We start from the raw sequence: 144179 nt of genomic DNA, 5'->3' as shown, positions 1-144179 counted from the left end.
TGTTTGCTGATCAATTGCCCGTGCTTCCGCCAGAATCCTTTCTGAAAGCTCTTGTAAGTTTTCTGGTCGATTTACATACACTTTACTCTTAAGATATCCCCATAAAAAATAATCCAAAGGGGACAAATCGGGAGATCTTGCAGGCCATTCTATGGAACCCCTTCTACCTATCCACTGATCTGGAAAAGTTTGGTCCAAATAGTCCCTTACATTTACAGCGAAGTGGGGTGGAGCGCCATCTTGCTGAAACCAAATACTTTCATCCACGGCATGCTCTTCATCCTCAGGAGGAAACTCTCTTGAAATAGCGGGTACAATAGACTCGCGCAACAGGTCCAGATAACGATCACCATTTAAATTACCTTCAATTATAAAAGGTCCAATTACCCTAAATCCAACTATTCCTGCCCATACGTTAATCTTCTGAGGGTTTTGTGTATGGCATTCTTGAGCCCAATGTGGATTTTCATCAGACCAGTACCTCGAGTTTTGTCTATTGACGTGTCCATTGAGGCTGAATGAGGCTTCATCAGAAAATACTATTTTTGTTTTAAATAACGGATCTTGGATACACCGCTGCATCATTTCTTCACAAAATTGAATTCGACGATCAAAATCATCCTCGTTCAATTCATGAATTAGCTGTACCTTATAAGGATGAAATTTTTCGGCTTTCAGAGCTTTATGAACCGAAGTGTGACTTAAACCTAGATTACTACCGAGCTGACGAGTAGATGTAATGGGATTTTCTTGAATACTCAAAAGCACATTCAGTGTCATGTCTTCTGTTACAACTGATTTACGTCGGCCAGTTTTAGCTTTATTTGCTACATCCCCTGTTTCCAAGAACTTAGTACAGATCTTACTTACCGTAGATCGGTTTATTTGATGATCTGGGTACAGTTCATTAAATAACTCACAAGTTTCTTGATATGTACGTGACCTATCCCCATACCCAACAATGCGGAGAATGTCAATTTTTTGCTGTGTACTTAAAAGAACCATTGTTAAACAAAACTACAGAAGCACTTGAATACACCTCTCTCTACAAAATTAACTAAACCAGAATGAGTAGATGAAACATTATCGAAAGAATATCCTTTAGAAACCCAAACAGCTACTGATAAGAAAGGGTAAATGGGAAATCCCAAGTTAGAAACCGTTTTTTAACTACGTTGTGCATCTGCATTTCGAAGGAGCTGAGATAACCAAAGCTACTTAAATTATTTCTAAAATTTCAATTTACTATTTCATAATTTCCTCTCTTACTTAATTACTATAATAATTTTTATAAAATGTCTTTTTATAATTTTATTACATAATTATAAACATAATTAATTGACATTTGGTTCTTGACCACCATTTATTTTAGGATAAACGGATTTTTTATCATTCTGCACGGGGCTGGGGCAAAATTTTGAATACGATAAAAACATCCACTTTTCAATCTAATAATGGTATCTGGAGTTCGGCTTACCCAATGTAACCCATTTAAAAGGTAAATTATGGGTATCCACACTGGATTTCGTTTGCCCATCTCGAAATTTAAAATGGCCGCCATTCTGGTTAGGGGTAAGATATCGACCTCAGGTTTACGGCATTGTATTTCTTTTGACAAACCCTTCAAAATGAGAGGTCACTCAATAGGGGTTGCTATTTAAAAAAATTAAGTTACCCCCTACCCCTACCCCCCCTGAGGGGGTGAAAAATTTTTTCTGATGCAAAAAATTTCGGAACCTTGGTTAACAGTCAATGCCACAAATCAAATATTTCTATCTATTTTGGTTTAAAAAATACAGATTTGTTTCCATACTTAATTTACACACTGTATATCTTAGCTTCCTTTTCTGCTTCCCTGGATGGGGTTCTGGTTCCACACTTTTGCCTCATTTGGAATATTTTATGATAAAGTGGAATCACTCCACTATATCCAAACACTATTTGTGCAAATATATGGCCTGTCTCGTGATTGTCAGTTAGTTTCCGCGCACCAAAAAGCCCAAATTCGCACAGTCTTTTTACTCATTAATGACTTAATAGTTTCCCACCAATCATGAAACATAAAAAGATTTCGTACAAAAATGTTAACAGAATAACTAATCAATGTTGATGATTAATTAATACTTCAGAATGAACCATATTTATTACGATGCACTGGTATAGTAAACTTATTTACTATTGGTTAATGATCACAGTTAGTTTAAACTCATTTAATAGGTAAAGTAAATCGTCCAACAATGAATTGAATATGTGTTAAATTAACAAAGGTTGAATTTAGTTGAAATGGTTTTTTTATTTGCATATTCTTGATGTTAAAGATACATAGTTTTTTATTTGTAATTAAGTTTGATTGGATTGAAAATAAAATATGTCTTGGTTAAAAAATTTCTTGAAGTAGGATAAGCATAATAGTCACAAAATGGAGAGTTCTCACCAGGTTGGTTCTTCAGTTAGTAACAATGTCAAATTAGTTCAAATCTTGATGTGGCAGTACAAATTTAACATAGAAAAATAAAATAAAATATATATAAAGGCTAACTTTTCTGTTAGTGTTAAATAATTTTTTATCACTTTGACTTTATTTTGTAATTTTTTTATATAACACACAAATTTTTATTCATATATTAATTAACAAATTTATGTATGAAAAGGCTTTTCTGCAGTTCTCTCCCTCCCTGTTCTTCTCAAGTACATTCTGGAGTTCTCTCCCTCCCCGTTCTTCTCAGGTACATTCTGCAAGCATTGCACCTTCCCCTGGTATACCTTGAGGAGTCCACAGAGAGCCGCAAATGCGGCACGCTTGCTGCGGCCGTTCTGCTTGCGGGGCCGCATGTATATTGCGATAAAATAAGAAAGTGGACACGACCAATAATATGCCTGCTGCAATTAGTAATATTGCAATGCCATACATCGTGGGGAGCATTGTGTTGGAGCCACTATTGGTATACAAAGTTAAGCTGACTTCGTTTAGAAGACCTGGGTTCGGGTTGGGATCTATACAAATCCAATTCATTTAGGATCCTTTAAATCCAAGATCCAGATGCAAGGTGGGCGAGTAATAGTATATTTCGTACTTAGGGCCGAAAATGATGTTTTGCCGGCTCGAGATAGTTCAAGTTCGAGACGAAGTCGAGACCAACACGGAAATTTAATGATACAGTACTAGTTTCTACCACTATGTGTTGTCTACGGACACCTGATGGTAGTGAATGTGTTACATATTTCCTTTCAACCCCTCTATTTAATTTTAAATAGCATTAAGTAAAATTAAATTAGAACATTAGAACTTGGGATTTCACTACCTACAGGAAAGATAATAAAACGTGTTAGTGAAATGTTAATAGCTGTGGATTAAATAAATAATTTGCCTAATTTGATAAGCATACTGAATATCATCTTTAGAAATGTAAACTACAACAGATTACTTAAACTTTAATGATTAACTGGTTTACTGATTTGTTAGATACATCAACATTTTTTTAATGAGGGGCTTATACAAAAAAATTTTCTATACTTTTTTGGTTCATATAGATAATGTCTGATACTTATGTACCGCAAAAGTCAGTGACATTATTTTATATTTAATATTTTAATTATCTAATACACAAGATAACATTATAACTCACCAGTAAAAATGCTGTCAGGCAAGGATAGCTTTGTTTCATAATAGCCCATCATTACAGGATGGTGAATGATTGGGCCCTAGCCGAGCTTTAAAAATTGTCTTGCAAACCTAGCCATTGGGCCTAAACATAAAAAACACAAAATAATAAAAAGATTTAGTATGAAAATCATAATTATCAGTTGAGTAAATTGATTAAACTAGGTGAAATCCGTCAAAATCGACGGTTATTTTCAATGCTTAAGCTAATTCATCTAACTGCGATAAATTGAGTAAAATTATACATATTTTGAGCATTTAGCACTGTTTAAAGATTAATAAGTGTAAAAACAATAATTATATTAATTGCGTTAGTTACCTAATATGGTTGATCATTCAATGAATAAAATATTTCCCATACCGTACGTCATCAGAGATAGTATGTTATCTGGTATCACTTCCTTTGTAAGAACCTTTAAATACAGTAGTAATATTAAAATCATATTGGTGGATCTTTTGAAGTTAAACACTTTCAGAATTTCATTAGTGTAAAGTAGTTATGGAAGGAGATGGTTTTATGGAGAATTGAAATGAAATTGAAAATTTTTATGTATGTGTGAATGTAGGGGTACATGTGATTGAAAGTTGAGGGGTGGGGTTTGTTATTGTAATAGAATGAAAGAATGAAAGAGAAATAGAGAATGAAAGAGAAAATGTATGATGAAGAGTGTAATGAAAGATAAAGGGATAGAGAATGTTTGGGGTTGTGAGTGAGTGAGACAATTTGACAATTTGACAATTTCTTTATTTACCCTGGTCTGGTTTGGACCAAAGGTCCACTCTTACACCAGACCAGACTTAGACAATCTGTACATACATCAATTACATGTCAGTTGTGGCTTGGCAACTTAACTACCTTATCACTAAAAGATAAAGAAAAGAAAATTGCTTTTACAAATTGTAAACCTAAAAATAAAAAATATTTACAAAACACAAAACATGTTTGCTTCTAATCTATAGATACATTTAAATTTTTATTTATTTTTAAATTATTTTTCAATGAGAGATAACAAAATTAGCTTCGTTTTATACATGTTTGGTAAAAATAAAGTAGTGTTTTAATATAGAGAGATAGAGAAAAAAGGCTTAATATCTTAATAAAAGGGTTTTCTTTAACATTCTATTGAATGATGCGCTAGTTGTAGCAGTTTTTAGGCTGTCACTCAGCTTGTTGACTAATCTTATTGTTTGTACATGAAATGACCTATTATAAATTGTTGTTCTATGTATAGGTATTTGTAGCAAATTGTCACTAAATCTAGTATGTCTCAAATGAACTTGTCTCATCAAAACATATTTTTCATATAAATAGTCTGGTCTTTTATCTTCTAAAATTTTATACATCAAGGACAAAACATTGTACTCTACCCTTTCCTTAATCTTAAGCCATCCTAATTCTTTATAATATCTTGTTACATGTTCATCAAGAGATAGATTAAAAATATACCTTAAACATGAATTTTGTGCTCTTTGTAACTTCATTGTCAATGTTTCGTTTACATCACAATATGCCGCTAAAGCATAATCAAACAACGGAAAAATTAGAGTGGATACAAGAAGTTTCTTTATTCGAAAATCAGGTCTAAAACATAATCTTTTTAATCTATATAATATCTGATAGACCTTTTTATGTACATAATCTACTTGTTCGGTCCATGACAATGTTTCAGTGAGTCGTAAACCTAAGTTAACTAACGACTCCTCATATTTTAAATCGACACCATTTAGATTCACAGATATAGTGTTATTAATATCTATGTTATTTAATAATCTTCGAGTACCTATTAGCATTGGTTTACATTTTTCAATATTTAAACTAAGTCCATGATCAATACACCATTTATGTAATGTTAACAAATCTGCATTTACCATCTGTATATTATTATTTAAATCGTTTACATCACAATGAACATACAATTGTAAGTCATCTGCATATAGCATCGATCTGCAAAACATGAATGAATCGCTTATCTTATTGATATATAAGGAAAACAACATGGCAGATAACGTTGAACCCTGAGGCACTCCTATCGGGTTTAATCTCCATTCTGATAAAGTTCCATTCACTGTTTTAACTCTTTGAAGTCTATTGCTAAGGTATGATTTAAACCAACCTACCACACTTGAGCTAATGTTGTAAGACCTTAAGATAGACAATAGAAGTTTATGACTAACACAGTCAAATGCACGACTAAAATCTAATAATATCAGGACTGTAATCTTTCTATCGTCCATAGCTTTTCTAATGTCATCAGTTATTTTAATTAAAGCAGTTTGAGTACTGTATGACGACCTATAACCGGATTGGTACTTATAAAACACATTATTGTCGTTTAAATATTTTCTTATTTGTAAATATACTAATTTATCTAATATTTTAGCTAATATACACAATATGTTAATGGATCTATAATTTTTACACTCTTTAGGGGACTTGATTTTTGGTAAAGGTAAAATTAAAGCTCGTTTCCATTGATTTGGGTACACACCATGTATAAGAGAATAGTTAAAAATATAACACAAAACATGTTTTATATCATCGAATATTAACTTAAGGAACTTAAGACTTATACCATCACAACCTATTGCAGTACTAGAAATGTCTGAGACTACCTTTTCAATTGTTTCAACATCAACTTGGCTAAATATAAAATTATCTCGCCCACCTTGGTTCTCGTAATAAGCTAATAAATCATCATTTATACTGTTATCTATGCCGCAAAAATAGTTATTGAGGCTATTAACATCAACTACTGGGTCAACCATACTCTTCGACTCTTTTCCTGCTCCTTGGCTTTTTAAAGTTTTCCACACCTGCTTAATAGGTTTATTTTCTTGAAGAAATTGAGCTATGTAATTATTTCTAGCATCTCTTAACATTCTCTTAACTCTATTCCGTAACACTCTATACTGCTCCCAGTTAAATTCATTTTTATTTTTTACATATCTTCTATACAATAAGTCACGTTCTTTCATTACTGATTTTAAGTCAGTGTTTATCCATGAGAGAGAGAGTGAAAGAGAAAATGGGGGAGGAAGAGGGGTATTGAAAAGAGAGAGAGAGAATGTGAGATGGGAGTGAGAGAGAGAGTGAGAGTGAAAGAGAAAATGGGGGAGGAAGAGGGGTATTGAGAGAGTGAGAGAGAGGGGAGATAGAGGAGTGATAGTGAGAGAGAGAGAGAGAGTGAGAGTGAGAGGGTGATGATGGAGAGTGTTCATGATGACGTCATTGTGTTATGTGTGTGTGTGTGTGTGTGTATTGGTGTGTGTATTGGTGTGTGTATTTGGGTGTGTGTGTGTGTGTTTTTTTAATTTTTATTACTGCTTTATTCTGTATTATTTGGTATAGTTTATTATCAATTACTCTGTTATAGGTGTTGTACATTTTAATGGACAGTAGTATGTTTTTATAGTTTGTAAAATTAAAAGATTTGGGTAAATTCTTTAGTTGTGGTATGGTATCTTTCAATGTCCTGTACCCGTATGTTTTACTTCTTACTGTAACAAATTCTAGAATGGGATTATTAGGAGATGTATCTTTGAATTTACCTAAGAGAGTATTTGAAATGAAATGTTGATCTTTTGTAAATGAAGTGGAATCACTAGTGAATACTTGTATTGCAAATGAATCGTTGTCTGTGTATATTAAATTGAACGGTGGGAAGTACTTTTTCAAGTTATTGTAATACATGTGGTACATGTATCTCTTACTTAGATTTAGTATTGAAAATCCTACAGGTATGGGTTTCTTGCACTGGACCCTTTTCTTTTTCATGAATATTATATAATTGTTTTCATTTAGAATTAGTCTGTCTATGAACGTGGGTTGTTTTATTAAGTACATGAGTTTCTTAGTGTTGTTGTACAGGAAGTATTTGTTTAGGTTTTCAGTTACTTTTTCTATTGACTTGCCATAGATTAAGTTCGATTGCAGTTTAAAGAAATTTGAGAGGGTTTTGTCGTGTGAGTAGGTTGTTCGTAATTGGGTGTTTATGTCTATGTAGGGTTTTAACCAACATGATTGGTTAAATGAAATGACTCTATGGACTTTCTCTAGTATCATGCCCATTGACAGAGCTTGTTCAAGGTCTTGTAATGGATCACGTAATGCTTTCTATCTTTGAAAGAAGATATTAATGTCCTACCTCCTGTACTTTCATCGTGGTAAGGGCATAGTGGATAGTCTATGTGATCGGTATTGTAAGGGTATTTTAAATCTACTTCTAGAATGTAACCTGTACCATTATTATTATTGATATTGTATATGTTAAATGTTGATGGTGAAATCCATTTGAAATTGTCAAGTGGAAGTGGTTCTGTTGACATTATAGTGGCAGATTAATCTATGATTTTATAAAAAAAAATTGTTTGTTGGGAAGTATAATGCAGATTAATCTATGATTTTATAAAAAAAAATTTGTTTGTTGGGAAGTAACGTTCTAACTTCAAAAGCATGTATATACGTTACAGTGTAAGTTTGATTTTTCCTTCGTCACGTCGCGTCAGTTCATATCGTACTTCAGTGCCAATGATTTAACCCTCTAGCACAGTTTTGAGAAATTGGTTGTGGGGTTACTGTTAAAGCTGGAATTCCTAGACATGGGTGATGTCAGTTAGTTGTCTCAGCCTTTCAATTACACAAAGTTGTCAATATAATCTCTCTACGGAATGTTAGGTGTAGTTGAATACACTTGAAGTGAAGTTGGCTTTTATTCTTGAACTGTTAGGGGCCTCCGCATTTGTGTGGTAGTGCCGCTTCATTGGCAACAAATAATGCAGATGACATAGCAATGAGGCATTTCCAAAAATCAAAAATAATGTAAATTTGCTGTCATGTAAATATTGACGTTTACATGCATTGTTAATCATCGTATCTTATAAAGGATGATGTGATTTAGTTTAAAAGGAATATGACCTTTCTGTCATGGCAGTAGCTGCTTATATAGTATTTACCCATTGGGTAATTTTTTACAGCCAATATGTCGTATTATTTTCAATATGTTACCAACCCAGTGGGCCACAGTCCGTAAAGGCCACTGTAAATAATTTGTCAAAAAGGTAACATTTTAGGCAAGGTTTCTGTGTTTGGATGTTATTATTAGACACGGTAAGAGCACAATAAAATTATATTCTGCAGATTAATTTTTGTTGGAGAAATATAAGACGAATTTTAAATTTCACAATGCGAGTTTGAGCATTTTGTAACTATATAGGAAAGTTTTTAGACTGCTGCTCAGTGCACTTTAAGAATATACAGAGTGGCTGAAAAGTAACTTGCACCCCCCCTTAACTTTTCAACCATTTGAGATATTTGAAATCGGTTTGCGGCAACCTTCTTGGATATGAGGGGCTACAATATTTATGGTCAATTTTGAAAATTTTTTATAGTCAAGTTTGTTATCATTTTACAGGTCTTGACGAAACATAACAAATAACATAAAGAAAATAGAAATCGGACCATTAATAACAAAATGGCAGCTAAAAATGATCAAGACAATGGTTATTTAAAGTAATTTTGAACTGCCATTTTGTTATTAATGGTCCGATTTCTATTTCCTTTATGTTAATTATTATGTTTCGTCAAGATCTACAAAATGTTACCAAACTCGACTATACTTGCTATTTGAAAATCTTGAGCTACCCCCTACTTCCGCTACCCCTAAGGGCAACATTTTCAAAATTGACCATAATTATTGTAGCCCTTTATATCCAAGAAGGTTGCCGCAAACCGATTTCAAATATCTCAAATAGTTTAAAAGTTAAAGAGGGTGCTAGCTAATTTTTTTGCCACCCTCATGGTTATTTGGATTTGAAACGTTTTAGGGCGCCATTTTGTTATTAGTGAACCGATTTTGGTTTTCTTTATGTCAATGTTTATGTTTCCTCAAGACCTTTAAAATGATACCAAACTCGACTATACTTATCATTTGAAAATTTTGAGAAACCCCCTACCTCTGCTACCCCTAAGGGCAAAATTTTCAAAATTGACCATAATTATCGTAGCCCCTCATATTTAAGAAGGTTTCCGCAAACCGATTCCAAATATCTCAAATGGCTGAAAAGTTAATTGGGGGTGCAAGTTACTTTTTAGCAACCCTGTATATTTTAGAGATAAATTAAATGGTTTATGTTGCTGAGTAGCGCTAGTAAACATGCACTACCTTTTTCGTTAGTATAATAACATTCAAAGGCTCTCTAAGAGTTCAAGTTTTTATTTGTATACATATCTATATTATGTTTTCACTAAGCTGAATAAATACATACATTGAAGTAACTTCTCTGAAAAGTGTGCAGTATATTACAGTATTCCAGCTTAATGAATTTCTAAATCCTACACATATTGCTACATAAATATTTTAAAATGTTTCATCCAGTTGCTGTAAACTACTATTAATTTAACAAAATATGGACACGGCTCAAATGGGCACCGTGCAATCCTGCACTTGTATTATTTTGTATTGTATTACACAATCGAAGATATTTCCATTGATTGAAAACATGTATGACAATAATCTCATGAACCTATGATGATCTATCTAGAATAATATGATAAAATATAGAGAAAAGTGTGAAAAAGGCAGACACCAATCCGTAAAAAAGATATAAGATAGTTCAATAAGAAATCATTGTAAGAGTTACTGTGATAAAAGAATTTCCCACTGATATTGTAATGGAACGTTACAATGCAAAATATGATATGATACAGAAGAAAATCAATTTTAAAATCAGAAATTAACATTGCAAATACTTCTTTTGCCCAATTCAGTAACTCACAATAAATGTGTGTTGTTTCAATTACAATTAAAAATTAACAGCTGTTTCATTAAAAAGTATTATCCACACAGCCAAAATGTGAACAAATCTGTGGAGGGATCTTTGAAGGCTTCTGGGGCAGAGCCCTAAGGGAATTTACTTAGTTTTTCCCTTGATAACTCATTTACAGACCAAGACCTTTCTTTAGTCGCCTCAACCAAGTTTTTAAGCCCAGCCGTTCTCTCTAATTGGTGGACACAAAGTTTCCAATTGAATATTTAGATTCCCCCATGTTAATCTTATGGGAGAAAACCCAACTTTGATAAAACAATAAATTCCTTACGGAATTAGAATAATAGATATCCTGCCCAAACTAATAAAGATTTTAAAAAAACTAATAACACTTTGCAAAACTGCAGATCAGGGCCATTTTTTTACACTTTAATCATAAAAATCTGTCCAAAAATGAGGGAGGAGTTCTGTTTACAAAAATCGGCTTAGCGTATTATATACAGGGTGTCCCGGAACTCTCTACCAATATTTTAGTGCATTGTTCCTGGGTAAGAAACATATCTAAATATCATATTTAAATTGTCCGCAAGTCCTTAGTTACTCAGATAGCCGCCATTTTGTTTTTTTCACTTATTAATTTTTTTTTCTGAAAATTGGTTAAACATACGAAGTTGAAACTTTGCACAAACATGTATGACAACTAGACAAAGCTACAAAAAAATTATAACGATTTTTCAAATTCATAAAACAAAATGGCGGCTGTTTAAAGTTTTGTTTCTTAAATTACTCGAAAACCGTTGATTTTACAAACATTTTACAAGGATAACTTTTTTACGGCAATTTTATTACAAATAGATCGACACCTTAATCTTTAAGATCGAACGAGTATTAAACTGAGATATGGCAGTTTTAGTGATACGTGACCGCTTTCAGCATGCGCTGCAACTAACCTCCAGCTGTCAATGATGCATGACTATCCCAAAAGACAACGTTTTTGTGAACAAATAAGAAGTAAATGTGCTAGGAATCCCGATTTCTTGGCTTCTGTACTTTTTACTGGAAAAGCAGGATTTAATAGAAATGGCATTATGAATTTCCACAATACCCACTATTGGGCACACGAGAACCCTCATGTGATAAAACAATCCAGGTTCCAAAATACATTTTCACCACACTATCATGTTTTTGGCTGTATTACATACGTTAATTGGTGGCCGAAAGTTACGTTTTGCTGGCGATGCCAGCTGTCCATAATTTGGGGACCGAGCAGGTTTTTACAGGCCGGGGCCGCAAAATCAGCTGTCCGCTTACTTACTTAAAACATGAATGCATTTTAAATACATAATCAAAATCCATAGCATTTCAATAGAATTGTGTTATTGTCACCGTTGCCTAGCAACTATATATTTTTATTTTTGCTGATTCCTCAAATTATTTCTTCACATAACCTTAAAGTTGTAGTTGTGTTGACTATCAGTGTGCATTATTATTGTGGTGAATAGTGGTAATAGGGTATAGTGTGGTGAAAAATAGCGTTCGTACCACGGACCGAAATGGTTTTGCGGCTCTCGATCGATTTAAGTTCTCGACTTCGTCTCGAACTTAAAAACTATCTCGAGCCGGCAAAACCTCATTTTCGGCCCTAGGTACGAAATATACTATTTCATTTAATTGTTGTGTAGATATTATGTGTAACAGTTTGATTGGCCCAGTGTTTCTACCGCCAAGGCTTAATGGACTGAGCTTTTTGGTTTTTGCTTCAAAATGACCTATGGGAAGTCATAGAAGATGTGCCTCTAAGAGTTAGGGATCGCATGTGGTTCATGCACGATGATGCACCACCCCACTTCAGCATTGATGTGATACCATATCTGAATAAAAGGTTCAGGAACAAGTGTATGGGTCGCTGTGGCTAGCGAGATCGCCCGGTTTGAATCCGATTGACTTTTTTGTTTGGGGTCAGTTGAAATCGATGGTGTATTCTATCCCTGTAGAGAACGTTGAGCAGCTCAGAGGGCGGATTGGAATATAGCAACTTAAAAGATGGGTGCCTAAGGATTAGAAAGATGCCTGGAATTTAGAACGAGTGAGGCAGCCTATGCGCCGGTGACTGGAGCACTGTGTGAGGGTCAACGGAGGACACATTGAGCATCTCCTTTAATGGTGAAGTTCATTCACTAGACGTTTTTAGTAGGAGGAAAACACAATGTAATGGTAATGATGTTATTGTAATGGTAATGATTCTTCAAAGAACTATAACTAGAAAATATATTTTGTTTTCTTAAATTTGTGCAAATAATGATGATGATGTAAATAATAATGATAGACCGTAAATATTTAAATCGTTAATTTAAAGTTGAAAACAAATTCTAAACAATTAAGGGTTATTTTCATTTGTAAAAAACACAAAAATAAAACAATTTCGAGGTTTTAGTCGAGTTCTAACGGAATTTTGTTTTTGAGCTACGCTCTATGGAATTTAAATTTGTGATTTTTAAATGACCACCATTTTGATAACTACTATTAATAATAAAAGCTGCATAACTATTTTATTTATTATCAGATTTTTGAAAATAAAGTGTCATTCGATTTGTAATAAAAAGGACTTTTAAATAATTTGTTGCAAAGCTTTGTAATAAATTATAATTGTAAAAATATGTAAATGCTGAACATTGCTGATTCGATCCTGAGAAAATTATAAAATTGTTTTAATTGTTAGAAACTTGACCCAGCTTTGAATCAGCTTTAATCAGCTTTTGGTAAATAAGCCAGCGGATATTATTCAGTAACGCAACTGCCATCTTAATTGATTCGACACACATATCGTTCAACCATCTTCGCCTTAAGACACGCTGCCTGGTATGTCGTAATGGTAAACAGCCAATCTAATAAAATGTTATGAAACAACAAAAATGTAATTACATACTTGGCAAGACCATACTAAATTTCGCATAGGAGTGAGAACCGGTAAGAGTAACAATAATGAATACTGCGACGGTTAGAGTTGAACTAGCCTAATCCAGAGCTCTTTGAGAAAATCTTAATTTACCAAAAAAGTCTCGTAGAATCTGTAAAACCTTTCTAGTAGCCGTTGCTTCTTTCCGAAATTACTGCAAGGTGCCATACAAGGTTGAATGTATGTTCGTACAAAGCTAAAACATCCCTAAAGCGACGCATCAATAAATTAACTAGAGGCAAGTTGTGTGGGACAACTGACCTGAGGTTAAAGTAAACCCTGCGAGGGTTCCTTTGTAGAGTTGCATGACCCAGTGAGAGGCTAGTTAGCTATTGATAGCCGTGGGAAAAACTATTTATAGTAAAGTCCAGTGATTATATTGTGTCACAGTGATATGGTAGAATTAATGTTATGTACTTACAAATAATATGATTCTTGGATGTTTAGTTTTTTTTTTTTTTTACTTTTTAAATTGTTAGTGAGTTATTGAACCAAATTGCTCAAGTGATGTTTAGCAGTGTAATATGTTTTTTGTGGTTTGTTAAGTTTTTTTTTATATATATAAAATCACTATAAGTTTATTTTGTGGTTATAAAGTAATAAGTGTTTTTATAGGGCAGGAAGTTTGAATCATTGTGAGACCTATAATGCTAAACAAGGATCAGTTAAGTATTTTTAGACGGTAAACCATACACTTTGTAATATATGGCATTTATCTGTTTTCTTAAAGTTGGAACATTGTATAGAAATCCAATGTAATTCAACATGGATTGTTGGCAGGATACATTATTCGTTGTGTATATATTTTTCTAGCAACATTAGAAAAGGACTTCAGTACTATAGTCCTCGCCACCCTAAGTTGAGGCCGCACTAGATATACGCCGTGCGGCCTTGAGCAGCCTCAACTAAGGGTGGCGAGGACTATATACAGTTTGTACAGTACTTAAATCGCATCTATATGATTGTGCCAAGATAAATAAAGTCATTAAAAGTTTAAAAATAGTATTCAACTGCATTATGCAAAATCCAATGTTAACATCAATTTTCTAACGTAGCCTCCATGTTAAATATTCATTTAAAATATAGACTTCAGGTAATTAATTTGTATAAAAATTTTATTTTTATAACTGAATTATTATTGGCCCGATGAATATTATAACCTGTTTACTATACAGTGTAATATACAGTTTTGCAAAAGTAAATTAAAATGTTATTACTTTTTCCCATGGAAGCTGAATATAAATTCTTAGAATAATATAATTTAAAGTTGGAATCAATATTAAAGTAATTTTAATCAAATTTTCTATAACTATTCAAACTTCACACTACCAAACTCCAATAACATTTTCTGTGATGACGCGAGACAAGTTTCGCTGAGATTGATAAGAGGCTAGTCTTATCAAGCCTCGAGTTCTCAGTGATATTGCTGCTTCCGCCGCTGATATAACCACGAGGAAGGCAAACCAAGAACATGACAGCAGAACACGGATCTTTTACGATCTACTCTAGTCACTTTTAATTACTAATAATGACATTCTTTCAAATTTAGGCATTAATAAAAAATTGTGGTTAGCTGGACACAAAAGCCTCGTTATTACCTGATTGTATGTAACCTTAAAAAATATAGTCATTTTATAATTGTTAATGATTATACGAAAATACCTTATGAAAAATCTTTACACACTAGGCGCCTTAAAATAAGAAAATAAATAGCAAAACCTAGAAATAATTAGAACACAGATGAAACCATTGTTGTTCTATAGTAAAAAGTATTGCGAATAACATATCAAAAGTCTCCAAAAATATCTTTGGTGGAACACCACCATTTTTCCAAAATGGCGGCCAAATCCAGTAGTTTTTTTGCTTTTTATTAAAAATTCTGACTTTCCAGTCAATATTGGTGAAAAGTCGTCAACACATTTAATGTTCCTCCTGAAATTACCTTTAAAATGATACCAAATACATGTAATAAACTATCTGAATCAAGTGAAATTATTTTACCCATATTAAAGGTTTTCAGGTAATGTGCCTAGGAAAATTAACAAACAACACAGTAAATAATACTAAAGTAAAACCAATACCACATAAAATTCATGTAAACTAGTTTTTGCTCTCCTCCAAAAAAGCATACGTTACATACATGTCTGTCCAATTAAACTTTTAATCAAAAAAACTATTATGTATTTTAGATAAACGATAGACGATTGCATATGAAGTAGAAATTGGAGGAACAAATTAAAAAACAAGTCATTTTGATGCACTAAAGCACATTTAAAGTTACAATGTGATGATTTGGTATATGATATACATAAGGAAAAAAACTACACAACAATTAAGTACTAGTAATTTTTAAACAAAACTGATAAGTAAAAACTGAACATTTATAAACTTGGCTATAACTGTTATTTGGGGGTTTCTTTTGAACTCTGGGTAAGAGAAATATGTCTATTCTAACCAATGTACATCTATTACTCTTGACAAGGTCCACAAACATTGGAAACATTTCTAATGTTGACGGAGCCTTGTCACTTGTCATAGAATATTGTCAACATCGTGTATAACATTGTAGGCTACAAACATATCAGTTGGTGAGTGATATACAGGGTGGCTGAAAAGTAACTTGCACCCCCCCTTAACTTTTCAACCATTTGAGATATTTGAAATCGGTTTGCGGAAACCTTCTTAGATACGAGGGGCTACATTTATTACTATTGACAAGGTCCAAAAACACTGAGAACATTTCGAATGTTGACGGAGCCTTGACACTTGTCAATGGAACATTTAGCACAGTCAATAAAGGGATTATGTTGGAAGTAATTAGTGAAAGGCTGAAACTTTGCGTGATGGTACATTAGTATAAGAGAAGTGTGTATGCTTAAGTCCCCGACCCTACCCTTCTTGCTTTTCCCCAACCCCTCTTTTAAGATAATTTCGTAAGCCTTTATTATTTCATCAATATCTCAAATATAAACATCAATAGGGTTATATTTTGTTTCGTTAATGCAATCCTCAAAAGATTCTCTACAAAACATCTCATTAGTGTGTTATCGATAAAATCAGAATTTTTGTGCAATTGAAGCTCATATTTACTTTTAAAATTCATCAATTGATCGTTTTGTAATTTTGCAATGATATGAGAAAAATTAGGGGTAAATGTTTTAACTAAACTATGAAGCGTATTTATCAATCTTTAAAATGATATGTGTTATAGGTGCAGGTAGATTAACATAATCAGTCCCACAACGGGAGGTGCCGCTCGGCGCGGTGCCGGGCCCAGCATTGTTGCTGCCCAGCGGGTATAGCACCTCAGCGGTCAAGTTACAGCAAATAAATGTTGTCGAAATGTTTATTACATTAGCGAGTACCATGAATATTAGAACACAATTTAGTTACCTTTTATGTTTTTATTTATATTTTGTGCCATATTCATTCATTGAAATGATAAACATACTATATAATTTTTTTGTGTTATAAACTAAATCATAAAATTTTTACTGTTCTTAAAGAGAGCCAGTTTTGGTTCGGGGGAATATTCCTAACCCTTATTTAATAGGGCGATTACATTACCCACCACCTATGGACCCGCCGTGTCCCGGACTGGCTAAAACCGGTAGGTGTCAACAGTACAACATGTTTATTTTACTGTCAAACACCATCCCGGACCACCCACCCACCACGCAAATTACAGTTTCTTCATTTTATTTACACTATATGTACTATATACAATACAGACAACCAGAATTATTGTTTTTACTTTGTATATGAAGAGTAGAAACATTCTTAATAGGTAATGTTTTTATTATAATCTAAACTCGTCATGATCATAAGTTATTCTGTCAATATTAGGGCTGTTATTACAAGAAAGTCCATTGCAGTGGTCACACATTGCGTAACAATCAAGTCCTAATTTCCGACACCCACATATTTAAGACAAGATGTATTACAGTTACATGACACAATGTGCAGAAGGTCATCAGGGGCAAAAGATTTTGTACTTTGTATCGGTGTTTAAGTTTTCCTGCATCCACTATTTTCTTTTTCCATTTTTATCTTCCAGCCCCAATCTGCAGGGTTTAAACTGTTTCCAAGCCATGTTTGTACTTGTAGATAAACCCTGAACAAATGCTGATGAGCAGCTTCATATCTTGGAGGAAGCTTGGCGAGATCGAAAGTTGACCTTATTTAAGATTTTCTTGCAAGTTTTGTGAACATGAAGTAACGAGCTTCGTTGAGTTTCTTGTGTTTTCTCTCTCCATAAAGGTGCAAAATAAAACTTTCTCTATTTTTGTTCTTCTTTGGAAGCATCTTTCTGTATCACAAATGTGTACACTCATGCTTGTGTATGAGCCTCTTCTGAGTTTTTAACTATTTCGAACGATCTTTGCTTTCCTACACCAAATAGAGAAGAAGTAGTATCACAACCCGTCACAGCATACGCAAACAGCAGGAGCTACTTTATATCTTTGACTTTATCTATTATTTTTGAAACGCTGTAAAAAAACCTTTCCATGCAGTTTTCCTGTTACCCGTTTGCAAAAGTAAATGGATTGGTGTTCAGGTGCAAGAACAATCAATAATATCAACAAATCGGACTGCACGTTGTAACTTATTTGTATACAGTCCTCAGTACGTAGCTCGTGTAATACTGTTTCTGTTTGATAATAGTGGGCCATGTCTACTCAGTTTACGTCTAACCCTTGCATTGTGCAGTTCGTTGGGATCTTGTGTTTCGTCATAAAGTTTTGTGTACATAAATACAATTGTGTTGTGCCAGGTGTAGTCAAGGCCCCTCTAGAAGAACAGGCCATGCTGCAGGATCCATGACTAGTGTGACATATTTCATTGATATACTCATTGCCATCACCATTCCCATATGTTTTAGGTAAATAAACAAGCTGGCTGTTTGCAAGATTCTAATGGTAAGAGGTCTAGTGGCCATGTCTGCAGTACAACTATCCACCACTGTGACGTAATGTTGCGCTGTGCGTGCTGCAGCATGGCCTGTGTAGTGCCATGCTAATTGTTAAGTATTTATTAGTTTTCTTTGTTTCATTCATATTATAGATTATTCTAAATATGTCAATCAAAATTCATTAATCAATGTTTAAGTTTACAATTTATCGATATATTAATTTGAAACAGTTTTTCTTTGTCATAGCTATTTTGAGAGAACGGCTGGGCGTAGAAACTCGGTAGAGGTGTCTAAAGAAAGGTCTTGGTCTGTAATAAAACAAAATTCTACTATACAAAATACAGTCAACTTATTTAAAATTGTAAAACAATTTTTCCAATCTATTTGATCCATTATCATTCTTTAAACAATTATCAACATTTAATGACATTATAAATTGTACCATTTGCAATTAGTTTTACCAAAACAGTACCTAGAAGTACATCATTATCATTGTCTTGTGCTAAACCCACGAGAGCTGATGTTGATTCATTTGAAGATTTCTCAACTGTAGTCCTTCCAATATTTGTTGGCTCTTTGGATTGATGTTGAAACTGGTTTATGTTTATGAATGAAGATTTTCTTTTATCCACATGATAGGGATAAGTTTTAAGATTTGAGTTGGGATTGTCTTGCTTTGAAGATTCTAGATGTAATAAAGTGTGATGACGACGCTTACAAATTCTACAAGATCCAGATGAAGCGCAGTTTCTGCCTGTATGATTGCTACTCAAACAAATGTTACATAGTGATTTGTTTTTAACAGCTGTCAATCGTTTGTCAGGAGTAAGTTTAACAAATTCATGACACTAATATTTGTGCTTTTATGTATTTTTGACCGGGATAAGTAGATGGATGGGAACTCTTAAAACTGGTAAAAACTGCTTAAGTCTTAATTAAACAAATTTACATTTATTCAGTTATGTAGGCCTACTCTTCAGTTACTCATAATGACTGATTTAAACAAAATATGTGTTATATGTAATCAGAAGGTCAAAGATGACGGTGTAACTGTCACTAAGGGTATAAATACGTTAATCAAGTCCAGTATTAAGAGAAAGGACAAAATCCATTAATTACTTGCTAATGTCGATTTAATATAAGTACATTCTACATGTAGGGAAAATTATACCAGACCAAGCAACTTTAAAGTTATTCCTTTTATAGACATTGATCCAAATAGCCCATCATCAGTGTATACAGCATTGTGTTTTGCAGCTGAACAGTGTAGTAAGAACAAGGAAACATGCATTGTGACCTTTGACCAGCCATTATACTTAAAATCAATGGAAATCGTTGCTGGCTCTGAAAATCAATCGGATTTGTCAAGGAATGTTGTAAGGTTCGGAGGTTTCCATTTGCTCATGTCGTACTTGGGATACGTTGGGCGTATAATGGATGGTAGTGGAATAGAGTCATTGTGGGAGACTGTCTACGGTAAGGCAACGGTAAAACATATGCTTACGGGACATGCCTTTGCTAGAGCTGTGAGAGCATACATATTAACCTATGCTGTTATTGTTGAAATAGTGACAGAAGATGAAGATATACGTGTAAGAGTGTTTTGTAATGAGATTCAAACAGTTTATGACCAACTTTATCACGATGATATTACTCAAGCAACAGCGTGTGATGACAAATCCGTTCAATCACACTTGACAAAGCTGGCAGACATCATCAATGGAAAAAGTCCAAGAGTAGAACATCAAAGCTTTTGCTAAATATAATTCAGCAAATCGACCTAATATTAAATTTTATTCTAGCGGAGAGGACAGGCGACTGGAAATTGCACCTAGACACTATCACTGACATGCTTTCTTACTTTCATGCTGCAGGACACATACCTTATGTGAACAGCAAAAATGTCACTTAAGTCAAATTAAAACTTCCACCTACGTCAGATGCTGCTCAACAGCATTTATTGAGGCTTTATCACCAGATTCAAGCTTGGTTAGGTTTTAAACTTCCAGCAGAAGAGTGGGGTTGGCAGTATACATAAAACAATAGGCTGATACCTAAGCCCATGACGAATCCCCCTGCTCCAAGTGAACTTCTCCTATTAATATCTTCCAACTGTAAGACATTTTGTGTTACAATCTGTGGCTGCCGAAGAGCCGGGTTTGATTGCACATATATTTGTGGACTCTGCAGTGGAATACATTGTAACAATATTTCGGACCAAACAGATGACATGCTGGCAAACGATCCTTTGTAAACGACTTAAAATATTGTATTATCTTGCATTAAGATTTTTAAAGTAAATAACGGAACTTAGACAGTGAAATTTTATAATTTAGTGATACAAGTGAACTAAATATTTATTTTCTTATGGAAACTTAGAAGTTAAAATTTTTATATACCTGCTCTCTAAATAAAACAAGACTTATGAATATCAATATCACGGTTAAACTAAGCTATTTACATAAAAAATGTCTACAACATATCTTTTGCCATATTGTTAGGTGAAATATAAAGAAAGAATAACGTCTGTAACTATATTAGTTTTCGAGCTACGAGTATTAAGCCAAAGTACTGCTCATACGGTGTTTGGGAGGTGGTGGGGGGCAAAGCAAGAGGGGTGGGGGTCGTGACTTTGACATTTTCTACTGTCTACTTTGTATACTAACACCCTTAAAAAATTCAGCATTCTCCTAATTAGTTGCGACACGAAACCTTCATTGACTAGGCTATTGCTCTAAATTACCCACCTTCTTCTTTCATAGCACAACTGAATGGCTAACAATCACTGACTGATAAGTATACGTTGCAAAACAAAACATGAACATTTCCTCAACTTTAATATTTTCGGAGCAGTTGCTTCAATCCACTTGGGTATATAGCTGATGAACACCGAGTCTTTGGAAATAATTTCATATTTGATGAAAGCATTCCACACAGAGTTAGAGTGGAAGGCTATAGAATGGGAAGGATGCTGGGCAAATTTGACTGTAGCCTCCAGGAACATGTAGAAGTTCAATGGACTAGAGGCCCACTCTTCCTTGCCCCTCAGAGAAGTAAGTTGAACCGCTATAGCCGACAACACCTGTAAACCATATGCAGTGTTAGTGAGTAACAGTAAGGGATGGATGGTACATAGAGAAGTTAAATAAACTTGATTCATGTTAGAAATGTTAGAGTGCGCTGATGTCGACTAAATATTTTTTATTATTCCTATTCACATTATTCACAAATAATTCCTATTAGTTTTGAATGACTAATGAGGACAAAATTAGAAACACAATTTCGTATACACGGCTCCAATGAAAGAGTATTGGTTAGTATTTTTCTATACCATTCGTGTTTCCACACGTTTTAGAGATTATGGGGCAAGGAGGAATAGGCCTCAAGTTTTTTGAACTTCTACATGTTCCTGGAGGCTATAGTCAAATTTTCCCAGCATCCTTCCCACTCTATAGCCTTCCACTCAAACTCTGTGTGGAATGCTTTCATCAAACATGAAATTATTTCCAAAGACTCGGTGGTCGTCAGCTATATAGCCAAGTGGATTGAAGCAACTGCTCCAAAATATTAAAGGTGAGGAAATGTTCATGTATTGTTTTGCAACGTATACTTATCAGTCAGTGATTGTTAGCCAATCAGTTGTGCTATGGAAGAAGAAGGTGGGTAATTTAGAGCAATAGCCTAGTCAATGAAGGTTTCGTGTCGCAACTAATTAGGGGAAAGCTGAATTTTTGAAGGGTGTTAGTATACAAAGTAGATAGTAGAAAACGTCAAAGTCCCGACCCCCACCCCTCTTGCTTTGCCCCCCACCACCTCCCAAACACCGTATGAGCAGTACTTTGGTTTAATCTCCATAGCTCGAAAACTAATATAGTTAAAGACGTTATTCTTTCTTTATATTACACCTAACAATATGGCGAACAAATTATGTTGTATACATTTGTTATGTAGATAGCTTAGTTTAATCGTCATATTGATATCCTTAAGACTTGTTTTATTTATAGAACAGTAATATGATAATTTTCACTTCTAAGTTTCCATAAGAAAATAAATATTTAGTACACTTGTATCACTAAATAATAAAATTTCACTGTCTAGGTTCCGTTATTTACTTTAAAAATCTTAATGCAAGATAATACAATATTTTAAGTCGTTTACAAAGGATCGTTTGTCAGCATGTCATCTGTTTGGTCCTAAATATTGTTACAATGTATTCCACTGCAGTGTCCACAAATATATGTGCAATCAAACCCGGCTCTTCGGCAGCAACAGATTGTAACACAAAATGTCTTACAGTTGCAAGATATTAATAGGAGAAGTTCATTGGGAGCAGGGGGATTGGCTTAGGTATCAGCCTATTGTTCGATGTATACTGCCAACCCGACTCTTCTGCTGGAAGTTTAAAACCTAACCAAGCTTGAATTTGGTGGTAAACCCTCAATATATGCTGATGAGCAGCATCTGACGTAGGTGGAAGTTTTGCCAAATCAAAATTAGACTTAAGTGACATTTTTGCTGTTAGTTGCTTATACTTGAAATATCTGGCTTCACTAAGACTTTTGAACTTCGATAAGGTGTACATAGTTAGAATGGACTGTTCTCCAATTTCCATAAGGATTTGTTTATCCACGTATTGCTCTGTAAAAATATCAGCTTGAGCTTTAGATTCAGTTGATTTACATATCAAGTCAGCTGCTTTTAATTTTCCTAGCCCATAGAAAGAAGATGTCGTGTCGCAACCAGTTATGGAATGCGCAAAAAGCTGAAGTTCGCTGCTCAACACGTTGGCGAATAAGAAAATCTACAGAGTAAACTTTGGACACTGAAGATGGCTTTAAGTGGAACAGTTTGTCGTCTTGTTGGGGAGCTAATGCCACAAGTAAAACCCACAGATCTGTATCAGTCCCCACTACAACAGTGGTATTAACGGTTAGTGCATATTTAATTGCCTGGCCAACAATGACAGTGTCGGCATCATCTTCGAAAACAACAACATGTATACCTTCAACAGCACACCTTGCTGTAACTGCTTCTATTAACCTCTTTTTGTTCCAATGGTTTGCTAAGAAATCTGCTTGTTGTGTAATGCAAACTGTATTTTTATCAAACTAAATTTGTATATTTTATTTATAATGATTATTATTTTGTAAAATTGCATTTTTGTTTAATCTGTTCTTGTGTGTGAAATATATAGATTTATATTAGGTTAAGAAATCGTATTGTATTTTTATTTATTTATATTTAGGTTTGTCATGTTAAGTGTAAGAGAGGGCCATGTGGCCCTAACTTTGCCTGGTAAAGTAAAGAATTATTCATTGCATTTTATATTACCAATGACTAAAGGATTAACGATCGCTAGTTATAACCTCTAAGAGAGGTCATGTTTTTGTTTATAAACTAACTACGGTCACTCATTGCCAAATACAGTATGTAATCAGCTGATTGGTGTCCGGTAAAACTCATTACAGTACAGTAGTACGTAATGAAACCCCATTGGATTAAGTTGACGGCAAACAACTGTTTTCTGGACTAAAACTTTGCGTGGGAAGTTCGTCAAAACAGTGCAGTGTGGCGTAAAAAAATAGTTATTTGTGCAACTAGTGAGAAAAGTGAGCAATTGACTCACTCGAGAGAAATCCTTACTCACAAGCCGTAGGCGAGTGAGGAATGGTTTCTCGAGTGAGGCAATTGTACTTTGAACTCGAGTTGCACATTATACTTTTCCTACAGTTACCATAAAAAAAATAAATTTGTTAAGAAACATAACCTATTTTTACACAGAAGTGAACTTTTAATGTAACATTTAATGTGAAGTGACAAATACAACAGTACAACAGCTGACCAGCTGATTTACAGCCAACGTATTTCGCGCGCATACGACGTTGCCTGCATGTTACGCGTTCACTATTTCATGCCTTCACGTTGCAAATCTGGAGTGAGACAAAGTAATTAGAGTGAGACAATGTTAACATTGTCTCACTGATGAGCGAATTGGCCACTTTGCTTTCTCAAATCAGTGAGAGAACATGTACATTGTTAGGTAACTGTAGGAAAAATATATTTCCAATGTTGACGGAGCCTTGTCACTTGCAATTGAAACATTGTCAACATCGTGTATAACATTGTATAAACATATCAGTTGGTGAGTGATATATAGCACATTGTACATCTATTACTGTTGACAGGGTTTACAAATACTATTTCCAATGTTGTCTGAGCCTTGTCACTTGTACAAGCAATACATGTTGAAATACGAATTAGCACAATATGGTTTATAATTGTTCTAAAATGTTTTAAAGGAGCACAACCTTCTGATTACAAAATAGGGGAAATTTGTATCAGTTTGATATTCTGATAACAAGAGACCTAAATAAGAGGTAAAGTATTTTTTAACCTTTAAAAAAAGAAATCTCAAAACGTAGTTAAATAATAGCTGTATATTGTAGTCAAGATGACATAGGGAATTTTCGACATTCTAAAATCATAACCGTTCGATTTAATTAAATTCCCTGCAATTGGCAAGTCTTGTATAATCTTATAATCAGTTCACACTTTAATAAATACAATAAAAAAATAAATAAATAAATCGGTTCCTTGTTTCATTACGTTAATTAAGTAAGCATTAGTTGGTGCTTACTATTCTATACTATAATACAAGTAACGCTTGTTAAAAAACTTCTCCAACAATTTCTCTAGAATGTTTGAAATATCTTAGTTTTAGACTAAAAATAATATACATGCTTGGCTATGTACTGGGAAAATTTGATTTTCGTTTATAACTTTAAAAAAAGTTGTAATATTTTTATCATTTGTCTCATGGATTGCCAAGTAGCTGGACCAAAAATGTTAATAAATGAATTGTAACATATGCTTAACAAATCGTCTACAGTACAGAAGTAAATTACTAAAGAAAGGGGCATTTTTATGATTGTGGAATTCCAATTGAGCGTTGCTCACAATAAACACTCGTAAAGAAAAAGTCTGTTAAAAGTAATAAATCCCATAGTTTATATTTTTTCACATTCCAAATAAATTATTCAGTGACGAGCAACGCCTGAAACCCGTATACTATGTTATTAAATTCAAGCAATTATCTTTGGAAAAACACAACGAAAACTATTTAAGGTTTACAAATACATTAGAAAAACACTCTGGTCACCTATTATTCATTGAAGAAACAGTCACTAATTTATTTGATGCCAAACAACAATCAAACATCGATTCTCGATTAAGGGAATGAATGCTATCATTGCAATCGTATTATATTAGAATGATTAATCCATTTATTGACCTTGTGATTCCTTAATATGACCTTAAATTGATATAAAGTGATAAGGTCGACGCAAATAGTATTGCCGGTAAATAATTTTTGACTCGACAGCTTTTTAAGTAATGGATACTATAAACAATATTAATTAGAGAGTAAAACCTTACAAATCATTAAACATTGAATTTTCTCTACTTTTAGTAGACTCGTCACATAAAAAGAAACTTAAGTAATAAGTTCTAAATTTCGTGTTGAAATTGGTCAATAATTTGTTAATTCCATTGTTATAAATTAAATTATGGGTTTTATATAAACCAGCAAAAAATATCCTTCAGGTGGATTCACTATGGTTTGAACCCAGCTGTGTTACGCTATCAATCGAAAATAGACTCTTCATGTTATGTACCGGTAAACGTTGTTCAGATTTTAATAGTAACACATATAACAAAAATTATTACACCAATACAATTTTTAGTTATATTCAACGGCATAAAAATAGTTATACTAGCATGCATTGCTAAATCTTTTACCCTTTATCCATGATTTGAAATTTGATAGTGTTTATGGGGAGGGTTAAAAGTGAAAATCATTCAATTAAGTTTTGTATGCTAATGTGCTTGTGTATTCAGGAAGGTGTTAAATCACATCACAAGATAATTCCATTATAAATGTTAAGTGTATAAGACGCGTGAGTAATAACATTACCTCTGTAGAGACAATCTCTAACCTAATGTGTTAGTCATGTACCTGGTCTACAATGTGTGTCTGTTGATTATACAGACACAGACTCTTGCACACTCATCCTCAACAAACTAACTGGAATTACATTTAATGTTCCAACTAGTTAATACTGTAAAATGTTTTAGGCTTGATGAAATTTTATTTTCTCGAACACTTACAAAATTTTTACAAAGATTGTGACCAAAAAGTAATAAATCGAGGGAAGAGTTGTGCTTGTACAAGTCAATTTATATTTTTGTTTTTAATACATTTATAAGTGAATCTCTATTCGTCGTCAGTTCTCCTAATAAAAGTAGAAAGAAATTACGATGAACTAACTCGACGCCTATGGATAAAAACGCCACTTTCTTAAAATGCAGAATAAGTAATTTTCTCGTGGTTAAAAAAGTAAATTCTAAAACTTCATTTTCATTATATTTAATGTTATTAACTCAACGAAAAACACTTTATAGGTTTAACAAATGTTATGTATACTTCATATTGTTAGTAAATTAAATGAATGATTAAATCATCACTGGATCATAACAACCACTAAGACGATGGAATATGGTAACAGAGTTTAATGAGTAAAACTGCCAGGTCTGAAAATACTTATCATTAGACACAAAACAAGTGATTACTCCACAAAATCTTTATGGATTGATGATGATTAACACTTTAAAGTGTTATGATTGATTTCCGAGATTATTGAAACCAAAGCTGTAAAGCTAATTACTTCTACTTTCTCTCTCTCTCTCTCTCTCTCTCTCTCTCTCTCTCTCTCTCTCTCTCGTGTTTTTCCTTTTTTCCACCTGATTGGCTTTTATGATCAAAATATTGATGCTTGTGACTTCGTATTATCAAAGTCACAATATTGCCCAGGCTCCAAAACTGGATATTTTGGAGGCAGCCCCATATCTAAATAGCTATCAAGTGACTCCCCATTTTAAAGGTTTTACCAAGATAAATGAAATTATACAAACCAGAAGTCGATATCACACTTTTAACCAAAATGGCAGCTTTCATTAAAATTAAATCGAACAATAGCTATTTGATAAATGTAACTAAGCAAATGCAAATAAAAATAAATTAAACCTACTTTTTCACAACAGGTTATTGAAGAGTTCTCTCTTTACCGTATGGGCAAGTCCCATTATTGTATAAAAATTTGCAGTGGCTGATCGAAAGTAATATTTTGGAACAGTTTCGAGTTCAACAATCAATCGATTTATCATCTCAACAACGACTCTGGTTCGGTTGAGTAAAAAACAGCTGACCTTTACGTTTCAGATACTTATCGCACGTTAATCCCAAATGGTATTATTTACATATTATCAGCTGTTTTCATTTTCGGCGTTCAAAATCTACCACATATCTATCGTGAAATGGATTGTCAAAATGTCATGGCGTATTCGAATTTTATTTAGCATCCTACTTAATTAACTTCCCTATTAATCGTATCTAATGGCAAATAAAGATCAGTTTAAATCCTACGCGTTCAATCTAAGCAATAAATCACACAAGTTTTGAAAAAATACACACAAGCTGTGTTTTAATGTCCTTGTTAAAAATCTGTTATCAAATGTCATCAACTGTTTAATATATATACTGTCATCAACGGTCAGTAAATGGACGGACAGTAAATGTCATCAACGGTTTTTAATATATAAAAAAATATCAAGGTGAAAAGGGATAATTTTAAGGTGCCCCAACAGTTTTGAAATAAGCAATATTTATCAAAAATCTACTTTTTTATAACAGACAAAAACCATAACATAATGTTCTAAACTTGAATGAAATGGTTAAACAATTGAAAAACCAGCAAAAAATAAGTGTTTCTATGAGTGCAGATATTATAAAAATTTTTAATAAATATTGAATAATTATTTTAAATACAACATATGGGACCGGAAAGTAATGGAAAAGACCAGATACAGTTTATATAAATGTTTAATGGAAAGTAAATTAACACTGAACAAAGAAAATAAGTAGGCCTACTAATCAGGTTACAAAATGGCCAAACAAGAAATTCTACAAGACATATTCTTTTTTGGTTTCAAAAAAGGGCATTTTCTTTCGTGAGGCGAGTCGGCTCCTGATAAAACCATCTTTGGCAGTATTTCCACAGACGGCCTCCGAAGCCTCAGTCACAAGTTTTACACAGCGTTCCACGGCTTGCGTGTGGCAGGGAATTTTTGATTTTAACCCGTGTGATACAAAGTCCTTCAGTTCTTCGTCAGTAAACTTTTCCAAAAACGGTGGTTCTGTTACTTGGGCTTCGTTCCAAATAATAATGTCTTCGTACGTTGTCGCCTCAAAGTTTAATGGAGGTATGACAAACTGGCGAATCATCTTAGGCTTATTTGACCGAGCTTTGACAATTCGACGATACCCCAACTCTCTTATAACTTCCCTGTCGTCACCAAACATACATAATATCATATTTTCAGGATGTGCAAAATAAGCGTTCCGCTGTATCACAGGGTCTACCACTGCTTTCAAATTTTGGGGCAGATATCGACTTTTTTGTATAGTTTTGAACACATGAATACTGCCATTTAAACAGCTAGGATTTGTTTTAATTTCAAACCACATTGGTCCGTAAACTTTTGCCACAAATGTCGCTAATATAACTAGATTTTCATTTGGGTCTTCGGTGGATATATACAGACGCAAAATTCTGTTAGCTGTGGTAAGCCATCTAGAATGTGACATGTGGCCTGGATACTTGTTGGCTAGATCTGCAGAACAAATGCCTTCTGAAACTGCAGTGAGGATTTCAAATAAATACTTTTGATCAGTACTTAAATCTGACTTATTGTCAACACTTGGTATTTCAGTTTCAATTCGCTCAAATGGCACAATAGACAACTTTTCACACTCTTTAAGTTGTTTACCAATTGGACCTGAAAACCCAGTTGGGCCTGTCGTTTCCCCATCTAAATGTGTCACTAAGTGACGTAATGGTAGTTCATTGGAGTGTAGCTGGCAAATAAACCAATGCATAGGTTTTCTTTGGTTGACTTCAATCAAACGAATGATTCCACCTTTAGGTCCAGTATTTGCAACAGTTCCATCACAACCAATTATACACATACGAGTTAAGTTAACACCATTTTCTGTTAAATAGTTTAAAATATCATTTGTTATTCTGTCTGACTTTCCTGATAAAGCTGTTACATGACCTAAATAAATACTGTTTGGCTCTGCAACGAGAGAGTAGTGCGATTCACTCACAACACGTCTGTAAAATTTATCTCCCTTCTTCTCTTGTGTTATGGTTTGATCTTTCCTTCCATCAAAGTAAAGGCCGATAACAGGTTCAGTGTCTGATTTTTGTAACTCTGTACGCATTTTTGTCCTCTCTCTGCGAACTTTCGAACGGTCAATTACTAAGTTAGTGTCTTCTTCATTAATTATTCCAACATCTTGTAAAACAGCCGAGGCTATCATAGCAGCGGATCTGTCAGACACGCCGGTTCTATCACAAGCAATTGCTAAAGATGGCATACGCATTCTCATTTGCTTGACTGCATTTAGATTGTCATTGCTCTGGATAGCATATTTTGAGCAGCCTGGTTGAGGTTCCAAGGAGCTACTGTCCTGTGTGCTTCTATTTGATCCCCCCTCAGGATTACAAGTAGACGGGTTAGCTGAAACAGGACTAAAAAAGCGCTTTATTTCTTTATTCATTCGCTCTTCTCTTTTCTTATGTTTTGCAGTTGTTGTTACATCAATCAATCCAATCATCATATTTCTTTTACCTCTTTGATCGATGAGAAAGTTTCTTTCTTCTTTGGCACTTTTGTCGCAGGTGCACAGATTGAAATATTTGCATTTACAAGCACTTATATCAAATAATTTAAAAGAATCATCTTTGAACTTTTGGATCTTTGTTTGATAACTTGATACAATCTTACGTTCTTTGTATGGTTTCATGAGCATTCTGAATTTGTCATGATAAGATCTAATTAACTGTACTATCCTTTTATTAGACACAGTTGGGAGTGAAGCTTTATCCCAAATTATTTTAAGTTTAGAAGCTACTATCTCAGAAACATCACCAACCGTTGGATCCTTGCCATTACCAATTTCTTTTAATTCATTTCTATTCTACAGAAAGCTTTGCATTACCTCATGATACGTAGGAAGTGATGATTGTTTTAAGTCCTGAGGAAATCCAAATACAGGGCAAGCAGTAAGTTGTCTTGTCTTTACTTTTTCCATTGTTCATGTGAATTTATTCACTAATGCACACTTTATTTGGAATGTTTAAGCACAACACAACACTTCCATAGTAAAAACAAAAGTCCACAGAGCAAACAACAATTCTAACAACTCATGAAATCTAATAAGTGATCAAACATAACCAAAAACCCAGCTACTCTGAAGCAGAAGACCAACAATCAAAACATTACCAACTGTGGCTAGACAGAGACAGTGTCACCAGTTGTACCAACTGCAATACCAACTTAAATTTACCAAAACAAAAAGTTCAACAAAATAGTATATTTTATTCTTTTGCAACCTGATTATTAGTTAAGTTATTACCTTCTTTGAAGAAGTTCATTGTGCTTATAAATTGACAATAACTAATACTTGTTTATCTTGATCTTATATGACCATTGTTTTCAAATGTTTAAAAAACTTAAAAATGATTTTAAAATCAATTAAAACTTATTACAATATATGAACTTATTAAAATGCTCATTTTTTACTAATTTCTTGGTTTTGTAACAATGTAATTCTTATTTATAACAGTTTGTTATAAGTTAAGTTAGTTCTAAAAATATAGGTTTTTTTAAGAAATATACCTTATTTCAAACCTTTTGGGGCACCTTGAAATTATGCCTGTTCACCTTGGGATTTTTTTTACATTAATTAAGACCAGGACCTTTATGAAAACATGTATTACATTCAGAACCTAACAATTTAAATGTTAAATAAAAATTTTTAAAAAATATACGTTTTTAGTAAAATTTTCAAATTTTGATGGCCTTGGGGCACCTGAAGATAATAATTAATTTAACCCAAATTTTTTGGGTTGTTAAGTCTCACCAAGACACAACTTTTTGAGACTATTCCAAAGAATTTATCAAAACTTTTGGTTTTTCACTCCACCCTAATATACAAATAAATATAAGTCCCCCCCCCTAATATATAAGTCAAAGAAGTCTTAATATTGCATCCACATTCCATAAAGACCATAAAATACACAGTTTTCCACTTTTCAAGTTTGCCGCCATTTTGGAAAATGGCCGCCATTTTTGAAATAATAGAATTAATAGTTTTAACGAATTTTTTGCTCTTTTTGGAATGTGGATGCAATATTAAGACTTATTTGACTCATTTACTTTTCGCATTTTCGCTATAAACCTACTTGTTTAGGAGCTACATGATGTAAAATGTACACCGGAAGTCATTTTTCCATAGGCTGTAACTCCTAAACGAGTGGGTTTATCGAAAAAATGTCAAGAATAAAAAAGTTTTTAAATTGCCTGTTCTATCCGAAAACATGATAAAATATAAAATATAGGGTGTTCCATAAGAAATTTCAAAGTTGGCCGCCATTTTGGAAAATGGCGGCTGAATTTCGAAAAAATAAAATCATATTTTTAACTGCCACAAAAAATAAAGGAATGTCCCCCATTTAAAGTTTTCTCTAATTCTTACCGTTTCCGATATCCCAATGGTGGCCTCCTTGAGTTGATCACCCTGTATATATATATATATATATATATATATATATATACATATATAAAAATTTGAACGATTGGTGTTTTTGGCCTCTGGGAACATCAAAATGAAAAAGTAAATCGGTCCCGGGTCTAGGTCTTACCGTGCCACCTACGGTAATAGCTACTTCCCTATAGGGAAATTCGCTAATATAAAAGATCATAAGTATAACTTGGTGGTAGTTTTATGTAAAGCTTATGTATAATAACTGGAAATTTGATGGAAATAACAACCGATACATCACAAAATATTAAACAGGTACAGATATAAACAACTCAGGTAATATTGGTGGTTGCTTGCATCAAACTGTTGTACATAAAATGGCTATTGGCTGTCTTTTTGTTCTCTTGATCGTGGTGTCGAAAGGGGCTGGTAAAGCTATCCACCTATACCTCTGTAGTACAGAACAACCCATATGTTAACCAAAGCCACAACTGTGCCCACCACAACCGAGATGTCCTCAATACATGAGACGACAACCATGGTACCTTTGTATATTGGTGACAACAACACGGCTTGGTCAGAGAATGAAGCAAAGAATAATACATCCACTGGGGCCACCCACCCCACTTAAACCCCAAATCGTGCCTTTCCTAGGCTCAAGATCCATGGCATGTTGATATCTGCCGCATTGATCTTTATCACCTAAGTCCAAGGTCTCATTGCGTCTTAAGATGAGAGAGAACTAAAAAAAAGCCACCGCGCTTCAGTGATAGACTCGCCATTTCGCACATACTCATCACAGATAAACATAGGTGTTTACCGTACAATGCTCAATTATTATTAAAATGGCATAAAATACAGCAAAGAATGACACCTCTCGTGACAATAACTGCCGTGTGTTTACTATTACCCTTTATATGCCCCCCTTTATAGCAAAAACAAAACAACACTATAATTCTGTTTAAGACTATAACTATAAAGTTCTGACTGAGTTACTTTGGACTTAGGTGACGAAGATCGATGCGGGAGACATCAACATGCCATGGATCTTGGACCTAGGAAAGACACGATTCGGTGTTGCAGTAGGGTGGATGGCCTCTTTGCTTCATTCTCTGACCAAGCCGTGTTGTTGTCACCAAGATCTTAAATCTTCAGTTTATCTATTATTTATAATACTATCCAGCGTAAAGCAACGTATCAATAGACTGAAGTATTTGTTTTAGAAATTTAACAAAATTGGTACAGAAAAGAATTATTAAATATTTTTTTAGGGTCGAAAAGAGGAAACCCCAATTCTACCCCATAACACTCCGTTCCCATAGTACGATCATGCTGGTACGTAAACTCTTCGAATAAACGTTAGTTTGTACCAAATTCATCAATAACAGTTAATTTTTACTCGCGTAATCGAGCTTACGGACACATAATGACGATGATAATATATAGGGTGTCCCGGAACTCTCTACCAATATTTTAGGGCATTGTTCCTGGGTAAGAAACATATCTAAATATCATATTTAAATTGTCCGAAAGTCCTTAGTTACTCAGATAGCCGCCATTTTGTTTTTTTCACTTATTAATTCTTTTCTGAAAATTGGTTTAACATACGAAGTTGAAACTTTGCACAAACATTTATGACAACTATACAAAGCTACAAAACAATTATGACGATTTTTCAAATTCATAAAACAAAATGGCGGCTGTTTAAAATTTTGTTTCTTAAATTACTCGAAAACCGTTAATTTTACAAAGATTTTACAAGACTAACTTTTTTAAGGAAATTTTATTACAAATCGATCGACACCTTAATCTTTAAGATCGGACGAGTATTAACTGAGCTATGGCAGTTTTAGTGATACGTGACCGCTTTCAGCATGCGCTGCAACTAATATCCGGCGGTCACGTATCACTAAAACTGCCATATCTCGGTTAATACTCGTCCGATCTTAAAGATTAAGGTGTCGATCGATTTGTAATAAAATTGCCTTAAAAAGGTTATTCTTGTAAATTTTTTTTTAAATCAACGGTTATCGAGTTATTTAAGAAACAAAATTTTAAACAGCCGCCATTTTGTTTTATGAATTTGAAAAATCGTCATAATTTTTTTGTAGCTCTGTCTAGTTGTCATAAATGTTTGTGCAAAGTTTCAACTTCGTATGTTTAACCAATCTTCAGAAAAAAATTAATAAGTGAAAAAAACAAAATGGCGGCTATCTGAGTAAATAAGGACTTCCGGACAATTTAAATATGATATTTAGATACGTTTCTTACCCAGGAACAATGCCCTAAAATATTGGTAGAGAGTTCCGGGACACCCTGTATATTATATTGATTTTGAACGGATGTTTTTTTTCCTCTCGGGACATCCAATCAAAACCCATAATTCATACGGTAATAGCTTATTCCCTATGTGGGAAATTCGCTAAAATGTGAGTAATATCGAAATTAAATCAAAATAGAGTTGTCAAAACTAACACGTTTTTAAAGTATCAAGAGAAAATTGTACACTACCCAGTACCCCTGTATAGGCCAATCACCGGAGATTAGGTAGGCAAGATTTGAATTAGAATTAATTATTATTTTTCAACACCGCACTAGCAGTTAAGATGGTGTTTGCTGTGATAACCTATCATTTGGTGATTTCCCTCTGATGGTAAGATCCTGTACAAATTATTACTTATTAGTCTTACTTGGTAAAATTCCTATGATCTGACTGGCTTAAATAGGCTGTGATTCCCAGTTCCTACGGACTATGACTGTTTCAAGCACAGTAGGCCTAATGCTTGAACTTGTCTGTAACAATTTCAAAAGAAATAATAACAGGTAAACTAAAGTAATACTAATTTCACATAGTTGAGGCAAACAGAATTAATTTAAGGTGATTTTACAATTTACAAAATATTCTCAAAATAATTTGAATATTATTATATTAAAAATATTGGATTGTGCTTTTTCATCCAAATGTAACATTAAAGTTGAGTATTTAATATTTGACTATTACAAAGTTATTAACTGACAGATAATCAAAAGACTATATATAATCGTAGGTAAAAACATGGCAATCAAGATTATTTACAATACAGACCACATAAATCAATTTTCTTATTTTTAAAATGTTTTCTACTTACATTTTCACGAGTTTGTACAATTTTTATGGGAATCAGCCAACTAAGAAAGATTTGAAGAAACATCTCATTACAGAAATGACTTTAGTTAATTAACAGCTGTTCTCCAGTTCTGCCAACAAGGTGAAGTGTAATATAGTGAAACTAGTTAGCCATTGATCATGATATTCTATGTACATTATATATTCTATGAATTAAAATAATTTAAATTTAATAAACATTTCCCTTACATCAGTATAAAATGAAACGCTACTTTTGCCGTTATTGATAAATATAAATAAAGTAAACATGAATATATTTTTATCCAATTTTTAATCAATACTAAAAACACTAAATCGCGTAAAATAACCATGCCAATATGTTAAACTTTTTAAATTTAATATGTTGTTCAATGTTTTTACTAAATGTGGATTCTTACCAACATTATCACTTTACCACCAATTGTGTTAAAAATACTCTTGTTCGTATCCCTGTTAATATTCAGATATTGCAGTGAATATCCTCACAGATGTGTGCAGATCCTGGACGTGCCTGTATGTTGATCACCAGGCTTATTTATAAGTGTTTGAACAAGGCATAAAAAATATGCTTTTGTGCCAGCGATTTACACGCTGCACTATGGAATGGTTGATTGAACTTTAGTACAGTAGACCCAATTGACTTAGCCGTTATTTTGTCGCCTGTGTATCTATGTTGTATATAACATGAATAGCAAAGTTTATGCAAACGATTATGGTTCGTGTAGTTAAACGCTGCTGTAGGCATTTTTTTTTTAATTTTGCAAGGGAAACTATAAGATAGCTTGATGGTAAATGATATTTGGCTATAAAATCGAACCTACTTGAGCCCAATACCTACTTTACTACATACAAAATAAGTTAGCTTTTCGTCGGCATCGGGTAATTAAGATTTCAAATTAATATTTTTGATATATTTGCCGCATAAGAGGCAAACAACTAATCAAATAATATTTTTCATGAAGATTTTCTATTTAATATTTACTTAGAATCAATAACAAAGTTTGCTTACTAATGCTACCACTCCATATGCGAATATTGGCACTTTCACAGGATAGGGCCAATCTAAATGGTAATAGAGTAAGAGCCTTAGTAATAACATCATCACTGTACATATAGAGAGATACATGTGCGATGTAATAGGTTACAGAGTCTAGTTTATATGATACATCTATTGCATAAACATGTACACACAATATCGCTTGAGTGATACTGTTAATACAATTAAATCGTTTATTGAAAAAAACCCATAACCCCATAAGTATACAAACATTATGCAAACAGACCAAATTATATACAAATTTAAATCTACCATTTGGTTCATAAATCACACAAATACGAAAAGTGTTTGTTATGGGGTTTCTGCAATAAATGATTTAATTGTGTTAACGGTTCAATTGGACATTCAACGGTTAAACAGTTTTCGCGTTAAATATGTTATAATATATCTCATTTGATCTCGGACGAAAATTTTTTATGTATATTAATCAACTTTAATTGTTTAGGTCTTCAATGTCCTTTAATTTTGTTTTATTATTACTAGAGGTCGTCCACTGTTTGAAAACTTGGATAAAATTAAGTAATGTACAGACTTCTCTATTTTCACTCCACACTATAAATAACATGTGAATGGAATTTCTTCCATTAGTTTTGATTTATTGGCAACCCATTAAAGCCATGATTTTTTGTTTTATTTAAAATGTATTTGTTATGTTTATTTTTGAGCCTATTTTAGTTTATAAAGGGATTGTGCACATCTACACGAATTTGTTGTTTTCTTACAGTCACCCAGCAAATTTGGTTACCTTGCACTGATTATAGTAAATAAAGCTGCTAATCGCTGCATTTACTTACTTAGGCACACCTATTACTTTGTCGCACAGTTTTACTTTGTAGCACACTAGTATTAAAAAAAATTACAAAAATAACAATAAATAACAATAAAAAGTAGGCTAATAATAATAAGTGGTATCAGTTGTTTTTTACTGATTTTGTTGGTTGGAATATAAAAAAACATAATAAAGAACAGCGGGCTTTTATAATGCACGTAATCCGCGTACGCTTGGAAACGGGTTAGCAACATTTGATATTACGACTACGATCAGCTGGTACAGCGTTTCCCATTTCGTTAAATATTTGGATATAACCGACCTAAATGCCACTGGTGTAGATACGAGAAAAAAAAGAAGAAAAAACGTGTTGTACAGTGTTTCAAAGACTAATTAATTATATGCTTTATAGTAACTAAATATTGGAAAAATATAAAATATAACGCGGATGCAAACTGCCTTTGCTGCACTCGAGAAACTTTCCACACTCACCTAGTTACACAAATAACTAACTAGTGTGCTTTGTGCTCGCAAAGGTTAAATCAAAGCGTTGAACGAAATGGTAAATGCTGCACCAGCTGAGCAGCGTACTCATATTCGTATTATCTGTGTTGCTAAATTATTTTTAAGCGTACACGTGTTACGTGCCAGACAAAAGTAAACTGTTTTGTGTTGTTTAGTTGGAATACTGGAGTGCGGCAATAAGAGAATGTGGCAAAAGTATGTGAATGCATCAAATAGAAACTGTCTGTGCCATAATCAATTGAAGGAAGCCCACTATGTCAGGTGACAGTAGGAAAAATGTATTTGTTGGTTTAGAAGAATAGATCAAACTAGTATCCATTCACAATGCATTTATCAATAGGATATAAAAATAAAATTCACTGACATACATTTTCCTTTTACACGACTGCAAACACAACTAATAACATTTGAATTGTATGTTTACTAATAAGTCTAGGTTTATTAGTAACATTTAGATATCGATGATTATTAGTGTCTCTTCAGCACAGTAGTGTAATGAAAATTTCCGTTGTTACTGCAGCAAGACAAAGAACACCGTTGTTCAATAATGTTGGTATTTAACAAAAACTACAAGAAATATAAAGAATCTATAAGTGAGGAAATCTCACATTTTTATGCAAACAGAAACATAAATGTAAAGGAGCAGATGGGCACAATGTTTCCTAGGACACGTCATATGTACACGTAATGCTACTTAACTCGACATTTATGTTGTGGCGGTAATAAAACATTGCACTTTACATAAAATTATCCAGCTCAGACTCTGAGCTTAGAATTTAAAACTTGTAGGGATATTTGTGTTAACTATTATCCATTTTCTTACGTATTGTTGAAGTAGTATTTACGTGTGTGCGACTTTATGTATCCCATTCTATTAAAACTGACTCACAATTAACGTCATATGCAATGTCTTTTAAATATTTACATCAGGGATGTAAGGAAAACTCTTTGCTTTATTGTTTTTTTTATTACATGAATGGACCCATTACCACGCCGATACTCGATCAATTAATTTTATAGCCTTTTTAGTAAATATCCCAATGTTAACCAATAATAATTTAAAAAAATTAAGTTGTATCAATAGTCAGAGCTCGTACTAAACTCGTGTGTCTACCGTAGGTCATACCTACTTGTGACTTCTAGCGGGCGCACCACAGTAATAAAGCATGGCAAATTCAAGGAATCTTTGGACAGCCGATAGACTACGATGTATACATACTTATGATATAAACCAACCTGTTTATCAAACTCGATTTACAAACCTGGCCGATGACACTGGCGTGAAAATAACTTCTCTAATAATATTAATGGAAGGAACTGTGACACTTGCTAATGTAAAACGTTTTACTTCACTTCTTCGCAAAGTATTTTCCCGAGTCGATAACAGATAAAAGCCAGAGATTCCACACATGTTTTGTGACGACGAAGCTCCCTGAGGCTGCCTCTTCCAATCTCGTTTATCGACTTCACTCAACTTCCAAGCGAAACATTAACAGTTTTATGTGTCTGAGATTTCGGTTGAATAAGAATCAGATTTTTGTTAGACAGTAAACTGTTTTCATCACGAAAAACATTTAAGAACCAGAAGTGGATTCTTCGTGTAAAGACTCAATCGAGCATTATTGTCTTTGCTTGCTTGGAATTGATGGACGTGAATTTGTAATAATTGCATACGGGAGTGCGAATGGACTGATCGTTTGTGAAGTCACTATCCACTGACGACCTGTATGACTACGGTTAGACGCCATTGACATCGATCATCATAAAATCATATTCATTGAGTGAAAAGGAGCTCTTCGTACAAAAGGACGAGTACAAAACATCCCCCATTATAACACTAGTACATAGGTTATTTTAGTAGAGTACTACCTGATGTAGCCGTGCTTTGCAACGGAGAGGACACTAAAAAGAACATATTGAACGCTAGTCCGAAAATGTCAGGGGTGGTTTGTCTTCTATCTTAGTTAACAAACACTTTTTTCGATTCAAACTGAGGATGGGAAAAAAATAAAATACCACTGTATGGAATAGTTCCCACTTATGACTCCCAAAGAGAAACTAGTAAGGAAGCAAAACAAAGTTTAGAATTCTAATAAAGTGAATTGGAAAAGAATGAAGATTAATTTTTTAAGGGACGTAAACTTAAAGAGAATACAAAACCTATAGAACAACTAGATTTCCCTTTGAATTCGACACTTTTTGAAGTTAGGGATCCAATCGGATGGTCAATAAGATATTTAACTTTACATTTGACATTGACAATACTGTTCACACCGGCAGGCCTGATGTTTTTTCAAACGATACATACTAATCATTATCGTAATCATAGTAATCGTAGAAACATAATAATCGTATTTATTTAGAAAAGGATGAAAACTCGTGTCACTGTGAATCAAAACCTGATGGTAGCACTTGTATTTAAGTTTGACTATTCGCAGGCTCACATACCTTTATTATATAGTTCTATCAGTTAAAAAAATTAATTACTTTAACGGATCATGTTCTCCTATTTTTATGAAGGGATTTGTGAAAAAATCCTTGTTATTAGTTTATGAAATTGAATTACTTCAATGGATGGTTTGTACTAGTTTTTCGAAGTGAATTAGGGACATTTCTTGTTATTTTGTAGTTCAATCACTAATGAAATTTATAACATCAACGAATCTACATTTTCACCAGTTGTCGTCACCCGAATATAGATCCCCTTTGTAAGAGCGCATGATACGAAGGCTAGGCATGAAAAGACCCACCTCTATATGTAGCTTACATATGTCCACAAGGAGACGACAGAGAATATTTGAGTAAATGTGACCCCCTTCTACATGGACTGTCGGGACTCCCAAACCTCATATTTTTAACGGTGGAGTAACCTTATGTAGAGTATACAAAGAGAACCTTGAAGATATGTCCATCCAGCCGAACTAACGTTACTTTAAGATACTCAATTGGATGAGGGCTAAATATATTGTGTGAGACATAGAATATGGCAAGACACGCTGTTGTCCTGACAATAACAAATCTATGACTTATACCCTACGTAAAGTACTTAAAATGGTTTACAATACCTGCATATAGTAATCCTTTGTTGCTGATTTTGGCAACTAGTTTCGGTTCATTATTGAACCATCTTCAGGCCTCAAGGTGTCAAATAATCACTTCATTCGAAGGTAGTTAATAACATAGTTCAATAAATAAGACATATACAAAACACGATACACGGAACGGACACACATTACAAAAAACACGAAAAACATGAAGGGACATTGACAATCGATCGTGACCAGGCTGAGGTAAAGTCTAGACATTACCTAAGAAGACGATATTTTTGTAGTAATTTTTATTAGTTTGTTGCCGCTAGCTTAAATTAAGTGACAATTTACAGGTTAAGAAAAAAATATATGTACTGGGTTGAAAAAGATTCCTGGGACGGTTAAATATTTCAAAAAGTAATAAATAAAAACTTGGTGCATAGTTACTGGGCGTTAAAATCGTTTTAACACATTTTTCTGCGATAAACCACCGCCTCAGGGGGACGGCCCGCTAGGAGTCAGAAGAAAATCAATGCATCTTTGAATAGCTGTAATTTTTTACTCGGCCGTTCGATTCATTTCGGGTTTGCAGCTTTGTATTTTTCCAAGAAAGACCTTTAGTCCCCCTGAGGAGGTAGAACATCATTGAATAATGTATTAAAATGACTGATACCCAGTAATAAATAGTGTATTAAGTTTTGAAGCTCTATATTTATTACTTTTTAAATATTTAACCATCCCGGGAATTTTCCCCATCCTGTATATATAGGCTACGTACTACAAACAGTAATGATTTTTTCGCTACACTACTGTAAAATCACCTGTATTCGTTATTTTTCCACAGCCTACGAAATCTCATGATCACATCAGTTACTAAAAGACAATTTACTATGCAAAAGTAAAGTTAAATGTCTTTTTACCCACCTAAACAAACAAACATTAATTGTTATCATTTCCTCAACTGAAATATACTTTACAATACAGTTTTCGTTGAAAAGTAGTGCGGAAAAGTAATCTATGAGCTTATTCCCTTAAAATCCGAAGCAAAAGAATTAGTCTATGTTGTTTAGCGAAAGGTAACGTACAAAAAGCGAGTGAACGTGAGTCATTACAAGAAATTGCTCGATACATCTTGCACTTACATTCTACTCTCATCAAGTTTGTTCGATTTTTTAAGTGTGAATTTTTGTTCATGGTTTACAAATGATTCTTAGGAAACAAAGTTCACTAGGTTGTATAATTTATAAGGGAAAATCGGTATCTTTCATATTAAAACGTTGGAGGAAAAGTGGAATACTCCCCATCTCTCTATACTTTTTTTTTTTTTTTTTTTTTTTTTGGGAGGAGGTGAAAATGCATTTACGCACACTGAGGTGCTCAATGGCCACTCAGTAGTGCCGGACTCCCGCGGGCTCATTGTCCCCGGACTACCGGCTAAAAAACCCCCTCGTCTCCTAGGACACTAGCCTGGAACTGTTTCGCACATTACTTCGGGCTAGGCCTTTTATACTACGCCCCTAGGGCTTTCCTTCTGGTTTCCTCAGAAAACTAAGGCCGATCGAGGTCGACCTTCTTATCCTTAAGTATGGCTTCAACGAACTGCTTTACACAGTTCCAGTTTCCTTCCCCCTGTATCATAGCTCCAACGATGTTGTCGGGAGTAATGTCGACGCCGATCTCGGAGATCAAGGAGGCTCGGCGGACATGCCACCTGTCGCAGAAGAAGAAGGTATGCTCAGCCGTGTCTGCAATGCCTGGACAGTACATACAGTCTGAGCTGGCAGCCTTCCCCAATCTGTGCAAAAAGGCCCGAAAGTACCCGTGACCCGAAAAAAATTGAGTCAAGTAGTACCCAACCTCACCATGCTCCCGTTCCACCCATGGTCGGATGCTAGGAATGAGCCTGGCGGTCCAACGTCCCCGAGACTCGGCTTCCCATTCACTCTGCCAGCGGTCGAAACTGCGGTTGCGTTCTCCTCTGGCAGCAGTCTCTATCTACTTCAGGTCTCCTGCGGTAGATCGTCTGTCGCTCCCTCGCGAGATGAAAGACGGGGATGACACTGGCAATCACCATGACTGCAGGCTCGGAAACCGTGCGGTAAGCGGAAGCAACTCGCAAGGCACCTCGACGCTGAACACGGGAGAGCCTGTCACGGAAGACACGCCTCTCCAGCACGTGGGCCCAGATTTCAGCGCCGTACAAGAGTACTGATTGGACGGCAGACATCAGTAGGCGGCGTTTGCAGGAGCGGGGGCCGCCGACGTTTGGCATAAGCCTACTAAGGGCAACAACTCCCTTAGCGGCTTTGTCAACAGTTCGCTTTATCTGCTCGCCGAAAGACATTTTGCTGTCAATCATAACACCAAGGTATTTGGCATACGGCTTGGTCTCCAATTGGGCATGGCCTACTTGCAAAGGAAGGACGGTGGGAATTCTTTTCTTGGTTAGGATCACGATCTCTGTTTTTTCAACCGCCAACGATAAGCCGTGGTCCCGCATCCACTCGTTGACACGGAGCATCACTATACCAAGTTTAAGCTCTGCTTCTTCAACGGTTCTGCCTGCAACTAGAGCAGCGACGTCGTCGGCGTAGCCAACGAGGCGGGTCTCGTCTGGCATTTCGAGTCTAAGCAGACTGTCGTAAGACACGTTCCAGAGATCAGGTCCAAGGATCGATCCCTGTGCAGCCCCAGAAGTGACAGAGATCCGACGCTGACCTTCGCTGGTGTCAAAGAGCAGGACGCGGTCTGAAAGGTAGGACTCAATCATTCGCAATATGTAAGGAGGGACGCAGAATGTGTGCTCGAGCGCCTGTAGCATGTCACTCCACCTGGCGGAGTTGAACGCATTCTTCACGTCAAGAGTGACGAGGAGAACTAAGCGGCGCGACCAATGACTGTGGTTCTCCGCACTCCGCACTGCCCCAACTACCTCTTGGATGGCGTCAATGGTCGAGTGACCAGAACGAAAACCATGCTGCTGCGGGGACAAATCACCCGCAGAGACGATAGCCTCGGTCAGTCTGACACGAATTAACTTCTCCATCACTTTGCCAACAGTGTCAAGCATACACAGTGGGCGGTAAGAGGAGGGGGTTCCCGGTGCACTCTTCGCCTTGGGCATCAGGACAAGGCGAGCCACCTTCCACGCCGTCGGGAAAACGCCGTCCACCAAGCAGGAGTTGAACATATCCAACATAAGCTTTGGATTGTACTCAACGACGAGCTTGAGGATTTCCGCAGGAATGCCATCAGGACCGGGTGCTCTTCGATTCCTGAGGGATCGGACAGCGGAGGTAAGTTCCTCTTCGCGAAAGGGTGGGAACGTGCCAAGATTCCTAAATTCTCTAGTTGGTCGCACTGGGTGCTTTGGAAACAACGAGTCAACGACAGCAGCCATGGCAGTAGGATCCATGACCACAGGTGGTGAACGAGTCCCTAGCTTTTGGGTTACTATCTTGTAACCCGTCCCCCAGGGGTTGTTGTCGACGTCCTGACACAGTTGCTTCCAGCACCTGACCTTACTCCGGTTGATTGCACCACGAAGATCTCGCCTGGCAGCCTTGTGCTCTGCCGATCTGGCATTGGCTTCAGGCCGGTTTCTGGCACGCTGCGCTGCTCGTCGGAGGCTAAGGTATCTTCGCCGGAGTTCCGCAATCTCGGGTGTCCACCAGTAAACTGGCTTCTTCCCACGACGGGCAGAAATCCTGGGCATGGAACAGTCGCACGCCAATGAAATGAGTCGCATTGTCGACGTGGCACGGAATTCGGCACTTCCGATGTCCCCAACAGTTTGATCCCCGATACATCCCCGAAAGGTGTCTCGGCAAAGACGACCGAGGTTCCAACGTCGAGGCGGGTTGGCCGAGTTGGCATATGGACGCCTACGCTCGGGAAGCACCCCGAAGACAATTGCCTGGTGATCACTTGCAGAGTAGTCCTCGGAGACACGCCAGTCAGAAATCCGATTGGCTAGGCCTTCAGATGCCAGTGAGATGTCAGGGATGGTCTCTCCATATCCAGGGCGACGGAAAGTGGAGACATTGCCCACGTTCAGAACATGAAGACCCAGCCTGGCTGCCATCTCTAAAACATATCGTCCCCTTGTGTTTGTTTGGGATGAACCCCATTCCACCGCCCTAGCGTTGAAATCTCCGCAAACAATCACCCCACCATCGACGTTCAGGATCCCGTCCTCTAGAGAGTCGACCATCTGGCGGTAATCTGCTATGGGCTGGTTAGGTGTAAGGTAGCAGGAGAAGAAAGTTAAACCTCTGCTTCGCACCCACACGAAACCGTTTCCCGCACCGGAATCTAAGATAGGTACCTTCCCGGGGTCAAGGACCCAGATGGCCGCCGTCCCAGAAACATCAGGAAACCACTGAGGAGAGCGTCGGTTCTGATATTGCTCACTCAGCAGCAAAATATCGGCGCCTTGCTCGGTTGCGAATTGGTACAGCAGACCGTCAGCTGTCCTGCTCCTTTGCATGTTAAGCTGAAGGGCACTTATCATTTCTGGGTGGATTGGCGGATCTTGTGCAGTGCTTGCTTATAAGCAGCACAACGGCTTGATCCCGCAGCGTGCTGTATGGCATCGTTCTTCAAGCCGGCCTCTGTGCACAGGACGCAAGATTCAGCGGAACTGCATACATTGGCCCTGTGATTTTGGCCGCCGCACTTGTAGCACATATTGCTTCTATCGGGACCTTTGCAGCGATTAGCTATGTGGTTAAACCCCAGGCATTTATAACACCTTGGGGATACGAGCTTCTCGCGGACCCGGCATCTCACCCATCCGACCTTTATGAGCCCTTCAGCTAGGAGTTTTCTCCCATCTCTAGCTCCCAACGTCAATATCGCCATCTTCTGCCCTCGAGAGTTGGCCTTTGAGACAAAGATCTTTATCTCACTGGGTTCCCCGAGAACAGACTTAACTGCAGTGGAGACCTCTTCCTCAGTCGTGAGTTCGTCGAGATCCCTCACTTCCAATGTCGACTTAGGCTCAAGAATTCGCACCGAGGCGTTTGCACCAAGGATGGATTGCAAATCGGCCCCGAATTCTGCCTTCGTCCCGGAGGAATCCCCAAGCTCTACGAGGAGATCACCAGCTCTAGTTTTTCTGAGCGATTTGATAACAGCTCCTTTCTCTTCGGGCTTCACCTTTTGACGTATCTCACCAAGCACGTCAGCGTATGTCTTTCCGCTTGTCGGCTTGATTAGAAGAGCGTCAGGGCGTTGCTTAGAGGCTCTCTTTTTTCTTGGGCTTCTTTGTCGTTTCGTCACCAGGCTGGACAACAGACTGCTGAGGAGGGTTCTTCTGCTTGCCCTTCCGTTTCGCAACCGTCACCCACTCTCCTGGTTTGTTTCCGTCGACCTTCTTTTTCTTCTCGGTCACAGGCTCAGCTGGGCTTGAGGCGGCTCGCTTAGAGCTGGCCGCAGTTGAGGACTGAGACGTCTGTTGTCGTGGCGAGGTCTGCGTTGACGAAGAGACGAGGGTCTTTTCACACGACTTCCAAGACTTGCGGAGATGAAGGATGTGGTTAAGATAGGACTCCAGCTTGGTAATCCCAGTCTTAACGTCTTGGTTCACATTCCTCTGTCTGCGTGTCGCTGACTTCATCTGACTGAGAGTGTCAAAACACTTTGTCAGGAGGTCCTCCTCTTCCTGCCTGGCCAGTGCGATAACGGCCTCGTATGGCGAGGTCGTTTTCTCACTTCCCTGCTCTGGCAGAGTTTCCGAGAGCGGCGATGGGTCGGAACTCGGAGTGAAAGGACGGGCGCGAACAGGGGAGCGACTCAAACGTGAGCTCCTCCTGAACGGGTCGAAATCCACTTCAGGTGTCGTTTCTGCCTCTTTTTTTTGGGTTAGGGAACCCGAAGTTTTTTCTTGCACAATTGTAACGTTTTCTTTTTGCTTGTCTGCCATTTTTAAAAAGTTTCCCCCCCTATGCTGTGCCCTCGTGAGAATGTCCCCCTGGTTCACCCCATGCACGGCTGTACTCCACGTCCTGCGCCCCCCGAAACCCAGAACGCTCCAGAAAAGGCAGTGGCCTCGGCAGAGCCCCCCCCAAAACCGCAGCAGGGCCCTATCCGGTCGCCATCCGGCACTACTACGGCCAAAGAGATTTTCGCCGGATGATAGGGCAGCCAGGTCATTGCCGGCTAAGCTGACCCGGGCCCCTGTACTATCCGGCAGCCTGGGATGTGCAAGAAAGACCCAGTTTTTAAGCTGTACCCTCTACCTGAACGGACGTCCAACGCATCGGGGGACCGCAGGACAAGGAGCCATACACAGCAATAGACCAGGGTGATTTGGAAAAAGAAAATTGGTTTATTGATTTTAAGCGGGAAATGTTGGTTTGCAGAGGAGACGCTAAAAGAATTGGTGCGCTCCCCCCCCCCCCCCCCTTTTAGTCGACTCTTACGACGAGCAGGGGATACTGCGGTCTATTCTAATGCCGGAGCCGCACAGCGCCCCCATCTCTCTATACTAGCAAATTTACCAATAGAAGTATGCGAGTTAATAAATGTGCTGTTGTTCTAGGCTTTATGCAATTGCAATGGTTCAAATGGTCTTGATTATGCACCAGGTGAGGGATTATCTACCATATCTAGCATGTGCATGGAATGTTTCTTTCTAAAAAAACTGTTTATTTATAACTTATTATTATAAAAACATGTAGGTTAAATGAAATAATCGTTTTCACAAACTTCTTCACTTCCGCTTCTATTTTAGGTACTTGCTCGACACGATCTTTATTTACAGGTATTGAAAAAGTGCTCTGGAGGATTTCCAAAGCATCTTTGGTCCAATTTATGGAACTCACAATCACAAGCAGTGACATTCTTTGTTTCTCCAAGGCATTTGTGAATACAAAAAAAAATTCCAAATATCATCCGCAGGTACAATATTTATGTCAATATTATTATAAAATAGGGTAATAATACATTTTGGAAGCTCTACATTACTATTCCAACCACCACTCCAGTTTGCTAATGTTTACTCGCCCAAATCGGCTTGGAGGCAGTGCAAATGTAGCCAGATTGTATGCAAATCTTATCCATTAATAATACTTGGTTCTCGCAGGAAATATAACTAGTCTCTAGGATTAAATTAATTTCAAGTCGTTCTACATGTGCTTCGAAAAGAGGCATAATTTCTCCTACACTTATTGATATTGTTAGCTTAAATTAATATTATATCGTATAATACCAAAATATCATCCAAACTCGCAAAAAAAGCAAATCTAGCGGCCAGATAGAATACAAACTTTTGACAACCTTTTCATTCCATTTACGTATCATTTACACAGATAAATTTATCCCTTAACCTTGACTAAAGGATGAAATTTACAAAAACTTTAAACATAACAACAGTTTTTATAAACATGAACAGCCTTTAGTTACACATAGAATAATAAATAATTGAGTTAGGGTATATTTTGATATATTTTATATTGCTTCATTATTTAATAATGGGTAAAATTGACTTATATAGGAAATATTAATTACATAACATTGGTCATACATTTTATTACATTAATTTCTTTTTATTACTCTCCTCCAAGCCAAACCAAAGTTGTTTTTGGTTTAGAGAACCGTAAAAACATACTATCCCCCATAAACTCGTATCGGCAAAACTTTGGACAAGATTGAATCGACATCATGGTAACAACGCCAACTTGTTTTGTTGTGTCAGTTAACTTTCAATTAAGCTTCAGATGAGTGTTTCGTTAATGCTTTGGTTTGAAAGGGTTGCCTTTTGGTGCAATTTTTCGTTTTGGTTGTTGTTGTAGATGCAGGATGTAATGTCTGTCAGGAAGGAGTCTGAGGTCTGATGTTAGCCTGCCTAAGTTTAACCATTGGCTAAAAAACGGTTGACAGATTTTCACATCCCTGTTAGCAGGTCGTGACGTCATCATTGATTCGATCGATTCGGGAAGTCGAAGGTGTTTCGCAACAGATAGTGAATGAATGAATGAATGAAAATACTTTTTTGAGGCGAACATTAGGACCACATGGTCCTTTCTTACAGTTAACCTCTTATGTACTAAATATAAACCAAACAATGCATTTTTATAACATTTCAAAAACTATAAATAAAATAATAATGTTGAGGTTAAATCTGTGAACCTTATTTAATTATAAGACTTCACTTTTCAAAACAAACAATACTTTATTTAATAACTTTAAAATAGAACACAACAAACTTGACACATAGAATAATAAATAATTGAGTTAGAGGGTATATTTTGATATATTTTTATATTGCTTCAACACCCTCCCTCAACATAAAAATGTATTGTCTTCCTACAATCAGTTTTAAAAAACATTCATCTTATCTCTGAATGTCTAGAACTTTGGTTTACACAGAGCTTTTGTTAATATATCCGCCGATTGGTTTTCAGAGTTACTTTAAAACACTTCCCATTTTGAAAACTTCCCTTAAAAAATTATATTTGACATCAATAAGTTTATAATTCTTCTTGATGTTGAAAACATGTCGGTGATCCCTGTAGCTGGTAAAACGTATCATGATGGGACGATGTTTAGGGCGGCCGTCAGGTGATGGGTCCAACTCTGTGTGACCTGCAGTTGGCGGTGTCGGGCAGCTCTATGTTAAGTTTTTCACGACACACCTTGATAACCAGTTGGACGGTATCCTCCCCCTCTGCCTCACTGGAGCCGAATATACGCAGGTCGTTGCGTCGCTGGTACTGCTCCAGCTCGTCGGTTCTGTCCACTAATGCAGCTTCCACGTTTGTCCACGTTTATCGAGAGACCTTTGCCACACTGCTTTTTCAACTGTATACTGTTGAATGGTCTTGATGAGAAACTTCTCAATATTGGTTTTTCGATAAACGCTCTTCTAAGGACGTAAACCATGATTAATGGATCCAATGGATTTAATCGATTTTAATATGTAGAGTAGGCATCATATATTACATTAGTTTTTATTTAAAATTGTTTCTTTACTTTTTTCTCTAATTCTTTACCTCCACTTAGTAATTAATGAAATTGCCTTACCTGTTGAATATAAACCTCTAATAGTCAAAGAGTAATGCGTACGCATGATAACTATACAGGGTGACAAAAAAGTCTGGAAACGGTTTAATATCTTTTTAACTAAATCCGTTAGATAATTCAAACCTTTCACATCAACTTACATGTATAAAAACTACTTTTTCCAAGAACTATGATTTTTTTTACCTCTACCAGGGGACGACCCATGAGGAGTAGGTAAATAATCTTTAATGTAAGCATAGGTTGATATGCACATCATTTTAAAGGTCTGGTCAAGTGAAGTTCATTGCCGGAAACCGCGTCAAAAAAGGTTCATCCGTTACAAAATGGCGATTGTCCAAAGTTCTTGTTGAATATACCTGCACAGGCCTTACTATTGGTAAATACTCGTATTAAACATTAGCTTGAGAGCTGAAACTGTATTTTAAAGTCAACTAGCTCATAGACTAATATTATTCAATCTTCAAAACAAATTTAAACGGGTTTCAGATTTCCCGGCTAGTTTTGAATTTGAGTATTTACCAATTCTAAGGCCTCTGCTGGTATTCCGCAAGAACTTTGGACAGCCACCATTTTGTAACGGATGAACCTTTTTTGACGCGGTTTCCGGCAGTGAACTCCACTTGACCAGACCTTTAAAATGATGTGCATATCAACATATGCTTATATTAAAGATTATATACCTACTCCTCATGCGCCGTCCCCTGGTGAAGGTCAAAAAATAGTAATGCTTGCAAAAGTAGTTTTCATACATATAAGTTGATGTGAAAAGTTTGAATTTTCTAACGAACCTCTTTAAAAAGATATCAAGCCGTTTCCAGACTTTTTTGTCACCCTGTATAAATTAGTTGATATTGAGGAACCTAATAATATTAATATTATTTTTAATAATCTGCCTTTTTGGTAAAATGAAACACTTTTAGTCTCGCACGATTCGGAGTATCGAGTCAAATTTAAAAACACTATTTCTAATACTATTTTTATGAAAGGAGTTCACACCTTTCGCGTGACGTTATTACGTTTGCAAAATTTACAGCATAAAACAATTTAGTCTAAAACAAGCTTACACATTTTGTACTAATCCTTATTTAATCTTAATCTGGTATTATTGTGTTTTCATTTTTGAATTTAGCTGTGAGAGAAGGCTCGCCTTTAAAGACAGTTAATCCTCCATTTAAGGATTTCTGTCACAAGACAATGCGAGTCACGTAGTCGAAAGACAACCTCAGCTATGTCTGTCACGTATCGAAGGCTTTAGCAGAAACCGATTGTGAGTTTGGTCGTGATCCATCCAAAACTTACGCTTAATCAGGAGACACCTAAGACAAGCCTTATCCAGTAACGCTTAATCAAATAAAATTCATCCCCTAACTCGTAGGTCATTTTCGAATATATAATTCGATGATTAAACGAAACGATATACTTTCAAGTCATATTTTCTGTTACTTTATCTTTAAAGTAACGTGAAAACTGTAAATTTACCCTTAAGCCTAAAATAAACGTTAAGTTTAAAACGAGAAACATTAACATAAACTAATTAAAGCTTTGCCGAACATGTTACATAGGAAAATCAACTTCAAATGTTTCACTGTTCTAAGACAATTAATTGTTTTTTTTTAGTTTTTTTTTGTTTTATATTTTTTTTTTAAGTTTAGTCTTTGTAACAATATACTTAACTTAATTTAATTACATGTCGCATGTAATATACAACAAGAACAATATGAAAATACCAATTTTACGATAATTGTAATAATTATGGTTTATAAGTTCTACATTTAACCGATGTTTTTCTATATCTTGTTTATCTTGTATGCATATAAAGTGTATTGGGATATGGAATCGTAATTATACTAATGAGTTACCAAAAAAGGGGTCTTTAAATGCAAATCTTATAATATACCGGTTTGAAAATTCATTCGAGATTAAACGTCAACCACAGGGTAGAAGATGTAATTGCGAAAAAGTTCCTTTACTCAATTTCCCGTCAATATAAGATGTGATGCTTTAGATATACGATACTTCAAAAAGAAAAAGCTTCGAAAATATTTAACATTTTTACTGCATTACCTGCCTGTTACACAAGTAATGCTGTTGCATTTACTCATGCTCTACTAATCTTTTATTTAATAGATTCAATTAACAATTACAAGTGTATTACAAACATCTTAATACAGTATTTGTACAATAAGTAGTTCAATGAAGAATAATTGTAAAGTACTTTAAGGTAAAAAAAAAACTTTATTAGTCTTAAAAAGGTGAAAAAACGTTGATCGTTTTAGATTCTTGGACAATTTTACTTACTACAAAAAAGGATCTTTTAATAATTCGACTGGTCCATTGAAAGTTTTTGGTACAAAATTCATGGTACCAATGTGAATAAAACACTAATCTAAGCAAATAGTACAATATTCGTTTTATAATAGATTTAAAATATGTTTAAAAACAAACTATATTATGTTAGTGTAAGAGAACTATATTTCTTTGAAGGAACTACTTTTCAGAACGTCAAATGTTTAGAATTAAATAAAACTCTAGAGAAACGGTACGATAATATGCAATTCAGCTTAGGTTGTGAGAAATTCCCTCATTTAAGGCTGTTTCGTCCCTCTGTCATTGTCAACCCTTGATATTACTAGCTATTAGTTAGGCTTGTTATAAAATGGATGGTAGTAAGTTATTTAACCTGTAACAAGTAGTAGGAACAGGGTTCACTCTTATTTCTAAAGTATCAACAGATATTTTCTCATTAATCGCTATACTGTATATCATCTCGTGAATTTGGATATTTGGAAATATTGTTATACTTGGTTGTTGTTTTATACTTACTTGGCTATTGGTTGTTAAGTTAGTTTCACCTACTGTAAATTCTGTACAGTTTTTTTTTTAAATATACTGTAAAGTGTTTTGACTAACAAAAAAACAGCATTTCTTTCAAATAGGTATTGTAATGTCACATAAGAGCTTAAAGTTTACCTCTTTTTTGAATCTATAAACCGTGTGTCCCAAAAGTCCCACCCTGTTTTATTTTATAATAGAGATAAAATGTAATATTCAGGGAATGTTTAAATGATAAAAAAGGAATTTTTTTGTGTATGTAAATTTTAAGCCCCCTCCCGACACCAAAAAGGGGTAGTTTGGGGGTAAGACGTAATTTTCAAATGTAAACCTCTAATTGTGAAAAGGGGGAGAATTTAAAACTTTAAACTGCCATAACTTTTGATAGTATTAACGTAGATACCTCTAGTTTGCACAATTATTTGTCTTTTATTACGAACTTTACAATTATTTATTAACTCGATAGGGTTTCCGGTTTACTTTTGAAAATTTCATCTTACCCCCATACTACCCATTTTGGGGAAAGGGTTGAAAAATTACACACACCAAAAACCTCCTTTTTTGATCATTTAATGTCCCCTGTATCTCTAATAATAAAAAAATAAAAAAAATACAGGGGGTGGGACTTTTCGGACACACTGTATTTAATACATAAGGGGGCTCTCTGTTACATACTTTTTTAGCCCTCCTACTAGAATCTTTTTTCAAGATGTAATGCCAATTAAAAGTTTATGTTCCAGCGCACTTGAGCGTATTAGAAAACAGGTAGTTTTCTTAAGGGCTTTTGGTCCCCTTGCGTTTCAATTATTTCTAGAATTTTCACTTTCTTAGATCCTGTGTTGCTGTAAATATTCTTTATCACCTGACTTTTGGTTTTAACTCGATTTAAATGTTAACAGCTCATCTTTCATATCAATGTTAAATTACCGTCAGATTGTAAAGAAGAAACGGGCGAAATGGTTTGTGAAATGGATTTTAAATGTTGTAGGCTACTTTCTTTTTTAATTGCAGCCTGATGTAGAAAATACTTCTTAGACTTAATAGTGTAGATATTTGATAAGTGAAAGGGTATGGTACTATTTTTGTTTCCTGGAAATTTATTTTTGACCCCTATTAATTAAAACGCACAATTTGCAATTTAGTTAACGTACTCTAGTTTAACATTATATTTATAAGTTCATAATATCAATAATAGGCTTTAAAAAACAGGAACAACTTTGTGTACTAATAATATTTAACCGCTATAATAAATCTGGCAAAAAGTGTTACAAAAATAACATAAAATCTGCAAATAATCCTCAAAAACTTAATTTACATGGAATATAAGATACTATTAAGAAACGAAACATTTGCTTATAATCGAGTCCTAGACATTGGTATCGAAGCTCTCAATATTCATGGCAAACCTCCAACCACTTGTAACTTACAAATTCAATTGTCGTACGATTCACAATGAAAAACTGCTTATAGTGTGCTACATGAAATTATATTTAAATAAAATTTATAATTATTGTCGAATACAGCCTTCTTTAGCGTGTGTTCCCAAACGATATTTTATTGGTTTTTAACACTGCAGTTTTTTACGCTTTCAAATACATGCAGCTTCTTAAGTTGGACTTTTTTCTCCCCCTATGCATGATATATGGAAATTTATTGTTTCCGTAAACATTTTCGACTCAAATCAACAGCATATCCAGGCGGTTAAAATAGTATTTTGAAGTTTGAATTTTTATTGTGATTTTTATTATTTTTTACCATTTAAACCCATAAAAAACTGAAAAGTCGGATTTTCTAAAAAAATACCAGAACGATTTTGAAAAAGATTTTGTGCGTTGTCGTTTTTAAAACTCAGAACAAAATGGTACCTTTAAATACATGTGGCATCTTAAGTTGGACTTTTTTCTCCCCCTATACATGATATATGGAAAAAGTATTGTTTTCGTAAACATTTTCGACTTAAATCCACAGCATCTCCAGGCGTTTAAAATAGTTTTTGAAGTTAGATTTTTTATTGTGATTTTACCATTAAAACCCATAAAAAACTAAAAAATCGGATTTTCTAGAAAATGACCAGAACAATTTTGAAAAAAATATTGTTTGTTGTAGCTTTTTAAACTTTGAACAAAACGGTGCCGCTCAAAAGTTAATGTAAATTATGCTGTTTTTCCATTTAACACCTTATGAAACAAGAGAATATCTTATTTTCGAATAAAGCCTGTTTTGATTGAAATTAGTATGATGGTCCTTCTTAACAACAAAGTGCAACCCCCATCCCTGTTAAAATGACGGTTTATGCTGTACTTTCACGCTACGTTTGTGATTTTACATATTACATATCATAGTTAGTAACTCTGATCGCTTACCTATGATAAAGGTTGTTGACAAGCTAATGGGAGAAATTATGTGTCAGATTACTGATGTTTTCAAATGAATCATAATTTAAGTATCGTAAAAATATTAGAAACCGGAGACCTGTGGTTTCTAGTAAGAACCGTGTTAGCGTCATTAATACCTATTATTAGCAACAACGATTGAGAAAATAGAACGTTGTTTTATTTTTTATATAAGCGTTTTGTTATTAAGTTAACTTAGAATAATATATATTTTTTAGAATGACAGAAAGATAATAAGAAACGCGCATTCAAAGGGCTCTTTTTAATTTGAAAGCATTGTGTTTTTTTTTCTCATTATTTTCCTTATTTTACAATATGGTGTCAACGAATCAGACAACTTTGAAACAGAATTTTTGCTTGTTTTCTCTGTATAATATGCCGCGTTGTATCTTGGAAAACTGGGAGTCTTATTTCTTTCCATTGGTATGAACAACAATTTAGATTTTATAAGATGTTAGTAAATCTATATTTTTTACTGAGTAGTTGGACAGAACTTAATATTTTTGGCAGATAAGGTAAGAAATATGTTTACGGTATTAAATGAATACTTAATACTGTAATGAATTTAAAACTTTAAAAAGAATTACTTCAGAGGAATGACTGATATAAATTTTTACTTTAGCCCTTGAGGTAACCAAGTCAGGAGCAGTTGATCGAGGTTGATCGTGGTTTCCATTGATGTTGCTAATAAGAATAGATCTTTCTTCTACCAAGTAGGTAACCAAACTGTATAAGAACTTTCAAGAATTAGAAATATACCTTTGAAATTTACATAAAGCTTCTGCTTATAGGCGTTACAATAAGCCAAAGTTTTTGAGCCAAAATAATTATCAGTGGTATATGTAGGCTAGATTACCGTTAAAATCCATGGTCCATCTACCGTTAAATTCTTGGTTACCATAGTTTCCTTAAACTCTATATGTTACAATACAAACCAGAATGGATTTTTTTTACTAGTGGACGTATTCATGTTACTGATGGTGAAACAAAAACAAACATGGATTGTCCTCGAGCTGGTTTTAATAAAATAGTCCGGTCCCTATTAAAACTTGAGGATTTTTACTTGACAAATATGGAGAACGATCTTTTCTCGTGAATGACCATGAGTTAACGTTTTAAAAAATCTAGGATGATTCGTTTTTGTATTATGATATACGTAAACTGCTACTTACTGAGCTTTAAAATAATAGCTATTTTATAAGGTGTTTTTCTTTGTTAAATGTCATATTTATTGTCATAACGTCCTTGAACTCAGAATAATGCTTATCCACCCCTCGACATTCTCTAGGACATAGGTAAATGGCTTTAATGCATTTTTGCAAACTTATCTAAGACAGGATCCTAGACAGGAACTCACACGCTTATAAAGTCAATTCTGATATATTGTTTTACCATTAACAAAATATTTACTGTAAATTAAAAAAGGTGTAGATAATCGAATGGTTACTTCAGGTTTTACCACTATACATGAGCATCTAAAGTAAAAGTGATTTCGCTCAATTTGTAGTTGGAGGAGTTGGCTTAATCTACTCATATAAATGCATAGCTCTACAAGTTTGGAGTAAAGCTCCTAGTTGTGGAACTAATCCCACCTATTATACTTGCTAGACACACAACATGATCACATAAACTACAATATCTCTGTACTAACAGATGGTATTTTACTATATCGTCAGGAGTTGTTTAACTTATTCAGACTTATTAAGGATAAGAAAGCAAAGAAAAAAAGGATAAGAAGAAGATGAAGGATAAGAATAGGGGTATGTCAGTGTTTAATTTGATATTTTTATGTTCTCCTCTCACCTATTATACTTGAAATACTAGATAATAAATAATTAGTACTTCAATGGTAGCACACTAAAGTCGTGGAGCTTTAAATGAGTCCCACGTAAAATAACCACCATTATAATGTTTACAGCTGTATATGGGCCGGTCAAAGTCAAAGTGGTGTAAGTCAAAAATCATAGTTTTGAGATAAACGGTTTTATTTACAAAATTGTCGTACGTCAAAGTAGTTTGGATTTTGGAGGAAATTTTTTGACACATGGTATAGACCATATGTTATTACCTCCCTAAATTAAGAATGTACAAAAATAATTGTTTATTTAAAATTTATTAGTGTTTAAAAAAAACTTACACCACTTTGCCTTAAATAATTTGTGCATTTTGATATTCATTCTCATTAAAGTATATGTTCACAACAATGGTCTAAGTCAGACTTACACCACTTTACCTGAAAGGGTGACTTAGTTCACTTTTACTTTTAAATCCTTGTGCTTATGAATTTTAAAAAAATAGATGAAATATGACTTACACCATTTTGCTAAAAAAATCAAATGGATCAGAGTAATTGAGTTTAATGAGCAATAAAAGTCAATATTGTTACAAAGATTTTTGTTATTAACACAATTTGTTACTAAAATTTAAAATTGTCCTCAAAGTGCTTCATAGAAATGTCCTCAATTATTTTCGATATGTTATATACCATCTTCCTCTTCGTCGTTCACTTGTTCTAGAGGACCAATGTCCTCGACACTATCACTGGTAATCAAACACTGGTAATAAGCATGATAAATTGGTGGTATGTAGGGCAACAGCTCTGTCATGTTTTGTTTTTTCCCTTTGTCACTGGTAGAGGTGCTTCATAGAGGCAAGGCCAATTAGACCAGATACCTGTTCAGAGAAATAAGGCTTTTTCTTTTTATGATTTGACCAGACAAGAGAAACACTGTTAAAAGGTACATCTTCTTGTATTGCTTCCTTATAGAACAGTTTGAAAGGTTCTTCCCTTAAAAACCTTATCCATTGAGTTTTTAACCAACTAAATTTGCCTTTATCCTCATTTTTAGTTCTCTGGGTCACTGCATTACATAGCTTTTGCTGATTTAAACTCCTCACGTGTCATAGAAGTTACATGGAATTTGTTTTTGGTTTGTTTTTGGAAGTTGTGTGACCAGACCAGCTGTAAGTAACTAGTTCCAAACACAGTGGTGTAAGTCAGACTTGGGCCACTTTGCTTACTTCACATAAGTCATGTGTTTATACCAAAAAAGAGACATAATGTTGTAAGGCATAGTGGAGTAAGTCAGACTTGGACCACTTTGCTTTGAAACAGTTTCATACCAACACAATGTGGAACAGTAAAGTGCTGCCTCCTAGTGACGCTTGAAATGAACTATGACTTAGCTCATTGTGCCAAAAGATGAATCAGTGAACAAGGAATCAAAATATGGACTTGACTCATTTTTGCCAAAAATTGACTTACACCACTTTGACTTTGACCGGCCCATATGTTCTTTTTGAAAAAGAAAAAAATATTACTGTTTGTCCTTACACAATAGATGACTTGTGCAATATCCAAAGTCATGTACAAAGACATCAAATTGTACAGGTGAGTTATCGGGTTGTTTTTGGACTTCAGGAAGAGCAATGTCATCGGGGTTTTACTGGCCTCCAGCGAGTTCCTTGTCTTCACGAAGATCTAAATCTTCACGGAGATCCTGGTCTTTAGGAAGTTCATGGTAATCATCAGATCGTTTGTGGTAAGCATTAGGTGTCTGCTCATCAGGAAGATCAAGGTCGTCAAGGAGTTCAAGGCTGCCAAATAGCATGGTAATCATTTCAGATCTCCTTTAAGTTTATCTGGGAGTTCTTGTCGTTCAGGAAGATAAAGGACATTTGGGAACTCCTGGACTTCAAGAAACTGCAAAATTTCAGGTTCTAGCCACTCATATATAAGATGATTGCTTCAAACTGATATTTAAATATCTCAAAAAGATAAAAAGTTAATGGGGTCGGAAGTTACATTTTAGCCACACTCATGGTTAATTGGATTTGAATCGTTTTATGGCGCCACTCACTTAATAGTGGTCCAATTTTCGTTTTCTTTATGTCAATTAATTAGTTTCAACAAGTCCTATAAAATGATACCAAAGTCGACTATACTTCCCACTTGAAAATTTTGAGCTAACTGTATCCCACTAGAGGCACAATTTTTAAAACTTACCGTCATTAATGTAGCTCCTCATATCGAAGAAGGTTGCCGCAAACGATTTCAAATATTTTTTAATGGTTGAAAAGTTAAGGAGGGTGCAAGTTCAGCCAAATGATTGGGGTACCAGTAAAATGTATGTTTAAACTGTTGAGCAATTCAGATGACTCTACATTGGATAATTTTCATATACATATAAAATACAAGTCTGAAATTATTTAGGATCAACCTAAAAATCATTTCAGAATTTTATTTGCCCTGTAAATTCAGTAGGACTTGTAGAAAACACATTTACGCATGTCGAATGAAATCTTTGTCGAAATTAATGGATTGTATTCAAATGGGATTAGACCCTTCCGTGAAGAGAAAGTAATGGAAGCAACATATTTCCCTAGAGGCGGGATTTCTCACACCACACATGTTGTATTGTTGAATTTGATACTAAAAATATATTATTTAAAAATTGTTCAGCAAAATTTAATTGAGATGATCCAAAATGATATGCGTACACTTTCGGGCATTATTGTACAAGTTAAATCTCACCTTTGGCTCCTACGGAGTTGACATGCAACATTTTAGTTACTATGGTCGCAATCGGAACATTTCCGAAGTCCAGTATGAGTTCAAGAATATGTAATACAAGTTTAGTAAAGTAAATGCCATTCTAAAAAGTATGTTTCATTAATTATTTAAATTTATTAATTAATTATTAATTATTAATTTATTTATTAATTTATTAAATTATTAAAGGAAGGTTTAACAGTATTAGCTTAATAACCTTAAGATTTTGAAACTAGGGGTGAAAATGAATGAAATATTTGTTCAATTGTAATGAAATGATCTTAAGGGATTCAATGATTCGTTGAATTAAGTTTTCAAATGTAAATGAGGCTATCTATATTATATAAAATCCAATGTATGTTTGTTTGTTTGTCCTTTATGGACTCCGAAACCGCTCGACAGATTGTAATGAAATTTTCAGGCATTATTAAGCATTATTCAAGGATGGTTTTTGCGGAGTTTGGCGCAGATCCGTCAAAAGGGCTCCGCCCCAGTGACTCTGGAGTTTTCCATGTTAACCTTATGAGTACTCATATTTAAATGGAATTAAAGAATCTTAACAGCTGGTTCAACTAAGCAATTTGATTCTGTGATGTTCAATAGCATTAAAAAGTTAATAAGTTCACCAACAGGGTGCAGCACGATTTTTTTTTTTTTTATTTATGACAACAGCTAATTTGCAACCAAAAGGTGAGTGAGCGTAGCGAACGAACTTCAACCTGGAGGCGAGTTAGCGTAGCGAACGAGCTCACCTGAAGGCAATTGAGCGCAGCGAACGAGCTCCAACCTAAAGGTGAGTGAGCTCAACTTCAACCTCTTGAAAATGAACAAGCATTTTGACATAAAACCACATTAGGACAGGACGACGTCTGTCGGGTCAGCTAGTATTTAAAAAAATGACGCTCTTTTCATAGAATGTTAATGTTGTAAAATATTTTTAGAGATAAATTTAGACGAAAATTAACTAAGCACTTTGGGCTAATGTTTATAATGTGTATTGCGAAGTGTTTGTGATGCAATAAACAAACTCGAAGAACCAGGGAGTTCTGTAACACCCTGAACAAACTTACCTATAGTATTAGTATTCGAACAAATGTGCAAATCATATTAAACTTAGCAAGCAATTGTGAAATGTATCTATAATCAAGGAATGAACAGATGTCTCCAGGGACGCGGACGGTTTCATGTAATATTAATCAACTGTTTTCTGAATCATGAACGTGGATGTAAATGACGCTGAGATTTATTGTGCAGTGTTCTGTCTGTTTCACACGTTGATTTCAACGTTTCAAGTAAAATATAGCTTTATGCAACTTTCTTGTATATGATAATTTTAAAATTGTTAATTACTTAATAACCAGGCAAATAATTCACGATAAAATACAAAATTAATTTTAGCAATGCAGGTTAACATGACAGCTCTAATAGTACGAAAAGTCAAAATAATAACCTGTTTAACGAAAGTGTGGGTGGATATCTAAATATGAATAGGCAAGCATGTTTCTCAGCTTGTGTGCATCGCAGGAAAAATCAACGCATACTGTTAGGATAGTTATTTGTGTAACTAGTGGGCAAAGGCATTTTGCACTCCTTTTTCACATTATAAGTTATCTACAGTTACTATAAATCATATAAATAATTAACCTTTCAAAAACTGTACAACACGTTTTTTGTTTAGGTTAAATCCAAACACTGATCGAAATGGGAAATGCTGCACCAGCTGATCGTAGTCGTAATATCTTTAAGTGTTGCCAACTTATTTTCAAGCGTACTCGGATTACGTGCATAACAAAAGCGCTGTTTTGTATTGTTTGGTTGGAATACTGGTGTGCGCTAAAGTACAAACTTTGTGCCACGGTAAGACTTTCTATACTATAATCTGTGCAAGGAAGCCCACTTAGTAGGGTGACTGTAGGATAAGATATTTTTCTGCAGATGTGCAGAATCCCTTTAAAATTAAAATAGGCTCAAAAATAAACACAAAAAATTAATTACAAAATAATTTACGTGGACCTCATGAGTTGCCACGCTGATCACTAAATAACAACGAAATATTAACAGAAAATCAAAACAAATGGAAGAAATTCCAATAACCTCTTTTATTTACAGCGTGAGGTGAAAATAGAGTAGTTTTTTTTTTTTTAGGGTGAGGAGGGAAATGCTTTTACGCACACAGGTAGCCAGCCTGTAGTGTGAGACTCCTGAGGCAGACTACTCACTAAAAAACCCCCTCTACTCTGTTGGACACAGACCTGGAATTGTTTGTCACATTACTTCAAGTCAGGCCAACATGTGACCTAAGCCCTGTAAATAGAATAGTATAGCTTACATATTTTTCAAGATTATTTTGGTAGAGTTTTCAACCACTAGTTTGCCTTCTACTATTAAGAAAACTAAAAATCGTTTAAGGACACTTTTTGATAATAATGCACTAACCAAGTTGACAAAAATCTGTAATTAATTTTCTACGCACGTAATTGAACTGAGGCAAAAAATGTATATTAAAATCTTCTCGCAGAGTCTTAAGATTTTTTCTCTTAGGAAGTGTAACTAATTTGGCCAACACAGTAACCAAGGATTTCTTCATGCAAATGTTCAAGCCATTATGTATACATAAGTTCTGGAGAATAAAAATATCTTTTTTTTTACAAAATTTTACTGACACTTAGCCTCCATAATATTTTAGTTTTTTCGTCTTTAATGCGGACAAACGTCGTTTCGTAAAGTAACTTAGATTAGGTTTTCTGCGAATTCGAAATCCTTTTTCTCTTTTATGTCCAATTAGCAAAATTTTCTGTAAAAACTTGATATAACCTACTTTGCCACTTATTTGTTTTCACTTTGTTTCATCAGCTATAGAAATTTATAGTATTTAAATAAATTGTATTCTTTATTTGTTATGTGCGATTGGTATTTGTATGGGTTTGAGAATTCCTGTTAAACTAAACGACAAATTTTTGTTTGTTCTGAAAATGGATAACACGATGCTCGATGAAACTTTAAAATATCATTTTATAGATTAAGGTTAATGTGGAAAAGCACCTTACGTGGGTAACCCAAGGGAAATATCTGGCTGATGTAGCTTTACCACCTTTATCCCTTTTGCATATCTAATATTTGACAAAAGGTTGAAACCCTTTTGATCACATTCATTTATTGAATACCACTTTAACTACTATCGTAGCTTATGGTGATTTTCAACTATGAATATTATTTTTATGTAAACATTAATCATTTTTCCACTTAGGATCCACCATTTAACAAATGACGCTAAGCTTTAACCTAGAATAGTTTTACACATTACTACTATTACTATGTGTGTGTGGGGAAGGCTAGGCCTAGGCTGATGCATTATGACAGAATATATGTATTTGTGATCGGCGGGATTTGAATCCGTTACCCTGAGTGGGACCCGGGCTCTACCACTAGACCAGCTCGCGCCCCTAGGTAGCCCTCATCTACGGCTATATTAATTGAATCCTAAACATTATTTATTTACCAAGTTTACTGTTTATGCTATTGGTCAATATAGTCTATATCTTCTTACTGTTGAAGATAAAGTTACATTTTAGAAGATTACTGCCTTTAAGACAGTTAACCCTCCATTTAAGGATTTCTGTCACAAGACAATGCTAGTCACGTAGTCTAAAGACAACCTCAGCTATGTGTGTCACGTATCGAAGGCTTTAGCAGAAACCGATTGTGAAGCTAATAAACTTACTAAAAATAATATTGTTTGTTCAAAATATATTCTATAGGCCTACACGTATAAATAAAATATTTCTAATGAGTGTCCAATCAGTATTTTAAATCATATAACACTATTTTTAAAACTGTGTTTTTAATTTTGAGCTTTCGTAACCATAATTGATTATTAAATGCAATTGCTTGAACAAATCATCTCTTTCAAGGAAGAAATTTTGTACTTCAGTGTAAAAAATATTACACTGAACAATATAGTGGATTGGCTTTCAAGTAAAACTCACTGTTATCACCTAGTTTTCGTAAAAAGCTACAGAACGCATTTTTTTTTTTCTAAAGAGGTTGGCGGCCTCTTTTAACCTTGCATTTGCCCGTCCACATAGACTACAGATCTGTGCGTGGAACGTATCCAGGAAAGCAAGGGGTGAGCCGGTACAGTACAAAGGTGAGTTGTACTGATAAAAGTTAGTGGCAGTGACCAGGATCCGAACCCACGACACTACTGCCTTGGGGCCGAAGTCCGCGACGCTACCGACTGAGCCACCGACTCACCCATTTTATTTTAAGTATTTTATTTTAATTTACTCACCTTTTACGAAACATAGGTACGAATTTTAACTCTGATATCTTATTTAATGAGTTAAGTTATTGAAATTGCTTGCAATATTTGTTCGGAATTAATACACTGTAAATTATAAGCCGCATAGTCTAAGGAACGCCAAGAGAGTGTTGCTAAGAAGATTACAAACCTTCCATGTCATGAACACAGACCTGTATTGGTTACATGCTCTGAAACAGTTTCAAATGCTTTAAGACTACAGTTTTAATATGAAACTTAAACATTACTAGTTACAAATGCCTTTTTATACTGACAAGTAAATACTTTTATCATAAAAATTATATATATATATATATATATATATATATAGAATAAAGTATTTTTTTTTAAATAGTTGATAACAACATGTTAAAATTTTGTAATTTGTTTGGCTGTCATTTGTTTTACCAACAAACTTATTTTTTTGCACTGAATATACTACGGCTTTAATTGCTGAATTTTATACTCTCATTTCGACTTTAGTAATTAGGCTAGATTGTGAGAATCAGAAAACATACCTATTTTATTTAGCAATACAAAATCATACTAGTCTAACGAGTTATATAATAAATATAAAAAAAATTGATTCATTAATATTCAGATCATTTTAATTCGATCTTGCACTATTCTTTTTTATTCAGGAAAATATTTTTCCAACAGTTTCCTAATAATGTACGTGTTCTCTCACTGATTTGAGAAAGCAAAGTGGCCAATTCGCTCATCAGTGAGACAATGTTAACATTGTCTCACTCTAATTACTTTGTCTCACTCCAGATTTGCTACGTGAAGGCATGAAATAGTGAGCGCGTAACATGCAGACAAGGTCGTATGCGCGCGAAATACGTTGGCAGCACTGGCTGTAAATCAGCTGGTCAGCTGTTGTACTGTTGTATCATTAAATGTAATATTAAAAGTTCACTTATGTGTAAAAATATGTCACGTTTCTTTACCAATTTATTTGTTTTATGGTAACTGTGGGAAAAATATAATGTGCAACTCGAGTGCAAAGTACAATTGCCTCACTCGAGAAACCATTCCTCACTCGCCTACAGCTCATGAGTAAGTATTTCTCTCGAGTGAGTCAATTGCTCACTTTGCTCACTAGTTGCACAAATAACTATTATTTTTAACAGTTATAATATTTTATGTTTTACATAGGTAATAGTTTGGTCTAACTTTTGTTATTACCGGTTAATGTCTAACACACACTGTAATTTGTCTTACAACACACAGTTATTTATTATCTTACTTTTAGTCTATAACTACAGTTTTACAAAGAATTGATTCATATACTTGTCCCGTTTTCAAATAAAATCTATAATTTTACACATACGTTTAATTTCTCCATTCGCAATCTATCAATGTGTAATACAATATTTCCTTCTGGCGACAACAGTAGTTATGATGTGAAAAAAGCTGTGATGTGACAACAGTTATGAAGTGACAACAGATGTAATGGGACAACAGCTATGACGTGACAACATATGTAATGTGACAACAGTTATGACGTGACAACATATGTAATGTGACAACAGTTATGACGTGACAACAGATGTAATGTGGCAACAGTTATGACGTGACAACAGATGTAATGTGACAACAGTTATGACGTGACGACAGATGTAATGTGACAGTTATGATGCAACAACAAGAGTTATGATAAGAAAAAAAGCTGTGATGTGAAACAGTTATGACGTGACAAACGATTTAATGTGACAACCGTCATGATGTGAAATCAGATATGATGTAACGAAAGATGTGATGCGACAGCAGATGGGATGTGACAATAGCAATGACGTGACAAGTGGGGTGTAGCGATATATCACACAACACATAACAAAGAACTCTTTCTTCAACAAGTCGCAATCAACTGAGTGGATGTTTTCTCGCCTCGTAGTGATACATGGCGTTGAAAAATGAGTTGAATGTGATGAAAAACATATACACTTTATTTTATTAGTGGATAATGGTAGTATGGTTATATTCTTGACAACCTTTAGAATGATTTCGCTGATAATAATTAATGTAAAGACAAAAACAAAACTAACATATTTATTAGTAAAACAGTTACTTTTAATAATTTAATATCAGGACAAAAACAAATAAGTAAAAAAATATATTACAATTCCATTGTTTTTTTTTTATATTTAGTTTCAACCATATGACAATTATATTACTGTTTTTGATCTTGTGCATATTTATGTTTGTTTACCTTAATTTTTTTATTATATTTTTAAAAAAATTGCGAAACAAAACATTTAACTAACCTTTGTTAGTTATACATTTCAATTTACTATTTCAACAGTTTAATATTTCAATTGGTACAGTTTCAATACTAAAACAATTACTAAACAGTTTTTTTGAACTAACCTTAATTACTAAGAATTTCTTAAAAATCAATATAAAAAGAAATTAGAAAAGACAATGCCTTTTTTTGTATTTCCTTCAAACTAATAAATGTTAAACCTAAACATAAACTTTACCTACTCTCTTTTACAACCCTTAAAAGTACAATCATTCTTTATAAGTATTTGTTCAAAATTAAAGTTAAAATTAATAAGTTAACGAAAATAAATTAATACAAAATTGTATAGGCTGATTTTATTTTTATTACTATATTCATTAGTATTTAGTATTTGATTAAGTACATTATTATTTTACGAATAGTATTTTTATGAATAGTTCAATTAAGTAAAAAAAAAAAAAAACTACTCTTTTGAATTTCATTTTCCGTCCGCCCCATTTATCTTGCTCACTCGTCATGCAGCTGTTGTCATCACTTCTTCAATCATCTAAGTGGTCTTCCCTTAGTTCTGCATTCATGACATGACTCAACCATCTATAAAAAAAAAGACACTCCGGAGGAGTTTTGGCAACTTAAATATTCAATCTTAAATATTTGATTTATAGGAACTGTTACCAGTTTTTTGTTGAAAAAGTTGTAAATGCCTGTTATACATACAACCTAAATATTGCAGATGAACCACTATTTCAGCTTTATCAACATGGAGCAACAATTGTCGATGTAAGACTGTAAAATGGGTTTAATGTAGAAGGTTAAATTATTTCCATCAACTGAAATTTTTAAATTATATAATAAAAGGCATTTAAAGTGTTTTTCACATCATTAGAAAAATCTAAAGCCTAGAATCTGCAATAAAAATATAAATATAAAATATTACCTTATATCAAATGTCAGATGGCAAACGTCTTGTATTCACTAAAAAACACTAAATTTAAAGTGAACAACAATAGTGGTATGGCCTTGATGGTACAAGATATTAAGAAACAATTAAGAGTCTAAAGGTTAGTTTCATTGTATTGTTTTATACATGCTGTAAGATTTATTTTTAGTAGGTAAATATTCAGAAAAAATAGGCTTAACCAGAAAAAAGTCATAAACCTTTTAACTATTCCAAACAGGCCCAACCTGTAGTTCATGATTAGGCGTTTAGTAAATAACATTGCCTTAATAAAAAAGCTAATCTTACCATCATAGCAAGACATCTCTTTCACATCCCTAAAACACAGCCGAAAAAAATACGTCGATGTCTTAACAAAGTTGTTAAACAATATGGAAGATTGGCTTCTTTTCAATATCAAAATCAATCAACAATAAACGTTGTTAACCCTTGAAATAACGCAAGGCACGTAGGTGAATTTCAGCATTCTGAGTCACGTCCCGAGCTGCTCGGCTGAAAGCGATAATTTTTGTTTCGTGCTCAGCCACAATATCTTAAAAAAACTTTACGAATTCCTATCAAGCGGTTTTCTGTAAAGATTAAGTTAAAAAGTATTCCCAATATTCCCTTTATTTAGATATGAAAAAATAGTAAACAATCCTTTTTTAGAAAAAAAGTTTCTTTAAAGATTAGTGTACGTTTGTCTGGAAGAGTATTAAATGGCTTTAACAAAAATGGAAAGTTGACGATGAAAAATTATTTATTGTGTAATACTAACACTTCTCTAGCAGCATCTACTTTCGCAATACATTATCCTGACAGTCATACCCTGGTAGAAAATCCTTTACGAATGTAGTTGATAATATTAACAACCGTGAATCATGAAAGAAAAAGAAACAGCGATTTATAATTATGATAAAAGATAAATTGATACTTAAACCCTCCTCGTTTTGAATTACTGTAAATTATATTTCGCGTAAAACGAGTAGCAGAGATGTATAGAGGTTCAAGAACTGTTAATTAAATTAATAGTAATCTGAAAAACACTAATTATGCGGCATAATTGTTAAAAACTGGTGTAAAGCCAAAAGATAACAAGAATGTCTATGGGTCAAAGATTTAGCTGACCCTAAACATTATCCTAAAATACACATCATCACAAATAAATCAATAGATTGTACATGTAAAGTACAACAATTTTTATTACGGGCGTAGAATCATTTGAAAGTCGGTAGGCTCGTAACGGTTAAAATTTAAAGTCCAGAAATAAAGTCAAATTGTTTTATACAGTCTATTGATGTACCGCTAGATCGAAATATTCAATTATTTGGCCAAGCTGGATTTTAATTAGCCTATTTTGGTAAAAGCTCAGTTCATGGAGTTGTTTTGAAATATTCATGAGGTTAATTAAATTAGTAGATAGCACCTGACTACTGAAATTTGGAGGGTAGAAGCATTGTAGCCTCAGTAGCCAACGGTGGGACGCAGCAGTTAAGTTGGCACATCAGCAGAGGTTAGATTAGGTCCCGGATGACGCTTGGAGGTTGCACGACATTGTCAGTGTTGAACCCTTGTAGTAGGCTAGGTCTAGAAGTTCACATTCTCGTAGATGTAGGTCAAGGTAGGAGCACAGGGCCTTGGACCACCATCCTATGCATTCTTCTTTTTGTACAAAACTTAACTGTAGAACATCTTAAATGGCGTCCAATACGGATTTATTCTTTCTAAAAAAAAGTAGAAAATTAACCTTATTACATTGAATATTTTTGGTAGGCCTACGGTAATTTAATTCCACAATATTTGGGCGATTGACAAAAATTCTAATATTGTGGAAAAATTGCCATTGTTTAACTTACAATCCAGAGTTGGAACTTTCAAATTAGTTAAGTTCCTGATAATGACAAACAAAATAGGCTACTATTTACAAAATATTTGACCTTTTTATCAAATCATGAAAAAGTACGTTATATCGGACGAATAACTTATTCTTTATGATAATGGTAGGTGATTGTTTATGGTAATACAGTTTTTCTGCGGAACTATACCTCAAAATGAAATAAAATTTATGTTACAGTCGAGTTAAGTGGCTTAAATTTTGTACTAAAATACAAGTGAAATAAGCAATTGATTTTAATAATGCCACTGCAGATCGCTTTGCGGAGCTTAGTTAAGTTAGGTTGCTGTACATTGTTATATTTTAGTAGGTATATTTAGTTACTGTAATCAGATAAGCTTATCATATATAATAACCTACATTAACCTAACCTATCCTAACCCCGCAGAGCTCTGTATTGTGGTATTCCTAATATCGTGGCCTCCGCATAATCAATAACTACCGTACCAACTTAGGCCAACCTTTGAACTGCCAATGGCGTGGAGGATGTCTTGCGAAGATCTCGCATGTTGAAGGGTTTAATATTAGCCCAAAACTGCTCCATCGGCTTGTCAGTTTCTTCCTCTTCAAACTCACCATATTCTTCAGTAGGCCTATCTTTCACAATTGGCAATGCAGGTTTTGGCAGCCCTATCCCTACTAGCCCGCCAAAAACCTTTTTGGTGGTAACTTTAGCATTAGAACACTGATGCTGCTCCATCGAACTTTCATTTTCATCTTCATTCAGCATTTCTAACTCCAGCATGAATGGCAAGTTTTCAATGTCCATTTCGGTCTGTTCGGATGCTTTGTCCAAGGGGTTAGCATCAGAGTCGAACTGGGAACTTCCCCCAAACACGACTAGATCCCCTAATAATTCCTTAACTTTTAAGTCGGTGTCGGTTATCTCAACCTTTATTGGGGGTCCACCTCCAGTACCCATCGTGTATGATTTTTCATCAGCAAATTTTCTTTTAGTGGTTTTTTTAAAGGTTTTCATACTTGTTTTTTAATGCTTTTGCGTCTCTGAAATAAACACCACTGGCTTCATTAAATTCAGCTTGTATGCGGTCCCATACAATGTCTTTGTCCCTATTGGACACATGGTCAGTCTTCTTGCACTCCAAAATGTCCCGATGACTTTTTACTAAATCCAAAAGTAATCTGATTTCACATTCTTTAAAATTTTTGCTTCTATCCCTATTCTTTTCCATCCTAGTTCAAAATCCACAAACTTTTAACTAGCCTAGAATAAGTTAACACTGATCAATTTCCTAAACTAAATTTAGAAATAAAAACTGGATTTTTAAAAAGAAACTATGATAATAGTAAGTAAAATAAAGAACTAGCAATTAACAAATTAATACAAGAACTGAACGCCTGATGATAAAAAATAAACAGAACCTATTGTAACACTAGGCTTGTAGATTAGAATACGTACCAAGAACTCGAATGACGCCACGCTATCGTTAGTACAGGATGTCCGTGGTCTATTGTTGGCTGCCATTTGCTTTGCCTTCTGAATTTGATAATTACAAAATAATAATTCTTCTTGTCATAAAAGAAAACCAACTTGATAACATAACCTTAAACAGTGATGTTATTCTAGCTGCATTCACACTTTGATCGTCTGCTCTACTGAGTTGTAGCGTAGCATAGCGAGCGTTGTAAGAAACACTAGCCCAAAGCCCACCGAAGATTGCTTACAAATCCACATTCAGGATTGCCAACCGCTTGAATTGCCGTTTATCTTAAACGAAGCCAGTAAAATGTTGGAGAAACCGAACACACATTTTAAACGGAGTTTAAAAATAAACTAGTTTATTATAAACGAAGTTTAAGCCATTTTGGGGAAACCGGGCCTTAATCTTCATTTCGTAGGTTTATATAGGGTTACTGGGTTTAATTTATTTCCATATAAATAAATATAGGAGTAAGTTAATATAAATTATTATAATTAAATTATAAATTGAAATTGCAAAATATACACGCACAGCCCGTTCTTATCTTTGTCAAACACTAGTGCATGGGCATTCCCCATCATCTACTGTGTATTGATTATTTAACTCTGAATAAAGATTATTGTTTTAAACCCATTTAATGTTTGGTCCATAAAATAACGGATAACTTTTAAACAATCAGCTGTCGTTATGCATAGGATATTCGTTTTTGTATTAAACAACAACTAATGTCATGCTATTTGAGTAGTCATGGATCGTTATTCGTTGGACAATACAACAGCGTGTCTTTCCCATTAAGGCCTATTTAAAAATAACGAGTCTGTTATTGAATCTATGCGGTTATTTCAAAATCAATTCAACGCTTGTCGTCATGGAGTGATTCTCTCCAGGAATACCAATCCAGGTGGTGTTTAATTTAAGAACCAAGGGTCATGTTCTCAAGAATTAACCTCCGGGGAGGTCAAGGTCTATACGTGCAGAAGTGAACGACGCCAGAGCTCGGTAAAAATGGTAATGCTTGAAAAAAGTAGTTTTCATACGTACAAGTTTATGTGAAAGGTTTGAGTTTTCTAAAGGATTTAATTAACAAGATATTAGGCCGTTTCCAGACTTTTTTGTCATCCTGTACATTCAACGCACAACAGGATTAAAGAACAGTATCAGTTGGATTGTCAAAGTCAGCTGATAGAAGACTTATTCGTGTTAACAAACTAATCAAAGTGTCGGAGCGTGTTCCTGACATATGTCAAACTGATGTTTACATGATTGATATGTCAATGTGATTGGCGGGTGCTTATCCAAGCAGCAGGTCATGAAGCCGTATTTAGCTTCAAATAAATCATCTCAACAGATACCATTCTGACTGAGTGGTCGATTCTTGATAGAATCATATATAGTTTAGAACTCTATATGACTGTGCAGTTTTGTAAACCAGAAAAGAAAACTTATAGTACAACCGTATATGCATATTCGTACTAAACTGGTAGCTTTTGATCTTTTACATGTGATTTTCGACGGTATCCGGTAACAGTGCAAAACAGATCTTTAACTACTTCATTAAAACTTGTGTTATCAGCCCTGTAAAACGTTTTCGTTCTTATAAATGCATTCAGATAATAAATAAATCAACTTTTTCAATCAATCGGTCGTCTGTCCGAACATAAAAAGTCAGTCGTTTTTCATGGTTTGAAACTGGACTCTTTTTTTCCTGTTATTGAATGGTCTTGACGAAAGAAACAACCGATTTTTACTCAGTTACAATCTACACAATGCATCTCGTTTAACTAACTTAACAAACTGTACAGACCTAAAGTAAAGTGTGATTGTTTAGGGGTGCGATTTTTTCAAATTAAATAAGACCATAAATTAATAAAATAACCATACTTGAACATAGGCTTCCCACGAGTCGTCCTTAATCATGAGCCAAAAAATAATACACACACAAAAAAAAACCACAATAATGTAAAAAAACTTATATGTAAATAATTACAGCACCATTGTAAAACAAAAATTAATAATTGATTGTTTTATTTCATACTGAATGTTGTAGGTCCAAACTATTCAATCCTTTGAAATTGAATACAACTAACATAAACGCAAGTCTAAAGGAAATGCACAAATTGGACCATGGAGTTCCGAGACATCTTGAGTAGAATTTATATTTAACCGAGTATAAATGACTAAATCATATCTAACTTAGCAAGTAACCGTGAAATTTATTCATTTTCAAGAAGAAAGAGGGTTGCTCCAGGGACGCGAATGGTTTCATGCAATATTAATCAACTGTTTTCTGAATTCTGAACGAGGATGTAAATGACGCTGAGATTTATAGTGCAGTGTTCTGTCTGTTTCACATGTTGCTTTTGTTTTAAGTAAAATATAGCCTTAACGTTCCCGTTTTGACCCTAACCTTGACAATAAAATATTTACAGGATTACAAATAACTGTATGGGTTTTGTAATGTTTCCATTTGAGATTCTTCTATTTTATGAAACAATTTAATACAGATATACCGTTGTTATATGCGGTTTCTGATAGGCGCGACTCATTCCAATCGTATGTGATCAGTTGTATTTATTACCCGAGCGTTCTTAAAGACGTGGATTATAGATTCTTCCATTGCAGAGGTTTCGGATAGGCTCCATTTAAGGACTCGACTTTAAGCTGGTCTGATCTGACGGGCACAGAAACCTCTAGGGCGAGAGCTGATAACAAGTTTTTTTACCAATTAATAAATGTATTCTCTCCTTCCAATATGTTTTTTTTAAATATTTATTTCAAGAAGTTCAATCACAACAAAACAAACATGGTCCTTCGAGCCATTGGATTTATTTCTCTATAGTTTATTGAATCATCACAGTAAGCTACCTTAACAAAACAAAAATTAGCATTAAACGTATTTTTAGCTTGTTCAGTTTGTAGGTATGAACAGGAAACTACGCTTTTTAGACCCATTTTTTTTAGAGTTATGTGTGTATGGTTAGAAACAAGGCACAAACAAAGCAACCAGAGAGTTTTGAGACACCCATTATATTTATACACTATTACAGAGATTTGCATGTTTCAATAGTTTTACCATTGTGAATTGTGTATAAGTTATTGTATTGGCTGAAGGCTCATTAAATGAAAATGGTTGAAGAAAATCAGGTCAAATGAAATTGTATTTGGGTTTAAATGTTCTAATGTACAATCTAAAAACACAAAGCAACACATAGGCCGAGCTTACTTTACACCAGCCTATAACCACCTTGATGTTTGTAATCTTGTCTCTTCAAGTGCAATGCAAAGTAAATGTTATGGTTGAATAAAATACTGCATTACTTTACTGTAAATGTATTCTTTATTCGTACAATTTTGTGTTACTTTGATGGTTGTTCTATTTTTTTGTTCAGGATTTGTAGTTTATGGTAATAGTTAAAGATCCATTTAAAAAATAAGTCTAGGAACACATTTATTGGGAGTTTACCACCACGATCAATTTCTAGAAATTACATATCAAACTAAAACTTTTAACTATTTATAAAGTCTTGTTCGTACTAATTAAAAAAAACACGTTTATTTATTAGAAAATTTCCAAAGCGTAAAATTGTAAGCAATTTTTGTTAGTTTTCAAGGCTAGTATTGGCCTAAAAGGAGATCAAGTGAACTACAGACTGCAGATAACTTTTGGACAATGTTCATGGCATATGTCAAAATGATGTGTACATGATTGACATGTCAAAATGTGATTGACGGATGCTTATCTAACTAGCAAGGTATGGAAGTAACAGTTTTAACACCACCACACGGGTATGAATAGAAATCAATACATGTGCGCCCAATTTTCGATTTTTTTCGATTTGTTTTCGATCCGAAAAATCTCAAAAAAGCAAAGATCTTCTCAAATTGTTATTTTTAAGGAGTATCGACATTTTTGTGAACCCATAAAGTCAAAGGTACCAAATTTCATGTTTCTTGATCAACAAGTGTTAACTATGAATACAAACAATACTGTACATCAAATGTAATTTGATAATAAAATATAAATATTAAAAAGTGCTAGTGCAGGAAAAGCTCTATAGTAACATTGTTTATCACAAAAATACACTGAACATTTTCTGATTAACAGCACAATGACATTAAGACACATTACAAGGATATCACTTCTGCTTCTGTTTCTTATTATTCAGAGTATTTATAGACTTGTGGGACAGTGTCTCCGACGATAGCTCGACAGACAACATAACTATGGTAGTGATGGGTTCGCGTCCTTGTGTGTGCCCTTCACTGTAATTTGTGTTTGCACTTTATCGGTTCACCCCTTGCTAGATACGTTTTTATGCACAGGCATGAAGTCAATGAATCTGAAAAAAAAAATACGGGGTAATAGATACTATTATCCTATTAAAATAAAGGAAATATACTGTATAACTTTATTACATCTACTAAGACATTAATTACTGACCAGTAACACAGTAACCTCTTCAGAGACCACCGGGCAACCTTTTAGAACAAGACCACCACTCAGCTGATTACAAGGTGTGGGTGGAACGTTCTGTCTGAGGTTTTGTGAGATCTATTGTTTCTCTTTCTATACTCTGATACAGTAACCAAACATAACAAAAGGCATATTGTTTTAGGACACTTCACTAGATAAAGCTGACACTGAGTTGGTTAAAAGATGCAAATGGGGAGTTCTGCTTGAGGTATTGTGAAGTAAATTCGATATTGTATGCCTTTTCATGATCTCATACAGTAACCAAACATAACACAAGTATCTTTGTTGTTGGACACTATACTAGATAAAGGTGACCACTCAGTTGATTAAAATATGTAAACGGGGAGTTCTGTTTGAGGTATATCTATTTACAATAGTAAATATATATTTTCCCTTTCTTATACTGTATAAAAACATATCACAAGTATCTTTACTGTTGGACACTTTATTAGACAAAGTTGACCACTCAATTAATTACATGGAGAGAATGGAAGTTCTGTGTTGTAAAATTTATTGTTTCTCTTTTTAATCTTTGATATCGTAACCAAACATAAGAAAAGGGTCATTGTTCTAGAATATTTTACTAGATAATTTTGACATTCAGTTGATTAAAAAAATTTGAATTATGAGTTCTCTTTATGGTATTGTGATATCTATTGTTCCTCTTCTTCAGCTCTGATGTTTTAACCAATTATAATAAAAGTCTAATTGTTATAGAACACCGTACTAAATAAAGTCAACAACGCGAGGTTAACAATGTGACGAAAGATTTTAATTTTATATTTATAGGTAACTTTCACATAAAGTTTTTTTTTTACAAAACATGGGGACACCTAAACAAATCAGGTAAATTGATGTTGGGTAAGCACATATTGTTATGTTTAATGAAACTAAATAATAAGAGTAACGTAACTTCAAACAAACCGTATTTTTATAGAAAGGACACAGTAACTGAGGGGTTTTCATTGCATATTAAGAGGCCTATAGGATAAGTTGTACCTAATAATAATGGTAGTAGTATTTTAAATTCAACAATATCTATGTTGGAAGTAAATCTAACCAAAATATTAAAAATAAACTATTGGAGCTGGAACTTTTCAGCGGTGATCACAAGATAAATGTAGTTTGCATTTCTGAGCATTGGCTAACCTTAGAAGGAATATATATTTATGTCCCTAGTGTATTTGTACCAAATTTTTTTTTTTTTTTTTTTGTGGAGCAGTAACTAAAAATGGCGGAACTGGTATATTCATTAGAGAAATGATTAGTTTTAAAGTAATTTTTTTAAATATTTTTGCAAAGAAGTCAATTCTATAAAGTTTGTATATGTCCCTATTGAATAACGTTGAACAATTCTTTGAAAGCTTTGAATTAATTCTGACAAAATTGGACACTTTAGAAGCCTGCATCACTGTTTGTGGTGATTTTAATATTGAACTGGGAAACCCAACTGACAGAAAGTCATAGCTTTTTCTCAACCTTCTGAGGTCTTTAAATTGAACATGTTCTTTTGACAAACAAACACACATGAATTCTTGCATCGACAATATTTTGGTTAATTTCTCAAATGACCTGTACAAGGTGTGCTCTAATAAAGGCAATTGTTCTATTAATGGTGCTCAAATAACCACAATAAATTCCAACAAAAACTAAAATATAGATAAAGCTAAAAAAATTCTTCCAATAAAGTATTGTTCAGGAAACAAACTGAAGAAAATATTAACACTTTTGAAGAGTAATTGTGCAATAACCAGTGGGACATGCTTGACAATTATGTTGCAGGCAGTACTGATGTTGAAACTTTATTTGCTGATTTTTTTAGTAATATTTAACACTCTGGCACTCTTGTTCCCCTTTGATGCATAAGAAGAATAACAAAAACAGAAATTCTTTAAAGACAGTTTAATGGTATTCTGCAGAATTAGTTAGGGAAAGAGAATTGATTTTGAGTTTGTTCAGTATCTAAAACAACTATAGAAGTTGTAACTCTGACCTAATTCATAATGCCTATATAGCTTACACATCCTGTAAAAAGAGTTATAGAAATAATTTAAGAATGGCTAAAAGGCAAGCGTTATATAGAGTCTGCTCCAAATAAATGCAAAGCAGCCTGGGATATAGTAAAGCAGGAGAATTTCGTAATTGGATCACACAAAACAACACTAGATCCTGAACAGCTTAATCAATTTTTCATAGACTCTGTTACGACACTCTCAAACAACATTCTAGCTACCAATGCAAGTGTCTCTGAGTTGCTGGTTAATGGTTTGACAGCAGTTAAGCCTTTCAGTTGGCAAGATAACGCTCCAGAAGAAATCTGCAATATAGTTTAAACATTTTCTAGTTCTCTATGCATGGATTATTATTGGTTGTCTAATTATATCATAACAAAAAAAACCATTTATAACATCAAAGAGCCCCTGGCCTTCATTTTCTAAATTTGCATGCAGCATGGGTACAGCAAGGACAGCTAGCTCCAGTGTAAAACCATCGAAAAGCTACTGTCTTATTTCAGAATCTAACTACCTTTTAAATGTTTTGTGAACTTAACATTTAGGCTTGAGCTATTTAAATATATTTATAAGTTATAGAAATATTATTTCTTGATATGAAAATTGATGTATCGTAAATAAACAGTCTAGGAAGCAGAGCAGATTAAACGTCAACCCCAGGTTAGAAGGCGTGATTGACATAAAGTGCCTCACTCGATTTCCTGTAAACACCAGATTTAACCGTAACTTTAGTTTTCTCAATGGATAAATTTTAGAAATACGAAGTAAACTGTTAAATGTTTCAAATTCAATGCAAAAACATAAGTGTTTGTGTTATTTATTGATTGATCTTATTACACTTATTTAACTAAGCTTACCAAATTACAGACTGGTGGATAGGTAAATAAATAATCAATTTTATATACAGAATGTCCCGTAACTCTCTGAAAATTTCACGAAACCAATTAACTTCCCATTTAATCGTTAAAGTAGTTAATGCGTGTTTGAACTTAAAACAAACAAACAAACACACAAACTTTTACATTTATTTATAATATTAGTAAGATATATACAGGGTGATCATTAAGTCTTAGGATGAATTTATTACTTTAAAACTAAAAGAGATATCTATATACCAAATTCGCTAAATCAATTCTGGTACAGTAATTGTAAGCTTCTTTTTTATGTAAATGGTGATCGGATGTCACCTATGGGGGACAGCCCATAGAGAGTAAGTAAAAAATCTCAAAGGTAAACATAGGTTTATAAGTACAGTACGTCAAATGCAAGGTCCTGTTGAACTAAAAACAATGCCGCAAACCGGACCTAAAAATGCACAATAGAGTAAAAAATTACAGCTTTTCAAAGATTTATTGAATTTGCAAAACAATTATTCACTACCCCATCAGGGGGGTGGGTGCCCGCTAGAATTCAGAAGAAAGTAATAAATGTTCGCATAGGTCGATAATCTCTTAAAATTAAAGGTTTATACGTAGAATGAATGCCCAAAATTTCCCATGTACACAAATACCCCCACTGCAGCAAACCTGTAGACTAAACTAATTTCCATTCACCTGTACAGTATTTGATTTTCATTTAAATAGTAGTAGGTTTAATAAATAGCTAGGTTTGCTGCTACAGGGAGGGTAATAAAGTGGGGTTTTTAGTAAAATATGAATAGATTTGTACAAAATAAATAAACTTACCAAGTTTGATCAAAATACATGGTGTTCATTTGAAAACTTTCCATATCTGTTTTGTGCAAAGGTAAACGCTTTTAACACTTGTTCGTTCTCATTTCCCCCTAATTTGGACAAGCCAAAAACTAGTCTACAACTGCCTAGTATTTTATTAAAAATAAAATGAGTATAAAAAAAAACCTGAACTACAAATTTACCTCAGTCTTATCCAAAAAATTATACAAAAAAGCACACCCCTGACCTATGGGGGTGTAGGTTTATTTATCAGTTCTAGCAATTTAATCATAAACTCCCCCCTTTTATCCTACCTTTTTACAAAGTTTGTTAATAAAAAGATTATATTTTAAATAATTGATGTAAAACACATAAACAGTAATTTTCTATTACTATTTCCTTAAAAATTTAATGATGTACAAACAATGTATTTTTATCTAAATACTCTTAACACTAAGTAAGATGGATAACAGCTTTACTTAGCAGTATCTCTAAATGTAAAACAACACAGTATATTATGGAAGGTAATCACTCATTGTCTGTCTGTCTGAGTTCTCTAGCTCACTCGTCATGCAGCTGTTGTCGTCGCGTCTTTAATCATCTAAGTGGTCTTCCCTTGGCTCTCCATAAGCATCATGTAAAGATTAGTTTGCCTTTTAAAGATGAAACAATATTTAGACATTTATTGAGTATTTTATTACTCAGACAAAAAATAGACCATACAAGACACTCGATAGAAAGGTTGTAAAAGTTTGAAAAATGATGTGAATTTAAATAACTTCTTGATCAGCATTTTAAGTGTTATTGATTTAACTGAAAGCACAAAAATACGTCAAGTAACACTTGTAATAACATATTTACACTTATACTGTTTACTCACAATAAAAAAAATGTTACATAAAACTTACATAAATACATATAAAAATGGTAAGTGGTGATCTATTTCAATTGTACACTCCAATCATCATCAGACCCAATAGGTATAACATTCGATTATTATAATAATACCGGTAGCAGTAAGTTAAAAATGTTATGCTATAAAGAAATAATCGTCACATTTACAACAAAAGCCATTCATTCATAATGTTCATTCAAGACGTCTGAACATCATCCATTATTCTCTCTTTCAAATTTGCTTCTAAAAGTCTTCAATGAAAATAGTGTTCATTGTAATGATTCATGGTGTTCTCTTTAAATCGGATTTAATGTTTTCTTTACGCTTTCTGTTGTTTAAGCTCGTAGCATATTAGCTATAAATGTCCTTACAAATAAATTGCGTTTTACATATTCGAGTATTTTACACTCAAAAACGTTTTTTAAGTTCGGATAATTTAGTTTCGAAAATGTAATATATACTGTTAGGGACAGTTTTGTAAAGCTATACGAAATACCTACTCGTATTGTAGTATTAAAAAGCTAACCAATAATCCCTTAACCTCTCTAAGGAAGGGGAAAATCTGCTTCCCACATCTCAAATGTGATTTCAATAGGATTAATCCATCTACTGTATTAAAAAAGTAAGGAGGTTCCATAATGATATTTAGAAAGAAACTAGGCGACCCAAGCAAAGCATTCTCACTAAATCCTTCTCAAATCTCACTTATTGAGGTACACAAAATACATTAAATTTTGCGTAGTAAGTGCATCGCTGATTTCAGGAATAGATGTGGGTTTACATTTTAGATTATTAACCTTTACAAAATAATGTTAAGCTATTTACGTATTTACATGTTTACAGGACCTTTGAACACTATATTTGAAGTAATAATATGGCCATATACGATTTTTGTGTTGATGGCTTTGTTTTTACATAGACATAGTTTTCACTGAAAAAGCGATCCCTTGACAAAGCTACAAATACTGAATGTGTAAAAACAGGGTCTAGCACGTGCAATTCTTCCTTAATTAAATTTTAAAATTACAATAATAGCTACTATGATTTGATTGGGTATATTATTTTAATAACTATTATTACCATAAAAATAATAATATCTTTATTGATTTTTGGCAATTTTACATTGTACAGCACACGGTATTTGGCTGTACCAACCAAAAGACTTAAACACTAGTTCAATACCACTCTGTATGTAAAACAATGAATCAATAAACTATGAATTAATAACAAATTAATTACTATTTAAGCAGTACTAACAGCAATAATCTGATAAATAATCATTGATTATTTACAACTTGAAACAGATCATACTAAATGATTATATCTAGTTGTTACAAAAGAGTACAACATTTGTAGTGGTTATTTGAATATAAAATAGTCCTACTTATCCAGCGAAATCACAGATATATTTATATAACTCCCTTTTCCAATACGCTCGAATTGTTGCTTAATACACAAGCTTATCAGAAGCAAACGTCTTTGAGCATTGCTCCATATGATTCGGGTCACATTGAGGTGATGATTAGTACTAGAGACTGGAGGTACATATATACGGGTGCATATACGGGTTAAATGGGTGGGGCAATGAGAACGCCACAATTTGTTTTAGCTGTCACATGTTAATTGTTGCAACAACGAATGTTCAGCTGTGCTTAAAAAATCAATTACACTATGCCATTTTAATAAATATTATGCCCGAGGCTATTAACACTGAGATTTTGATGTGCAAACCTATTTTTTAAATAGTGGTTCTTGTGCAAAAACCCAGAGATTGTTTGGACCACATTCCATCCTTGGTCAACATGGCACTGTTCCAGATTGGAAAACAATGGTAAACTGGGTAAAATTATTTAGGATAAACGCTTAAACCTTAAAAATAATCGGTGGGTGTCGCAAAACTCTTTGTACACCAGCAAATGTTGAAACAGTGCGAGCCGCAGTAACTCAAAGTCCAAAGAGATTTTCCAGGAAGCGGTTGTTGTTGAAAGCTTTACGTTGGCTCCTTTTTTTGGAAGGGGTGGGGGGTTTCTAATAAGCTACTTGAAGTTCGAGGATTTTCAAAGTCACATTACAGATTTGCTTGAACCGAAGCTAAGAATTGTCCAAAAACTAAAGTGATTCGTGAAGAAATGCTGGAGGAATATTTGATGGAGTTTTAAAGTGCCTAATGTCAAGTAGGACAAGGACGTCACTTGCAGGATTTCGTTCTCAAGAAATGGAAAAACGACTTTGTTAAGTTAAAATGGCAAAAGATACGCTGTGTTTTGATGTGATATTTATATCCATAGGGTGAATATTATTGAGTATGTACTGCTTATAAATTGGGGCGCTTTCATTGCCCCACCCTGTATAAGAGTGGAGGAAGAACAAAATTTACTCGAATAACCCCAACATAAATCTAATGTGAGCAGAAGTTTTTTTTTTTTTTTTTTTTTACTTATACGTTGGAAACTGCATGCTTTTTCGTTCACAGAAGAATAAATCCTTCCTGTATAGTCCAGCATCTATAGGGGGTTGAGTATGCACTGAAAGTGTAACTCTATTTGACTTTTGATTGTTGTTGGGGGCATCTTGGAGATGAAAAACACCGATGTTGTCGCCCTCCCAGCAGGTGCACAACTTGGGGGGGGAGGGGGGGAAGGTGCTCTGAGACGCGTTCTAGAAAATCGCTTATATCTCGTGAACTAGACACGATAGAAACAAGCTCTAAACGGCATTGTATTACCAACTTCATCTGCTTTAAAAAAGTATCCAGGAAAAGTCCAGTATTAATTATATTAGTTGAGTTATTTAACAATTTATTTAAAATTTTGAATAAAAACCCCAAAAAACGTGAAATTATCCATTAAAACCCCTTTAAAACAACACAAAGTACAGTTTTTCATTGTGTATTATATGTTTTACACGCTTAAGTAACTTTATATGGTAATTATATCGAAATATTACAAGGTTATGCGAGGTTTCCGATGAAGCGGCACGGTGACGCGGATGACGCCACTGCGCGGCAGAAATCAGCGTGTAGTACAGACTTATAAGCATTGGGTATGTACCGAAAGTGTAACGCATTTTGACTTTTGATTGTTGTTGGGGGCACCTTGGAGATGACAAAAACCGATGTTGTCGCCATTTCATCAGGTGCACAACTTCGTGGGAGGGGGGGGGGGAAGTAGCGCTGAGGTGCGTTCTAGAACATCGCTCATATCTCGTGAACTAGACACGATAGAAACATGTTTTAAACGGCATTGTATTATAAACCGCATCTGCTTTAAATATCATACAATAAAAAATCCCATATCAATGATAAAAATTGAGTTATTTAACATTTTATTTGAAATTACAAATTTAAAGTCAAAATACCGTTTAAGAAATGATTCAATTACATTTTGGATTACTGAATTACACAGTGCTTTTATAAGTGTTAAATTAACTGACACAATGTTACTAATAATTATAAAAGCTTAACACTTATACGTTTAAATAGTTAATTTTTCAAGGTAGCCTCCAAGTTACCAAGGTATTAGTTTTTTTTATAACTGTATACAATTACAATTGGTAATACAATTTGTTGCTTTGGCAACTAATTGTGAGCTTAAACTAGTTGCCCCATTAACCGATTGGATTACCGACGATACAGGTATTTAAAACCAATTATGGTATTCAGATTCAATTAATTACTAAAAATATAGGGAGTTTCAAGAGAATTGTTTATCTAGATAAATCGTAACTTTCTTAAATAAAGGTTCAATAATAAATAAAATAAAATAAAACAAAACTTTAAATTAGGCAATATGGTAAATTATGCCATTGGAAAGTCGTTTCGTCGTGTGCAAAATTGAGTGTGTTTTTCCTTTAAGCATTTTTCTTAATTAAATTTGTTCTAACCTTTTTATAACTATTATCAAAGAAGTCTCTTTCTGTAAAAGAATGCCTTGAAGTTTGTCATTTTATAAATATGAGCTTATGAGGGAGGAATAGCATTCACATTTAGTTGCCTTTACTTAAAAATCCGATGGTTTCATAGAAATATTCAAACCGTTATAAGCCGATTTTTAATTTAAGCAATCTTGTATTAAAACGTAGGCTACTGATTTGAATTAAGTCATTACACCACAAAGGTCATAAAAGAAAGTATTGTAAAAAAACCTGTACGTAGGTTAAATTGTTTTCGTCTGAGCTAATTTACTTGATAAGAAACATTAAAATTGTATTACATTTTAAAATGTTTTAATGTTTAAATCTACACTAAAAACATTAGTGAATTGTAATGTAGTAATGCTCAGGTTCTTAATTTGGGTTATTATGAGAATCGTAAATTTAATAGGAATGAAATTCTAATAAATATGGAAAAGGAAGTATGCACCCAAATTTTTATATAAAAGTTGTATATGTATTCATTATATGATAATTTTTTTTTGGTTAAATGATGATTATTTATAATAACATAGTATATGAATACATGCAAATACACAAATCACATGGGGATTAATAAGTAACCAGTGATATAAATTAATTCAAAACTGTATAAGATGTGGCACATTTTTTAGATGTCCAAAGGCAACCTCGAGCGGAATGGTTGGAACAAAGTCGATCGTGGTTTCGCCTGATGTTGCTAATACGGAATGAAACTTTCTTTTACCAAAGAGGTTTCCATCCTGGCGCAGCTAATTTAAAGAGTTTGGTCATGTTCATTTAACCTTGTACGATTTATTAAATGTTGCACATGTGTAGAGCTAGCTATATGCTAATATTGCATATTGCACATATACATAATAATTTATAATATTTATATAAATAATATAAAGTTATTTACAGTTAAACCAGTTTCTAAAATAAACCACTTTAGGCTTTTGTCCAAATTATATTTTCCGCTTAAAGGCTTCACCTTTCTATAACACACTTTCATATTCGGAAAAATACATATGTTTAACCTTCGGTATGTTTTCATTCACAAAATAGGCATTAGAATATATTTTAATCCAAAAACATTTTAGTCTTAAGTGTAGGAATTAGAATCACATGTAAATTCTAGGACTCTAACTTTAAAATTTTTAACAAATCCTACTTACAAATACAATTAATAGAAAACATTAAAACAACAATGCTATGTACACAACAACAGTGTTGTTGTGCTATGTACAACAATGTTTAATGTTGTATGAAATACTTTTAATTTATCTTTTATCGTTACTTTATAATTTTTATAATCTTTACTTTTTAAATTAGATTTTTTTTTCTTTACTTATATAACTTTTACATTCCTCATACATTCTACTTAAATGTACAAAAATGCCACTTTATAGGAATTTATAAAGCTTTTACAATACTATGGCTGAAAACAAAACAAATTTGTCAGCTAAGCAGCTCGATACTTGACTTTGTTTATTTTAAACTGACTTTGAGATCTGGAGTATTATAACTTTCCCTGAATGTAAAAAAATACATCAAATAACACTTATAATGATATATTTACACTTATACTGTTTACCCACAAGAAGGTAAATACATATAAAAGATGGGAAGTGGTCATGATGAAGATGAATGTTTTCGAGCAAGGCTTGAAAATGTGTGTCCGTTTCAATGACCGCAATTAGGTTTATAACCTAAATAAGGTATTTTATTTTTTTTTTTATGGCATTACTTTCCTTTATTCCTACGTCAATAAAACTTTTGTATGTTCAAAATATTTAGAGCAAAAGTTATTTTTAAATCCATCCGTTTCCCGTGGACATTCAGGACAGCAGGGAATGTGTCATCTGTACGAAGAGGACCTGCGAGGAGTGTTATAACACCACAAAATATCGAACGAGTTAGAGCAGCAGTATTGCAATCTCCGAAACAATCATGGAACTTGCATGATAAATAACATAACAAATATGTATATTGCTATAAATATCTAAATCAACTGTTTTTGTCCGTTTTATTCAACTGAACCTTTTACTGTTATTTAAATGGTTAATATTTTACTGTAACTTTTGTGGTTGTTGGTAAAAGTGTAAAGCCTCTACAGAGAATTACCCAAGGGAAATATCTGGCTGATGTAACTTCACGACCTTTATGCCTTTTGAATATGTAATACATGAACAAAACCATTCGATTTCTTTAAGAAACTATGTATATTACTGTGTTATGAAGCTCAATAGATTCATTTACCAATAGATTATTAATTGAAGCTTTATTAACTTGCTATGGGACATTGATGTTATTTGGAACAATCACTTGGTATGTATAAATTTGGCACAATTTATCAAAACTGAAGTAGTTAATAGTTATCGTTATAGTTAAGTAAAATAACTGGGAATTACTTTTAAATAAACATTAGCTTTGTTCCTTGGGTATTGGAACGTTTTAGTTTAGTTCAAACAAAAAAGGTTTTGTATGTTTCAATAAATATATAGGTTCTAATGTTTTGTATTTCACAACAAGATTAAAACTCTGCATGCAATATTATCAGTCAATGTTACTATAATGCAAATGATTTTGTAAGATTAATATACAGCTCATTAGTTATAACACATTAAATATACGTCACATAGACTTTATATTGACAAATTTGAATAACATTGACAGATGAATTTTCAAAACTGATTGATAGCAAACTTATTCGTGCTAACAGCGAGTTTGGACCTATCTAAGTGTTGGGGGCGTGTTTCTGACATATTTCAAACTGATGTTTACATGATTGATTTGTCAATAATATTGACGGGTGCTTATCTAAGCAGCAATGCATGAAGTGGTATTTAACGTCAAATTATTATGTCATCCTAACAGATTCTTTTTCTGATACACATGTTGGTTCGTGATAGAGTCAGATCTAGTTTAATATTACCTGTAGTAGTAAGTAACAAAAGTAATGATAATACATTAAACTATAGGAATAACGTACTCAATATTGTAGTTTTTTATTAAAATGAAACTCACTATTACCAACCAATTGCATGTATAACCAATTTTGGAATTCTACTAAAATCGTATACGTTTTAAGATTCATATCCCATTTAAATAACATTAGTTATAGTTAGTGTTTAGGTTCACTGTACAAGACTGTCACAAGCAAAATTATTTATTTAAATGTCAAAAGCTTATTTTTAAATCAATAAATTTAGCAAACATAAGTAGTAAAACTACAAATGTTAACATCCCAAATTTCCTACGATTAACTACCTAACTATTTCCTAAAGGTTACTTAACGATTTTGAATGAATTAATGTTTTGTTTTTTTTTCTCCGTAGCTATATGACATACAACTACACTTCAAGATACAAATATTTTTTGGCACTACAAAATGGTTATATCGTGGTGGTCCATTGGTGACTGCGTGAAGGTTATTCAATTTCCTTCCGGAAACCGGTTGAATAGGGCTGATCATTTTTGGAAACACAAGACATACGACAGTTGAAAACAACCTATATTTACCACTTTAACGATATATCAAAATGTCTTGTGTAGAGTAAAAAAAACCGTCCTTAGAAGATATATGCTTTTTCTTCATTGAAGGGTGTAACCCCATTTGAATAAAAGTTCATTCAATAAGCGTAAAATTGTTTTGTTTTGCACATTTTTAACTGATAAAGTAAGTGGAAATCTCTTAGATTACTTATCACTTTTCTAATATCTCTGACTCATTTAATATATTTTAACATTTTGTACAAGAGCAAAAAAAAACTTATAAAATGATTCGGTGTATTGAATCTTGATTGATAATTATAATATTGGTTTTAAAACGAGCCAATAATTATTCAGAATCTATTTGTTTATGACTATTTCAATAGATCAGCAAAATGATTACCTACTTGAAAGGTTCTTTTCGATGGACCTCTAAGGCTTAGTGCTTTATTTATTATACTACTTAGGTTCGATATAAAAATAGCTAAATTTATTTTTATTTCGTGTTTTTATGATGATTCTTACAGGGAAACCTACGAAAAAACGTGCGACCTTATAAGATAATAAAAAGTTGAAAACCTTTACTATAATGGATGGTTTTTAGTTTTGATTCTCTTCTATGCTATATGTACAAACAAATTAACCATAACCTCAACCCATATGAGGAAATGAAACTGCTGAACTTGACACACAAATTCATTTACACCTCTTTTACCTGTTTTGAATTAATGGTACAAATGATTTTAAGTTTAAGAGCACACCACTTTTTCCCGGGCTGGAGACATCAATGGCTTCCTGCTATGTCTAATCTTACTTTAGTCTAATGGATTAAGTTTTAAGACGAACACTCATCAACTAATGGAAGTTTTACTATACGTACTGAAACTTCGTAATATATGCTTTTTATGGTATGGTAATCATTTTTGAGTTTGCCGCTAATTTGTAAATGTTTGACCGCAAGCGGAATTAAAATAAAGACAGTAGCTGGTATCATTTTATCAAGATGAACTTTTAATGATGTACACAAAATATTGTATAATGTTTATAGTTTCAAATTATTAAAACTAATTTTTTTTTTATTAGTAAAATCACTTATCATGTATAATCTATGGATAATGACCAGTTTCTGTGGAAAAATTCAATGTGTATGTACCACAAATGGGTTTACTTGTATTAAATAGTTATTTATGTAACTAGTGTGCGGTGGCACTTTGCGCTCGTGTTACACATTATATTTTTCATACAGTTACTATAAAGCATAGAAATACTCGTAATTAGTCTTTCAAACACTAAGCAACACGTTTTAGGTTGGGTTAAATCCAAGCTTTAAACGAAATGGGAAGTACTGTACCAACTGATTGTTGTCGTAGTATCTTCAAGTGTTGCCAACTAATTTGTAAGCGTACACGTATTACGGGCTGATAAGGCACCCTATTTTGTGGTGTTTGGTTGGGATACTGGAGTGCGAAAAAAATGAGTGCGTCGAAAGTAAGTAAATGTATAAATTAGCTAGTTTACGTGCTATAATAATCATTACAAGGAATCCCACTTTGTCCGGTAACTATAGGAAAAGGGAATTTACCGTTTAAGATACTGTAAATAAAACAGATGAGCGGCTATGGTACAAAATGTAATGTATATAATGTAAATGTTGGTAATATTAGATATAGTATATTAAAATCATACTTTCGCCAACATTTTTGCATGGAGAAAGAGGAAAAAAGTATTTAAATGCTATGAGATGAAAGCAACAATATTAAGAAGCTTTATTAAGAAGCTACAAGGTTAACAAAAATCTTATTAAAATTTATTTATAGTTTTTTACTGGAGTTATCGTGCTAGCCCTAATAGAAATAATGTAAATAAATTCAACAAACATATCGTCAAGAAAATACTTTAACTGACTCCCAGTCTCAATCATATTCTGAGAAAGAAATCGTTTTATGCGTCCCTGCTGCAACGGGGTCTTCTCATCTGTGTTTGCAACAGTTTTTACTTCATTTATAAGTAATGGTCCACTTGACTAGAGTTTTGCTCTGAAAGTCAATATCGAAAATGTTTGACTACCTTTTATCTAAATGATAATGAGAAAAAACATATTTCCAGGTATATTTGGTTTGAAAAAGTTGTAAAAGACACTTTCTAAATCTAAAGGAAAATTTTATTTTAGAAAGAATTCGTCATTTTATTGATAATTAATATAATTAGTTTTTCATTTCACAAATCCTCTAGGTAGGCTTTAAATACAAAAGGCGAACTTTCAGGAGACTTAAAATTAGCAATTTTCTATCATTATATAAACCACCGAATCATAGGTAGTAAACAAGAGTATAAATACGAGTAATAAAGGTTCCTTATGCAATCTTTTTCGCAGTGTATAGATTTTTGGTATGATAGCTTAACGGAACCGTAAATCTAGTAGGAAGATCAATTTGGTCGAGTACTGCAAACGTCAACGTTATCCAGTAGTTACATCAACTCCCGCAGTATCGCTAAAGGACGGTCTTATCGACAATACAACGTTCTGCGTGTTTCAGGTTTGCCAGAAGTTCATCGATGCTTAGAAGAGCGCAGCACTAACTTAAGTTTACATGCATAAAACAAATATTTCGCCAAAAATCTAGAAAGTGTGGGGAAATGCTTAATTTACAGTTTTAATCGCACATTGGATATATATTTAATTAAAAAAATGTATACTTGTCATTAAAAAATAATAATTCAGTGGAAGTTTTTATTTAACTTTTTAGTAAGTACAAATTTAATTAAAAACGCCGTAAACTTCATATTGTATTAATTATTAATACAGCAATAGTTATAATTTGATACCTCGTTTTTTTATGTGTTACACCAAAAAATTAAACTATCTACATCTTGTTCATTCCACTGCAGGCTTTAGAATCTAAAACTTCAACCTGTGTCAAATATCTACTAGGTGCGAATGTATATTCTACAAATATCTACTAAATAAAACAATGTAAGTACGCGGGGTGCAAAAAAAAGAACCCCAGACAATAAGAGCTATTTCATGAATATTGCAACCATGATCGATCAGCTGATCATAAAAAATGTTTCAAAGAGAACATTTTATCCTACCAGCACTGACCAAGAAAACCATTTTATCATGCTTAAAAAAAATTTACGGGCAACGGATCCGTACCAAACAGCAACAAAGGCAATTTCGGCAGACGAAGGACAACAAGAAGCATTAGACAACTGGAAGACAACATTGAAAGGGTGTTCAGAGACATTTCCGCCCAGCTCTGAGATGCCCGCACTGACAATAAAACAATTTAGAAATAAAAAACTATTTAAATACGGTACCACGTTTTTAAACGCACTAAAATGGAGAAAATAATTCAAAAAATACGAGAAGAAAAAAAATACTTGTAAGATTCAAAGCTACAAAAAATAAGATTCAAGCTATGTTTCAAGTATCTAGCTCATCGAAAGTAAAAAAAAAACGATTGGAAAACCGTACCGTACAACCAACCACCGTACGATTGCAAACGTTTTGTACAGGGTAAGAATCCGAGCTGATAAAAACGTTTCAAAATCAAACCAATTTTTATTAAATACGGGAGTCTTTTAAAATTAAGGTAATTTAATATTTAATTTTTAATTTATTAATTTTTTAATTTTTAATTTTTTAATCCCTTTAAAAACAATGCAATCGGTAACCAATAATTGGCCAATAGTACCAATGAAAAAAGCATTCTTTACATTATTACATATAAACATTTTGAATAACTTACTTGGTTTTGATCATTTTAATATATAGAAATTTTAATAGTAAAATCATATGAATTTTTCTAAATCAGGATTTTTGGGATACGATGAATTATGATAAATTTAACATTGCAAGAATCCATATTTGGCGAACGCATTGTTTAACACAAAGACAAACACAGAAGATGGCTACACTACAATGAAGATCCAACCAACGACTGAACTCGTGTCCCAAGGGGCCCACGAAAACCGGAAATTGTAGCGTTGAAACGCTGTAACATTTAAGGACGTACAAAAAGGTCGACGGCCTGCGAATGAAACACCTAAACACTTCCAACCAAAAAACATAAACATACTCGTATGAATTTCGATGACTGAGCGATCAACTCGCACGTTTATTGCTTAGTCCACGACTGTCAAACGTTGGCATTATGTGTTAGGGAATGGTCTAAACCAAAAATACAAAGTTCTGGTGAAATATCTAGTATAAACGATCCCACGTAAAATCGAACCTGAAACTTTCATATTTTGAGCCAAACGTTGTAATTATAAGTCATACTAATGATTGCTTATATTTTTAAGTTTAAGAACTACACCATTTAAGGTTACAGATTCAATTTTAAATGTAAAAATAACACGCGTTTATAGCATGGTATAAATAATACATTCAACCAAACAATACAAAACTTCAACTGGTCTGGATTTCAATGTAATTTATCATTTTGGAATAATAAAAAATAATATGTGGCGTTCAAACTAATGATTTAGTATCCGCAAAGAGACAAGCCTTTAACTATTGCAAAAATAAAAGAGAAAATACAAATTATTACTTAAGCATGACATATCTATAAATAAATTAATGCCAAATTTGAAAAGCAATTATCCTTATCGCGCATACAATGTCCGGAAAAAATACACAAGTTTACAATGAATTATTAATAACTGTAAGTTTAATCAACAAAATATATTATCTGTCAAACATATAAATTCAATTCCCTCAGCAGGAAACAAGTTCTCCAATCAAGAAAATTGGCATCGCAGCAGTCTTCTGAAAGTTTGCTTCAAAGTTAGTTGCTGACCGGTCTGTGGCGTAGTATTTAGCTTAAAAACTGTTAAACAACCATTTCTTGACATCACATCATGTCCGTAGGAAGACTTAGTTTTTAAATAAACCGTATACTATATGTAGTCCCAGAATATATAAACGGATTATCCGGAAAATTTTACCTTCTAACTTCAATAAACACAAAATTGAGTAGGACCTAAAAATTATAAAATGTTTGGTTGAAATATGTTTAAATAGATTTCTGTGAATTCTACCACCGATAGCTTCATTGCCAACTGTTGTTGTAGTAACTATGATAAATATACACTATATAAAACATAAGCTGCATAAGCTCTGACTATAAAAAATGCTACATGGATGAGGTAAACAATGTGGTTTTCGCTCATTCACAAAGATCCAATACAGGTCAAAATTGTTATAAGCACGAAACAAAAACTACAATTAAAATGTGTTAAACACTAGCTCTGAATATGTGGTGTCAGTAATGTAGAGGTGGACACCTAGTGGTCCTCACCAGAACATCTCATGCTGCAATGTGTTCAATACTAGCTTTGAATCTGTGGTATCTGGAGTAACACCTCAGTGTAGCGTCAGACAAATGCTCAGTGATGGAGACATCTAGTGGTCCGTACCAGTTAAGTTAAGTTAAGTTAAGTTTGGGTGTAAGTTACTTTTCAGCCACCATATTCTATCCCAATATGAAATAATGGGTTTTATGAGATAGAATTTAGTGTTCTCATCATGCACACTCGCTAATTATTGGGCTGTTAAGATATTTATTTTTACTAGGATATTAAACCAAATATGAAACTAAATAAATATGAAACCAAATAAATTAGTCACTTCTTCGGAAAGTAACAGAGTATGATTTTGTGCTAAATCAATCTTTTCCATACCGCAGAAAAAGATACATGCTGTTTGATACTATTTGCCATAGTTCCATAACTACATGTTTTTGCTATGTTGACATTTGTAATTGAAATTATTTTAATTAACACCTGTTCTATTTATTTTGTCTTTGATAATACATAATTTACAGTCCATTGATGTTCTTGCTTATTTTTTAAAGATTTTTTTTAAACCACGCAAAGCATTTAGTTTTCTAACACAGGATCATCTATACTTAAATGAAAATTGTTTTCGTTTTCTAGCTTAGTTTCTTAAATAATGTTGCAATGTGATGAAAAATACAGTTTATCGCAAACAGTCTCATTGCGACCCTCGCTCATTTTTTAAAACGTTTTTATTAGCTCGCTTTCTTGTCCGGTACAAATTTTGCAATCAATTTTATACTAACTTCCCGATGAGCTAGAGACTTGAAACCTGAAAGATAGCTCTCAAATGGAAGACAATGCAATATTATATTATTTAATTTTAATATTTCCCTTGGGCTACGCCCCATGGGCTTGTTTTTATTAACTTGCTTTCTTGCAAATGTTGATACTTCCCGATGAGCTAGAGACTTGAAACTTAAAACATAGCTCACAAATGGAACACAATGCAATATTATATCATTTAATTTTCATATTTACCTTGGACTACGCCCCATTGGCTTGTTTTTATTAGCTAGCTTTCCTACAAATTTTGATATCCATTTTAAACGAAGTTCCCGATGAGCTAGAGACTTGAAATTTGAAACAAAGCTCACAAATGGATGACAATGCAATATTATATTATTTAATTTTCATATTCCCTTGGGCTACGCCCCATGGGCTTCCAAATTTTCTACGTTTACATTTTTAAACGATGTAAATACATCAATTAATTTATGTCAGCTGTAAATACTTAAATTTGAAAGTTCGAAAAAGCACAGGTTAAGAGGTACATGTTATGCTCCCAAGGAGATTCGTTATACAAGCTTTTCAAAATAAAGATAAACAATCGGATTGCAGATAAAAAGGTGTTTGTTAATAATGTCAATTGTTATTTATTTAGTATTCTATAAATTAAACAATAAGTTAAATACATTAATATATTTATAGTTAGTAGGTAGGCTATGCATTCAATCATACATAATTATATGAAAAGAAACTCAAATAAACCTTAGATTTCCCACATGCCTCTGTCTTAATTTGATATAGATCGTTGAACATCCACACACATTAAAAACTAAAAATTAGAAAATAATTTATAAATATGAGAAAAGTATAAATACTTGTAAGATTTAAAACGAAAAACGTGGGGTGCATGCAATTCATAATAATACATTAGTTCAATAGGTGAAGGTAATTGTAAATTATCTATTGCATGCACTCCACGTTTTTCGTTTTAAATCTTACAAGTATTTCTACTCTTCACATATTTATTAATTATTTTCTACTCTTTAGTGCGTTTTAAAACATTTTGTTTTTAAAAATGTTTTTTATTTATAAATTAATTAACTTGAAACTGAACGCGTTTCGAAAAGAGTCATGTCTAGTCGATACTACATTATATCCTTTAATGGGATATCAATAACTGAGTAAAAGTACCACGTATTTTTACCTAAATCTGGAAGAACGGCGAGTGATCAAAGGAGTAACGTGACTTTTTTACTGGATAAAGCATAAGAAAATTAAAATATAGAGAAATAAAGGGTTGATTCCGATAGTCACTCTGTATGTTGGTTAGTGTACGTCATGCAGCTTAAATAGCAACTATATCGTACACTATGTAGTAACTCAAAAGGCACTCAACTGTTAACACATGAGCACCTCTCGAGTATTCAACGTTGCCACTCGACTCTAGATAGTCATCTGTTTGTAATTAAATAATTTTAATTTACAAAAACTTAATTAATGCAGCCTTTCTGGTGAAGAAAAGATTATATTTTAGATATTTTCATAATTATTGTTGTTCAAATAAAAATATGTTGGAACATACTTTATTTATGTGAATATTCCCCTTTCAATTTATTGTTTTTTATTCAAAAAGCGTATATCAGCATATTGTATTGTTATTTAAGTTTATTTATTTTTTTTTTTTTTTAAATAGTGGTCCTTTCCGTGATGAGATTACCAAGTGTTTCGTAAGATACGAAATGAATATTCCGAATAGATGGATATCATTATATCATAGATGAATACGTCCAGAAAAGGATAAAAAAGGAATTCATGACTATGTGAAACATTAAAATATGGTTTATTCATATCAAATCAAATCAAAACAATCAATCTTTATTCCGAGGCAACAATGTACAAAAATCAGACAATGCTGTATAGGCTGCGTCAATATGTAAATTAATAAAACATTTCAAAGGTCAAAGCAATTGTCAAAATATTCATCTAAGTCATAAAAACAGTATTTCAATAACAAATTCTTAACAGCTATTTTAAATTTATCTAATGGTAACTCTTGAATATAATCTGGTAGATGATTGAATAACTTAATCGAGGAATATTTAAAGCTTTTTTGAGTAATACTATAAGTACAGTAATAGTTTCTTAGTTTAGCACAGTTTCTGGTCTTATAACTATGGACATCACAGTGGGAAGACAAAGTGTTTAAGTTTAAGTTCTTTTTACAATACATAAGACAGTGAAAAATATATTTACAAATAAGAGGCATGACAGATAAACAACTAAAAATGGGCTTACAATGAGTTTTCGGTGGAACACCAGCAATTAATCTAAGAGCTCTCTTCTGCAACACAAATAAAGATTTTACATACCCACAATTAGCCCAAAAAATGGTACCATAGGTAAGATGACAGTGTATGTAGCTATAGTAAACAGTAAGCAGAACTTCCATTGAAACAACATTTTTTAGTTTTCTTAATATAAACATACCTTTGGATATTTTAACAGCTACAAATTCTATATGTGATTCCCACTTCAAGTTGCTCTGAATTAAGATACCTAAAAATTTAACAGGTTTTTGATGAGAATCTGTGTTAGCATAAGACATTTTCAGGTCTTGCGTTGTATTTAAATTTAAGGATAGTTTGTTAACATTACACCAGTCTACCATTGTGTTTAGTATTCTATGGTTTATTTTATTTCAGTCTGGCTCCAACACATGTTTTTGGATTTTTCAATAATATTTACATGTGATTATTGTTTTGATAATATTAATGTTGTTAGAAATAGTCAAGGAATACATCACAGTTTTTACCTAATTCATTTTGCATTTATTTGTTGGTGATTTTCTCTATAGATTATGTAATTGTATTTTAAAGTTATATAAAGGACTTTCTCATTCTTCGACAATATTAACCTCAAGACTAAAATCAAGATTGGTAAGATATAATTAATTATTCATGGTAATCTCTATTCAGTTCCATTACATCAAGCCTAAAACTATTCTCTCATCTCTAAAATTCCCTAATCATTTCACATTGTATTAACAGAGCCAACAGTGATTCCATTCTGCAAGTCCTTATGAGTTTTAAAATTTAGACACACATCATCAGCATACATATAACAAGAAACACATTCATTCTGTAAATTATAAGGCATATCATTAACATAAATAATAAACAACAAAGGTCCTAAGATCGACCCTTGCGGAACACCATGATGAGTCTCCACCAAATCCGACAGAACACCATCAAAGAACACTGCCTGACTTCTACCACATAGATATGATTCCATCAATGCAACTGCGCTATCACTAAAACCTAAAAATCTTAGTTTTTTAAACAACAATTGACATGTACCGGCACTCCTTTTAATTCAGGTTTTTAAATATTTTATCGGGTCTAAGATACTGAATTATTTTATTTTTAGATTATTATATTTTTTTTGTTAATCTGGTAATAAAATTGTTGTAAAGTTTTAGTTTTAAAATTGTTTGTGTTGAAAATCGAACTACAACTATAATTTTATTCTGAAACAGTTCTATCGACACTTAAAACTTAAAATGGATAAGAACTAGTAAAATTTCTTACATTAACACGTAAGTGTAGCACGTAAATGATGGGTCGAAATTTAAATGTATAAACAACCAAACTTATCTTATTTTTACATTTTAATAAAATTAAACCAAAATAAGATTTGTCCAGATTGAGTGAGATCGTTAAGAAGTTGGAAAGAAGTTTTGATCAAATTGTTGGCACGGTTTGGAGAATAAGGTAGCAATTGAGGAAATTGACACCGTAGCAGTTCTTTAGCTCTTGTATTTTCCTCGCTGTTATCCGCCTTTTATCAAACACTTTATTACAAGCTGGGATTAAACAATCTTATCAATATAGCCATGGGAACCATTTGTACGTGATTGAACCTCGTGGCCACCTTAATATTCATTCAATGACTTTGTTAGGTCGAGATCAGGAAATGAACTGAAAAATCTTGCACAAATTACGACTTAAGGATGAACTCAACCCCAAAAATCTCAACCCCAGATTAAGGAAAAACTCAATAGCGATATTAAAGCTATTTTTATTTTTCTTTTTCTTTTATTATGAAAGTATTATAACAAACCCTATAAAGCCGATTAGCCTAAAAGAGTGATAAGATAAAAAAACGAGGTCGCAGAAATACTTAATTCTTAACATTTAAATGTTAAAAAAATAAATAGTTTAAATCAAGGTTTACCTTTTTTTCTTTTTTTAGGGAGAGGAGGGAAAATGCTTTTACGCACACAGGTAGCCAGCCTGTAGTGTGAGACTCCTGAAAATTTTCAGACTACTCACTAAAAAACCCCCTCTACTCTGTTGGACACAGACCTGGAATTGTTTGTCACATTACTTCAAGTCAGGCCAACATGTGACTTAAGCCCTCAGGGCTCGCACCGTTTCTGGCATTTCGATTCTTAATGACCTACAACCGCATCCCGGTCAAGGTCGATCTTCTTGGCGCGGAGAATACCCTGGATATAATGTGACACACAGGTCCAATTGTCCTCACCCTCCGTCATAATCGGTATGACCGTGTCCACCGACAGCAGTCCTATTAATTGTTGAGCCTCCAGGCGTGGCCTTTCCCAGCGCTGGCAGTGGAAAAATGTATGTTCCACGTCATCGAGAATGCCTGGGCAGTATATGCAGTCGGGTGACACGGCTTTGCCCATCCTGAACAGGTACGACCGGAAAAAGCCGTGTCCCGTCAGAAATTGGGTGAGGTAGAAGTCCACCTCTCCGTACCGCCGATCAACCCAAGGTTGGACTTGCTGTATCAGTCGCCTGGTCCAGAGTCCCCGTGTCTCCTGTTCCCAGCCCTCCTGCCACAGCTGGTAGGTGCGGGTGCGTTCCTCTGTTCGTGCCTCGTCCTCCCCACGGCGCCGGTAAATTGACTTTCTCTCCGCCGCCAAAAGTTTGACGGGGATGACTCCAGCAATCACCAGGAAGGCGGGCTCGGACACTGTTCGGTAGGCAGATGCTACCCTCAGTGCTGCCTGACGCTGCACTCGGGCGAGCCGCATCCTGTATGCCTCCTTATTTAGTGCGTCTGCCCACACCTCCGCACCGTACAAGAGTACGGACTGGACCGAAGACATTAACAGCCTTCTACGACTGGACCGAGGCCCTCCGACATTGGCCATCAACCGGCTAAGAGAAGAAACCACCCTAGCGGCCTTGTCCGCTGTACGGAAGATCTGATCCCGCCAGCTAAGCTTGCTGTCTACCATGACCCCAAGATACTTGGCAGAACGAACAGTTTGAACCTCGACGGCTCCCACCCTCAACGTCACGATGGTGTCAATCCGTTTTTTTGTCAAAATCACGATCTCGGTTTTGCTCAGAGCAAGCGAGAGACCGTGGTCTGCCATCCATGCGTTTATGGTACGCATAACTCGGTTTAGCTTTAGCTGTGCCAGCTCAACGCTACGTGCAGCTATCAAAACTGCAACGTCGTCTGCGTACCCAACCAAGACCGTTTCCTCAGGCATTTCAGACCTCAGAAGGCTGTCATAAGCGACGTTCCAGAGGTCTGGGCCGAGTATGGAACCTTGGGCAGCACCAGAAGTGACACTCATCGTCCGCGGGCCCTCCGCAGTGTCATACGTTAGGAGGCGAAACCGGAGATAATCCTCTATGATGCGCATGAGGTATGCCGGCACGTGGAAGGTGTTCTCCAGAGCATCCAGCATATCGCACCACCTCGCCGAATTAAATGCATTTCCCACATCAAACGTTACGAGCAGCACAACTCTGCGAGAGTAGTGGGTAAAATCCTCAGCTCTCATCACGGCTTGCTTCACCTCCTCAATCGCATCAATCGTTGATCGCCCCATCCTGAATCCATACTGACGAGGGGAGAGGTCCCCCGCAGCGACAACGGCTGAATTTAGCCGGGAACGGATCAATTTCTCGAGGACTTTGCCAGCCGTATCCAACATACACAGAGGTCTGTAAGAGGATGGCAGATCTGGGTCTCCCTTGCCCTTCCCAACAAGCACAAGCCTAGCTGTCTTCCAGCACAAGGGGAAAACCCCTTCAACCAGGCAGGCGTTGTACATGCTCAAAAGGATCAAGGGGTTGGTAGTCAAAACCTTCTTGAGGACTTCACCGGGCACCCCATCGGGACCAGGAGCCTTGTTGTTCTTCAGGGATATGACGGCCGCCACCAGCTCTTCAGGGCTGAAAAGTGGGACGTCGTCCACCCTTCCATAATCCCGCAGTGGGCGCAACGCGTGAGCCGGGAAAAGGGACTCGACTATCCTCTCCATAGTGACCCTGTCCATGACGGAAGGTGGAGAGCGGGTTCCAAGTTTCTTGGTTACAAGTTTGTAACCCAGGCCCCACGGGTTGGAATCAACATCGTCCCTTAATTTATCCCAGCAACTGCGTTTACTCCGATTGATGGCTCGACGAAGATACCTCCTAGCCACCCTATAAGCATCCGACTTACGCCGTCTGTCTAGGGGTTCTCTAGCCCTGGTAGCAAGTCTTCTGGCCCTCAATGCCGCTCGACGCAATTCCGCAATCTCGGCAGTCCACCAGTACACAGGACGCTTATTGCACCGGTATCTCCTGCGAGGCATAGACTCATCGCAGGCCGAGACAATCAGTTTCATCGTGGATGCAACTAACGCCTCTGCGTGAGGCACGCCAGTTGCAGGATGAACCACCGGCGTTCTTCGTAGGATGGCTCCATTGAATTTTGCCACGTCCAGTTTTTTAATGTTCCATCGAACGGGCACTTGACGAAACGCTGCCACTTGTCTCTGATGACCATCCAGGACGTCAAAAATTATGTACTGGTGGTCACTGGCCGTGTAATCCTCCAGGACTCTCCAGGCTCTGATCCTTGGCAAAAGAGACTCAGATGCAAGGGTAATGTCTGGGATCGTTCCCCGCATCCCAGGGCGCCGGAAAGTTGGCGTGTTGCCCTCGTTGACGACAACGAGTCCGGCTCTGGCAGCAAAGTCCAGAATGTACTTGCCCCGGGAATTTGTGAGGGTCATTCCCCACTCGACAGCCCTAGCATTAAAATCCCCACCCACGACGACGTGTCCTGTGGTATTGCGCACGCTCTCTTCCAGGCGGTCTATCTTCTCGCGAAAGTCACGGATGGCCTCATTGGGAGTGAGGTAGACACTAAAGTAAGTGACATCCCGGCACCGAACCCAAACGAAACCTCGGCCCTTCGCGTGACCCCGTACTTGTACTGTAGCTGCATTACGCGCCCAGATTGCAGCAGCACCAAGACTATCAGGGAACCAAAAAGCTGGGTCCCTATCACGGTACTGGTACTGTTCGCTGACTAGAAGCGCGTCGACATCGTGTTCTAGGGCAAGCTGACATAGAAGTGCGTCAGCCGTCCTGGATCGCTCAAGATTGCATTGAAGGATTCTTATCTTCGTGGGAGGGCTTTCGCTTGTTGTAGTGTAGATTTAAATGCACTGCACTGTCCAGACCCAGCTATATGCTTCAAGTGTTTTTCAGCGAGCCCATTTTCTTTGCAAAGAAAACAGGACTCGACTTGGCAGTCCTTACGGATGTGACCGACCTCCCCGCACCGAAGGCAGTTCTTGCTTCGGTCGGGTCCCTTGCAGTTTCGGGAGGAATGGCCGAAACAGAGGCATTTAAAACACCTCTTTACTTCCACTCTCTGTCTGAGCCTGCAGTTGACCCAGCCGACTCTCAGATGTTGGAGTGCCAGCACCTTATTGGCATGTGCGTCTGCCATTTCGGCAACTGCCATCCGCTGCTGGCTCCTATTCGGTTTTGTGAGCCACACCTTCAGAAAAGCCGTTTGCCCACCAAGCTCGGGGATAGCTTTCTTCAGGGCTTCCACAACATCAGCCTCCGTCGACACACAATCAATGTCTCGAACCTCGACTGATGTCTTTGGCTCAAGAGAACGGACGGTGCCCTGGCCTTCGACAGCTGCCTTCAGTTCGACAGTAAAGGCTGCTTTGTCTTTCGACCTACCCAGTTCAAGGAGAACGTCCCCGCCCCGGGTTTGTCTAATCGACCGTACAACCGTATCGGTCTGCTCTGGCTTAGCATTGGCCTTGATTGCACCCAAGACCTCGGCAAAAGATCTCCCCCTGAGGGTTTGACAATGATTGCCTCCATCCTGGGCTTTTTTGGCCGCAACCTTTTAGGTGCAGGCACCGAACCGGGCCCAGTTTGGGCCACGCCAGTTGGCTGTGCCTTTACTGCCTGGTTTACCTTACAAATATTTATAATCAAAGTTATTTATATTTTATAACACTACAATAAAGATAGCTTGTAAAAAAACTTAATAGGGGAATGTTTTTAATGAAATTTCAATATTTTGTCCATTTTCATATTGAAACGCAACGTATAATAGGTTTGTTCATAGGTTTATAATAGGTTTGTAATAGTCTGTAAAATACAAAATGTAAACTGCGAAGGGTCTTTAATCCCAGGTAAGTATAGAATTAGCTGTATACGGGCCTCTTGACCAAAGTGCCTAGTTTCAAAAATAATTTAATACCATTTTGTTTATTATAATAGGGTTGTGATTAGTAAAGTTTTAAAACATTTTCATGATTTAAAACTCCAACAAATCAACAACAGGAAAGCATTAAAATGAATATAGTCCCAACCGTCAGAATCAATTTAGAAGTCTGGGAGGAAGTTGTGGCGAACAAATGTCCAATCAGGAGAGTGGTAAAGTAAAATAAAGTTGAGGTTGTTGGAAAGTTGTTGATATTTACGAGTGTTGGACTTTGCTAACTTGTCCTGAACTAGCCTTTGGTTTATTGCCAGTTTGTGGAGGAAGATTAGAGATTGATTGATTAATGATGTTGGTTTCCATTTAAGTGAAGCGTGTTTATTATCCCATAATGACATGGAATTTTTATAATTGTTTATTGAATGAGTTAGCTTAATCGCTAAAATAGATGAGTAACAAAGTTTTAATTATTGAATAAGTGGACTGTATTTGTTTTGTTTACATAAAATATATATCACTTACTGTTGGTTTTTCATGAATTTTAATTAATACAAATTTTATACTTAGTATATTTTTTAAACTTAATTGTAATTTTCATAGTAACACTTTCTTCTTTGATAAAATAATTTACTAGCACGCATCTTCATTCATTCCATTCTGGCTTCCTTCAAATCTTCATCACAGTTACATGTCACAGATGTTGTTTTCAAATAATTTAAAATCTGAAAAACAGATATGGAGGTAATTTGTAAACTGGAGTCAAATTTTGTCAACTTGGGAAGGCCATGCATGTAATATCTTGAATGATTATATTTGAATTTGAATATGTTGATCATAGTGTTTAGTTTTTGGAATAACTTAATTTTTAAAACTTGAAAATAAACGTTTTAATAATCTTTTTTTATAAATATGGAAATGAAATGAAATTAAATTAAACTAAACCACTGCTCTATTTTCATTAAAACAGTGCATTACAAAAGAATTAGTTTTTTTTTTTCATAAATTCAATATACCACTAAAATATACAACCTTGAATCACATATATTATAGCGTTTTTATACATTAATATCATTTTGTTTTGTCTAACTGCACTATATCTGCAATAGCCCAAAGGACTGTCTGCTTTGCTGGCAGCTTTCATGTTAATTATAATATTACAAAAGATAATAAGACCAATGTCGGTAAAGCAGTTCGCGTTAGCCGGTAATGCTGGATGATGGTTTTGTTCTCGCTCTTACTTTCGCTAACCAATTATGCTATACGCTTTTGGCGTTCCAAATGTGTTAATAGAGCTTTTAATGTTAATATGGTTTTATATTGCATAGCTGCTGGGATCAGAGAGATCCAAGACTCTCACAGAGCAACTTGGCTGAGATAATAATTATTGCGTATGCATTATGTTGAGTTTGCATTAACTAAGGATTTATGTATTTTTTTACGGCTAATGGAAAGCCGTTTAAAATAGAAGTACTGTGTGCAGCTTTCCCAGAAGTCAACAAAATTACCGTTTTGGGACTTCTGCGCAAGTGGAACATCAGCTATGTGGGCCACTGGTGATGAAAACGATTGCACTTAGTTGTAGTTTGAAAATGTTCTAGTCGTCCAAATGTTTTCTTAGCTTCAGTAAACAGAGGAAGAGTGAGAGCCATTAATAATATTTGTTACAAGAGATTTGAAAGAAGAAACTTTGTTAAAATTGATTTTATACCTACTGCTTTAGCTTAAAACAAAACTAAAACTTGCATTTACTCAAGTGGTAAACTTGAGCAAACGACTGTAAAACTAGTCATCCGACGTCCAAATGATTTAAATAATTTAAAGTCCTCAAAATTAGATTCAGTAATACATAAAGAGTAAAGACATAAACATGCTAGTTGTGCGGTAGGATTGATGCCATTGAAAAAAATACATAACAATAAACAGTTGTTTCTGTTCGTTGGGCATTTTATGTTATGAGATTCATTTACGGTGGTGGTCCCTCCAAATTGTGGACATGTCTATCATGATTTTTAATTAGTTTAATTTTTATATTAAAATTATTCTTTTTGTAAATAAAATTGTTCGGTTTATTAATTTAGTTAGTTTTTTAGTATTGGGATGTACTAAAGGGATGGCATCTGCTGACGATCTTCTAGTCAATGTGCCGTCTGGACATGTTGTTCTAGCGGAAGATTGCGACTTTCTGTCCTTAACCTTTCGTAGGAGTGTCTCCAAGTCCCTAGACAGTTCGGCATCTTCTTTTTCTAATTGAGGAGGGTTCTTTTTAGATTAATGATTGCTTCTTCATTATGCCAGATAAGTTCTATAAGATTTTTCATCTTTTTTTTCCATGGTTGTCTTTTTCTATACTACGGAGTCCACAGATGATAGAATCAACGAGGATACATCATTGGTCTGGAGACTCTTGAAGAGTCCTGAACTTCTACAGAAGTAGTTAGGTGTGCGGTAGGATTGATGCCGGCCCTCAAAATTCTGGACACGTCTGGCTGTCTTGATTCGATGGCATCTGACGACGATCTTCTAGTCGATGTGAATATGTTATCTGGTAAATTTGTTGCAGATAGAGTTGATGCGGTGCCGTCTGGACATGTTCTAGCGGAAGATTGCAACTTTCTATAATTACTTAACCTTTCGTAGGGGTGTCTCCAAGTCCTTAGACAGTTCGGCATATTCTCTTGTTCTAATTGTAGTTTTAGGAGGGTTCTTTTTAAATTAATGATCGCTTCTTCATATGCCAGATAAATTCTATAATTTATAAAAAATCCTCGTACGGTATAAAAAATGTACCGTCATATAAAATTTCAAGTGGTTTATAAAAGGGAAATTTTATTTGCTAATTGCATAACACTATTTAAATTCCCTGTCAGTTTTGTTTGTTATACAATGTAACTATATTTTTGTAATTTAAGTTTATTAAGGGTGGTCATAAAGTATGGTACACATTTTAAGATAAAATAAATAACTAAGCAACCTAGAAACATGGGAATTGTTTCATTAAATAGCAAATTTAAAACATGTTTATACAGTAACTGCAAAAAAAAAACAATTATATATATATCAGCAATTATGAAAAAGAGTTATAAAAAGACCATAAAAATCACCTAAACTGTTATTGTAAGTTATGTTCATCAGAGGTGATGACCCTTTAAACTATATTTTGGACACTTTCATTTCATCACCACCATTTTATAAAATTTCTACACAGAATTACGGCCACATACACTCTAAACGAAGCCTTCTTTGAACAGCTATTACAGATTTTGCTTTCATGAAACCTAAGACGTTGCTTTTTATTGCACACTAGTAATTTTGTTACTTGATTACTTGATTGTTACTTTGTACACAGCTGGTGTACTTTTTTTTATACTTTCTTATGAAATGGCGACCATACTATGTAGGTATTTTAAGCCAAGTATGAATGGAGATGAGTGTAGGATGAGTGGCGCGATCTTGTAGTCTTGTTAGTGACTAAGGCCGACATTCCTTAGACACAGCTGTTAATTAATAGCCCAAACAGCTAATGGCAACTAAGGGACCTACAGTTTATAGTGGAATCCGAACCACATTTTTTCCTTGGTATATACGAATTGGTCTAATTATCAGGATAGTACTGCGGATAGTAGTAGTACTCACTAGTGCGGACGTTAATCCACACCAGGGAGTATCCCATCCACAGTGCATGCCTATAAATATCCACAATCCGTGACCTCCAAGTAGCTGGATTACAGGACGACGCCACCCGTCCCGAAAGGTCCATTGTTGGTTTTGCTTATACTAACTATGCCATGCTATCTATGCTAACTAGACCACAACACAAGTCATAAGAAAAACAACTTGCATTCACTGTTTGAGTGATTTTTGCAAATTTTTTATAACCACTTTTTACAATTACTGACATAATTATTGTTTTGCAGTTGCTTTTCAAAATTCCAAGGGAACTTTAGCGGAAACACATAACCAACCCATCGCATTCGAGTTTTGTGTGAGATTACCCGTCCATGTGTGAACCCCGATCGATTTAATACTCCGCATCAAACATTGTTCTATCATCATGTCACTCCATGTTCTGTTCCAAAAGGTCTCCGATCTCCTTACAGTGAAAACCCTTCTAAGTGAACTGAGTGAATTATCATGGAAACAGTTGAGACTAGATACAACATCCTCTGAACTTATCAATGAGCGGATTTTGTTTAAAATACATGTTTTTCTGAGTTAAAGATTTGTCACATTTTGACAACAGTAGATATCCCTTTACTTAATAACAAATAACTAGAAAATCGTTGGCCATGGTCAAACAATGGTAAAAAAATGTGTATTTCTTTCTGTATCTCTTAACTACAATGCAACTACCAAAAACGCAGAAATGCCACAATTTTCCAATATGGCAGAGCCTTCATTTTAGGAGACTTTTAGATTGCAAAAAGGAAAATACCCCTGACATCTGTACCAAATTACTTGCGTGTACGAATGTTTTACTGTTTTAAATTCTTAAATCTAATAACATTACTGTGTCAAACGACGATCCTAAATATAATTATTGAACTTATAAACTGCTTGCAAATATAATTACAGTAGGCTGAATGGGTTGATTAAAATACCTCAACTAAGCCTTTTTAATATATTTAGGATACTTTTAAAATGTTTTGCGTACAAGCAAGTTTATTCACGATCTTTTACATATAATGCATTATGATTTTTCATTTTATAGATGAAGATAGGCTTGTATCGAAGTAAAATTTATGTACCCTACCCTAGCCTAGCCTAGGTAGTAAATAAAGGCCGTCTTTACTTACATTAGTGTAGCTCAGTTCAATTTACAGAATTGTTAGGTCAAAGTTAAATTTAGCGAAAATTTTATTCATGTTATAGCCTACAACCAAACTTTGGATTTACATAGTTTGATTAGGCAATTTCGCAACTTTATAAATAAATTGTACAGAGTGATTGATATACGTGTGCCAGCTGTTTTATTCGAAAACTATAGGAGATTTAAAAAAAATGGTAAATGCCTTGGATTTTTATGATGTATTCGTGTAGAAAATTGACGATTTTATTCTTGTGTGTTTTTTCATAAACCTAACCGTTTCAAAGATAATAATAAATAAATATAATAAAACAACTAAGCTTTGAATGAAATGTAAGCTTAGTGACAAAAAAGGTCAAGGTTAAAAAAGGAGGTGACATTCAAGTAATATGACAACACAGTTAATATCTTCAATGACAAATTTATATTTTCAAACCTTGCAGCTTCTTAGAGTTACTATTTATTACTGTAGTTGTGAAGGACCCTGGAGAATATTGGGTTATGAGTTTGGGGACTACGTCGATTTGATCTGAGACTTGTTTGGCTTTACAAACATGGCTGCAATACGTTGTAAGGCTATGCATACGATCATGTCGAGAACAAGCAGAAACGAAACTTATTATTTTAGAAATATAACTAGGGTATGAGTAAATTGAGGTTTGAGAATTGTCAAAACATTTAGATATTACAACTTTATAAAAACGCCTACGTTTATTGTCTAAGTAACTATAAAATTTCCATTTGGCCTGATGATTGTAAAAACTGTTTGTAACAAGTTTAGTTTATCTTTAGTTTTAATTTAATGAAATCCAATTAACAATTTAAATTTATAACACTTTTCAGAACAAAATAAAATAAATTAAGGAAATAACGAAATGTGCATTTTTAAATCGATGGAGTCTAATCGTGACTAGATTTGGGTTTTTGTCTATTAAGGAGTTTAGTATCAAAAATATTCCATTTGATTGTATCTTAAATTACTTAGATGGTTTTTGTAACTCTGTAACCGTCGATTCTATCAAAGTTATGAAAATGACTATTCTTATTAAAGAATCTTGTGTATATTATATCTGTTTAGGACGTATTTTCGGCTAACAAGTTTCTGAAATGTATAATAAAAACAAAAAAAGTGTTATTTTTCAGCTTTTACCCTTCCTCCCCCCCCCTAAAATCTACTCTCAAAAAGGTGTATCTTTTTACCGAAAATTATGTGGACAGTACTTTAAAACTTGTACTAACAGCTTGGAGTCAAAAGTGGGCTTTTACTATGGATGTCTAGTAAGCCCTTTTTTTTGCTAATTGCACCAGTAAAAGTCCAAAAATATGTCGGCACGAGGTTTCAGTGTCATAGTGGTATATAAATTACTTTGAATATTTACTGTATTCTATATAGTTTATTTACTACTTGGACAAGAGAAAAAATACGACTATCGGGTAGGGGTTGTCCATTATCTGTTATTAAGAGATAAATAACAGCAGGATGAAACAAGGAGGAACAAGGTGGATAACAGGAAGAGATGGTTTATACAACGAAATATAATACGTATAAGGAGCGGGAAACACCAACCTGCATAACAAAGAAGCCATGATTGGAACAATAATTATAACTTTTTTCGTTGTTGCTTGTTTATAGTTTATTACAGAAAGATTTTAACACGTATCACCCTATATAGTGCCTTCCTCTATATCAATCTGGAAAATTTTAGGAACTTTTAACGCATATTTCAACTCTGTTAAACTTCCCTCTCAAGTAGATAGTACAGTCGTATTTAAATTGAAACTTGAAAACTAAGTAATATACCTCAGGCATAGTGACAAGTTTTGAGTCACGAGGAAAATGTGTAAAAATATTTCCATAGCATTTTATTACAGTTTGGAATCGTTCCAATATTTCTTATTGTTAAATCAAAACAATATATTTAATATTGACTCTTAAATACATTGCCGTTACTTTAAAATAGGGTCATTGTTAACTAATATCAATTTTAACTATACAGAATCAAGATAAACAAATCCATGCGTTTAATTTACTAAGCATAACATATCTGAGAACTTAATTCATTTACATGAAAGGAAGTCTTTTGTTTCCACAAGCTTTATCCAAGAGAACCCTCGTTTTCAGTTGGGATCTTCCTTACAGTCTCTGTTATCTTTTCATGATTTGCAATTAAAAATCTTTCTTAAGTTGCTGTGATTCGCGAAATAGGAAAGTCAATTTCAGGCATCGATTGTACTTCACTTTCTCTTGTTAAAAATAATATTCTATCCAGATTTATGGCGCAATTAACATATATAATCCCCTTCCGCAGCAAACCTGTGGACAAATCGAATTTCATTTGCCCGATTCGATTTTTAGTTAAATCTATTTCAATAACGTTAGGTTCAATAAGTACCTAGGTTTGCTGCTTCAGGGGGGGGTATTAACGTGTTTTTTGTAAAATATTATTAGCTTGATAACAAAATCAATAAATTTGCAAAGTTTTTAAAATATATCCATAAACAAGCAAACTAAAACTGTTTACTTTTAAGTAAATACTGTTCTGTAAATGTGTTCTGTAAATAGTGTTATAACTGTTTACTTATAAGAATAACATGGGAGGAAATTGGAAAATGTTATGTTTTCAGGGTCAAAAGGAAAATATTTTATGTTTTAGGGTCAAAAGGGAAAATCTATTTTCATCCCATGAATCCCCACATAAAATTTTATTTCCAGTTATAGTTGAGCTACTCTAAAGATGACTTGTAGTAAGGGCATTTTTCGTGTTATTTTCCAATTTAAAAAAAATCTCAAACTTGAAGAACAAAAGACAGCTGAAAACTAAAAATTCTTAAATTTTGTGAATTTTGTAAATTGCAGGACTAGCTATCCTGCAACCGAGTCAAAACCAGGCTCTCATATTATCCAACGCCCTTCCCGGAAAATACATCGTAGGTTTTTTTATATATAAATCATAACTTTTATTAAAACAATCTCAATCCTTAATTTGTTATTGACAAGAGTTTTAGGAAATGGCTATGTTTTAACTAGCTAAAATATAAGAAAATGAATGTCCAGTGTCTGAAATTGTTACAGGTTCTAACAAGTGTTTTTTTTACTATTTACAAAGTCTTATTATTGAAAAACAAAGTACATGATTGAATTACAAAGAATTATTGAATCAGGATATCTTGTACATATTAATAAAGAATTATATTTATAGGATTTTTTTAAACTTTAGTTCTATCAAATAAAAACAAATTCAAGGTACATTTTCTCGAAAACTATTAAAGATATAACAAAATAAGAAAGAAACAAAAGATAGAACAAAAGACAGCTGAAAACTCAAAATTCTTAAATTTTATTTCCACGTTGGATACTGATTTACTGTACTATAACAGTAAATACTTAAAAGGGGAGTCGGTTGGCCCTATTTTCCCTTTGTTGAATTTGTATGTGTTAGTATGGTATAATCATATTTTGCAGCTTAGCTTCTTCCCTTTCCCCAAGATCGACGTATCCGTCCTAACTGTGGTTCGCCTACAGCAATGCCCGCAGCGCACCTTTCTTTCCATATAGAGGACAATTATGGCAATGATGATAACGTGGGTTCGATTATTGGAGATTTTATATCTCATACCCTGTGTCTGAGTCATCCGTTCTCTTTTCAGAATATTAGTTCGCCCTTTACTGTCGATTCGTTAGACATTTCAACCCCTGGAACCGCAACCCAGCGCGACTAGCTATCCGGCAACCGGGTCAAAACCAGGCTCGCATATTTTCCAAAGCCCTTCCCTGAAAATACATCGTAGGTTTTTTATATATAAATCATAACTTTTATTAAAACAATCTCAATCCTTAATTTGTGATTGACAAGAGTTTCAAGAAATGGCTATGTTTTAACTAGCTAAAATATAAGAAAATGAATGTCCAGTGTCTGAAATTGTTACAGGTTTTGACAAGTGTTTTTTTACTATTTACATTTATAGAGTTATTGAAAAACAAAGTACATTATTGAATTACAAAGTATTATTGAATCAGGATATCTTGTACATATTAATAAAGAATTATATTTATAGAATTTTTTTAAACTTTAGTTCCATCAAATAAAAACAAATTCAAGGTACATTTTCTCGTAAACTATTAAAGATATTGCAATATTTTTTTTTTCTCAAAAGGTACTTTAATGAAGAGATATTAAAACACACAAATGATTTAAAAACTAGTCAGGATTTAGAAAATTTGTAGGTTACTGATTATTTAATTGTCAAAATTGTTCGAGAATTGGGTTTCTTGAAGGAATTTGTTATATTAATTAAATTTTTTAGTTTTTCTTCACATATGAAATACTAGCAGAGTACCCATCCTTCGTACGGGGTTGGCAAATAATTATAAAATGCTTATTGCAGTTATACACGATCTTTGTGTTTGCGATGTGAGAAAATACGGTTTGAGAAAATTTGCTCCCTCAAATTTACGGTATGCGATAGTATTACACATCAACTATAGCCATAATGTTCTACTACTTCACCTACACAATAGAGAAGGATAGATTATTAAATACCCCCGCCGCAGCAAACCTGCCGACAAAAAGAATTTATATTTGTCTGAATTCATTTTCAACTACCTTTTTTACCTAACCTTTTTAAATAACATTAGGTTTGATGAGTACCTAGGTTTGCTACAACAAGGAAACTAATAAAGTGTATTTTTTGTAAAATATTAATAGCTTATTATAAAATAAATAAATTTGCCAAGTTTTATCAAAATATATCCATAAACAAGCAAACTACAACATTTTACAATATTCTCTAAAGAATAGTATGGCAATTTTACATTTACAATTTTTTGAATTTTCTCCGTTACCAATAACTGTAAAAAAACACTTTGATATACCAAATTATTTGTTTTTTTAAGCTCTTTAAAAAGGTCTAGAGAGAAATAAGGAATTTTTGTGTTTTGAGGGTCAAAAATGAGAAAAACCATTTTTACCCCATAAAACCCCCTGTAAAATCCCGTTCCCATGGTCCGATCATGCTGGTTCGCGAACTCATTCAAGTTTATCCCTCCTTACACCTTTAAACCAAATTTCATCAATATCGGACAAAAATTACTCAAGTTATCGCGTTCACGGACGTAGATATATATATATATACAGACTGTCCCAAAAGTCCCGGACCGGTTTAATATTTTTAAAACGACGACAGATAAATCAATAAGATTTGGTACATCAACACTACACCTACAAATCTACTTTTTTAAGGAAATATAAATTTTCTGTCATATCATGGGGACGTCCCGCAAGGAGTCGGAAGAAAATCTTAAACAGAAGCATAGGTTGACATGTACATCAAATTAAAGGTATTTACTAGCAGAATATAATGCCGCAAATTTGAACTCAAACGGACAACCGAGCCAATAATGACAGTGGTTCGAAGATTCATTTAATTTGCATTCCTATTATACGCTTACTCAGGGGGCACAGCCCTAGGAATCGAAAGAAAATTTTTAACGTAAGCATAGGTCGATATGCACATCAAATTAAAGGTCTTCACTGGTAGATTACAAAACCGTAAATTTAAGCTCAAAAGGACGCCTGAGTAAAAAATGGCAGTCGTTCAAAGATTCAAAATGGCAGATTTAAGAAATCTTTGAACGGCTGCCATTTTGTAAAAGCCGGGTTTACACTATGTAGCAAAAACTGCTATATAACTTTTGCTATATAACATTGTTATATAACTTTTGCTATATAACATTGCTATATAACTATTACTATACAAAAAAGTTACAGAAAATTTTGTGATTCCGGTGCCCGTGCTATATGTTATATGTAGCACAACCTCATTTACATTCTGTATCGAAAATGTCGAGCCGAAGAGACATTGTTCGAGGCAGCTATCACGGTGATCGGAAGTCAGAAGCGGAAGCGATCCATAATTAAAACGCGAAATAAGGCGATGGTAGATTCAAAAACGTTTTACGTATGACCACAACGCCGGTTGTCCACGGAACAGTTCAATTAAAGTTTATAATAGCATCCCGATCCCACGCACTGTCGCTTTACAGTCCTTCCATTGTAAACAAAGATCCCCGAGCAAAAACGTCCGTACACAGGAGGCTACAACTGTGAACTTTTGTGAACTGTTGACACTAAATGCTAAATATAGCAGATGCTAGACGAAAAATATTTGTATAACATTGCTACATATAGCAATGTTAGATATAGCACGCATTTCTTTTGATCTTTACCGACTCCCGATGGATAGCACAATTTTTGCTATATATAGCAGAATCTGCTACATATAGCAGTGTTATATAGCACTTTTGAAAAGTGTCTTTTTCTACTTCTAGCAAATGTTATATAACATTGCTAGATGTTACACAAATCTGCTATATAGCAGGTTTTGCTACATAGTGTAAACCCGGCTCACGGATGATCCTTTTAAGGCGCAGTTTCCGGCATTGAACTCTACTAGCTAAGCCCTTTAAACTGATGCGCATATTAACCTATGCTCCTATTTAAGATTTCCTTCTGACTCCTTGTGGGACGTCCCTGTGATATGACAGAAAATTTTTAGTTCCTTAAAAAAGTAGATTTTTTGGTGTGGTGTTGATGTACCAAATATTATTGATTTATCTGTTGTCGTTTAGAAAATATTAAACCGGTCCGGGACTTTTGGGACAGTCTGTATAGTAGTTAGGGTCAGCGCTTGAGGTCTAACATGGGCTCTTATGGGGAATAGATTTACTGTCATATCTAATGTAAATAAACTGCTTTTTATCTCTGAGTAAATTTTTATTTAATAACTGTATATTGACATTGTATTATATGTGTACTGTTTAATATGTGTAAGTCATAATCTAATTTTTAATTTTTATGTCTTTTAACTTATGTATATAATAGTTATACAATATCTATATAATATTTATATTGGGAGTAGGGTTTTTTTTTTATTGGGAGCAGATTTCATCATCACTAGCGCTCCAGTGTCACAAATATGAACTAATAGACTTGTTTCAGAGTGAGGTTATGTTACGTATGCATTACAATCTTGGCAAGAAAGTGAGGTTAGATCAATTGGCGGTAACAGTTGGCGGGGAAAATAGACAACATACACAGTACATAAAATAAGGTTATATCATTTAGCAATACAGTTGACGATAAAGCAGATGACAGCTCCTACATACACAAGTAAGGTTAATATATTAACAGAAACCATTGACAGAAAAACACACAGCCTACATATACAAGTAAGGTTATGTTACAGATACAATCTTTACAGTAAAAGTCATAGCTGATTAATTTGACAGGAACATATTACACAGCCATAAAAAATGTTACTCTCACTGATAAGATGCAAACCTTCAACCCTAGACTCATACACAAACAGTTAACTAGAATACAACACCATACAAAATCATAGTGACCAGAAATAAAATAATCAGTGTTTGGTAAGGATTAAACCCATAACCTCAGGATCTCACACTCAAACAGTTAACTCCCTATACCATGGTAAACCCTATAGTAACCAGCAATGAGACAATCACTGAATAATAAAAATCAAACCCACAACCTCTGAGGGCATACACAAACAATTAACTACAATACAACATTAAAAATCCCCCCAATCAGATATGATACAAACAGTGGCTGGTGAGGATCAAACCCACAAACCTCTGGGATCAAGGACTCACACTACTTCCACTACAATACAACACTATACTAACACTCAAAATATCACCCTAACCAGAAATAAAAACGTTTAGTGATTAGCTAGGATCAAACCCACAAACCTCTAAGATAAGGAACTCACACTACTCCCACTACAATACACAAAAAAATACAGATTTCTATTATTGCCTCCTATTATTAGCCTCCTATGTTTATGTGTTATTTATTTACCATACCAAAAACACCCCAACCAGAAATAAAACAATCGTTGTCTGGTAAGGATCGGACCCACAACCTCAGGAAACGATGTCTCACACATAAACTCTTAATACCATACTAAAACACAAGTTAATACCATAACTAGAAATGAGACAATTGATAACTGGTAGGATTCTAACCTACAAACCTCTGAGATCAAAGACTCACACAACTCCCACTACAATACAACACCATACCAAGAATCAATTCATCACCCCAAAGAAACATTTGGTTATTGATAAAGATCAAACCCTCAAACCTCCGGGATCATAGGTTCACATTCTAAACAAGTTAACTACTCCTACTTCAATACTAACACTCAAAATATCACCCTGACCAGAAGAGAAGCAGTTGGTGATTAGTGATTGGGCCCACTAAAGGCCCAATTTGATGAAGTGTTAAACCACGTCAACTCCAAATAACATGCATTTGATATAGGAAAATTAGGTTTTTTGTTATTTACGCAAAAACTAAAAGAGATACGAAGTAAGTGTAAATTACAAAGTTGTTAGGAATTAAAAAACCTATAAAATGATGTGCCACTTGACATATGTTGCTGTATGAAATTTTTGAAAAATGATCATTTGCAAATTTTCAAAAATAAATTTTTTTGGAATTTTTATAATTTCAAAAAACCGTTACTTGTAGCATATCAAAGTAAAGCTAATTTCATAACGAGTTAGAAAATTCAATCGGAGAAGGGATAAATGCATTGGTATAGGAAACACAGAGTATTAAAAAAATATAGATTTTTTCCAAAAAAACTGCCGCCATTTTGAAACGGAAAAAGATAACTAATTTCTGTTTTCGCCAAAATGTTTGTCTATCAAATACCTTTAATATGATGTATAACATGACATATGTTTACATTTGAAAATTCCGAGATTCGAACTAGTGACCCTCAGTTTTTGGCACACCCTGTATTGGGAAAAAGTTAAAAATATTTTTACGTTATTCCTTGGGGTCGATTTAGCGGGAAATAATTTTATTTCATCCTTTTATTTTAAGCCGTTTTTCCGTAATCAATTTGAGACACCTCTCGTGAGACACCCTATAGATATATATGTATAAAATAAAATTAAAATATAATGTTTTTTTTTTTACACACCCTATATATATAATTAAGAAATCAAAGTTGTTATTTACCACTATAAACACCATACCTATAACTGACATCATAGCCCTATAGATAGGGCATTGGAACAACATCTAGGAGAGCGGGGTTCGATACCCGGTCAGGATTCACACTTTTTATCCATTATTAAATAAACAAAAATAGTTTAATAAAAGTACCAACATATAAAAAGGTCACATGATCAACTGATAACTCCTATGTAAACATAAAACTACCCCTAACAACCCCTAACATTCAACATATATGTATTCACTACCTCTGAGGATTAAACTACAACACTAGGGGTGGTTTTGGGCCCGATCCGGGCGAACCCTACTCCCAATATAAATATTAGTACCTGGGGACCGAGCTTTGCTCGGGGAAAATCATTAGTTTACTCTGAAAGCAGTCTTTGTATTGCGGATACATGAATCCATTCCCCACACACCGCACTGCTAGCCTTTACTAATTCTTTCACAATTTCCTGTGTCGTGGACATGTTTCCATCCCTTCTCGTACAATTTCGGTTTTGCAGATACGTTATTCTAACTGCTACAAACTGTTTCCAGTTCCCACACTCCACACTGCTCGCATTTTCTACTTCCTTCACCCCTTCCTAAGTCGCGGACCTGTTTCCCTCCAATCCCATAAAATTTTAGGATTGCAGATACCTTAATCTAATCGTCATAAACAGTTCCCACACTCCGGCCTGCACGCATTTACTACTTCCTTCATCACTTCCTACATCACGGACCTGTTTCCCTCCCTTCCCATAACATTTTTGGATTGCAGATACCTTAATCTAATCGTCATAAACAGTTCCCACACTCCGGACTGCACGCCTTTACTACTTCCTTCATCACTTCCTACGTCGCGGACCTGTTTCCCTCCCTTCCCATAGCATTTTATGATTGTAGATACCTTAATCTAATAGTCATTAACAGTTCTCGCACTCCAGACTGCTCGCCTTTACTATTTCCTTCACCACTTCCTGCGTCGCGGACCTGTTTCCCTCCCTTCCCATAACATTTTTAGATTGCAGATGCCTTAATCTAATTGTCATAAACAGTTCCCACACTCCGGAATGCTCGCCTTTACTACTTCCTTCACTACTTCCTACGTCGCGGACCTGTTTCCCTCCTTTCCCATAATATTTTTGGATTGCAGATACCTTAATCTAATCGCCCTTACTACTTCCTTCACTACTTCCTATGTCGTGGACCTGTATCCCTCCCTTCATATAGCATTTTTAGATTGCAGATACCTTAATCTAATCGTCATAAACAGTTCACACACTCCCCAGACTACTCACCTTTACTAATTCCGTAATCACTTCCTACGTCGTGGACCTGTTTCCCTCCCTTCCCATTGCATTTTAGGATTGCAGATACCTTAATCTAATTGTCATAAACAGTTCCTACACTCCGGACTGCTCACCTTTACTACTTCCGTCATCACTTGCTACGTCACGGACCTGTTTCCTTTATTTCCCAAAGCGTTTAAGTATTGCAGACACCGTAATCTAATCGTCATAAACAGATCCCATACTCCACACTTTCACCCTTGACTGAAATGTATCGAGTTTCAGTATAATCTTTGCTCAATAGTAACAACTGATCTTTTTCCTTTTGTACTGTATTTTTAATTTGCTAGTATACTGTGGACAGACAACTTGCAAGTCCTTTGTTTACTTTTTCCTTGTTATTTAGTTCAACCAACATGGTTACTTAGCAACGCATAAGACTAATGTTAAAAAAATGTGATTTTAAGTTTCATTTTTCTACGTAATTAGATTTTTGTTGACAATTCTATTGGCAGTAAACTCGTTTTTAGGCCAGGAATAAACTATTTACAACATTTGAAGAAAATTGTCGGAGCCGTTTTCGAGATCTTGGTGCAAGCAAGCAAGCAAGCAAGCATACATACATACATACAAGCAAACATTGCTCGTATTAGAGTATAGGATATAGATATTGTATAACTATTATATACATAAGTTAAAAGACATCAAAATTAAAAATTAGATTATGACTTACACATATTAAACAGTACACATATAATACAATGTCAATATACAGTTATTAAATAAAAATTTACTCAGAGATAAAAAGCAGTTTATTTACATTAGATATGACAGTAAATCTATTCCCCATAAGAGCCCATAAGAGGATATAAATCTATTAATATATATACATATATAAAAATTTGAACGAATTGTGTTTTTGGCCTCTGGGGACATCAAAATGAAAAAGTAAATTGGTCCCGGGCCTAGGTCTTACCGTGCCACCTACGGTAATAGCTACTTCCCTATAGGGAAATTCACTAAAATTATATTTTAATGTTACACCTGATATGCAAAATCTTTTTCACACAGACCTACCTTGAATGGTTTTTGCTTTTTTCTTATAGCTGACATTGAAGTACATTACGCCAACAGCGCTATGTACATGGCTATTACCTGTAGTATGGACCTGTATAGGGAAATTCGCTAAAATTCGCAAAATATCATAAATTATTCATGAAATTAAAAACATAAACATAACTAACTGTAAACAATCCTACTTCGACAGTTCTTATTGTGTATCACAGTTTTTTGTTGCTGCTTAGTTCAAATTAGCTGTTTTCATAAATAATGAAAAAAATAATAGTGCTGCACCCTGTTGGTAAATCTTATAAATTTTGAATGCTTTTGCATATCATAGAACCAACTCTTTTAGTTGAAAGAGCTGGCTAAATTCTTTAATTCCCTTCAAATATGAATAGGTACTCATAAGGTTAACATGGGGAACTGCAGAGCCACTGGGGCGGAGCGCAAAAGGATTTTTGAGATAAGAATATGCCTATATTGTTGTATAATTTCCGTCAATCAGTCCAGTCAATTTTGTATACTAGATTTGTCATAGATAGCCTATGAATGTAAATATCAGGTATCAAACCAGCTTAGATGACTCCATTACCAAATATTCACTTCCTTGAAAGAAAATTTGAACAGATGTAAAAAGTTTTGGTTAAACTGTTTTTCTTTGAGTTTTGTAATTTCTTTCAATTCTTTTCGGAGAGGATATTTCTCTTTTCTAAATCATGTTTTAATATCTTCAAAAAAAAATTTTTGGGGGAGAATTTCGGTATACATGTCCTTAAAGAGTTAAGTTAAGTTTAAGTTTAAGTTATTTGTAAAATTATTTACAAGTTCTAAGTTATTTGTAAAATTATTTACAAGTTCCATGTTGGGTACTTTCCTGTTTGAGGGAACATTCATTATCATTGATGATTTTTTCGATATTTTTATTTTCCGATCCATTACAAATTGACAGCTACTAACTGATCTTGTTTAGGCTAAAATAGTCTAAGCTAAACCTAACATTACCAACCAAACTTGCTGGACCATTTAAAAATTTGGGTTTGATAATAGAATAGACAAGTTAAACACGGAATTTTTAAATGTTATAGCAAGTTTGGTTGGTTACATGTTAGGTTATTTTTTTAAAACAGTTTCATTTCATTATTGTTAGTTTATACTGAACAATATTTATCGTAGTTGTCAGCTGATTTGTTTCAATTTGTTAATATCGATTTATCGAGAAAAAATCATCGATAATAATGAATGTTCCCTTTAACAGGAAAATACCCCATGTTGTTTTTCACGCTGTAGTTTGTATCTCGTTTAAGACTGTTTTTAATTTTATTATTTAAGTATCGACAAAGTTTGTATGTGGGTGCTAATCTAAAATTTACAATAGGTAAAAAAAACCTAAACCTAAATAGGTTAAAATTTACTTGTCAGTATATCAATTTTGTGGGTTTTGGGAAGTTCTTTAAATGTTGGAGCTTTAGGATTTATTATCTTCAATTCAGATTTTTCTTAGTTTGAGAGGTGTTTGCTTTTTGATATTACTTTGTTAGCAGCTTTTGAGAATTCTTGTGTTGGGTCTTTTCTAAGTAGGCAAACATTTTTATCACCAATAAAGGTTTGTACATTTTCTTCATAATCAGTATTTTTTGTTATGACTGTTGTGTTTCCTTTATCTGCTTTAACTACCAGGGAATCGTTTTCTTTTAGTTTTATGAAAAGGGAGTTAATTACTTTCATATCTTGGTTTGTAATTAGTATTTCTTACCTTAATGTTGTTTTTTTTTTTGTAGAGTTCATGGACAAAGTTGTACTTTGTTGGTCCTTGGTCGTGTTTGTTAGTTTCTTTGATACGTAAATTGATTTGTGTAATGTCATTTATCTTTGATTGTCGTGGTATTGTAATCAAGGTTAATATTGTACTTTAGAGATTTGTCTAGACTGTCCGTTTCTTATATTGAAGATTTAATGTTAGTTAAGTTGTTGATTCTTTGGTAGAATCCATGTTATTCTTTGTGTTCTTTATTATTTAATGAAGACGTTAGATTGTGTAAGTAGCTGGTTAATCTTTTTACTATGTATAGGCTTCATCTTTTCTTTAATATTTTAGGCTTTATTAATTTATTTGTGTAAAAATTGATTACTTCCCATGATTTGTGGTGGTATTCTGTTTGTATTTTGACTTTAACGTCTGATTTAGATCTTTTGATTCCATTTGTTTTTGTATGTAAGTGTTTTATTTATCCCTTGATCCACAATTTCTTAGCACTATCCAGCAGAAGTTTTCAAATATGTTTTTGATTGGTTTTTAATTAGAATTGGGATATAGTTAAGTGTAATAATTAATATACCATCTTACGACAATAGCAATTTTTGTATTAGTACTGCCAATGGCAGAAACACGTCATGCTCTATTCGGACCTAATCATTCAGGATATGGTAAAGTCGCTAGGTAAAATAATATCTATTTAAAGGACATACAGTAAAGGCATCAACAGTTACAAAGAATTGCCTTACAATTTGTCTTTGACTTTGCCAATAGGATTGCAATTCAATAAAAGAGTAAATTTAATCTGCAATAGAGCATTACCCGCTGTGTATATTCCATTTTTAGCAGTCAATAGGTTAGTGTGTTTTCTCATGAACAAGTCTTGAACATTCTGTTAATTGTTGAAGTTTAAGTTGCACACAAATCCACGAGTACGCCTCAAGTATTCAATTTAATATTCACACTCTAAGGTAAGGCAAGATGTTTTATTCAGTAAGTCATTCTTGAGACTTATAACTCCTGGCGGAATGTAATATAATGAAACCCCGGCTTAGAAAATATAGGCTGTAGGCTGCGTTTAACTATACATATTAAAAATACGAAGTAAACAACGTATACTATACTAAAACTCACAATGTATGTTGTGGGAATATAATTTGATGCAGAACTCGTTAAACTTAGCTACTTGTAAAGTTATTTTTTTTTTTACAGACACAAGTTAGTTTTCACACATACAAATCCCATTTAGACCCGTATCAAAATGGGAATGCATGTCGTTATTTCAGGGTAAAAATTATATAAAAACCACAATCGACATCGTTGACCTTGTTCAATGAGAATAGTCAAATCCCGCACAAGCCACATCAATATCAGACCACATATATAGCCTTTGCTACCCTCTATATTCATACAATTAGGAATTAATCTAGGAAATTAATTTCGTTGAAAATATACCGAATGAAATTTTGTAATCACGGTTTCTAGTACAATTTAGATTCCATTGTTATCACTTGTTGTCAATTTAATGTTACTAGTGTTCGACCAGTAGTCAAAAGTTCTATCAAACATATGTAATGAGCAAACTTCGAATACAACAAAAACTTTTGGATTGTTCTTTTAAAAACTCTGTTTGTAAAGGTCGCCAAAAAGTGTCTTGAAAAATGTATTGGTGTCAAGGGCTGTAAAATTATTTTGCCTTTTTGGCAACATTTTGTGAATTCCGTCGCATCACGTTGTGTGGGCTCAGACTGGAAGTGTATCCCATATCACGATCTGCATTCTAAGCTCAAAATTTCAATGTCTGGACCACAAAACTTTCGAGACACTTCTCTAAACGCACATTTAAAACTATCTATCAAATTCGGTGTAACAACTACAACTCGTTGATTAACTCTTTTGTGGTTGTAGAGACGGATAAAGTTTTTTCTATCTACCAGGCCAGTTAAAGTTTGCCATAGTGGCATTTCAGAATAAGACACTTAAAAGTCACATGTGTAAGTTTATAACAACCAAACCCAGTTAAATGATCGAAATTTCACTAAACAAAAGTACTGTACACAGCCCAACTTCGGGAAATGGTTCTATAGGTCAAAAAAAAAAGAGAAAATCAAGAAGCACATTTTTTTCAAAATCGCTTCATTAACCAGATATTCACCTTTTTTTCACATTAGCATTTTTATATCCGAACTTTTTCAACCAATCGTTTTGGAACTTGGTATGTATGTTAAAGGAAAAACAGACCCACGTTAGAAAAAAATATGTTAACACAGTTAAATATTTCAAAATGGCGGCCATTTTTTTATTTCAATTGCGAAATAGTGGCTAATTTTATGAAAAAATGCCAAGACCACTTTTATTTAGCATTTACAATTTCCTATCAAGAATCATGTTTCCCAATTATATATAGAATAACTGTTAGCTGCAATGTAACATTGCATGCCACTTCTTATAATTTATTGTACATATTGGCAATTTGCCGTTGGGAATCAATAAATAAAAAAAAAAATCTAATTAATAAGCACCATAAGCTATAAGTTTATACATTATTGGCGTAATTATTTATCATTGTAATATCAACGTACGCTTATATCATTGGCATTAATAAATATTTTTGTATTAAACAAATAATAATATAACAGTTTGTAGGCAAAAGAAGTGATTAAGAAACTTTTGTTTTATTTGAAGTGATTGCAAGCAATCCCATCACAGATGTTTGATAACAATAAGTAGGACAAACAACTTTAAATTGATTTTTTGGTTAACCCAGTTAGAATAGTGTTGCTAGAGAGCTCAGCCAGTTGTTGCACATTTAGGATTTTCATTTATTGTTGAAGCTTCAAACATATTTTGCAGCATGTTAGATTATTTGTTTTCATCGTCACTACATTTATCATAGATTTAATAAATGACACAAAATGAAGAAAAAGAAGGTTCGTTTTCTAAGGTAATGACCGATTTGAAATTCAGTTAAAATAAAAGGTTTATTTAAAGTAATATCATATTATGAATAACTCGTTATTTCTTACGTTGACAAATTCAAAACATATTTTACAAAATGAAGATTTTCTACCAAAGATTTACATTTATTCAACAATAGCTAAACATACAAGGATGAAATAAAATTATTTCCCGCTAAATCGACCCCAAGGAATAACGTAAAAATATTTTTAACTTTTTCCCAATTGTGCCAAAAACTGAGGGTCACTAGTTCGAATCTCGGAATTTCCAAAAGTAAACATATGTAATGTTGTACATAATTTTAAAGGTATTTGATAAACAACATTTTGGCTAAAACAGAAATTAATTATCTTTTTCCGTTTCAAATGGTGGCATTTAAAAAAAAATCTATATTTTTTAATACTCTGTGTTTCCTATACCAATGCATTTGCCCTTCTCCGGTTGGATTTTCTTACTAGTTATGAAATTAGCTTTACTTTAAAATGCTACAAATAACGGTTTTTTGAAATAATAAATATTCAAAAAAGAATTATTTTTGAGAATTCGCAAATTCCTCATTGTTCAAAATTTTTCAAATAGCAACATATGTCAAGCTGCACATCATTTTATAGATTTTTTAATTCCTAACAACTTTGTAATTTACACTTACTTCGTATCTCTTTTAGGTTTTGCGTAAATAACTTAATTAATATAATAAATTAGGAAAATTAGGAAAAACCTAATAAAATGATAAAATAGGAACTTATTTGGAACTATTTGGACTTCTTTAACAGAATTACTCTTGGTCGTCACAATCCTCTGTATACAGTATAGTCTCGAAACACCCGAAAGTGAATGTATTAAACTTAGGTAAAATGATAAAGCCAAGTTCAGATAACACCTTTAGAATAAACATGGAAATTGCACCAATTGCAAACTGATTTTAAAATCCCAAAGTGAGAAAATACTATGTAGATTGAAAAGCTGTATTTGATAGAGGGGAGACAATGAGTGGAATTCGAGACAATGCCATTCAAGTTACACACTTGGCGTTGGTAAACTTTTATTTCATTCAGTAATACAGTTTCAAGACTTAACGTTTTTTTAATAATATAAAATGCAAAATTGCCCTTTAATTAGTTGCCTGGATCCATCTGCTGGGTCGTCAAAAATTTCCTTTTGTAAGACCTTTCTATGTTAATAATAATAAAAAACCAGAAATAGTTGTTTTTTTTTAACAACTATTTCATTACAACTATTATAACACGTGGCAACTCGCTGTCATAAATGTGGGCGAAAACCTTTGATGATAGATCAAAGGGTTACAATCTTGTCTGCTCTACTGAGCTTTCCATTGACTCGTTAAAAAGTCTATTTAAAGACATGTTGCTTTTTGAAATGATTCAGGGTGTTGTAGTTGACGTTATCTTTATCGTTATTTTTAGTACTTCACAAGGAATTATTCAAAATATATTTGAAAAGTGTTCACATGCAATATTGCAAAATACATCTTAGTGAAGAGTTCTTACAAACTCTAAGAGTTTTATATTATTTTGTTAAGTTTTCTGGAAGAGATTCAGCTTAATAAAGGTACGTTCCTACATTTTAAGTTTGGATCACCGAAATAGCTGATTTGTAAAATAAATTATTATTTGAAATGCTGTTTTATTTATTTTTAAACTTGAGGTTTAGATTGCATTGCAGTACTTATTTATGTGCTGCATATTTCCTATTGAATACAAGTGAAGACCGAGTGTGCAATTCAGTCGGATGGTTATGTTGCTTTTTCTTCTGGCGGTCACATATCAATAATACACTAGTATGTTGCTAGTGTTAATTATTAATAGTGTTTATTTTATCTAGTGTTTATTAATTATACAGAAAATATATGACTAATAGTAATATACAGTACTCTGTTTAGTGTGAGCCACTATATCGTACACTATGTAGAGTGACTCAACAGACACTCAACTCTTAACACGTGAGTACCTCTCGAGTATTCAACGTTGCTACTCGACTCTAGTGAAAGCTCCACTTAAGATAGTCTTCTGCATCAAGTTAATGTTTGAGGACCTTTCCCAAGACGTAAAATGAAAATAATTCCATCACTTTTGAAATGTTTTAATTATATTTGTTTTAAACAGATATTATTTGGAAAACTTTAATCAGTAATATCTTACTAACTAATGGTTTATTAGTACCTCTCAGTAATACATAATTTTTTATGAAAAGTATTATTCCATTTGCACTTATAACAAATTAGTGATAGTTTCGATCATGGACGTTAACATTTTGTTATTACTCCTAAGTTTAATATCCGTTCCGAACGTTCAACAAAAAAAAAACTGAGATATACAACTTCAAGGTGATCCCACTGTCTTGGTTATTCATCTTAATAGATCTTAATTATGATATAATTACTGCACTAAGAACAAATAAGTGTACAAATTAAGGTTAATTAAAGCTCTTCGTTTCCTTGTTGTACCACCTACAAGACGGAACATCATAGAATAAACGGGGGAAATTTAAAAAGAATTACAGTTCAGTGTCCATTTATCATATTACAACGCAGCGTGTGTATCGTTTACAGAAGACTGATGTCCAGCAATGATTTATGTGAACCTTTAACAACGTTCCTTTTAGTTACAAGACATCCATCACAACCTCTAATGTAAGGGTTGAAACGTTCAGTTAGGGTAGTAAACTCGTTATTAGCTACTCTTTTGGTTAAAAAACGGGACACAAGTTCGAAATTCACCATAACCAGAGCCATGTTATGTTGCCGTTTCCCTTTGGTTCCGAACCTACTTATATTACTGTAGTTAACTGTACTTAACTATAAAACTATGATATAATCTCACATTCAAGGAATTACTGTGTATTAGAGATCAATATACAAGAAACATGGCCCTATTATTTAATAGTTTTAATGCTTCAAGCAAGAAAGAACTCAAAACCATTCCAAATGGAATCCATAGTCGAAATCAATGTAGAAGTCTGGGAGGAAGTTGTGGCGAACAAATGTCCAATCAGGAAAGTGGCAAAGTAAAATAAAGTTGAGGTTGTTGGAAAGTTGTTGATATTTACGAGTGTTGGACTTTGCTAGTTGTCCTGAACTAGCCTTTGGTTTATTGCCAGTTTGTGGAGGAAGATTAAGGCCAGATTGATTACAGATATTAGTTTCCTTTTGTTAGAGATTTTAAATCCTTAACACAGCAAAAACAGATTGCAGGATATATTGTAGTTTTGTTTGCTCATAGCTATTATAAACATTTCTATTATTTCTAATGCTACTTTCTGTAAGACTTTTTCGTAAAAGTCTACTCTTTTTTGGTATTCTGTCATATACCTGAAAGCAATTGCAAGAACTAATGAGGATTTCAAATATTTTTTTTAATGAAAATACTTTTGGTAAACTTGTGACTTGGTGCTTCTGAGCCCTACTGAAATTACAAGCCAATCATAACTATGTGAAATAAACTGTAACAAGTCTACATATAACTGGTTCTCAAAGTTTTTGATACTTATTTGTCTGTGAAATATGTTTTACTTCACTTAAACCATTTTCCAAAGCACTCTATGGCCCTTGATCCTTCTATACCTTGATCTTGGGAAAGTATATCCTTAAACAATCTAGTTTGATAATTCATGTGGTCAACATAAATTTTTTTATCCAAGAAAATGTAGATGGTTATGGAATTGTATTTAAGATTATAAATCTGTACAGGGTGTCCCGCGAGAGGTGTTTAAATTGATTACGGAAAACGGCTTCACGTACAAGGTTGAAATACAGTTATTTCCGGGTAAATCGACTTCAACGATTAACGTAAAAATATTTTTTACTTTTTTACAATACAGGGTGTGCCAAAAACTGTGGGTCACTATTTCGAATCTCGGAATTTTTAAATTTAAACATATGTCAGGTTATTCACCATTTTAAAGGCATTTAATAGACAAAGATTTTTGATAAAAACATAAATAAATTATCTTTTTCCGTTTCAAAATGGCGGCATGCTTAAAAAAATCTATTCTTTTTAAATATTCTCTGTTTTTTTCTATACCAAAGCATTTAGCCCTTCTCCGGTTGAAATTTCTTACCCGTAATGAAATTAGCTTTTGATATACTACAAGTAACGGTTTTTTTTAAATGATATATAAAAAAAAATAAGTTTTTTATATTTTAAAATTTTTTTTACTAACAGCTTATTGGCAAATGGAGCTATGTGCATCATAGGATCCGTAGCTATTGTGAATATAGACTGTAATATTTTTTTCCAATCAATCCTAATCAGATATCTAGCTTGTATAAATGCACTAAATGCAGTGTAAAATATGATCTGTATTCAAAAGTGAAATATTTTAATCAAGTTGTATATTAAGCATGGGTATCAGTTATGATTTGTTATTTATTAGTTGTAAGCCTTTTCACTTACCTTATAATCAAGATGGGAAGTCAACTTATCTTCAAAAAGATTAGTTTCAATCACTTTTGATTGTGTTTTGAAGTTTTAAACGAATTTAAACTTTAAACCATAAACATTGAGTATTAGAACAGTTGAAATAATTTATGAGCTCCTTCTCAATTCTATACATTAGTCACGATAGTTTAGGCAGTCAAACTTGCAAGGTATGGCTGGAATATCTATGATACGTTGGCGCTGACATGTTCTATTGTAGTACGGACAATGCTGAGCAGAATGGTTATGTCAAAACTTGGACTAATGGGTTGAATCAACGATTATCTCATAAGTTGGCCCCAGGTAGCATATAATAGCTGCAAAACGTATAACTCAGGAATTATGAGAAATAGTAAATAAATTAAACAAAAAAACTTTAAAACTGTTACCAAACCATCAATTAGATCTAATTGAGAATATTTGTTTCAAAGCTACTCAGCATTTACACATTACGATGATATTATTTCCAACACCGTATAGTCAATTATCCAGTAATCATTAGGAAACAGTATTCATTTATGATAGAGCTTTCACATGTAGATTATCAAACTATGTAACTATGAACACAGCAAATTCTTTTGATCGAGTTTTGTGTGCAAATATTTCAATACTTAAACTTTTAAAACGTATTATAATTCTTGATCTTTCTTTTATATAATTTATTTTAGTTTAACACCTTATAAACTCAATTATTAATCATAGTCCTGGTTTGTCGACAACGCAGCGCCACAGACGCTAGCTAGACACCGGAGGCAGCAAATGTTCCCAACTCTGTGACAACTTTATTGGATTGAACAATTCAAACTGGCTGGAAACTCGATAATGTTCTCCGACGGGTAATCTAATTACGTTGTTACTATAGGCAATTGAATAGGTTACAAATACCTCTCTTACCTTTCTGAGCTATCAAAGTTTTTAATATTTGGATTACAAAATAATTTTTCTGAATTCTACGGAGTGAAAATAGGGGGTTTTATTTGTTACAAAAGACCTGCCTTATTAGGTTTGGCTGCTATACACTGTTTACGGGTGGTCTGCCTCACCATGTATATGTTATTGGAAAAAAAACTGTACATGCTTGTATAGTTTAATTGTATATAAAAATCTTCCAATTTACTTATTCAACAAAAATAACTTGAAAATTAAACTTAAAAGATGACCTGTGATCTTTTATTTTTTCAAATAACAAAATATATATATTTTTTCATAACCAGTAGTTAATACAGTTTACTATTAACATAAGTAATTTTAAGGAGAGGAAAAATTATATTTTACACACTAAATGCCCTTTTAAAGCGAGTATCAAATAGGGGATACGGGTCATTATTTACGGGCCTAAAACCACACAAAACCACAATTGATGGGAAATCGTTACTTGGTTTTGTTGTCGGTCTTGATCTATAGTGAAATCAATATCAGACCACAAATGTAACCTCTGCCTCTCGATACATTGAAACCTTTCGTTATAACTCCATGACCTTTACACTTTAAGCAACATCAAACGTAGCTTAAAAGTAAGTACTAATAAGATTGTGGAAAATAACTATTATGATACAATATTTAGAATAAATACGTCAGTTTAACATACTCTACAAAGATCCACCAACGATGCGCTTATAACTAAATACAGCATAAAAATAAACTTGTAAATGAACGGATACCTGCTTCGTTATACCTGTATATTGGTAGTAAACTTTTAAGCCCACACAACATTAACAATTACGTTATTATTATTATTTTATTTTTATCTTGTGCGTGTTTTTACGCCAGTGGCATTTTTTTCGTTTTGAAAGGGAAAGGTCCAAACCCTGGTCTTGTTACTATCTAACGTCGACCTTTTTCATAGATTGCATCATTAATGATAGCCCAATGACAAATGGCATCTGGGTCTGTAAACGATCTCGCTTGGAAGCGAACCTGCTAACTTCAGATTTGAAGGCGAGCATTACAACAACTCGGCTACCCAGACAAATATTCATTACATACAAAACCATCCAAATTAGAGGATTGCGATTGCACAAACCAAACCTCAGACAAACCACAGGTTTGGTAACTGTACTGGTTCAAACTCACTGGTGCATTAGAACTAGTGATCAGGTCTAACACTTCAATGTCATTGTTTGTATGTTATGCATGATATTGTTTATGATTATATGATGAATGATTATATGTTGGTGTGGTTTATAATAGATTTTTTGATAGGTACTAGAATATTCACATATTTTCATAGGGCCGACCAATAATCAGAAGGCTACAAATACACATCAATATTTTGTTTTCTATTATTGTTAAATTTTGTATTGAATATGCATGTTTCATTTCACTTGGAGTTTTTATATAAGATTAGGCATTTCCAGATAAAACAAATATCATGTTCTGGAAATAAAAATAATACCAGTAGATACTACAGCAACGGATGCATTTAGGAGTACTTATGAATTCAACCAAATGCATTTAATTGCTATGCACTTATTTTCACTGGTGATGGCTCTTTTTCTCTTACACAAGTCTTTTTCAGTCTAACAAAGGTTGTCAGCCATCCGATACATTCGACACTCTCTCATTAAGGTTTAAAAAATTTATACTTACAATAGAAGAACACATAGATGAAATAATATAGTTTAATGTAATGATAATCATAGTGCCAGGTACCTCCAAGATGAAGTTAAGTTTTAAGTCCTATAAAAGCCTACTAGATGGACACGTGTTTTTTTTTCACTACGCTTTCCTCATAAAACTAGGGTGATGTGTTTGTGTCTGCCTCAAATGAGGTGACGCGACGTAGAATACATAAAATCTCTAATACGTTGAGGCTTTTACGGACTGTAAATATTTGTAGGTCAAACCACCGAATAATTGAATCAAAAGATTGCTCGAGGAGGGGTTCGTTGTAGTAAGTTGGATGCTCCAGGTGATCAGTGCTTGGCAAAAAATAAAGAGGCTTATTGAAACTGCACCAGTTATACAGAACGTAAGATTACTTATCATGATGGAAAACTAACAACAATTACCAATGGCTGTAAAATGTTGGGGTTTCTTTTTAATAAACTACATAGAATTAATAAGTCCTTGCTGTCTGTGTAATATCCATCGCAAAGCTTAGGGGTATCCAAGCATAATGTAATAAGATCAAAGTAAAGATTATGAATACAGACTCATCTCATCGATCAAAGGTAGAGAAATCAATAGTTGTAAGCACATTTAGACATAAGACAAACGTTGTAAGTAATAACAAGAGCAATATAATTTAAAAAGTGATAAAATCATAAGCCGTTATATTGTTTTCTAGATCCTTTGCTATAAGGGCAATGATTATTATTGATCAAAATAACTACGATGCCAGCTAAGAAACTAAAAAGCAAATGTGAATTCAGCTGCTTTGCAGAATAACTCTCGTCATAAAACTACACGACAAAATAACATGCGCACTCACATTACAGTTTGATAAGTAAGATAAAATATTACGTAAAAACTTACCAAGTTTATCAACACCTCATCAGATTATATCGGTATTTAGGTAACACTAAAAGTCACTTACAAGTGCGCCGGTTTGTGATGTTATAAATGTCTGTCACAACTTAAATTTTTATGTCTCGATAGTATTTTATTTAATCAAACACACTGACTCTTTGCAAAACACGAAAGGGATGATGATTTAAAGGAGTATCTTGAAAATAGTTTTCTTTTTTACAAAAAAAAATTGAAAATATCCACTTCAAATTTCAGACAAGATGCCCATTGCCCATACAACTTGTGTGAACAGAGGATCTCATTATGCGCAGACTTTTCATTTCCAGAAAATACCTTCTCCCATATATATTTCAATTTTAAGAAATCTTCAGTATGAGATTGATAAAAACGAAATTGTATTGTAAAAAATAAACATCAGTGTAAGTATTATCTAATGTACTCACCTTATTGTTTCTAATTAGGTACACCAATTTATTTGTTGTTAAAACTTTGAATAAGATTTTTTTACTACGAAGCAATAGAATATATAGAATTGGGCTTTGCATACCTATATAAGTCTATGGAAATATAGTGCTGGAGGTGTTTACACATTTATCACCAATCTTTCTCGTGGCTACAATGAATACATGTTTAAGCCCCTAGAGGCATTTCCACGCTTTCATCTCTTTGCTTTTCGCCAGAAGTTATAACTCCCGGAACGACTGACTGAATAATACATCCTCCCTCACCTTGAGGCGTGAATATACAATTGAATACTTGAGGCTCTGCATGTGATATGTCTACATTATGTGACACTATTGTTGGCTTTTGCATTTACTATGTTATAAAATATTTCTTAAAATAAATTTTTTACATTGATATTATGTATATCATTTTACGAATTACGTATTGCTTAACTAAAGAGCTCATGTTACCGGTAGAAGACATTCATCCTCCACATCCTCTTTGGGTTTTCGATTTTTAAACTGTACACGAAGTACAATGTAAACACGAATGTAAAACTAAAATACATGACCCGTTTAGTTTTCTAAACATAATCTTTCAATAACTGTTAAAATGTTGTATTTAAAATTTTTAATGGTTACTCCTAACACTGAACAAATCCTTACCTATCTGTTTTGAGGAGAACATTATATTAATTTTAATGACAGAAACTTTCCTAATTAAAATAATGTTGTTGTTTGTATATCTGGAACTCGCCTTTGGCTCGCTGGGGGCTCCGCCCCCAGGCCCCCTTTTTTGGTAGGGGGTAAATAGAAATGGGCCATGGCGCAAGACCTGCGATTGAGCCAAATATCAGATCCTTAGCTATTTTAGAAGTGGGTAAAATTGATTTAGACCGATGGACCTGTAGGAATAACATTGGGGGGGGATTCTATATTTCGTGGGGGAGGGAGTTATATTTGTAAAATGTCACTTTTCGGAAAGGGCGCAAGATCTACAATCATTCAAAATTTCAGATATCCAGTTAATCTAGAAATGTGTAAACGTGATTTAGAGTTATGCACCTGTAAGAGTAACATTGGGGGGATTTAATATTTGGGGGGGGGGGTTGTAAATACGATAGGGGGATTAAACCTTAAGTAAACCAGAGTAAATCTATGGCATGAACGGACCATGGGAACGGGGACTTATGGTGGTTTTTAAGGGGTAAATGTTTTCTCCTTAAGAATAACATGGGGCTCGTAAAAACTTTCAAATGTTGACATTAAACCTAAGTTTTGGGGGTTAAGGAGAAAAGTTACGAAAAAACAAGCACCGTGTAAAATTTAAACTAAAGTAAGGAGAATACAAAGCAATAATAATATTTGCAAAAAGGAATGATTAAAGTATGAGAAAATAGCGAAAACCGGTAAAAAGTTGAAAGAAATTTACCAGATTTTGAAAGTAGGGAGTTTTTTGAACCCGAAAGAGTGCGATTTTCGGAAAACAACTACAAAGGTTTTGTAGAAAATTTAATTTCTGTTCCTGGATATACTTTCAAATCTTTTCTAGCTCTTGCTGTTTTCGAGCTAAATCCGTTTGAAAAAAACGTGTTTTATCGATTTCAGAGGTCCGCCATTTTGGATTTTTGGGGGGGTTAAAATTTGAAAATGGGACTTTTAAAAATTTCACCATTAGCTTATGATCCCTTACTACAATACTACCAAATTACAAGTCTCTAGCACATTTCTAAACGATTCATATGACCATACCAAAGTCATTAAATTTCAATCTTATTCTCCATAAGAATAACACGGGGCACGTAAAAGTGGCGAAAAACCTTCAAATTTTGAGATTAAAATTAAGTTTTGGGGGTCAAGGAGTAAAGTTACGAAAAAACATGTAATGAGTAAAATTTAAAGTAAAGTAAGGAGAATACAAAGCAATAATAGTTTTTGAAAAACAAAATTATTTAAGTATGAAAACATGGCGAAAACCGGTAAAAATGTAATAAAAAGTTACCAAATTTTCAAAGTAGGGCGTTTTTTGAAGCTGAAGGAGTGCGATTTTTGGAAAACGCCGAAGAGGATTTTGTGTAAAATTTAATTCCTGTTCCTGGATATACTTTCAAATCTTTTCTATCTCTTACCGTTTTCGAGCTATACCCCTTTGAAAAAAAACGTGTTTTGTCGTTTTCAGAGGTCCGCCATTTTGGATTTTTGGGGGGTTAAAATTGGAAAATTGGACTTTTGCGAAACTCACCGTTAATTTAAGATCCCATAGTACAATACTACGCAAATTTGAAGTCTCTAGCACGTTTCTAAACCGTTCAGATGGGCACACCAAAGTCGGCCATTTTTAATGTTATTCCCCATAAGAATAACATGGGGGGAAACCCTTAATTTCGGGGGGGTTAAAATTTAAAAATGTCACTTTTTGGAATTTTCCCGGGGGTTTGGGCACTAGACCTACAAAACACCGAAAATTTCAAGTCTCTAGCTCATCTAGAAGTGGTCTAGAATTTGTATCCCCCAGTGAGTTACATATGCGGCTGTATATACAGACTGTCCCAAAAGTCCCGGACCGGTTTAATATTTTCTAAACGACAACAGATAAATCAATAAGATTTTGCACATCAACACCACACTTAAAAATCTACTTTTTTAAGGAACTATCAATTTTCTGTCATATCATGGAGACGTCCCGCAAGGAGTCAGAAGGAAATCTTAAATAGAAGCATAGGTTGACATGCACATCAAATTAAAGACCTTTACTAGTAGATTACAATGCCGTAAATTCAAGCTCAAAAGAACACCTGAGTAAAAAATGACAGCCGTTCAAAGATTTCTTGAACCTGCCATTTTGAATCTTTGAATGACTGCCATTTTTTACTCAGGCGTTCTTTTGAGCTTGAATTTACGGCATTGTAATCTACTAGTGAAGACCTTTAATTTGATGTGCATATCGACCTATGCTTACGTTAACCATTTTTTTCCGATTCCTAGGGCTGTGCCCCCAAATGCAAATTAAATGAATCTTTGAACCACTGTCATTTTTGACTTGGTTGTCCGTTTGAGTTCAAATTTGCGGCATTATATTCTGCTAGTAAAGACCTTTAATTTGATGTACATGTCAACCTATGCTTCTATTTAAGATTTCCTTTTGACTCCTTGCGGGACGTCCCCATGATGTGACAGAAAATTGATATTTCCTTAAAAAAGTAGATTTTTAGGTGTGGTGTTGATGTACCAAATCTTATTGATTTATCTGTTGTCGTTTAGAAAATATTAAACCGGTCCGGGACTTTTGGGACAGTCTGTATATTAGACTTTAGCTAACCCCGAAAGGTACACTGAATACTGGTTTTGAGGTCAACCGTATCCAAAGGCGATATTGACGATTCAACAAGGTGATTATAAAAAAACATCAATTTCTAACAAATATAAAACCTTTAAATTAATTTTTTTACTTAAAGCTATGAAATAACAGTAAAGAAAATAAGTCTTTATAAAAATAAGAATAAGACTTTAAGTTAAGTTTAAGTTATTAAATTTCAAGTTTTAGTTAAGTTTAGCTAGCTTCAATGTGTTTTTTAAATATTCACAAAATGTTTGTTGCACATCATCATCTCTAACACGGGGTCAACCGTCCCTTTTTTTATGCAAACTTCCAGTGTTCATAAACTAGTTCAATGACCTAATTGTAAATCTTGAAGAAGGATTCCTATTATATCTGGTCCGAAATCTCCGTTGACTAACATCAGACTTAGTTTTAATGATCCACTCTACACACTGCGCTAATACAAGCTTCCATTATGATTCAAACGGAACTCATCAAAAACTTGTTATTTTAAAAAAAGCAAAAATATTAACTAATCAGCTTGTGAAACTGCTACTTATTAAACAGATAGCCACTCATGTATGTGGTGTTTTAGAACACTTTCCCGTTAAATGGAAAGAACCATTGATGGTAATTTTTGGATGATATTTTTTATTATTGGAAAAATGTAAACTGGACATCTGATTTTAGTAAAATTACAGTCACCAGAAACAGCACCTGTACTTACTTCATCAAACTAATCAAATTTTTATTTGTTAGTTTGTAAAACTTCATAGTAAAGGTTCACCTGTAAATACAATTACCTATTATTTATATGCTTTATAATAATTGTAGGAAGAATATAATGTTTAACACGGGCACAAAATGTCATAGCCGCACTCGAGAAATCGCATTACCTCGCCTGCGGGTCGTGCGTCAACATTTATCTCAACTACAGTTAACTACCACTTTACGCACTAGTTACACAAACAACTACTTCGGCTCCACACACGTTTTTATGTTTTATCCCCAGTTTGCTAAGAATGTTCAAATATTGTTTCCTCATACTCAGATAGTGTAACGGTGCGCTTTATTTCTTTACATTCATTATTGACTAGGGTTAGGCCTACCACATAGTCAGTCACACCAGTTACATATTTAATTTATTAATTATACTTTAGGCTAGCAGGGCATTTATCTTATCTCAGGTTAATCGTGTGTTTCGGTGGGGTTATTTCATTTTAATAAATAAATAATTCTCAGAACATCAAAGATTGTTTTATTAATTTAGACTACACCAGACATTTTTAAATTTACATTTTTTAAATAAGTTACACAAAAGAAAATCTGTCCGTATAATTTGGTTGTTGAAAGTGAAGTTAATTTACATTGTAAGAAACCAAATTTATTTTAGGCTATAGAATAAAGTAGCCATAACCACTAAGTTAAAGTATAAACACTTAGCTTAGGGTTAGAGGTGAGATGAGATGTTCACAGCCGGTAGGTTGATGAGCGTGGCGTACCCATGTCTGATGCCGGTGTGGGTGTCATGGTGTCGCGTCGTCCTAGCTGAACATCTCCCAAGCGTCGTGTTTAAGTTATTTTAGAAAAATCCATAGACCGGCACGAACATTGTCCGATAACTTGATATAGCCTAAACCGGACTAAATTGCAGGTATTGATAAGTTTTGAACATCTATATTAATTATTAGGTGTTTTATTTAGTTGAAATTTTGTAATTTTGACTTGGCATATACATTGTAACCATGACTACATGCTTAATAAAGAATTTGAATTCGAACTAATTTATACAATACCAGTTGTGTATTCAAAGTACAACAGCTATTTTATGTTTAAAAACATACATTTTTTTAGAAATGTGAACACGAGAATAGTAAAATACTTTTGAAGTTTAAATATATATCAAAACCTTTCAGTCTCAACGTATGTTTGTTTGACACTTACATTGCGTTTGTATAAGATGTTTGCGGTTGTTTAAAATACCCTATCAACCAATAACATGACGAAAAACTTCCTATTTTTTCTTCTATACGTTTTTAAGTCAATGAATTTAAGAAAAGAAAAAAACTATGAAAGTTGAGTACAAATGAGCAAATGTTTATAAAAAATTGCGACAAACTATTACACTATCCAACTACAAGTAATTAAACCTTATGTTTTTTTACGACTATTTCTATAAGATTATGTATGTATTACCATAATTTCCTTACTGATGGATGTCCTGTAGCTGAAAAGAACTTTGTCAGAGGTTCACATAAATCATTGCTAAACATTAGCCTTCTGTCAACAGAATAAACGATACTTTGTTATTGTATTACCAGATAATGTTGTACTTAGTCAGGGAGAATAAACGTAATGTAGTGAAATTGATTTTATATATTAGTTATAACTATACAAAATTGAGACTTGAATCAAAGTCTTTTAAGATTAAATGTTTGAGTGCGATAATTTTTTTGTATGATGTTGAAGTGTAACGTATACATTAGCTGGATTTGAAAATTAATATGTATATATAAAAAAAAGATTATTGCGTGTAAGCCAACGATATCTGACGTCCTGACTAACGGGTTAATTTATGAATTGCATTTCAAGTTGATTCTTTTTGTTCCACTGACATTGTACACAATGTTACTTTGTTATTGTTTTTTAACATTTGGCATAGAAGATTAATTCTTGATTTTTAATGTAAGCAATTTATGTAAAATGGCGTATTATTGTATAAGTAAAGGTTTTTTAGATGTACTAATATTAAACTAAGAAACAGAAAAGATCACAGCTAATAATAGAAGTTTTTGGAAACTGCGCTTTATTTAAGTAATTTACGTCAAATATATGCCCAAAAACTAAGAAGCATAAAATTACTGAAATCAATTTATCACCATGGTAATAAGTAATATGATTAACAATATGTTAGTAATGATCTATGATTTTTTCTAAAAAACACCCTTTATGTAATACATAAAACTTGAACACGAATATTAATTAAAAAGCGAAGTGTGTCAAGTTTAGTCATACTTAAAAAGTGATGCAACACCAGTTTACCAACACACATCTGGCATATGGCCAACTCGACTCATGAGGATTTCATAGCTACGTCACCTGGTCTCTCTCTCAGCTCTATTTTTCTTGTTATTTCACCTTCCTATCCTCTTAGTTTCTTTATGATGACGTATTGAAATTAGTGAATTCTAGCTTGTGTTGCTTAGTATAAGTATAGTATAGTAATCCTACTTAGGATAATATGGCGATGCTGAAAACTTTTCTAGATTTAACGTCAACGTGTGTTTAATCGTGGTCAGCGGAAAATTTATTATTTTTTCCGCCCCAGTCCCTCCGAAAACACATTCAAACTTGTCAGCCTTTCAGTTTATAGTTTGATAGTCTAAACGAAAGTTTAAGCAACAGTTTTTTTCCAGCTAGTAGAGTAAAGAGTACTTATGTAACATTTTCATAATATGTTGATTGTGATCGTTATTTCAAACACATCAAAGAATATTTCAGCCGTTTTTCTTGGGTCTAGAACCCAGTAGGCACCCAAATAAGATTGTCTATCAAAAGTATTAATTTTCCTACGTCACCGCTCCTGCAAACGCTACCTACTTATGTCAGTCAGTGCTCTTGTACGATGCTGCGATCTGGGCTAGTCCTGAGCGCGTCTTCCGTGACCGGCTCTCCCGTGTTCAGCGTCGAGAGCCTAGACCCCGATCCCGTCAGAGTCACTTTTTACTTTTCCTTCCAATGAAATTGAGACCATACAAAGGAGGTATTTTAAGCCTAGTATGAATGGTGATGAGTGTAGGATGAGATCTTGTAGCCTTGTTAGTGACTAAGGCCAATATATTCCTTAGATATCATTAGGATATCTGATGTAGTATAAACAGATTAAATTCATTACCAAGGATCCTCTAGCACAATCATTTCAGTTGTATATTCCTAAAAACACCAGTAGCATCATACATAAAACTTATATATTGGACACGATATTTCAATTTCAAAGCGAACTGCGCCAGGTTTTGTGATATCTTAAACATGATGAAACACTAGTTTACCAACACACATTTGGCATGCGGCCAACTCGACTCATGAGGATTTCATAGCTACGACATGTTTGTCATTCATTTTAACTGATTCTTCTCTTTTATGAAGATTCGTCGTAATTATTGAATTGTATTTCAAATGAATAAAAAGGTAGGTGTTAGGCTCTAAACGTAGATAAGTTTTAAAATAGTGTTTCATCGTAATTTGCAGAAACCTAGGTAAGGAAAAAATCACGTTAAAATTCGGAAATAAAATAAGGCAACAGCACTAACAAAAATTATATTACTAACCTTTAAATTTAATAGAATTCCACACAAAAATTGTTGTGGAGGTTAATATAATTAGATTTTAACGTCATAAATAAGTTACCTTACTGCGTTTAACAAGTTATTTTGTAAATTAAGTTTAATAGTATTTTAAAATTGCATGTATACCTTGCTTAAACTTCTTTATGAAACACTATTTTTAACACATAAGATTTATAAAGATACAAAATATTTGTATCGCCAAAACTAACATAATTTAAAAATAAAATGTTTAAGTTGAGTAGAATATAAATTTTGATCCAAACTACGAGGCTCGAGCTTATAATACATGCACCAGATTAATGTTTTACGATTTGGTTTTGCTGTATTAATATAGAAAGTAAGCGTTAGATGAAACACATAATAAAATAATGAAATTATTGGTTAAACGTAAAGAAATACAAAATAATAAATAGGGTTAAAATATGTAGCCACATTGCCTAGCACTTTTAAACACAACTTATATATCAAAAAGTAAACATTACAATCAAATAACATTTAAACGAAGAAGTCTGAATTGATCTATCGGAGGTGAGAATTTCAAGTCTTTACATTTTGTGTTCATATCTCAGTCATGTGTAATTACACAAATTTTTTTTAATGATGAGGTACAGTTGACAAATAATGTAAATCAATTTGCATCATTTACAAAACACGATGCTGGACTGGAATTTCTCCTAGCAAAACTTAATAAAAGCAAATGTAATGTAGAATTATTTTTTTGCATTGTATCTGCAAAGTTATATTACGTTATTTTTGTTTTAACACAAGCGGCCTCTTGCTTGGTTTTACAACTTTTCCAATTTAAAACTGTATTAAAGAGGCCTTATTCAGGTTAAATGTAGTTTTCTTACGTTTTTGTAGTTACTTTCATTTTACTTAATTACCATAGTCTAGATTAGTATAGTTCTTTGCCGGATACTAGTTTTCTGTACTCTGTTGTGCGTTTTAATAGTCTAGTTTCTGTCACTATAGAATAAAGGATGAACATAGAATTTCGTAAAATGCTTTGCATACCTTACTGGCTATGAATAGCTGTTTCTCTAGTTAAAATCATTCTTTATAAGCAAATTATACGGGGCAGATTTTTTCTGCTTTTCAATAGCAGAATGATCGCGTAATGACAATCTTAACCACACGAGTAGAATTTGAGGTACAAGCCTTGGAGAGTGCCTGTAAATTTTCTACGAGTTTCGTTAAGGTTACTTACGCGAATTTTGTACCTACGACAGTTTCTAAATTACTAAAATCACAACTCAAAACTTTCAAGAGTTGTTGTAGATTGAATGAATAAAACCATTATAAACGAAATTACCTTTAGTTAGGCTTTATTGAACATAGAATCTACCATGATATAGAACTAACAATATGAAACAAACTAACATCATAGTAAACAAAAACAACTTCTAAACATTTGAACAGATGTTACAATGTACAGATAGAAAGGAATTATATGACATTCTTCCCCTCCTAGCTGACATAGTCTTTTAGATACAAAGGCGGGTGTTTACTTCTGGAGCTTCTCCTTAGAGCAATCTGGTCCTGATTCAGTCTTTCCTCGTCTTGGAAGATAGGCTCAGGTCCAGCATCAACTTGAGAACTTCTTTCATTTATTTGTAGATTGGTGTTTGAGTCTTCTTCATGTCGTAAATTGGTGTTTGAGTCTTCTTCATGTCGTAGATTGGGATTTGAGTCTTCTTCATGTCGTAGATTGGAGTTTGAGTCTTTTATGATGTGACACTTCTCCTACAGGTGCTAATTGCCTGGAACTCACTGTAGTTTCACGGCCATCTGCATATCTTATGTGAGAATACTCAGGATTCCCCTCAAGGAGCAGTACTTCTTCAACGAGTGGTTCGTATTTCGAGCTCCTGACAGGCCGTTTCATGAGCACTGGACCTGGATTCATGAGCCAAGATGGAGTTGTCTTACCATTACTAGATCTTCTAGAAAAGAGAAATAGTCTTTCATGCGGTGTTGTATTTGTTGAAGTACACAATAACGACCGGATAGAGTGCAAAGCTTCTAAATGTACTTTTTCCCAATCAGATACGTCCAGATTTTTACTTTTAAGTGATAGTTCGATTGTCTTCCATATAATACCAACATAACTCTCAGCTTGTCCGTTGCCCTGAGGATTGTAAGCTGTTGTACGACTGGTAGCAACTCCTAGTGAACATAAAAATGATTTTAGTTCTTGAGACATAAAACATGAACCTCTGTCAGAATGAATATAAGCCGGTACTCCAAACATTGAGAAAAGTTCCTTAAGTCTCAGAATAACAGTCCTAGCAGCTGTGTCTTGAGTAGGGAACGCGAATGGAAATCGAGAGTATTCATCTACGACTATTAAAAGATAACGATTTCTACTCTTGGAAGGAAGTGGCCCTTTAAAATATATATTCAGTCTTTCGAATGGTTGAGTAGCTTTAATAAGTTGTCCTTCATGTTTGTGGAATCGAGGTTTTACCTCTAAGCAGGTTCGACAGGAGGAAGTTACTTTTCTGATCTCATCCAGTGAATAAGGCAAGTTTTTACTCCGAGTCCAATGATACATTCGAGACACTCCTGGATGACATAAAGCGTCATGTGGTGATACAAGGTTTGATAAACTTCCTTCCATCGATGAACACACCCTGGATAAAGCATCTGCTGTTTTGTTCTCTTTTCCAGCTCTGTAAATGATCTCATACTTATAACAGGATAACTCAATTCTCCATCTCATTATTTTATCATTCTTGATTTTGCTTGCATTCCGATCACTGAACATGAATGCTACAGATCGTTGGTCTGTTATAAGGCGAAGATCGTTGGTCTGTTATAAGGCGAAAGTGTCTGCCTATGAGATAGTGCCTCCATTTTCTTAACGCTTCAACTATTGCATATGCTTCTTTCTCAATAGATGAATGTTTCTGTTCCGAGTTAGTAAGTGTTCTAGAGAAAAACGCTACGGGTCTACCATCAATAGTCAAAGCTGCTCCTATTGCATGATTTTATGCATCAGTTTCAACTGTTAACAACCCATCACAGTCAATCGAAGAAGTTACTGCATTAACAATGTCTTGTTTAAGTCTTTGGAATACACATTTAGCTTCTTCATTCAGTGGAAATGAACTTCTGTTTAAACAGCTCACCTTCTCAGAAAATTTAGGAATGAATTGTGAATAGTGGGAGAACATACCAAGAGCTCTGTGAAGAGAGTTTGAGTTGGTTGGAATGGGAAGATCTCGAAGTGGTTGCAGACGATCTGGATCTGGTCTTATTGATTTATGACTGATTACATAACCTAATAGATGGATCATGGCTGTAGAAAACTTGCATTTATGTTTGTTCAAGGTAAGATTATATTTGGAAACAGCTTTCATAAAATTATTCAAGTTCCTGTCATGTTCAGCCTGATCATTGCCACAGATTGTTACATCATAGTAAACAAAAACAACTTCTAAACAGGTCTGTCTGAGTATCATCCAGATAGACCTGAACACCTTCAAGTTTTTCATAAGTGATTATGTTGGTTAACGTACGTTGAAAAGCAGGGACACCATTACGAACTCCAAAAGGCACTCTTGTGAATTGGTACAAATTCCCGCAAGCTTCAAATGCCGTGTAAGGTTTGTCATGTTCTGTTATTGGGATTTGATGATAGGCACTCTTAAGATCTATAGAACTATAAACTTTGTATGAAGCTACTTTGTTGACTATGTCATCAATCCTAGGGAGTGGAAATGCATCATGTTCTGTAAAACGATTAATTGTCTGTGAATAATCGACAACCATTCTCCGTTTGTGGTTATCTGATGAAACAACAAGGACTTGTGCTCTCCATGGAGACCTACTTTCTTCAATAATACCCTCTTTTAACAGTAATTGAATTTCACTTTCAATAAACTGTTCGTCAATTGCTGAGTGCCTTCGAGATTTTGTTGCAATAGGCTTACAATCTGGAGATAGATTACGAAATAGTTCTACTGGCTAAACATTAGCTAAAGCCACACTACATATGTTGAGAGGCGACTCTTTTCCTCCAAATTGTACTTGTAAACTTGAGTGTCTTTTTAGAATGTCATGTCCTATAATAATGTCAGAACATAAGTTTGTAAGTACGCTGAAGACCACATTCTTGTAAGTATGATCTTGTAATTTAAGATTGATTTTACAGTACCCTTTTATTGAAGAACGCAGAGTTGTGGAAGCCATTGATACCTCTCCCCCATTACATGGAATGACAGGGATGTTGAATCTAAGTGCTGAGCTTTGATTAATACAACTACCAGAACTACCAGTATCTATAAGAGCGTATGCATCGACTCCATTTAATTGTACTGGGACTACAGCTTTACTCAAACACGATGGTACTGAGGCAATACAATTTGACTGATGGACTTATGCCTATACTGTAGAAGTTGGTGTTTTGGATTTTCTACATACCTTTTGGTAATGACCTTTAATGCCGCATCCTCTGCATATAGCTTCTTTAGCTGGACAAACAGCTCTATTGTGTTTCTTAAAGCCGCAGAAGTAACATGTCTGATTGAGTGAACACGCTATATTTTCTTGAGATGGATACGATTCTGGCTTGGCAGCAGAAGGTGTTGGATCAGGACTGGACAAGTATGGATTCTTTTCAGTGATAGGTTTTGAGGCTGCAGCGTTGATTGTTGGTAAGCACTTGTCTAAGTTGTACTGTTCAGAGTGATATTTAGCAAGTTCGAGTGATCTGGCTTGAGAAACTGCTTCATCTAAAGACAAAGTAGAGCTTTCCAACAACCGTTGACGAATGTGAGGTACTAGCAAGCCATCAATGAATGTGTCTCTGATATATTCATCTCTACTTGATACAGCATTGACAGCTTTAAAGTTACAATCTTTGGAAAGTCGCTTCAGAGATTCTACGTATGTATCAATGCACTCACCAGACTCTTGTCTTCTGATTCTTAGTTTATGACGTGCATAAATTTCATTGACAGGTTTCAAGTACAACCTTTTTAACACATCAATTGCTTGTTTGTATGTTTCACAGTCATTTACATATTCATAAACGGATGGTGAAATGAAATTGGTTAATACTTTAAGCCTAAATTCTTCACTGATTTTACTAGTTTCAATAAAGTTTTCAAAAGTGTGAAACCAGTGTTTCCAATCTTGACTTGCATTGACTTCATTAGGATTGGCATTAAATCTTTCAGGTCTGAGTATCCGTTCCATGAAAAAAGATTGATGTATTCTTCTAATATATAAAATTCTCGTGTCACAGTGTTTGTCTGAAAACTCCTCCGGAACGACTTCACCGATCGTTATGAAATTTGGTGTGTAAATTCTGTAGGTATGCGAATCGGACGTAAACTATTTCCCGTTTCGAAATTCTTAAAAGGGCTTCGCCCCAGTGGCTCTGGAGTTTCCCATGTTAACCTTATGAGAAATGGAATTAATGAATCTTAACAGCTGTTTCAATTAAACAAGTTGGTTCTGTTCTATGATGTTCAATAGCATTAAAGTTACAAGGATTACCAACAGGGTGCAGCACTATTATTTCTTTTACATTTATGACAACAGCTAATTTGCAACCAAAAGGTGAGTGAGCGTAGCGAACGAACTTCAACCTGGAGGCGAGTGAGCGTAGCGAACGAGGTAACCTGGAGGCGAGTTAGCGTAGCGAACGAGCTCCAACCTAAAGGCAAGTGAGCGCAGCGAACGAGCTCCAACCCGAAGGTGAGTGAGCGTAGCGAACGAACTTCAACCAGGACGTGATTGAGAGATGCGAACGAGATCATCTTGAAAATTAAACGTAACGGTACTTTCTTTCCATCGGTCTGTCTTAGGGGAAACCTATAACTTAGGCGATACGAAGTTCGCCGGGTCAGCTAGTATTTTAATAAAATCTTCTATGTTCAATAATTTTTTGTAGATTGAACGAATAAAACCATTATAAACGAAATTACCTTTAGTTAGGCTTTATTGAACATAGAATCTACCATGATATAGAACTAACAATATGAAACAAACTAACATCATAGTAAACAAAAACAACTTCTAAACATTTGAACAGATGTTACAATGTACAGATAGAAAGGAATTATATGACAAGAGTGGTAATGATTTCGTTTATAGCCTCCCATAGCCACGGATTATGATGCAACACCTA

This window comes from Macrosteles quadrilineatus, unplaced genomic scaffold (genome assembly GCF_028750875.1).
Source record: "Macrosteles quadrilineatus isolate MER2022 unplaced genomic scaffold, UCM_ALF_1.0 Scaffold_2__2_contigs__length_208266976, whole genome shotgun sequence".
NCBI lineage: Eukaryota > Metazoa > Arthropoda > Insecta > Hemiptera > Cicadellidae > Macrosteles > Macrosteles quadrilineatus.
The sequence above is the reverse complement of the archived record's forward strand: the minus strand, read 5'-3'. Positions refer to the sequence as shown.